Below are 144,179 nucleotides of genomic sequence, written 5' to 3' on the forward strand. Positions count from 1 at the left end.
TCCTCGTGCAGCTCCTCCATTAACCTACTCCCCACCATCCCCCTTGCGTCTGACTTTTCTTCTGATTCCCTGAGCTCGGTCTGCAGCTTTCCAACCTGCTCCCTGAGCAGTTGGATCTGTTTCTGCAGGCACAGGAGCCAAATCGCCTTTTCCTTAGACTTTTTATGCTCCTTGCTCCCTGTCCACTCCGCAGCCCTATCCTGAGGACTGTCAGAGTGCAACATCTCCAGCACCCACTGCTGAGACACATTAATTTTACCAAACACATAGGAGGAAATTCTGTCCCCCATCGCAGATCTCTTGCCCTCTAAACTTTCCATGATTCTGTTCACACAACCTATGGTCCTGCCGCGGTCGTCAATTCTGTAGGTGGTTTGCTTTGGTGGTTCGAATCACCCCTCCTACTTAGTTCTAGACGACAGGAATTACAGTGAACAGGATTGGAACACAGACAAGCTTTTCGGACTCAACCATACGGTGTTTAATAAGGTTAACACACACACCTGCCTCCAGTACGTAAAATGCCTGGTGGCATAAAACAAACAGTACAAATACAACTTGGCCCATCGAACAGGCCCCTGTCTCGTACTAAGACGCCTAAAATCACACTGTGTTGCTATACAGAGTATAACATGGACTTGTCCCACAAACCCCGGAACATACACTATATAATACACAGAACCTCCCCACTAAGCCCCTCTGGATTGGTTGGGACACACAACACCCCCTCACACAGTACCGCTGGCCTTAAGGATGCGTGGGCTTGGACAATGCTCACCCCGATTGTCCGTTTCTTGCTCGCTGCTCCCCTGTGTAGAGCGTGTCCCCTGGTTCCGTATCGCCGATGCAGTATCCAAGTCCCAGTTTTGAGGTTCGTTCCTACAGTCGAAGAGCAAGGCGCAGCTCTTGTCGCTCGTGGTGGTTTCTTCTCTCCGTCTCGGATGGCGTGCTCGGTTCTTGGTTCAGAGATGAGGGCACACGAAGGCGAGAGCAAGCGAGAGAGAGCGAGAATGGCCAAAGCTGCCTTCTCTTATACCCTAAAAGTTCATTAAGGTCTGTGTAGTGCAGTGATGTCTTTTTAATCACCCTTCTTTGTCTGGTTCCCGCCTTTCGGGGCTATCCCATCTAGGTGCTGGTGTTAATGGCAGATGATGGGCCACACTTCTCACCCGACCCTGGGTTAAGTGGTTTCCCATTAATTTACACTGGCCCTCCATCTTCTGCCCGTCACTGTATGAGTCACCTACCCAGGCCCACTGTTTCCCAGAGAACTCTGTCTGCTCAGACATTCTCCCGTAATCAGGTTGTAGGTCTGGTTGGAATCTCCTGTCCATCACTAACACCTGGGCCCCTCCCATCTTCTCCAAGCAGGCTGCTGGTCAATCAGCAGTAACAATCATACAAAATGTCCAATACAAAAAAAATCCTTGGGGCCTGCGCTGATGCTTACACACAATACCTCTATTTCTGAAGCTCAAGATCCCGTATGCTTTGCTAACATCTCTCAATATGTCCCACCACCTTCAGGGCCCTATTCCAGTTTAGAAGTTCCACTCTAGATTGTTCCTTGCTCCTCTCCATTGCTAATCTAAATCTTATGATACAATGATCACTCGTATGCAAGTGTTTTCCCACAGACACTTGGTCGACCTGGCCCACCTCATTCCCCAGCACCAGATCCAGCAATGCCTCCTTCCTAGTTGGGCCAGGAACATACTGGTCAAGGAAATTCTCTGGAACACATTTCAGAAATTCCTCCCCCTCCTTTCCCTTTACCCCAGCATTATCCCAATCGATATTTGGGTAATTAAAGTCCCCCAATATCACCACTCTATAGCTCTTGCATATCTCTGCGCTTTCCCCGCAGATTTGCTCCTCTACCTCCCTCTCACTATTTGGAGGCCTATAGAATACCACCAATAGTGTGATCAGACCCTTTTTGCTCCTCAACTCTAACCTAATGGATTCTGTCCTTGTCCCCTCAAGAACATCCTCCCTTTCCAACACTACAATGTCTTCCTTAATCAGCACTGCCACCCCACCTCCCTTTTTTCCTTCCCTATCTTTCCTGAACACCTTGTACCCTTGAATATTAAGTGCCCAGTCCTCACTGTTTTTAAGCCACGTTTCTGTTATTGCCACATCATATTGCCACACGGCTAATTGTGCTTGTAGCTCACAAACTTATTCACCACACTTTGTGCATTTACATACATGCATTCTAAACCCATTTTTGAATTTTTCGTAGTCTTTCTTAGTCTGCTCCAATCTAATATGGTACTGCTTCTGCCTCCAGCACTACCTTCCCCTCCAGTACCATCCAACACACTCACTCTTCCATGCACCCCATTCCTCCCCTCCACTCCTACATGCTGGTGCCCATCCCCCTGCCAAGCTAGTTTAAACCCTCTCCAACAGCACTAGCAAACCTCCCCACAAGAATATTGGTCCTGGCTCTGTTGAGGTGTAACCCGTCCAGCTTGTACAGGTCCCACCTGCCCCAGAAACGGTCCCAATGCCTCAGGAATCTAAAGCCCTCCCTCCTGCACCATCTCTCCAGCCACGCATTCATCTGTCCTATCCTCCTATTCCTGTACTCTCTGAGTCCCCCCTCCCCGTCTGATCTAGCACGGGGCAGGAATGGAGTAGAGGGGGAGGAATCATAAGAAACAGGGGGAAGCCATTCAGCCCCTCAAGCCTATTATCCCATTGAAATCCCAGGGGTGACCTAATAGAGGTCTTTAAAATGATGAAAGGTTTTGATAGAGTGGATACAGAGAGAGTGTTTCCACTTGTGGGGAAGAGCATAACTAGAGGCCATCAATATAAGATAGTCACCAAGAAATCCAATAGGGAATTCAGGAGAAACTTCTTTCCCCAGAGAGTGGTGAGAATGTGGAACTCGCTACCGCAGGGAGTGGTTGAGGCGAATAGTATAGATACATTTAAGGGGAGGCTGGATAAACACATGAGGGAGAAGGGAATAGAGGGTTACGCTGATGGATTTTCAAAAGGCGTTTGATAAAGTACCACATGTTAGGCTTGTTAGTAAAAGTGAAGCCTGTGGGATAAAAGGGGCAGTAGCAGCATGGATACAAATGAGTTAAGGGTTAGGAAACAGAGAGTTGTGGTGAATGGCCTCCTTCTGTGCTGCAGCATTCTATGATTCTCTGACCTCGGTCCTGCAGACCAGGGACTGGGAACAGTCGGTCAGTTTCCCTCCGGCTCCGTCTCTGGTGACCTCTGCTGGTTAGTGTGTCTATCTGCAGGTCGGGCTCGCACTCGGGACACGTGACTGAGATACCAGGGTGGGTGAGGGTGAGGTCGGAGTCACAGCCCAGCACGAATCACCACTTTCAAGAGAAGGGAGAGAGACAGGGGGCTATTGGAGGGGAAGAATTTTCATTCAACTTTCAAACCAGTTTGAAATATTTCAGCCTCCTAGAAAACCAGAGAGTTTTATAGCGCAGAAAGAGGCCATCTGGCCCATCCTGTCTGTGCAGGCTCTTTGCTAGAGCAATTCTAAACTAATCCCACTGCCCCGCTCTCTCCCGAGAGTCCTGTATCAACCCTAAACTAATCCCACTGCCCCGCTCTCTCCCCATAGCCCTGTATCAATCCTAAACTAATCCCACTGCCCCGCTCTCTCCCCATAGCCCTGTATCAATCCTAAACTAATCCCACTGCCCCGCTCTCTCCCCATAGTCCTGTATCAATCCTAAACTAATCCCACTGCCCCGCTCTCTCCCCAAAGTCCTGTATCAATCCTAAACTAATCCCACTGCCCCGCTCTCTCCCCATAGCCCTGTATCAATCCTACTCTAATCCCACTGCCCCGCTCTCTCCCCATAGCCCTGTATCAATCCTAAACTAATCCCACTGCCCCGCTCTCTCCTCATAGCCCTGTATCAATCCTAAACTAATCCCACTGCCCCACTCTCTCCCCATAGCCCTGTATCAATCCCAAACTAATCCCACTGCCCCGCTCTCTCCCCATAGCCCTGTATCAATCCCAAACTAATCCCACTGCCCCGCTCTCTCCCCATAGTCCTGTATCAATCCTAAACTAATCCCACTGCCCCGCTCTCTCCCCATAGCCCTGTATCAATCCAAAACTAATCCCACTGCCCCGCTCTCTCCCCATAGCCCTGTATCAATCCCAGACTAATCCCACTGCCCTGCTCTCTCCCCATAGTCCTGTATCAATCCTAAACTAATCCCACTGCCCCGCTCTCTCCCCATAGCCCTGTATCAATCCCAAACTAATCCCACTGCCCTGCTCTCTCCCCATAGCCCTGTATCAATCCTAAACTAATCCCACTGCCCCGCTCTCTCCCCATAGCCCTGTATCAATCCTAAACTAATCCCACTGCCTGCCTTCTCCCCACAGCCCTGTATCAATCCTAAACTAATCCCACTGCCCTGTGTAATGATATCAGCAAATAGTGATGTTATTTGCCTGTTTGATTATCATGCCTTACCAGCATATTTGCAGGTATTGATTACTTATGCCTGACCAGCAGAGGTCATGTGAGAGACAAGCAGTTGAGTTTAGTTTCAGTTTCGCTTTAGATGGATTTCTAACATGATGTCTCCTGTAAATGCTGTTAACTGAGTTGAACATACTTTAGATAAAAAGTCATTCTCTTTCATAAATGTCTCGTCATTGAACCCACAAAGAAATCAATACATGGTGTCAGAAGTCATTGAAAGAGATGAAGAGGAAAAATCTGAAGTTAAATCAGCTCTCCACAAATTAGCAAGCCAAAAGAGAACATCGTTGCTTACCATTGGAGAATAGCTAACGAAGTGAAAAATGGAAGGTTTACACCCACCGGCGACGCTTCAGTTGACAGGTAATGTGGCTGAAAATTGGAGGAGATTCAAACAATGTGTGGGGTTGTATTTAGCGGCAATCGGAGCTGACGAGAAAAGTAATAAAAAGAAATCGTCACTGTTCTTACATGTCGTGGGTGATGAAGCGCTGGAGGTGTATAATAACTTCACATTCGCTGCTGATGGAGACAAAATGAAGCTAGATAAAATAATGGAACAGTTTGAGGCCTACTGCATACCTAAACGTAACGTGACGTTTGAGAGGCACAGATTTTTCACATGTGTTCAGAAAACGGGTGAGACTATTGATCAGTATGTGACTGAACTGAGAAACCGAAGCAAATCGTGTGAATTTTGGGGGACTGACAGACTCGCTGATAAAAGACAGACTGGTGTGTGGTATTCCAGATAATGGTCTAAGGGAAAGACTGCTAAGAGAGCAAGATCTAGACCTGGGAAAAGCCATAGCACTGTGTAGGGCTACAGAAACTGTGAAGTCGCAGGCAAAGGAGCTGTTCCGTGACAGTAGCTGCAACGTGGATGCAGTGAGAATGAACGGATACAAACCGTTTAACAAAAAGAGCGCCAATGTGAAAAAAGAGGCGTGGCCAGCGAACAAAAATGAAAGGGGCAATCGAAAGTCATGTAGTCGATGCGGTACACAGCATCCACCAAAAAAGTGTCCAGCATATGGTAAAACATGCAATAGTTGCAACAAGAACAACCATTATGCCCGTTGCTGTAAGAACCAAGCGCAACAAAGCAAGGTCCATACAGTAGATGAAAGCGAGATAGAGGAGTTCTATGTAGATGTTGTGTCTGAAAACAAAAAAGAAGAAAGAGACTGGATGTTGACACTATAAGTGAATGACATACACATTCCATTTAAATTGGATACTGGAGCACAAGTTAATGTGATATCAGAGACTGATTTTAAGAAAATTAGACCCAGACCAAAGATACATGGAATAAAAGTGAAAGTGACAGGATACTCAGGTACTGATATACCAGTGAAAGGAAGATGCATTGTCAAAGTGACACACAAGGACAGAGAGCACACGCTAGCATTAATCGTGGTGCCAAAGGATGTGCAAGCCATACTAGGTTTAAAAGCCTGTGAGAGACTGAACCTGGTAAAGAGAGTCCTCGTTGTGGAAAGCGAAGGAGAGACAGTCTATGATGAACTGAATGTTGCGTATACACCGGGTAAGCTGATGTATACAGCAGACACGTTGTCCAGAGCTGTAGACCCAAGTGAGCCCGCAAACACCACAATGGATGAAAAAGTGAACGCCTACGTGGACATGATCACAAGTGCACTGCCCATAGCAGATGCAAAAATGGAGCTCATAAAGACTGAGACAAACAAAGATGAAACAATGAGACGACTGAGGAAAAGCATCTTGGATGGATGGCCCAACATGAAGCAAGACTGCTCACCTGACATGGCAGAGTACTGGAACTGCAGGGCGGAACTATCAGTGGTCGAAGACATCATCTACAAAGGAAGTAAAATAGTTATCCCAAAGAGTCTGAGAAAAGAGATGCTAAAAAGGATCCATGGAGGACATCTGGGAATCGAAAAGTGTAAGAAAAGAGCACGAGAGGTGATGTACTGGCCACGAATCAACCAAGATGTGACAAATGAGGTGTCAAACTGCACAATATGCCTGAAATATCGAGCAAGCAATCCGGTAGAACCACTAAAGCCACACCCAGCACCAGACAGACCTTACCAGAAGGTAGGCGCTGACCTATTCGTATGTCAAGGGAAGGACTATCTTGTAGTCACAGACTATTACTCCCTGTATCTAGAGGTTTGTAGACTGCACACCACCACTGCAGATGCTGTGATAACATGTATGAAAGCCATATTCTCCAGACATGGCGTGGCAAGCGAGCTCTTCACAGACAACGGACCTCAGTTTTACAATGCAAGTTTCCGACACTTTGCCAAAGAGTGGGACTTTGTCCACACAACGTCAAGTCCTCACTATCCACAGTCCAATGGTCTAGTGGAAAAATCAGTCCAGACAGTGAAAAGACTGATGTACAAGGCAAAAGACAGTGGAACTGACTTCTACCAGAGCATGCTTGTATACCGCACAACGCCGCTCGAGTGTGGTAAGTCACCAGCCCAACTCCTTATGGGACGTATGTTAAAGTCAAACCTACCCATCCCGGAGAACCTCCTGAAAACAAAAGAGGGGGAGAAAGTGAGGAAGTTCAAAGAACAACAGAAAGAAAAGCAAAAGTACTACTATGACAGAGGAACACAAAACCTACCTGAACTCCACACTGGTGACCAAGTAAGGTTCAAAGACAAAACAAACACATGAACTCAGAAGGGAACTGTCCTGAGTGAAGTTCAACCAAGATCATACACCATTCAGACAGATGAGGGTGCTGTTCTGAGAAGAAATCGTCGAGATCTTCTCATGGGACCAGCCACAGCAAGTCAAAAGACTGATACTGTTGTACAACCTGATCACACAGCTGAGAACACATCATCTGAGGCAACAACTCAGATTCAAGGACAATCAATCAGAAAATCCTCAAGACACGTGAAGCCTCCTGAGAGACTCATTGAGCAAATTTAAGGACTATTGTTATAGAAGGAAGTAATGTTATCTTATTCTTTCTTCAAGTTCTAGTGTATTTACATATTTCATGTGAACACACAAAGCAAGGTTAAAAAACCTTGATCATGATAATGATAATGTAAGTTCATTAAGTGTTACAGTTAAAATGCAGATTAATACAAAGAAAACATGTTGTTAGTTAAAAGTAAAATACTTTTGTTTTAAGAAAGGGAGATGTAATGATATCAGCAAATAGTGATGTTATTTGCCTGTTTGATTATCATGCCTTACCAGCATATTTGCAGGTATTGATTACTTATGCCTGACCAGCAGAGGTCATGTGAGAGACAAGCAGTTGAGTTTAGTTTCAGTTTCACTTTAGATGGATTTCTAACATGATGTCTCCTGTAAATGCTGTTAACTGAGTTGAACATACTTTAGATAAAAAGACATTCTCTTTCATAAATGTCTCGTCATTGAACCCACAAAGAAGTCAATACACCCTGCACTCTCCCCATAGCCCTGTATCAATCCTAAACTAATCCCACTGCCCCGCTCTCTCCCCATAGTCCTGTATCAATCCCAAACTAATCCCACTGCCTGCCTTCTCCCCACAGCCCTGTATCAATCCTAAACTAATCCCACTGCCTGCCCTCTCCCCATAGCCCTGTATCAATCCTAAACTAATCCCACTGCCCTGCACTCTCCCCATAGCCCTGTATCAATCCTAAACTAATCCCACTGCCCCGCTCTCTCCCCATAGCCCTGTATCAATCCCCAAACTAATCCCACTGCCCCGCTCTCTCCCCATAGCCCTGTATCAATCCTAAACTAATCCCACTGCCCCGCTCTGTCCCCATAGTCCTGTATTCATCTCTGCTTCGAATATTTATCCTATTTTCCCTTTCCTACATTACACTTCAAAAAGGACTTCATTGGCTGGGTGGGAATGTAAGTTGTGAGGAGGATGCAAGGAGGCGTCAAGGGGATATAGACAGGCTAAGTGAGTGGGCAAGAACATGGCAAATGGAATATAATGTGGAGAAATGTGAAGTTATCCACTTTGGTAGGAAAAACAGAAAAGCAGAGTATTTATTAAATGGTGAGAGATTGGGAAATGTTGGTGTTCAGAGGGACTTGGGTGTCCTTGTACACGAATCACTGAAAGTTAACATGCAGGTACAGCAAGCAATTAGGAAAGCAAATGGTATGTTGGCCTTTATTACAAGAGGATTTGAGTATAAGAGTAAAGACGTCTTACTGCAATTATATAGGGCCCTGGTGAGACCACACCTGGAGTATTGTGTACAGTTTTGATCTCCTTACCTAAGGAAGGATATACTTGCCATAGAGGGAGTGCAACGAAGGTTCACCAGACTGGTTCCTGGGATGGGGGGATTGTCCTATGAGGAGAGATTGAGTAGACTAGGCCTATATTCTCTGGAGTTTAGAAGAATGAGAGGTGATCTCATTGAAACATACAAAATTCTTACAGGGGATTGACAGGGTAGATGCAGGGAGGATGTTTCCCCTGGCTGGGGAGTCTAGAACCAGGGATCACAGTCTCAGAATAAGGGGTCGGCCATTTAGGACTGTGATGAGGAGAAATTTCTTCACTCAGAGGATGGTGAATCTTTGGAATTCTCTACCCCAGAGGGCTGTGGAGGCTCAGTCGTTGAGTATATTCAAGACAGAGATCGATAGATTTTTGGATATCAAGGGAATCCAGGGATATGGGGATAGTGTGGGAAAGTGGAGTTGAGGTTGAAGATCAGCCATGATCTCATTGAATGGCGGAGCAGGCTCGAGGGGCCGAATGGCCGACTCCTGCTCCTATTTCTTATGTTCTTATGGCTGTAAAGCATTCTGGGACGTCTGGTAGTCATGAAAGGTGCTATATAAATGTAAGTCTTTCTTTTTTTTTAATTTGTGGTGGTCTCTGTCTCAACCACTCTCTCCATGGCAAAGCATCCCAAGCTCCAACAACCCTTTGAATAAAGAAATTTACCAAACCTCTCCCCTCACTCTCAGTGACAGTTTTAAAGTGATGATCCCTCATCACCGACTCCCCAGCCAGAGCAAATAGGCTATCCCTGTTCGCTCTACCGAAACCCTTCATAGTTTCAAAAAACCTCTTTTAAATCTTCTCTCGGCCTTCTCTGCTCCAGTGGGAACAGTGCCAGAATCTCCAGTCTCTCCTCATAACTACAGTTCCCCATTCCCTGGGATCCTGGTGAATGGAGGCTGTCCTCTCTCTGTGCCTTTAATGTCCTTTCTATAATGGGGCTCCCAAGACCACAGTCTCTAACTGTGGCCAACAAATGTTTATTACACACCAATCTTTACAATCCGACTCTAAGCCCCTCTTTATAAAACTCTATTGGCCATCTTTGTGGCTTTAAACATAAAAACGTATGAAATAGGAGCAGGAGTAGGTCATACAGCCCCTCGAGCCTGCTCCACTTTTCCGCCCTATCCTCATATAAAGAAAAAAATAAGAAAGACTTGCATTTCTATAGCGCCTTTCACAGTCTCAGGGCGTCCCAAAGTGCTTTACAGCCAATGAAGTACTTTTGAAGTGTAGTCACTGTTGTAATGTAGGAAACCTTGATGTTATGTTCATAAATAAATAGACGTTTTCATTATGAACAGCTAGCTTGAGCTAGTCATTTATTCAGCCATGTGGACTAGTGTACAGGCATCCATCTTGACTACTGCATCGTGGGTAGCCCCTTACTAAACATACAGCTCCACCTAGTGTACCATTCTAGAATGACATGTTACTGATCATTACATCCCCCTTTCTTTGAGGTTAAACAAAATCAGTATCAATCAACTTTCAAGAAAAACGATAAAGATGATATCAGTAACACTTTTGTTAGAGCTCTATAAACCTTCGAATGAACTTGTTGTTTTTTTACATAACGACATAAACATCTTCACAACAGTCAACACATTTTCAAAGCTTTACTTTATGAACTCTAAGCTTTTCATTCTTTTATTATAGTTTTCTTTGTACTCAAAGATTAAGTCTATCAGACTTTTTTACTTCACGTGTGGATCTTCTCAGCACAGGTAAGTCTGATGTGTTTGCATGAGAGCCTGTATGTGTGTTTGTGTTAGATTGTTCTGGTGGTGAGTGACAAGATTCAGTTGCGGCATTGTCATCGATTTGCTCTTGGATAGTTTCTTGTGTTTTCAGGAGGGAACGGCGGTTCCTCCTGAGAATCTGTCCTTCCTCAGTTCTAACACTGTATGACCTTGGTCCTACTTCCTTAAGAACTGTAGCTTTCCTGTTCCATGCATCTGGATCCTCAATCCTGGCAACATCATCCCTTGTCAATGGTTTCAGAGTTTTGGATGACTTGTCATAGTGTGATTTCTGTTTCAGCTTTAACAGTTGAAGTCTCTGTCTCAGTTCCTTACTCTGCTTTTCTTTTGCACAGCAGGGTAGCGTGGTGCGCAACTTGCGACCCATTAGGAGTTCAGCAGGTGAAGAACCAAAGTCTAAAGGGGAGGCTCGGTAGCTCAGCAGGGCGAGATAAGGATCAGACTTGCTTTCTGCTGCTTTCTTCAGTAGCTGTTTGAGAACTTGAACACCTTTCTCTGCCTTACCATTCGACTGAGCATACAGAGGACTGGATGTGATGTGCTGAAAGTCATAATGTGCTGCAAACTGTTGCCACTCCTTACAGTTGAAGCACGGACCATTGTTGCTAACAGCAATCCTGGGAATTCTATGTCTGGCGAAGATGGATTTAACATGCATTATGACACTGCTTGCTGATGTGCTTGAGAGCAGCGCCATCTCAGGATAGTTAGAATAGTAGTCAATCACTAATAGATAGTCTTTACCATTCAAATGAAACAGGTCCATACCAACCTTTTGCCATGGTGCTGTTGGTAAGTCAGCTACTATCATTGGTTCCTTTGCTTGTTTGTTTTGGTGTTTCTGACATGTCTCACATATGCCTATCATGTTCTCAATGTCCTTATTTATGCCAGGCCAATAAACAGTGTCTCTTGCTCTCCTTTTGCATTTTTCAATTCCGAGGTGTCCCTCATGAATCCTTTTGAGCATGTCTCAATGTAGAGCCTGTGGAATGACTATTCTGTTCTGTTTTAGTAATAGTCCACTTGCGACACTCAACTCTGACCTGATGTGATAGTACTTTGGACAGGAACTTTTTGGCCAACCATGATGAATGTTCTCTATTACTGTTTGTAACACTGTATCTTTTACTGTTTCTTCTGCTATTTGCTTTGATTTTGTGTCTGACACGGGCAGCGCAGCAGTGACCATACTCACATGAACATCCACGTCTTCCTCAGTAGAGCTCACATGACTCGTTGTGGGTGCTCGGGATAGTGCATCTGCTAACACTATGGCCTCGAAATTGGGTTGGTAGCGCCGGCGCTGAGCGCCTAAAGAGACCTAGAATTGGGGCGATGCCCTATGTTGGGGCGGACGCTATGAAGATAGCGACAACTCAGATATTGACTATACATTTAGCGTCTGCGCTAAGTGTTTGCGCGCGCCCGCGAGCGCAAGCAGGTCATGACGTCATTTCAGTGTGCAACGCCTTTTAGGAGCACCTGAGCGCATATTGGGTGGCGCTCGGAGCCTTAGCGCCCAGCGCTATTAGTGACAGTTCGAGGGAGGGCTAACAGGCCCTTCTCGGAGTAGGGGGGCGCTATTTAAAGGGGACAGCTCTAGTGCAGAATCTTCTGCCACTTGGCCTGCTCATTGCGATCGTTGCTAGAGAGAGTTGGCGAGCTAATGTGGAGCGGAGTTCTGGGAATTTAGCTTTACAGTACTTGGGACCTTCAACCCTGTCCGAAGCACTTGCAGCACTACACCTAAAAGCCTTTTGACCAACTGGCATCGGAATGAGAGCTTGTTTGGAGGGCGACGGCCTCATCGCCCAACACTGTGAAGGGGCAGAGAGACGGCAAGAGAGAGGGCCGGGATTGGCCAGAAGGAGGAGGGGCAATGGAGGTCGGTCAATCCGACGGGAAGCTGCGAGGGTCTTTAGGCAGCAGGTGACAAGCCTTGACATGTCGGAGGAGCAGTGTTTGGGAAGGCTCCGATTCTGGAGGGACATTGTTACTGATCTGTGCCACCTGCTTGGTCAGGATCTGCAGCCGCGTGAACGGTGCAGAACCTCTCTGTCCATGATGGCTAAACTGACTGATGGCCTCCATTTTTATGCAAACGGATCCTTTCAGTCAGCCATTGGGGACATTGCGACTGTCGCTCAGGTTGCAGTCCACTGTTGCATCCGGCAAGTTACACATGCCCTTTATAGGTGAAGGCGTCAATTCATTACCTTCCCTCGGACCCTGCACAAGCAGGCGGAGGGCGCGCAGGGTGTCGGTTCTATTGCGGACTTCCCCATGGTGCAGGGGGCGAGTGACAGCACACACGTGACTTTGAGGGCGCCATGCCATCATCCTTAGGACTTCCGCAACCGCAAGGGGTTCCACTCCCTCAACATGCAGCTGGTCTGTGACCACCGCCAAATCATCATGGCAGTCACCGCGCATTTCCCAGGGTGCAGCCACGATGCCTTTATCCTGCGGCTGACCTCAGTTTGTTACCTTTTTGAGGGGCTGCCTCGAAGACGAGGCTGGCTTACTGGGGACAAGGGCTATCCTCTCTGGCCATGGCTGATGACAACACTCCGTGTGGCCGACACCCCAGCAGAAGAGCTGATCAGCAGCGGCCATCAGGCGACCAGGCACAGTAAACAGCACACTATTGGTGTTGTCAAAAAGCGTTTCCAATGTCTGGAACATTTGGGGGGATCCCTGCAGTACTCGCCGCAGCAAGTGGGACACATTGTCGTCGTCTGCTGCATGGTCCACAACTTGGCGATTCGACGCACCCAGCCAATTCCAGCTGTCCCTCAACGACCAGCAGAGCAGGCGGAGGAGGAGGAGTATGAGGAGGAGGAGGAGGAAGAAGAGCAGGCGGAGGAGGAGGAGGAGGAAGATGGAAGGGCTGCTGAAAGTGGAAGGGCCATACGTCAGAGGCTCATCTGGACTCGTTTCGACACCCCTGTGGCGGAATGATGAGAGTCTTAACTCATGCGCACTTTGGATGTTTGAGGGCCTCTGAATGCCAGCATCACTGAAACTAGTCACATGCACCATGCCACATTGAAACTTCTGTTTATTGGCACAAAAGCCTTTCATTACAGCTAAACAACGTAATGTCAACAGAAACAATAACTTTCAAAATAACTGTGAACTGTTCGGCAAAGCCGCAAAACTCAACAAACCTTCTGCAAATATAACAACAGGTGAGGGTGTCCTTGAATTTGGACAAACAAACGTCTCAGCACCTCCCTCTACAACTGGCCCCTTGAGGGAGAACGACTTCTCTTTCGCGCCCGGCCCCTTCCCTCCCTGCTGCTCCGACATAATTGGACCCCAGTGGCGGCCTCAAGGCTAGGGGACGCCTGTTGACTGTCTGGAAGCGCAGAAGCCCCTGAAGGACGGCCTGGCCGACCTCTGGGCTTGGAGGGTGCGGACGCAGGATGCTTGATGTGACCATGGCTGGAAGCAGTGTGGCCTGCAGGTGGTGGCAGCTGCAATGCAGGCGTCCCAGCGCTGGCATGTGCAATGGTCTCCTGCCGAGAGAGGACACCTGCACCATGGTCGGATGACGCACTGGCTATCTGAGGGGAGCGGCTCGGCTCATTCGCCACAATCGCATGCTCTACTGATTCCTGGCCTTGTATGGGACTGGAAGGGCCCGGGGTGATCCTAACTGATGCAGAGAGGGTGGCTACAGTGAGAGATCACGTTGCGTCAATCTGGCTGTGGAGGAGCCCAGCAAGTGACTGCGTGGCAACAGTGAGGACCTGTGTGCCAGGTGCCAGTGCTTCGGAGAAGGCCTGGACAGTTCTTCCCATTGCTTCGGACAAGGCAGGTGCCGACCGCTCCACTGCCTCGGACAAACCCTGCACAGACCTTTCCAGGGATTGTCCGAAGCCCTGAACAGTCCTTTCCATAGCCGACTCAAAGCCGTGGACAGTCCTCTCCATTGTTGGGCCGAAGCACTGGATAGTCCTGTCCATTGTTGCCCCGAAGCCCTGGATAGACCTGTCCATTGTTGCCCCGAAAACCTGGAGAGTCCTGTCCATTGTTGCCACAAGCCCTGGAGAGTCCTCTCCATTGTTGCCCCGAAGTCCAACATACTCTTAGCCAATGAATCTATTGACCCAGGCATCTTCTCGACTGCAGCCATCAGCTCCGTGTGTCTGACCCAGGCCTGTTTGCTCATCTCAGCCAGGCGACGGACCTCATCTGCACTCTGTGCAGCAGTCATCACAACCTGCCTTGCCCTCCGGGGAGACGGTGGCTGAACTTGCCTATCCCCCGTGCGTTGCTGCATGCCGCTTGGTCCGGCAACTGGTTCATCCTCAGAGCCCCCCCCCTCCCCTCCAGGGGACTACTATCCCCAGTCTGTAGATGTGTCAGCTCCCCGGATTCTGCAACGGCTGGTCCGGATTCCTCCTGGTCCTCGCCTCCGGTGGCACTGGCACTGGCAGCTTCAGCGCGTTGAGCCCGAGTCGGTGCTGCTTCATCTGAAAGTGGGAGGTGGAAGAGTGGCTTTAGCAAAAGGACAGGTTTGCTGAAAGGCATGCCAGATTGCGGCAAGGCTCTGACATGGCTGCACACTGAGGATGCATGCTGGCGGGGGGACCAAGTGGAAGGCAACAGGTGAAAAAGGTGAGAGTCTTACCCTCGCTGTCGGTAATGGGGTCGGCAGATGCAGTGGTCACTGGGCCAGACAGATGTCCTCCAAGTATCTGGTGCACTCTCTCCTCCAGATCCGTGAGAGTGACCACTTGTGGAGGTCCGCCACCGGTTCGACGCTGCTCCTTTCGGATCATCGCCAGCTTGGACTGCAGGGGAAAGAAGGGGAAGTTCTGTTACATGATGCCTTGAGACCTCATCGCATGCCCCCCATGGTGCAAGAGCCCTTACATGAGGCCTTGAGACCTCATCGCATGCCCCCCATGGTGCAAGAGCCCTTACATGAGGCCTTGAGACCTAATCACATGCCCCCCATGGTGCAAGAGCCCTTGCATGAGGCCTTGAGACATCTGTCCATGTGTGTGCCCAGAAAGGGCCATGGGTGCTTGCTGACAGATGGCCATTGGGGCATCATTGCAACAGGGTGCCCGAAGTCAGCTGCAGATGGAGGGAAGCAGAAGTTAGCTAAACCATCACTCACCCTAACGATCCGTGTGAGATCGTTGAATTTCCTCCTGCACTGAACGGGGGTCCTGGTCGCCATGCTGCTGGAGTTGACCCTCACAGCAACCTCCCTCCAAGATCGTCGGTAAGCCTTCTGATTCGGCCTCTTGCCATTATCCGGATACAGGACCTCTCGACGGCGTTCAACTGCAGCCACCAAGTGGTCCAGAGCCTCAGTGCTGAAGCGCTCTGCTCTCTGTCTAACCTTCTCCATGCTGAACAAGTTTGTAACGCCAGACAAGGGCGAGCGCCGATTCTGAGGCCTACAGGGCGTTGGGTGTTGAAGCTCAGGCTGACTGACCCACCCCTTTAAGAGCCGGCCGGCGCCTGGAGGTCTCGTGGTTTCCCGTAATTGAGATCACCTGCGCTGCGCCCGTCCGCGTCGATATTGAGTAGCGCCTGAACTTTTGCGCCTTAAGAGCACCGTACAACGGCTGAATTAGCGCCTCAATCCCCTTTGGGGGCGATGCAACCCAATATCGCGCCAAGCGGCGATAAGTTTCGTCTGGCTATAAATTTTGCGCAGCGCCAGTTCTAACGCCTCAAGCAGGGCTATACCCAATTTCTAGGCCTATGTGTTTGCCTGGTGTGTAGATCAGTTCAAAGTCATATCTTTGCAGCTTCATCATGAGTTGTTGAATCCTTGGAGACATCTCATTCAGATTTTTTTTTATGATGGCAACCAGTGGGCTGTGGTCTGTCTCAATTGTGAAGGTGGGAAGTCCATATATGTAGCCATGGAACTTTTCTAGTCCAACTACCAAGCCTAGACATTCCTTTTCAATCTGGGCGTATCGACACTCAGAGTCAGTCATAGACCTGGAGGCATAGGCAACAGGCTTCCAATCTTCACCCTCTGCTTGCAGCAAGACTGCGCCTAGGCCATCTTTTGATGCATCCGTTGACACTTTGATTTTCTTTGTTGGGTCAAAGAAAGTGAGTACAGGTGTGGTTGTCAGCACTGTTTTGAGGTTCATCCACTCTTGTTCATGTCTTTCTGTCCATGCGAACTAATTTGTTTTATGTAGCAGGTCTCGCAGACAGGCTGTCTTGGCTGACAAGTTAGGAATGAAGGCCTAGAAATTCATTATAGCCACTTTTGGGGCGGTAAAGTCGGGCGGCCGCTAAAGTTTGCGCCCGGCGCAAAGTCGAGCCCCCTTCGCCGATATTCAGTTGCATCGCCCTAAGAGGTTGCTGCTGCGCTAAAACAGGCGATGCACGACTATCATTAGGCGCTAAGCCGGCAGCCCGGGGCGCTAACACCGGAAGTTGGGCGCAGGGCAGGTGCGGCGAGCTGCTGACTGCCGGCAGACACTCTGGCTCCGGTGAGCTCTTAAAGGGGGAGGGTGGATTTGTTTTTTTGAAAGGCCGAGACTAGTGTATTTGTGTTTTTGGGGAGGGCTTCTCTCCATCAGTTTGTTATGTGGTACCGGTCTTCTTCTTCTTCTTCTTCTCCTCCTCCTCCTCCTCCTCCTCCTCCCAAAGAAGGAGTGTTGCAAAACGGCTGCCTTTTCTACTGCAGGAGTGCCCTTTAATTTGCGCTCCCCGCGGCCCGCATCGGCTGAGCACCGTTCGACTCAACAGTCGCTAGGGCCGCCAGGCGCACAATGGGGCGGCGCGAGTGAAGTTCCGGTTCCGGGCGCACAAAGGGCGTTGCACGACAAAATGACGTCATGATCTGCGCGCGCAGATGAGCGCGCGCAATGACTTTGCGCCGACGCTAAATGTCTACTGAAGTTGGGGCGAGGCGCAGATCGCGCTGCTCCCGGGCGCTAAGCGCCTAGCGCTCGAGATCTACTCCTCCTAAGGCGCTAACGGCTGGCGCAGCCAACTGAATTTCTAGGCCGAACTTTCCAATGAAGTTTATCATCCCCATGATGCGTAGCACTCCTTTTTTGTCAGTGGGTCGGGGCATGTTGAGTATGGCGTTTACTTTTTCCATATCTGGCTCTATTCCTTTACCAGATAGATTATCTTCTAGGAATGTGACTTCCTGGACGCCAAACTGACACTTGGCTTTGTTGAGCTTCAGTCCATTCCAGCGTATGCTCTGTAGCACTTTAGTCAGTCTCTCATTGTGTTCTTTCAGTGTGGAGCCCCAGATGATGATGTCATCAACATAGACCCGAACTCCTTCCAGGCCTTCAATTATGTGTTCCATCGCTCTATGAAAGATTTCAGATGCAGATATTATCCCGAAAGGCATTCTGAGGAAACAATACCTGCCAAATGGTGTGTTGAAGGTACAGTATTTGGTGCTCTCTTCATCCAGTTTTAGTTGCCAAAATCCTTGTGAGGCATCGAGCTTTGTGAAGTATCTGGCACCTGACATTTCACTGGTGATTTCTTCTCGCTTGGGAATCTGGTAGTGTTCACGTTTTATGTTTGCATTTAAGTCCTTTGGATCCATGCATACTCTTAGATAATTGTTCTTTTTCTTTACACATACCATGGAGTTAACCCAGTCTGTTGGCTCTTCAACTTTCCTGATGACTCCTAGTGTGGTCATTCTGTCCAGTTCTTTCTTGAGCCAGTCACGCAGGGGTGCTGGAACTCTCTGTGGAGCATGTACGACTGGCTGAGCATCCTCCTTTAGCTGGATCTTGTAAGTGAATGGTAGAACTCCAAATCCTTTGACCACATCCTGGAAATTACTCACTACAGAATCCACTGAGTCATCTGGTCTGCTTATGGCACAGTTTATACGGTAGACTCTCTTGACCAGTTCTAAGTCCTCACAAGCTTTGTCACCTAGTAGTGAATCAAGTCCTTCAGCCACAACAGAAAACATGAGATGATGCACTTTGTCTTTGACTGTCACTTTAAGTCTGCATACACCTAAGCTATCTATTTTCTGTCCATTATAGTTCTTCAGTAGTACTGACTTTTTCTGTATTTTAGGCTTTTCTTTCATATTTTTAATGTCACTCATACTGATTAAGTTTGCTTTTGCCCCAGTGTCTAGTTTCAATGTAACTAATGCTCCATTTACCTGCAGTGGCATCATCCATTTGTCCTCTTTTACTGCATTAACTTTATGTTCAGCATTATCCATTCCTGAGGGCTGCACATTTTCTGTATCCTTTTCTATATTGTCACATGACACCATTCCTACAAAAAATGTCTCACTTAAATCAGTGTCCTCAATCACATTGACTTGTTGCCCTTTCTTTGTTTTTACTTTTGAAAAGCATTGTTTGGCAAAGTGATTCTTTCCATTACATTTTGTGCACATTTTTCCAAACGCTGGGCATTGTCATGACTGGTGCTGGTAACCATAGCGTTTACAATGAAAAGTTCCATCCTCCGATTGCTTTGCATTTCTGTTCTGCCCACGTTTCTTCCCTTTGTAAGACACAGCATCGACAGCAGCACAGTCACCCATTACAGTCGCATCATTATTAATTTCACTGAAAGTCTTCGCGTGCTTCTGAGCTAGCTCACTGGCATGGCATATTTTCACAGCATTCTCCAATGTTAGTTTGGTTTCTCTCAACAGACGTTCCCTGACTTTCTTATCATGAATACCAAACAAAATCTGGTCACGAATCATGGATGATTTCAGTTCAGTGAAATTACATGTCTGTGCTTTCAGTTTCAGATCGGTCACAAAGCTATCAAAAGTCTCATTTTGCTGCTGTGTCCGTGAACGGAACACGTACCTCTCATAGGTCTCGTTCTTTTTGGGAGAACAATGTGTATCAAACTTCTTTAGCACATCGTCCATCTTTTCTCTGTCCTCCTCTTGATCAAATACAAACGTATTAAATACCTCTATCGCCTGCGGGCCTGCAACCGTGAGCAGCAATGCTATTTTCCTTGCGTCTGGCATCGTACCAAACCCGATAGAGTTCGAATTGTTGTTTGAAAGTCCGCCAATTGCAGTCGACATTCCCCATGAGTTTCAAACCCTCCGGTGGCTTCAAATTCTCCATGTCGCGTTTCGCAATATTCAGCAGATATTACCAATCCTGGTACCATGTTATGTTCATAAATAAATAGACGTTTTCATTATGAACAGCTAGCTTGAGCTAGTCATTTATTCAGCCATGTGGACTAGTGTACAGGCATCCATCTTGACTACTGCATCGTGGGTAGCCCCTTACTAAACATACAGCTCCACCTAGTGTACCATTCTAGAATGACATGTTACTGATCATTACACTTGATTCCCTTAATATCCAAAAATCTATCGATCTCTGAGTTAAATATACTCAACGACTGAGCCTCCACAGCCCTCTGGGGTAGAGAATTCCAAAGATTCACAACCCTCTGAGTGAGGAAATTTCTTCTCATCTCAGTCCTAAATGACCAACCCCTTATTCTGAGACTGTGACCTCTGGTTCTAGACTCCCCAGCCAGGGGAAACATCCTCCCTGCATCAACCTGTAAGAATTTTGTATGTTTCAATGAGATCACCTCTCGTTCTTCTAAACTCTAGAGAGTAAAGGCCGAGTCTCTACCTGTATTTGTCCTGACCCAACATTCACAAACGGGCACTTTCCAACAGAGGTAAGGAGCATCAGTGGGAACCGTGACTGATTGTTCCCCTCCCTTACCCAGGGCTCGGAGGCTAATTCTCACTCCCCAGCTGCTGTCCTGAAGCTACTTCCACTGAGACTAGAGATTCTGTTTGGCTCAGTCACTTGTGTCGGCCGTGTCTCAGTGGGCAGCACACTTGTCTCTGAGTCAGAAAGTTGTGGGCTCAAACCCCACTCCAGAGACTTGAGCACAAAAATCTAGGCTGACACTCCCAGTGCAGTACTGAGGGAGTGCTGCACTGCCGGAGGTGCCGTCTTTTGGATGAAATGTTAAACCGAGGCTCCATCTGCTCTCTCAGGTGAATGTAAAAGATCCCACGGCACTATTTTGAAGACGAGCAGGGGGGGGGTTCCGTCCAGGGGCCGATATTTATCCCTCAGCAAACATCCCTAAAAACTATCTGGTCACACTGCCGTTTGTGGGATCTTGCTCTGTATTATCACACTGCCGTTTGTGGGATCTTGCTCTGTATTATCACACTGCCGTTCGTGGGATCTTGCTCTGTATTATCACACTGCCGTTTGTGGGATCTTGCTCTGTGCTAATTATCACACTGCCGTTTGTGGGATCTTGCTCTGTGCTAATTATCACACTGCCGTTTGTGGGATCTTGCTCTGTATTATCACACTGCCGTTTGTGGGATCTTGCTCTGTATTATCACACTGCCGTTTGTGGGATCTTGCTCTGTGCTAATTATCACACTGCCGTTTGTGGGATCTTGCTCTGTGCTAATTATCACACTGCCGTTTGTGGGATCCTGCTCTGTATTATCATACTGCCGTTTGTGGGATCTTGCTCTGTGCTAATTATCACACTGCCGTTTGTGGGATCTTGCTCTGTGCTAATTATCACACTGCCGTTTGTGGGATCTTGCTCTGTATTATCACACTGCCGTTTGTGGGATCTTGCTCTGTGCTAATTATCACACTGCCGTTTGTGGGATTTTGCTCTGTGCTAATTATCACACTGCCGTTTGTGGGATCTTGCTCTGTGCTAATTATCACACTGCCGTTTGTGGGATCTTGCTCTGTATTATCACACTGCCGTTTGTGGGATCTTGCTCTGTGCTAATTATCACACTGCCATTTGTGGGATCTTGCTCTGTGCTAATTATCACACTGCCATTTGTGGGATCTTGCTCTGTGCTAATTATCACACTGCCGTTTGTGGGATCTTGCTCTGTATTATCACACTGCCGTTTGTGGGATCTTGCTCTGTGCTAATTATCGCACTGCCGTTTGTGGGATCTTGCTCTGTGCTAATTATCGCACTGCCGTTTGTGGGATCTTGCTCTGTGCTAATTATCACACTGCCGTTTGTGGGATCTTGCTCTGTGCTAATTATCACACTGCCGTTTGTGGGATCTTGCTCTGTATTATCACACTGCCGTTTGTGGGATCTTGCTCTGTATTATCACACTGCCGTTTGTGGGATCTTGCTCTGTGCTAATTATCACACTGCCGTTTGTGGGATCTTGCTCTGTGCTAATTATCACACTGCCATTTGTGGGATCTTGCTCTGTGCTAATTATCGCACTGCCGTTTGTGGGATCTTGCTCTGTGCTAAATATCGCACTGCCGTTTGTGGGATCTTGCTCTGTGCTAATTATCGCACTGCCGTTTGTGGGATCTTGCTCTGTGCTAATTATCACACTGCCGTTTGTGGGATCTTGCTCTGTGCTAATTATCACACTGCCGTTTGTGGGATCTTGCTCTGTGCTAATTATCACACTGCCGTTTGTGGGATCTTGCTCTGTGCTAATTATCACACTGCCGTTTGTGGGATCTTGCTCTGTATTATCACACTGCCGTTTGTGGGATCTTGCTCTGTATTATCACACTGCCGTTTGTGGGATCTTGCTCTGTGCTAATTATCACACTGCCGTTTGTGGGATCTTGCTCTGTGCTAATTACCTGCTGCGTTTCCTACAGTACAGCATAGTTGATTTGAAACAGTGCTTCAGTGGCTGTGAAGCGCTTTGGGACGTCCTGAAGTCGGGAAAGGCATTGTAGAAATACAAGTTCTTTTCTTCAGCCTCTAACAGGAGTCACAAGATCAATTAGAGAGGCCATTCGGCCCATCTTAGTTCATGCATCCATATAAAGCACCGTCCCCAAACATAGCCTCCATGATCTTCCCCAGTGATGATCAGTCTTTACCCTAAACTTTCCTTTATTCAGTTTTAACCTACGGCTCCTCGTTCTATATCCTGCCGTGGCTTGAAGCTGCAATCCCAATTAACTTTCTAATGCCCTTTAATATTTTCTATACTTTTACTAAGGTCCCATTTCAAGGCTGAAGACTCGCGGTTTCTTCAGTCCATCCTCATAACCTAAGCCTCCGCCAGGAGGTCTCAGCCTTGTAGCTTTGCTCTGCTCCCCTTCCAGGGCTTAAACGCAGGGTGCTGCAACCCAGGCCCGAGCCGATCAATTGGGCCAAGCCGATCAATGGGGCCGAGCCGATCAATGGGGCCGAGCCAATCATTGGGGCCGAACCAATCAATGGAGCAGAGCCAATCAATGGCCCAAGCCAATCAATGGGGCCGAGCCGATCAATGGGGCCGAGCCAATCAATGGGGCCGAGCCAATCAATGGGGCCGAGCCAATCATTGGGGCCGAACCAATCAATGGAGCCGAGCCAATCAATGGCCCAAGCCAATCAATGGGGCCAAGCCAATCAATGGCGCCGAGTCGATCAATGGCCCCAAGTCGATCAATCAGGCCGAGTCAATCAATGGGGCCGAGCCGATCAATGGGGCCGAGCCGATCAATGGGGCCGAGCCGATCAATGGGGCCGAGCCGATCATGGGGCCGAGCCGATCAATGGGGCCGAGCCGATCAATGGGGCCGAGTCGATCAATGGGGCCGAGCCGATCAATGGGGCCGAGCCGATCAATGGGGCCGAGCCGATCAATGGGGCCGAGCCGATCAATGGGGCCGAGTCGATCAATGGGGCCGAGTCGATCAATGGGGCCGAGTCGATCAATGGGGCCGAGCCGATCAATGGGGCCGAGCCAATCATTGGGGCCGAACCAATCAATGGAGCCGAGCCAATCAATGGCCCCGAGCCGATCAATGGGGCCGAGCCGATCAATGGGGCCGAGCCAATCAATGGGGCCGAGCCAATCATTGGGGCCGAACCAATCAATGGAGCCGAGCCAATCAATGGCCCAAGCCAATCAATGGGGCCAAGCCAATCAATGGCGCCGAGTCGATCAATGGCCCCAAGTCGATCAATCAGGCCGAGTCGATCAATGGGGCCGAGCCGATCAATGGGGCCGAGCCGATCAATGGGGCCGAGCCGATCAATGGGGCCGAGCCGATCATGGGGCCAAGCCGATCAATGGGGCCGAGCCGATCAATGGGGCCGAGCCAATCAATGGGGCCGAGCCAATCATTGGGGCCGAACCAATCAATGGAGCCGAGCCAATCAATGGCCCAAGCCAATCAATGGGGCCAAGCCAATCAATGGCGCCGAGTCGATCAATGGCCCCAAGTCGATCAATCAGGCCGAGTCGATCAATGGGGCCGAGCCGATCAATGGGGCCGAGCCGATCAATGGGGCCGAGTCGATCAATGGGGCCGAGCCGATCATGGGGCCGAGTCGATCAATGGGGCCGAGTCGATCAATGGGGCCGAGTCGATCAATGGCCCCGAGTCGATCAATGGGGCCGAGTCGATCAATGGGACCGAGTCGATCAATGGGGCCGAGTCGATCAATGGGGCCGAGTCGATCAAAGGGGCCGAGTCGATCAATGGGGCCGAGTCGATCAATGGGGCCGAGTCGATCAATGGGGCCGAGTCGATCAATGGGGCCGAGCCGATCAATGGCCCCGAGTCGGTCAATGGGGCCGAGCCGATCAATGGGGCCGAGTCGATCAATGGCCCTGAGTCGATCAATGGGGCCGAGTCGATCAATGGCCCCGAGTCGATCAATCAGGCCGAGTCGATCAATGGGGCCGAGTCGATCAATGGGTCCGAGTCGATCAATGGGGCCGAGTCGATCAATGGGGCCAAGTCGATCAATGGGGCCGAGTCGATCAATGGGGCCGAGTCGATCAATGGCCCCGAGTCGATCAATGGGGCCGAGCCGATCAATGGGGCCGAGTCGATCAATGGCCCTGAGTTGATCAATGGCCCTGAGTCGATCAATGGGGCCGAGTCGATCAATGGCCCCGGGTCGATCAATCAGGCCGAGTCGATCAATGGGGCCGAGTCGATCAATGGGGCCGAGTCGATCAATGGGGCCGAGTCGATCAATGGCCCCGAGTCGATCAATGGGGCCGAGCCGATCAATGGGGCCGAGTCGATCAATGGCCCTGAGTCGATCAATGGGGCCGAGTCGATCAATGGCCCCGAGTCGATCAATGGGGCCGAGTCGATCAATGGGGCCGAGTCGATCAATGGGGCCGAGTCGATCAATGGGGCCGAGTCGATCAATGGCCCCGAGTCGATCAATGGGGCCGAGCCGATCAATGGGGCCGAGTCGATCAATGGCCCTGAGTCGATCAATGGGGCCGAGCCGATCAATGGCCCCGAGTCGATCAATCAGGCCGAGTCGATCAATGGGGCCGAGTCGATCAATGGGGCCGAGTCGATCAATGGGGCCGAGTCGATCAATGGGGCCGAGCCGATCAATGGGGCCGAGCCGATCATGGGGCCGAGCCGATCAATGGGGCCGAGCCAATCAATGGGGCCGAGCCAATCAATGGGGCTGAGCCAATCATTGGGGCCGAACCAATCAATGGAGCCGAGCCAATCAATGGCCCAAGCCAATCAATGGGGCCAAGCCAATCAATGGCGCCGAGTCGATCAATGGCCCCAAGTCGATCAATCAGGCCGAGTCGATCAATGGGGCCGAGCCGATCAATGGGGCCGAGCCGATCAATGGGGCCGAGTCGATCAATGGGGCCGAGCCGATCATGGGGCCGAGTCGATCAATGGGGCCGAGTCGATCAATGGGGCCGAGTCGATCAATGGCCCCGAGTCGATCAATGGGGCCGAGTCGATCAATGGGACCGAGTCGATCAATGGGGCCGAGTCGATCAATGGGGCCGAGTCGATCAAAGGGGCCGAGTCGATCAATGGGGCCGAGTCGATCAATGGGGCCGAGTCGATCAATGGGGCCGAGTCGATCAATGGGGCCGAGCCGATCAATGGCCCCGAGTCGGTCAATGGGGCCGAGCCGATCAATGGGGCCGAGTCGATCAATGGCCCTGAGTCGATCAATGGGGCCGAGTCGATCAATGGCCCCGAGTCGATCAATCAGGCCGAGTCGATCAATGGGGCCGAGTCGATCAATGGGTCCGAGTCGATCAATGGGGCCGAGTCGATCAATGGGGCCAAGTCGATCAATGGGGCCGAGTCGATCAATGGGGCCGAGTCGATCAATGGCCCCGAGTCGATCAATGGGGCCGAGCCGATCAATGGGGCCGAGTCGATCAATGGCCCTGAGTTGATCAATGGCCCTGAGTCGATCAATGGGGCCGAGTCGATCAATGGCCCCGGGTCGATCAATCAGGCCGAGTCGATCAATGGGGCCGAGTCGATCAATGGGGCCGAGTCGATCAATGGGGCCGAGTCGATCAATGGGGCCGAGTCGATCAATGGCCCCGAGTCGATCAATGGGGCCGAGCCGATCAATGGGGCCGAGTCGATCAATGGCCCTGAGTCGATCAATGGGGCCGAGTCGATCAATGGCCCCGAGTCGATCAATGGGGCCGAGTCGATCAATGGGGCCGAGTCGATCAATGGGGCCGAGTCGATCAATGGGGCCGAGTCGATCAATGGGGCCGAGTCGATCAATGGCCCCGAGTCGATCAATGGGGCCGAGCCGATCAATGGGGCCGAGTCGATCAATGGCCCTGAGTCGATCAATGGGGCCGAGCCGATCAATGGCCCCGAGTCGATCAATCAGGCCGAGTCGATCAATGGGGCCGAGTCGATCAATGGGGCCGAGTCGATCAATGGGGCCGAGTCGATCAATGGGGCCGAGTCGATCAATGGGGCCGAGTCGATCAATGGCCCTGAGTCGATCAATGGGGCCGAGTCGATCAATGGGGCCGAGTCGATCAATGGCCCCGAGTCGATCAATGGGGCCGAGCCGATCAATGGGGCCGAGTCGATCAATGGGGCCGAGTCGATCAATGGGGCCGAGTCGATCAATGGGGCCGAGTCGATCAATGGCCCTGAGTCGATCAATGGGGCCGAGTCGATCAATGGGGCCGAGTCGATCAATGGGGCCGAGTCGATCAATGGGGCCGAGTCGATCAATGGGGCCGAGTCGATCAATGGGGCCGAGTCGATCAATGGGGCCGAGTCGATCAATGGCCCTGAGTCGATCAATGGGGCCGAGCCGATCAATGGGGCCGAGTCGATCAATGGGGCCGAGTCGATCAATGGCCCTGAGTCGATCAATGGGGCCGAGTCGATCAATGGCCCTGAGTCGATCAATGGGGCCGAGTCGATCAATGGGGCCGAGTCGATCAATGGGGCCGAGTCGATCAATGGGGCCGAGTCGATCAATGGCCCTGAGTCGATCAATGGGGCCGAGCCGATCAATGGGGCCGAGTCGATCAATGGGGCCGAGTCGATCAATGGCCCTGAGTCGATCAATGGGGCCGAGTCGATCAATGGCCCTGAGTCGATCAATGGGGCCGAGTCGATCAATGGGGCCGAGTCGATCAATGGGGCCGAGTCGATCAATGGGGCCGAGTCGATCAATGGGGCCGAGTCGATCAATGGGGCCGAGTCGATCAATGGGGCCGAGTCGATCAATGGCCCTGAGTCGATCAATGGGGCCGAGTCGATCAGTGGGGCCGAGTCGATCAATGGGGTCGAGTCGATCAATGGCCCTGAGTCGATCAATGGGGCCGAGTCGATCAGTGGGGCCGAGTCGATCAATGGGGCCGAGTCGATCAATGGGGCCGAGTCGATCAATGGGGCCGAGTCGATCAATGGGGCCGAGTCGATCAATGGGGCCGAGCCGATCAATGGGGCCGAGTCGATCAATGGGGCCGAGTCGATCAATGGGGCCGAGTCGATCAATGGGGCCGAGTCGATCAATGGGGCCGAGTCGATCAATGGGGCCGAGTCGATCAATGGGGCCGAGCCGATCAATGGGGCCGAGTCGATCAGTGGGGCCGAGTCGATCAATGGGGCCGAGTCGATCAATGGGGCCGAGCCGATCAATGGGGCCGAGTCGATCAATGGGGCCGAGTCGATCAATGGCCCTGAGTCGATCAATGGGGCCGAGTCGATCAATGGGGCCGAGTCGATCAATGGGGCCGAGCCGATCAATGGGGCCGAGCCGATCAATGGGGCCGAGTCGATCAATGGGGCCGAGTCGATCAATGGGGCCGAGTCGATCAATGGGGCCGAGTCGATCAGTGGGGCCGAGTCGATCAGTGGGGCCGAGTCGATCAATGGGGCCGAGTCGATCAATGGGGCCGAGTCGATCAATGGGGCCGAGTCGATCAATGGCCCCGAGTCGATCAATGGGGCCGATATTACTTGTTGCAAACATGTCTATTCACGGTCATATGAGAGCAGATTTGACACCAACAACAACTTGCATTTATATAGAGCCTTTAACGCAGTAAAATGTCCCAAAGCGCTTCACAGGAACGTTCTAAAACACAATGTGACACTGAGCCGCGTAGGCGATATTAGGACAGGTCGGTCGGTTTTAAGGAGGAAGTTGCAGAGCTTAGGGCCTCGGCAGCTGGTGGGATTTGTACTCACACATTGCTGGATTATAAACGCAGAGCCTATAGGTTACTAGCCCAGTACTGTTATCACTACACTACCGTCCCCATTTAACTATCACACTGGGGCCAGAAACCTTCCCTTTGCACCAGGCTCTGACTTAAATGTTTCCCTCCAATTGTGACCAACAATTGAACACCCTAGAAGGGCAGCAGGCGTGTGTGAACACCACCTCCTCCAAGCTCCCCTCCCAGTCACACACCATCCTGACTTAGAAATATATCGGCCGATCCTTCATCGTCGCTGGGTCAAAATCCTGGAACTCCCTCCCTAACAGCACTGTGGGAGCACCTTCACCACACGGACTGCAGCGGTTCAGGAAGGCGGCTCACCACCACCTTCTCAAGGACAACTTGAGATGGGCAATAAATGCTGGCCTTGCCAGTGACGGCCACACATCCCAGGGACGAATAAAAAACACCCGACACTGGGTGCTAATTGGGACTGTGAACCATGGCTAGATTTTTTACCCTCCCCAAATCAGGGGCACTGACCCTCTCTAGCCCAGGGGCAGATCAGCAAGGTCAGCACAGACAGGGAGGGGTGGGATCACATCACCATTCACAAAATCGTAAGTGTTAATACTTTATTCATCAACTAAATGCTCTATGGAGGAATCTCCACTAGTTCCAGGTCTGTATCAGGAGGAAATCCAATTTTCACCATTGTATGTTCACCAGCAGAGGGCAGCATTACTCCACTTTCATCCATATTGCTGGAAATCTGAAATCTGAACAGAAAATGCTGGCAACACTCAGCAGGTCAGGCAGCGTCTGTGGAGAGAGAAACAGAGTTAACGTTTCAGGTCTGTGGCCTTGCGTCAGAACTGGAAAAGGTTAGAGATGCAACAGGTTTGAAGCAAATACAGAGGCGGGGAAAGAGCAAAAGGGAGGGTCTGTGATAAGGTGGCGGGCAGGAGATTAAATGGCGAAAGGAGATGGTAATGGGACAAGTAAAGAAACAAAAGATGGCTCTAGAGGAGCTGTAAACGGCAACAGCAGATTCATTACCAACAGCTCCTGCTGTCCGAAGTAATGGGAGCGGTGCTTTTGCCGGCACTCTGCTCCCGGTGGCTGCGCAAGGCCCCTCCCCTTTAAGAAGGGTTGGAAGGCCTGCAATACCGCGGGGCAACGTGCCGCGGGGCAACGTGCCGCGGGGCAACGTGCCGCGGGGCAACGTGCCGTGGAGGTGCTAATTTTTTCGGGCCAAGCAAAATTGCCGCCCAAAGGGGGTGCGACTCAATTTTTCCCCGAGTTCCCAAAAATCTATCGATCTCTGTCTTGAATATACTCAACGACTGAGCCTCCACAGCCCTCTGGGGTAGAGAATTCCAAAGATTCACCACCCTCTGAGTGAAGAAATTCCTCCTCATCTCAGTCCTAAATGGCCGACCCCTTATTCTGAGACTGTGACCCCTGGTTCTAGACTCCCCAGCCAGGGGAAACATCCTCCCTGCATCTACCCTGTCAAGCCCTGTAAGAATTTTGTATGTTTCAATGAGATTACCTCTCATTCTTCTAAAGTCTAAGGAATATAGGCCTAGTCTACTCAATCTCTCCTCATAGGGCAATCCCCCCATCCCAGGAACCAGTCTGGTGAACCTTCGTTACACTCCCTCTAAGGCAAATACTGTATGTCTTTCTTTAGGTAAGGAGACCAGAACTGTACACAGTACTCTCGGTGTGGTCTCACCAATGCCCTGTATAAATATAGTAAGACTTCTTTACTCTTACTTTTTAAAATTTGTTTATAGGATTTGGGCGTCGCTGTCAAGGCTGGCATTTATTGCCCATCCCTAATTGCCCTTGAGAAGGTGGTGGTGAGCCGCCTTCTTGAATCGCTGCAGTCCGTGTGGTGAAGGTGCTCCCACAGTGCTGTTAGGGAGGGAGTTCCAGGATTTTGACCCAGTGCCGATGAAGGATCGGCCGATATACTTCTCAGTCAGGATGGTGTGTGACTTGGAGGGGAACTTGGAGGTGGTGATGTTCCCATTCGCCTGCTGCCCTTGTCCTTCTAGGTGGAAGAGGTCGCAGGTTTGGGAGGTGCTGCCGAAGAAGCCTTGGCGAGTTGCTGCAGTGCATCTTGTAGATGGTACACACTGCAGCCACGGTGCGCCGGTGGTGGAGGGAGTGAATGTTTAAGGTGGTAGAGGGAGTGCCAATCAAGCGGGCTGCTTTGTCCTGGATGGTGTCGAGCTTCTTGAGTGTTGTTGGAGCTGCACTCAACCAGGCAAGTGGAGAGTATTCCATCACACTCCTTACTTGTGCCTTGTAGATGGTGGAAAGGCTTTGGGGAGTCAGGAGGTGAGACACTCGCCGCAGAATACCTAGCCTCTGACCTGCTCTTGTTGCCACAGTATTTATGTGGCTGGTCCAGTTAAGTTTCTGGTCAATGGTGACCCCCAGGATGTTGATGGTGAGGGATTCGGCGATGGTAATGCCGTTAAATGTCGAGTGGTGGTGGTTAGACTCTTGCTTGTTGGAGATAGTCATTGCCTGGCACTTCTGTGGCGTGAATGCCACTTATCAGCCCAAGCCTGAACATCGTCCAGGGCCATGAGGTTACAGATTGTGGTGGAATACAATTCTGCTGCTGCTGATGGCCCACAGCGCCCTATGGATGCCCAGTTTTGAGCTGCTAGACCTGTTCTGAATCTATCCCATTTAGCACGGTGGTAGTGCCACACAACACGATGGAGGGTGTCCTCAGTGTGAAGATGGGACTTCGTCTCCACAAGGACTGTGCGGTGGTCACTGCTACCAATACTGCCATGGATTGTTGCATCTGGGACAGGTAGATGTGGTGAGGACGAGGTCAAGTAGGTTTTTCCTTCAATACCTGTCGCAGGCCCAGATTGCACTATGTCCTCCAGGACTCGGTCAGTAGTGGTGCTACCGAGCCACTCTTGGTGATGGACATTGAAGTCCCCACCCAGAGTACATTCTGTGCCCTCGCTACTCTCAGTGCTTCTTCCAAGTGGTGTTCAACAGGGAGGAGTACTGATTCATCAGCTGAGGGAGGGCAGTAGGTGGTAATCAGCAGGAGGTTTCCTTCCCATGCTTGACCTGAAGCCATGAGACTTCATGGGGTCCGGAGTCAATGTTGAGGACTCCCAGGGCCACTCCTTCCCGACTGTATACCACGGTGCCACCACCCCTGCTGGGCCTATCCTGCCGGTGGGACAGGACATACCCAGGGATGGTGATGGAGGAGTCTGGGACATTGGCTGAAAGGTATGATTCTGTGAGTATGACTATGTCAGGCTGTTGCTTGACTAGTCTGTGGGACAGCTCTCCCAATTTTGGCACAAGTCCCCAGATGTTGGTGAGGAGGACTTTGCAGGGTCGACTGGGCTGGGTGTGCTGTTGCCATGTCCGTAACTGGTGCCAAGGTCGATCATCCGGTTTTATTCTTATTATTGTGTTTCATAGCATTTTTTTTAAACAACTGAGTGACTGGCTAGGTCATTTCAGAGTCATCCACATTGCTGTGGGTCTGGAGTCACATATCGGCCAGACCGGGTAAGGGTGGCAGATTTCCTTTTCTAAAGGACATTAGTGAACCAGCTGGGTTTTTACGACAATCTGATAGTTTCATGGTCACCATTACTGATACTAGCTTTTTATTCCAGGTTTATTTGATTAAAATTACATTCCCCAGCTGCTGTGGTGGGATTTAAACTCACTTCCCTGAATCATTAATTCAGGCCTCTGGATTACTTGCCCAGTAACATTACCACTATGCTACCTTTCCCATGATACTATACTTTAATCCTTTTGTAACTAAAGCTAACGTACCATTTGCTTTCCTAACTGCTTGCTGTACCTGCATGTTAACTTTCTGTGATTTATGTACAAGGACACCCAGGTCCCTGAGTGTAAACATTTCCCAGTCTCTCACCATTCAAAAAATATTCTGCTTTTTTTGTTTTTCCTACCAAAGTGGATAACTTCACACTTTCCCCACATTGTATTCCATTTGCCATGTTCTTGCCCACTCAGTCAACCTGTCTATATCTCTGCAGCCTCTTTGCGTTCTCCTCACAGATTACTTTCCCACCTAACTTTGTATCATCAGCAAACTTGGATACTTTACACTCAGTCCCTTCATCTAAGTCACTGATATAGATTGTGAATAGCTGAGGCCCAAGCACTGATCCTTGCGGTACCCCGCTAGTTACAGCCTGCCAACCTGAAAATGTCCCGTTTATTCCTACTCTCTGTTTTCTGTCCATTAACCAATCCTCAATCCATGCTAGAGTATTACCCCTAATTTTGTGTAATAATCTCTTTTTGAAAATCCAAATACACCACATCCACTGGTTCCCCCTTATCCATCCTACGAGTTACATCTTCTAAAAACTCTAACAGATTTGTCAAACACGATTTCCCTTTCATAAAACCATGTTGACTCTGCCTAACCATATTACGAATTTCTAAGTGTCCTGTTACCACGTCCCGAATAATAGATTCTAGCATTTTGCCTACTACTGATGTCAGGCTGAATGGCCTATAGTTCCCCGTTTTTTCTCTTCCTTGCTCAAATAGCAGGGTTATGTTTGCTACCTTCCAATCCTTGGGGACTGTTCTAGAATCTAGGGAATTCTGGAAGATTAATCCCAGTGCATCCACTATCTCTGCAGCCACCTCTTTTCAAACCCTAGGATGCAGGTCGTCAGGTCCAGGGGATTTGTTGCCACTTAGTCCCATTAATTTCTCCAGTACTATGTCATAGAAACATAGAAACATAGAAGATAGGAGCAGGAGTAGGCCATTCAGCCCCTCGAGCCTGTTCCGCCATTTAATGAGATCATGACTGATCATCCAAATTCAGTACACTGTCCCTGCCTTCTCCCCATATCCCTTGATCCCTTTAGCCTTAAGAAATATATCTAACTCCTTCTTGAATATATTTAATAAGTTGGCCTCAACTGCCTTCTGTGGTAGAGAATTCCACAGGTTCACCACTCTCTGGGTGAAGAAATTCCTCCTCATCTCTGTCCTAAATGGCCTACCCCTTATCCTTAGACTGTGACCCCTGGTTCTGGACTCCCCGACCATCGGGAACATCCTTCCTGCATCTAGTCTGTCTAGTCCTGTTAGAATTTTATAAGTTTCAATGAGATCCCCTCTCATTCTTCTAAACTCCAGCGAGTATAAGCCCAATCGACCCAATCTCTCCGCATACGTCATTCCTGCCATCCCAGGTATCAGTCTGCTGAATCTTCGCTGCACTCCCTCCATGGCAAGAACATCCTTCCTCAGATGAGGTGACCAAAATTGCACACAATACTCAAGATGTGGTCTCACCAAGGCCCTGTACAACATCAGCAATTTTTTTTTTTAGAATTCAGCCACAATATTGTATTCAGACGTGAATATACCAATTTGAAGACAGGTTGGGCATTGGATGCCACATTTTCAGACTATGACATTATTTGGTCCAATAACATTCATAAGTAGTGGTTACTCTTTCCATTCTTTGCACCAAGCGATGTATCACAACACACAACACATGCACGATCATTTACTTGGGACAACTCCATACAGAATACAGACAAAGTTTAACATTGGGCCTTTCCACCTACATTAATCTAATGCGATTCGACAACTGTACATCGTCACTGCTGTTATCCTCAGTACCATGTATACACAAATATTTACAGTTCTTGTACAAATACACAGGGTATTTTGGTTAGCCCAATCTATATGTAGATTAAAGTCACCCATGATAACTGCTGTGCCCTTGTTGCACGCGTCTCTAATTTCCCGTTTACTGCCATCCCCAACCTCCGCATTACTGTTTGGGGGTCTGTATACAACTCCCACTAACGTTTTCTGCCCCATGGTATTTCTCAGCTCTGTTTTTACTTATACTGATTTCTTTAAGTTCCTCATTCCCTCTAGACCCTTGGTTCCCCATTATTTTCGGAATGTTTTTTGTGTCTTCTACCGAGAAGACAGATACAAAATATTTGTTTAATGTCTCTGCCATTTCCTTATTGCCCATCATAATGTCTCCCGTCTGAGAGACTGGGAATTCAACATCCAGGGGTATTCAATATTCAGGAAGGACAGGCAAAAAGGAAAAGGCGGTGGGGTAGCATTGCTGGTTAAAGAGGAAATTAACACAATAGTAAGGAAGGATATTAGCTCTGATGATGTGGAATCTGTATGGGCAGAGCTGAGAAATACCAAGGGGCAGAAAACGTTAGTGGGAGTTGTATACAGACCCCCAAACAGTAATGCGGAGGTTGGGGATGGCAGTAAACGGGAAATTAGAGAAGCGTGCAATAAGGGCACAGCAGTTATCATGGGTGAATTTAATTTACATATAGATTGGGCTAACCAAATTAGTAACTCCTACCCTGTGTATTTGTACAAGAACCGTAAATATTTGTGTATACATGGTACTGAGGATAACAGCAGTGACGATGTACAGTTGTCGAATCGTATTAGATTCATGTAGGTGGAAACGCCCAATGTTAAACTTTGTCTGTATTTGTCTGCATTTGGGTTGTCCATGAGGGTCCTGACGTTGCAGGTCCCGACCTTCATTTTAAAGGCTGGAAGATGCCTGTGTGTGAATTCTTGTAACGTGGGATGGCCGTTGCACACCAGCTACCACACGGGCTTGACAGAGCACGGTCTTGATCCAGTGGCAAGGGGATCCAAGACGATTGGAGACCAGGCTCTGCTACAACGGCCTAGCACACACACAAACACACTCCTACTGTCCTCCTCCCTCCTTCCCGCAGGTCCTCTCTGCCTGGGTTTCGTAGGATGCATTGTGGTCCTCCTGACCTCACTGTTGGCCCGTGCCGCACCTTCCCTGGGCCCCGACCCCGCTGCTGGTCCATGCTGCGCCACTCCTGGGCCAATGACCTCACTGCTGGGCTTGTCCTCGTTCCTGGGTCCAAGTCTCTCACAGGATCAAATTAGCACTGATATTCTCGCGATCTCTGGCCCCGAGCTCCACTCGCGATCCACTAGTCACTAGATCATTAGTCTAGTGGAGAAGCATAGACTTGACGGCAGAGAGGTCTGAGAATTTGGGAGCTAAGTTTAAGTGAAGAGCCAGTGCTCACTGAAAACAAAGAACAGGCATGGTCGGGGGATGGGCCGTGGGCTCAGGTAACTTTAACCGTGCAGCTTGAACTTGCAGTTAGGGATAAAATGTGTAACATTTGCATATTGATTTATCATTAGCCCGCAGGCATCTGTAAGGAATACCTATTATATTCACATGTGATCACATGCTGAGTTGTCATTAGCCTGCAGGCATCTGTAAGGACTGCTATTGTTTAGAAGACCCAGGGGCCCTGACTCCATCTTGTCCACACGGTGCTGTACTGCTGTGAGTCAGAACAGACCTGATGCTTCATTAAAGAGTTTAAACTGTAATACTCCGTGATGTAAGAAAAAGGAGTCTCACACATTAAGTAACTTTAAAGTAAGCTTTAAGCAACTTATAATCACACTATATACAAGAGAGGTCTTCACCATGCCTCTGGTAGAAGCCCCTTACAATACTGAGCAGTTCAGTATTTATACCAGTCCAACAGGAAGTGACGTATGACAGGAAGTGAGGTATGTACAAAGTTCACAGTTCACAGGAAGTGATGCACATAACTTCCCGGAAGTTATTATTATTATCACATTCTTCCCTCCTGCAGGATTAGAAGGCTGTGGTCTTCCTTTTGTTCCGCAGCCGCCGAACGAGGAAGAGTCGCACCCGTTTGGGTTCCCGTCGTAGAGGGTCGCTGGTCCGCTTACATGCGGTTGGCCATTGGTCAGAGTCTGTGTGGCCTGGATTACCCTGTGAAGGGTCGGGGAGATCATGGCTTCGTGTACGAGCCCCAATAGGTTCAAAGTCGGTCTGCCTCTGTTCAGAGGGAGGTGCAGAGCTGGTCTGTGGCGGATCAGTACTTTCATGCGTGGTACTGGGAGGGTCGCAACTTTGAGTACGGGGTTCTACCGGCACCAAGCTAGTTGGTGTCCGATCAGGATCCTGGAGAGGGGTACCCGATAGGTTCCAAGAGTTTCCTGGTAAAATACCATCACCCGATGTCCCACTAGGTCCTGGTGGGCAGGGAGCCAGATCCCGTAATGATACGGTAGATTCTCGGCCGTCGGGATATCGTATGTTTGCATAGGTGGGGTTGGCATCGGTTAGTTCGACCTCGTCTACGAGAGGGTCATTTTTAGACGTCCGAACGTATCTTCGGAGTAGAACAGGTCCAGGAGTAGTTAGCCATGACGGGAGTGATGTCCCATGAGATGAGCGATGCTGGAATCCAAAGAACCGCTCATGAGGTGTAGTATTTGTGGCTGTAGAAAGAAGGGACCGTATAGAGTGCAATGCATCCGGAAGCACTGCTTCCCATTGCTGGTCTGGTAGGCCCCGAGATCTTAAAGCAAGACGTACGGAATTCCAGATGATACCGTTATACCTCTCTACCTGCCCATTTCCGATGGGATGGTATGGTGTTGTTTTGCTTGTAGCAACTCCCCGTTCTGAGAGGTAGTCCTTGAGTTCCCTTGACATAAAGGATGGACCCTGATCTGAGTGAATATAAGCCGGCATGCCACAGAGAGAAAATACCTGCTCAAGGCAGCAGATTACTGTGGACGCCAGCATATTGGAGCAGGGGAAGGCAAACGGAAAACGTGAATATTCATCAATCATGGTGAGCAAATATGTGTTCCGAGTGGAAGAGGGCACTGGGCCCTTAAAATCGATGCTAAGTCGTTGCATCGGTTGGGTTGCGTGTATGAGCATACCATCTGAGGGGCGGAAGAACTGAGGTTTTAATTCCGCACAAAGCCGGCATTCTGAGCATATTTTCTTTACATCTCCAGTAGAAAAAGGGAGATTCCGTGATCGTACAAAATGTAGCATGCGCGTAACGCCAGGATGACACAATCCATTATGGACATCTATGAGGGTAGAGGACGACATAGCGGAGCAGAATGCCCGTGTGAGGGTGTCCGGGGCCACATTCTCCTTGCCAGGCCGATAGTGAATGGTATAACCAAAAGAGGCCAGTTCCATCCTCCAAAGTTGTATTTTATTATTCTTAATTTTGGTTCGTTTTCGATTATCGAGCATGAAGGCGACTGATCGCTGGTCCGTGATTAATGTAAAGTGCTGGCGAGCTAGAAAATGGTTCACTTCCGTACTGCCTCTATGATGGCTGTGGCTTCCTTCTCAACCGGAGGATAATGTAGCTCGGCACCTTGTAAGGTCCTGGACATAAATGCTACAGGACGACCTTCCTGATTTAGAGTAGCCGAGATCGCCACCTCCGAGGCATCACATTCGACTATGAAAGGGAGATTCTCATCGATGGAGTGAAGAGCCGCTTTCTCCAACTGTTTTTTGAGAAGGTTAAAGGCTGCAACAGCCGCTGTTTCCAATGGAAATGATCTAGCATGCAGCAAGGGTTGGATTTTGTCTGAAAAATGAGGAATCCATTTAGCATAGTATGCAAACAGACCGAGAGCCCGACGTAAAGAAGCCGGATTCTTAGGTGACGGGAGCTCTTGGAGCGGGCGAAGTCTTTCTGGGTCTGGCTTAATGATACCATTGCCTACGCAGTAGCCAAGGATGTTGATGGTCGGTTGCGACTCAACAGACTTAGATTCATTCAAGGCTAAGTTACGGCGATGGAGGGCATCCCAAAATTTTTGGAGGTTGGCGTCGTGTTCCTGTTGATCGTGACCTGCAATAGTAATGTTATCAAGATAGGGAAAAGTGTCCCTTAGGTTTTCCTGTTTAACCAGGCCATCCATTGCCCGTTGGAAGACAGCCACTCCATTAGTAACCCCGAATGGGAGGCGACGAAATTGGTACAGCCGTCCATTAGCCTCAAAGGCCATGTACTGCTTATCTGAGACCTTCAAGGGTACCTGATGATAGGCACTTTTTAAATCGTAAGTTGAGAACACTTTGTATTCGGCCAGTTTATTAACCATATCATCAATGCGTGGCAATGGGTAGGTGTCCAAGTCAGTATATTGATTGATGGTTTGCGAATAATCAATGCATAGTCGTTGTTTGTGAGGTTTTAGAGGGTTCTTGACAATGACGACTTGAGCCCGCCAGGGCGACGAACATGGTTCAATGATATCCTCTGCTAGAAGTCGAGAGATTTCAGCCTCAATAAAAGATTGGTCTTCCTGATTAAAGCGCCGCGATTTTGTTATTATTGGTTTGCATCGAGGCGGAATACTGGCAAATAATGAGGGTTCATCAAGTGAAGCTGCTGATAATGCACAAAATGGTAATTTAGATGGTATATCAGAAATAGTAAGTCCAGGTTTGGATCCGCCGAACTCAATGGTGAGTTTCTTATGCTGTTTTTGGAAATCCAGCCCTAAGAGGAGATCACTACATAAGTCCTTGAGCACCGAAAGTCGGGTGGAGGGATACAGGCGACCATTAAGTGTCATATCAACAACACAAAAGCCGGAGGTTCTGGTATTAAGTGATGACTGAGCCATCGCAATTGCCTGGTCCGATGGGAAGACATATAGTTTCAATTTCGCAACAATCTGTTCTTTAATGAAACTATCAGTACTTCCTGAGTCAATTAAGGCATCTAAGGTATGCCCTTTAATTGAAACTTTTGTAGCTGCATGAAACAGGTTCTGTGGGCAAGCAGCTGTAATTGGTGTCGTTGCACAGAGAGTGGCTGAAACTCTCGGTGTGCTTCTTCGGGAGAGAGCTCGAGAGGAAGCTTGATAGGTCCTAGCTGGAGCATCTTGATAGGCCCTAATTGGGGCAGTTCGGTAGGCCTTAGCTGGATAGGCCCTCGTAGAGGCTCTTGATTGGCAAACTTTAGCAAAGTGTCCTTTTTTTTCGCAATGACTGCAGATCGCATTGCGAGCAGGGCAGAATTTCCTAGGGTGAAAAGAATCTCCACAAAAGAAGCATTCCTTCCTAGATTGCCAAGAGGCTGCTAAAGTGGAGTCATCCTCCTTTTCTTCATCAGAATTATCAGGATTAGATTCCTCCATGATAGGGTTCACCTGAGACCACTTGAATTGTCTGGTTGCAGTTACAGCAGCAGATCGAGATCTGGGCAGCTGATAGAGGTCTGCATTTCTCTTTGCCAAATCCAGAGAACAAGCTAGGTCAAAAGCTTTTTGTAGCTCAAGTGTTTTACTTTCTAGTCGACGCTGGCGTATAAATGGAGAGGCAATCCCGCAGATGAAAGCATCACGAATCATTTCTTCGCGGTACAGCTCAGCTGAGGCTGCCTGAAAGTTACAATCTATGCTGAGCCTGTGAAGTTCTTGAAGGAATTTGTTAATCGATTCCCCTGGCCCTTGTCGGGCTGTGGCCAGTAGATGTCTAGCATAGACCTCATTTGGAGTCTTGGCATACAGTTTTTTAAGTGCCCGAATCACCTCATCGTAATTATCCCATTCATCAACATATTCAAACACTGTTGGGGTCACATAGTTGATAAGTATCCTCAGTTTAGTAGGAGCAGTCGCTTTACATTCATCAAGGAAATTCTCAAAAGTACGGTACCAATGCTTCCATACCCTGCCAGCTGCTGGTGTGTTTGGGTCCAAGTCCAGACGAGTAAAGTCCTTGGAGTAAAGTCCTTGGAGCAAAGAAGGCTGAGGGGGGACCTGATTGAGGTGTACAAAATGATGAGGGGCATAGATAGGGTAGATAAAGAGGAACTTTTCCCCTTAGTAGGGGGGTCAATAACAAGGGGGCATAGATTCAGGGTAAGGGGCAGGAGATTTAGAGGGGATTTGAGGAGGAACTTTTTCACCCAGAGGGTGGTTGGAATGTGGAACTCAATGCCTGAAAGGGTGGTAGAGGCAGGAACCCTCACAACATTCAAGAAGCATTTGGATGAGCACTTGAAATGCCATTGCATACAAGGCTATGGACCAAATGCTGGAAAATGGGATTAGACTGGACAGGGATGGATGGGCGGCGCGGACACGATGGGCCGAAGGGCCTCTTTCTGTGCTGTAAAACTCTATGACTCTATGACGAGTAGGTTTAAGGAGGTTTTCCATGATGGGTGGTTCCCTGGATCCTTAACTCCGAGTTTATCCGAAGGTCTAGTATTTGTGAGTGTAAATACTAAGTTGCTTAAATTGATGTAAGAAAAAGGAGTCTCACACATTAAGTAACTTTAAAGTAAGCTTTAAGCAACTTATAATCACACTATATACAAGAGAGGTCTTCACCATGCCTCTGGTAGAAGCCCCTTACAATACTGAGCAGTTCAGTATTTATACCAGTCCAACAGGAAGTGACGTATGACAGGAAGTGAGGTATGTACAAAGTTCACAGTTCATAGTTCACAGTTCACATTTCACAGGAAGTGATGCACATAACTTCCCGGAAGTTATTATTATTATCACACTCCGTTGTCCTGCAATTTATTATTTTTGTACAAAGTGTGCAAAACAAGACATGGTGTCAGAACAGGGATTTGAAATGGACATCGTTGGAGCTCCCTTACCTCGAATGAATTGGGAATCTTTGAACTTACCTAGAGAATGGAGCAAGTTCAAGCAACACGTGGAGTTAATGTTCTCGGGTCCACTGCAAAGCAAAGGGGAGGAAGAAAGATGCAGCTACCTACTCCTGTGGATCGAAGAAAAAAGGAGACATTTTTAACACATGGTCTCTCACCGCAGATGAAGCAAAGGTACTGAAAAGTTATTTTGACCGTTTTGAAGCATATGTGATGCCCAAGACAAATACGATACTCGCTAGGTACAAGTTTCAGGGGAAAGTACAAGGAGCTAGTGAGTTGTTTGAACAGTTCGTGACTGAGTTAAAACTACTGGTAAAAGACTGTGTATATGCAGATAAAGATGAGATGGTCAGAGACCGCATCGTGTTTGGAATACATTCAGCTAAAGTGAGAGGGAAACTTTTGAATATTGGGTCCGGGCTAACACTGGACAAAGCTATGGACATAGCTAGATCGCACGAGATAGCCCAAGCACAGTTGAAAACCATAACCGGCGCTACGAGCAGTTCGCGTGAACAGACAGTGCACGCAGTTAATAGACACACACCAAAGAACACCACCCAGAGAGCGTGTTTCAGAACAGAAAGAACAGAGAGAGTTCTAAAAATGGGCGACACAGACATAAAACGCTTCAAAAACTGTGGATATTGTGGAAACAACTGGCATGGAGAAAAGGAGTACTGCCCTGCCAAAGGAAGGCAATGTACTAAATGTGGTAAACGGAACCACTTTGCTAAAGTTTGCAAGACTGTTTTCAGAAAAGCAGTACACAGTGAGTGACAGCCAAATGCCAGATAGAGAGCCAAATGCAGAGGAACTGTTTATTGATTCTGTGTCACAGAAAAAACAGATTTCAGAGACTGAGCAAGCTTTTACCAATATTGAGATAGGAAAACAGGGCAAAGAGCTTAAGTTTAAACGAGACAATGGATCTCAGGTTAATGTAATTCCTCTGAGTGAGTATCACAGCTTGAAGGATGAGTGTGAGCTACAGCCCACCTCACGCAGACTGACCGGCTATGGGGGTGAGCAGCTCATTGTAAAAGGCACATGTGTGATGAAATGCAAGTACAAAGAAAGCGACATGATGTTGGACTTTTACATTGTTGACACTCAAGCACCTCCAGTGCTAGGTCTAAAGGCATGTTTAGACATGGACCTTGTCAAGCTAGTGCTATCATTGACAGCACCAGTTGAGAAGCAGACAGTCATGGAGGAGTTTGCTGACGTTTTCAAAGGAATCGGACTATTCCCAGGTGAATGCACTATTTACCTTGACCCAGCAGCAACCCCTGTGGTTTGCCCACTGAGAAGGATACCCCTTGCTCTACGTAGTCGCCTGAAGGAGGAGCTGCAGAGCATGGAGAATACAGAAATCATCGTCCGGGAAACAGAACCGACAGAGTGGGTCAACGCGTTAGTAGTGGTTGAGAAATCACGTACAGGCAAGCTCAGAGTCTGTCTCGACCCCAGAGATTTGAACAGGGCTATCAAACGCCCTCACTACCCTCTACCAACGCTAGATGACATCACACCCAAGCTAGTGGGAGCGCGTTACTTCAGTGTAATGGACGCACGATCAGGATACTGGACTATCAAGCTCACGGAAGAGTCATCTAAGTTAACAACGTTCAACACACCATTTGGATGCTACCGATTTCTGCGTTTACCATTTGGTCTTATCTCAGCTCAGGATGAATTCCAGCGGAAGATCGACGAAACCTATGAAGGCCTCGATGGAGTAGTCGCAATCGTAGACGACATCCTCATCTATGGCAGGAATAGAGAGGAACATGACAGGAACCTCCGTGCGATGCTACAAAGATCACGGGAGAAAGGTATCCGGCTCAACCCCGAGAAAAGCATAATCGGATCCACCGAGATCAGTTATTTTGGGCATCGCCTCTCAACTGATGGCATTAAGCCGGATCCAGAGAAAATCTCCGCCATCAAGAAGATGGAGCCGCCGAAGAACCGCGCAGAGCTAGAGACAGTACTAGGCATGGTTAACTACTTAGCCAAGTTTGCCCCGAGCCTCTCCGAAATCAACGCACCCATGCGTCAGTTGCTCAAACAATCCAATGAGTTCCTGTGGGACAAATAACATGACACAGCATTTCAGAAAATGAAAGACCTAATCACCAGAGAACCAGGACCAGTTCTTGCCTACTTCGACCCCAACAAAGAGCTCAGACTACAAGTGGATGCATCAAAGTATGGACTAGGCGCAGTTTTACTGCAAGAAGGAAAGCCCATCGGCTACGCTTCCAGATCTCTCTCAGACAGTGAAATCAACTATGCTCAAATCGAGAAAGAGCTATATGCAATTCTGTTTGGATGCAAGCGTTTCCACCAGTACATCTATGGCCGACAAGTCATTGTGGAATCCGACCACAAGCCCCTCGAGTCAATCATGAGGAAACCACTAGCCGCAGCCCCACCAAGGCTACAGAGAATGATCCTTCAGCTACAGAAGTATGACTTCACTATCATTCACCGTCCAGGCAAAGACATTCCTGTCGCAGACACGCTCTCCAGAAAGTCTCTTAGCTACCAGGACAGCAGCCTCAGTGAAGGCATGGATGTGCAGGTGCACATGGCGTACAACAGCTTACCTGTGAGTGACTCAAAACTGAAGGAGATCCGAGCAGGAACAGAGAAAGATGCACAACTCACACTGCTGAGCAAAGTCATACATGAAGGATGGCCTGAGGAAAGGAGGAAATGCCCTCAGAGCATATCTGAATTCTGGAACCACAGAGACGAACTGTCACAAATCAACGGAATTGTCTTCAAAGGGGAGAAAATCATCATTCCTACCAATCTCAGAGAAGAGATGTTGACAAAAATTCATGCTGGACATATGGGCATGGAAAAATGCAAACAAAGAGCACGTGACATTATGTTTTGGCCCGGAATGTGCAAACACATTGAGAACATTGTCGGAAAATGTTCCATTTGTCTAGAACGCTGCCCATCAAATGTCAAAGAGCCCATGATACCTCACCGTATCCCAGACAGGCCCTGGCAGGTCGCAGCAACGGATCTGTTCACATGGAACAACGAGGACTACATAGTGACTGTTGATTACTACAGCAGATTTTTTGAACTGGACAAGCTTCAGAGCACCACATTTGCAGCTGTGATCCACAAGCTAAAGGCAGCCTTTGCCAGGCATGGCATGGTAGAGACTTTAGTCTCAGACAACGGCCCCCAATACAAATCAAAAGAGTTCAAGTCGTTTGCCAAGGCATGGGATTTCACACATGCCACATCAAGCCCACATTACCCTCAAAGTAATGGCCTTGCTGAAAAAACTGTCCAGATTGCAAAAACACTCATGGGCAAAGCCAAAGTGGACAAAAGAGACCCCTACATCAGTCTCCTTGAGTACCGCAACACTCCGGTTGACAACTTCAAGTCACCAGCATAGCTGTTGATGAGCCGCAGACTTCGCTCAATCCTTCCAAGCACCAACCAGCAGCTGCAGCCAGAGGTCGTCAGCTGCAAGCAAGTGCATGCAAAACGTGTACAGAGACAGCAACACCAAAAGAGATACTATGACAGGTCAGCTAGACTACTGCCGCCGCTGCACAATGGAGAATCCGTCAGAATCCAGGAGCATGACTACTGGAAGCCAGCAGTCGTCATCCAGCCAGCTGACACTGAGCGATCGTATCACGTCCGCACCCCAGAAAGACAGGTGTACCGCCGCAATCACAGGCACCTCCTGAACACCAAGGAACAACACCGTCATTCCGACGAGAGGTCAAGCCTAGAGTTATCCTTGACTTCTGAACTGCCAAAGGGTGTAGGCGGATCGCTGCCCTAAAAAAAACTGTACATCATTATTGAAACGTTGAGATGTTTTCAGTGCTAGTTAAACGTAGTGTTTAATTATATGTTGATGCTACTGAGAACATTATGTAGAAGAAAGGTTCAAAAGTAATGCATAAGATTATTCTTTTAAAAGAAAGGGGATGTAACATTTGCATATTGATTTATCATTGGCCCGCAGGCATCTGTAAGGAATACCTATTATATTCACATGTGATCACATGCTGAGTTGTCATTGGCCTGCAGGCATCTGTAAGGACTGCTATTGTTTAGAAGACCCAGGGGCCCTGACTCCATCTTGTCCACACGGTGCTGTAATGCTGTGAGTCAGAACAAACCTGATGCTTCATAAAAGAGTTTAAACTGTAATACTCTGTTGTCCTGCAATTTATTATTTTTGTACAAAGTGTGCAAAACAAGACAAAATGCACCCACTATTAGAGCCAGGGGAACTTAAACAGCAGAAGAGAGGAGACTGGGGAGCTCCTTTGCCATCCTTGGCCATCTGTTGCCATTCTTTGCTCTTTTTCCCCCCAGTCACCTCTCTTCTGCTGTTTAACCAAATTAGTAACAATACTGTGGAGGAGGAATTCCTAGAGTGTATACGGGATGGTTTCCTGGACCAATATGTCGAGGAACCAACTAGAGATCAGGCCATCTTAGACTGGGTATTATGTAATGAGAAAGGATTAATTAGCAATCTTGTTGTGCGAGGCCCCTTGGGGAGGAGTGATCATAATATGATAGAATTCTTTATTAAGATGGAGAGTGAAGTAGTTGACTCAGAGACTAGGGTCCTGAATTTAAATAAAGGAAACTACGATGGTATGAGGCACGAGTTGGGTAGGATTGATTGGGGAATGTTACTCAAAGGGTTGACGGTGGATAGGCAATGGCAAACATTTAAAGATCGCATGGATGAACTACAGAATTTGTTCATCCCTGTTTGGCATAAAAATAAAACAAAAAAGGTGACTCAACCGTGGCTAACAAGGGAAATTAGGGATAGCATAAGATCCAAGGAGAGGACATATAAATTGGCCAGAAAAAGCAGTAAACCTGAGGATTGGGAGCAGTTTAGGATTCAGCAAAGGAGGGCAAAGGGATTAATTAAGAGGGGGGAAATAGATTATGAGAGTAAGCTTTCAGGGAACATAAAAACTGACTGTAAAAGCTTCTATAGGTATGTGAAGAGAAAAAGATTGGTGAAGTCAAGCGTAGGTCCCTTGCAGTCAGAATCAGGGGAATTTATAATGGGGAACAAAGAAATGGCAGACCAATTAAATACATACTTTAGATCTGTCTTCACAAAGGAGGACACAAATAACCTCCCAGAGATGTCGGGGAACATAGGGTCTAATGAGAGGGAGGAATTGAATGAAATCAGTATTTGTAGGGAAATGGTGTTAGGGAAATTGACGGGATTGAAGGCCAATAAATCCCCAGGGCCTGATAATCTACATCCTAGGGTACTTAAGGAAGTGGCCCTAGAAATAGTAGATGCATTGCTGGTCATCATCCAAAATTCTATAGACTCTGGAACAGTTCCCATGGATTGGAGGATAGCTAATATAACCCCACTATTCAAAAAAGGTGGTAGAGAGAAAACGGGGAATTATAGACCGGTAAGCCTGCCATCGGTAGTGGGGAAAATGCTAGAGTCCATTATAAAAGATGTAATAACAGAGCACTTGGAAAACGGTGATAGGATCGGACAAAGTCAACATGGATTTACAAAAGGTAAATCATGCTTGACTAATCTACTGGAATTTTTTGAGGATGTAACTGGTAAAATAGATAAGGGAGAACCGGTGGATGTGGTGTATTTGGACTTTCAGAAGGCTTTCGATAAGGTCCCGCATAAGAGATTAGCATGCAAAGTTAAAGCACATGGGATTGGGAGTAAGGTACTGTCTTGGATAGAGAACTGGTTGGCCGACAGGAAGCAAAGAGTTGGAATAAACGGGTCTTTTTCCGAGTGGCAGGCAGTGACTAGTGGGGCACCGCAAGGATCGGTGCTAGGACCCCAGCTATTCACAATATATATAAATGATCTAGACGAGGGAACTAGATGTAAAATCTCCAAGTTTGCAGATGACACAAAGCTGGGTGGGCGTGTGTGCTGTGAGGAGGATGCAGAGAAACTCCAGTATGATTTGGACAGGTTGGGGGATTGGGCAAATGCATGGTAAATGCAGTATAATGTGGATAAATGCGAGGTTATCCACTTTGGTGGCATAAACAGGAAGACAGATTATTATCTGAACGGCAATAGATTGGGAAAAGGGGAAGTGCAACGAGACCTGGTTGACACGGCCCTCGACCGTATCCGTTCTATCTCCCGCACTTCTGCCCTCACCCCTGCCCCTCCCTCCCGGAACCACGATAGGGTTCCCCTTGTCCTCACCTTTCACCCCACCAGCCTCCACATTCAATGGATCATCCTCCGCCATTTCCGCCACCTCCAACGTGATCCCACCACCAAACGCATCTTTGCCTCACCTCCCCTTTCAGCATTCCGTAGGGACCACTCCTTCCGAGACACCCTAGTCCACTCCTCTATCACCCCCAGCAGCCCTTCCCCTTCGCCTGGCACTTTCCCGTGCAAGCACAGGAGATGCAACACCTGCTCTTATACCGCCCCCCTTCCCACTGTCCAGGGCCCCAAACACCCCTTCCAGGTGAAACAGCGATTTACTTGTACTTCTTGCAATCTAGTATACTGTATTCGCTGCTCACGATGCAGTCTCCTCTACATTGGGGAGACCAAATGCAGATTAGGCGACCGCTTTGCGGAACACCTCCGTTCAGTCCGTTCCGGTCGCCTGTCATTTTAATTCACCGCCCCATTCCCACTCGGACCTCACTATCCTTGGCCTCTTGTATTGTTCCACGGAAGCTCAACGTAAACTCGAGGAACAGCACCTCATCTTCCGATTAGGCACTTTACAGCCTTCTGGACTCAACATAGAGTTCAACAATTTCAGATCATAACCTCAGCCCCTATCATAGAAACATAGAAACATAGAAGATAGGAGCAGGAGTAGGCCATTCGGCCCCTCGAGCCTGCTCCGCCATTCAATGCAATCATGGCTGATCATCCAAATTCAGTACCCTGTCACTGCTTTCTCCCCATATCCCTTGATCCCTTTAGCCTTAAGAAATATATCCAACTCCTTCTTGAATATATTTAATGAATTGGCCTCTACTGCCTTCTGTGGTAGAGAATTCCACAGGTTCACCACTCTCTGGGTGAAGAAATTCCTCCTCATTTCTGTCCTAAATGGCTTACCCCTTATCCTTAGACTGTGACCCCTAGTTCTGGACTCCCCAACCATCGGGAACATCCTTCCTGCATCTAGTCTGTCCAGTCCTGTCAGAATTTTATAAGTTTCAATGAGATCCCCTCTCATTCTTCTAAACTCCAGCGAGTACAAGCCCAAACGACCCAATCTCTTCTCATACGTCATTCCTGCCATCCCAGGTATCAGCCTGGTGAATCTTCGCTGAACACCCTCCATGGCAAGAACATCCTTCCTCAGATAAGGCGACTAAAACTGCACACAATACTCAAGATGTGGTCTCACCAAGGCCCTGTACAACTGCAGCAAGACATCCTTGTTCCTGTACTCAAACCCTCTTGCTACGAAGGCCAACATACCATTTGCCTTCTTAACCGCCTGCTGCACCTGCATGCTTACCTTCAGTGACTGGTGCACAAGGACACCCAGGTCTCGTTGCACTTCCCCTTCTCCCAATCTATTGCCATTCAGATAATAATCTGCCTTCCTGTTTTTGACACCAAATTGGATAACCTCACATTTATCCACATTATATTGCATCTGCCATGCTTCTACCCAATCACCCAACCTGTCCAAATCACAGAATCACAGAAACCCCACAGTGCAGATAGAGGCCATTTCGGCCCATCGAGCCTGCACCGACACATATCCCACCCGATCCCCGTAACCCCATGTATTTAATCCCCCTAACACTAAGGGTCAATTTATCACAGCCAATCAACCTAACCCGCACATCTTTGGACTGTGGGAGGAAACCGGAGCACCCGAAGGAAACCCACGCAAACACGGGGAGAATGTGCAAACTCCACACAGACAGTCACCCGAGGCCGGATTCGAACCCGGGTCCCTGGCGCTGTGAGGCAACAGTGCTAACCACTATGCCACCATGCTGGAGTTTCTCGGCATCCTCCTCACAGCACACACCCTCACCCAGCTTTGTGTCATCTCCAAACTTGGAGATATTACATCTAGTTCCCTTATCTAGGTCATTAATATATATTGTGAATAGCTGGGGTGCAAGGACCGATCCCTGCGGTACCCCACTAGTCACTGCCTGCCACTCGGAAAAAGACCCGTTTTTTCCAATTCTTTGCATTCTGTCTGCCAACCAGTTCTCTATCCAAGTCAATACCTTGCCCCCAATCCCATGTGCCTTAACTTTACACGCTAATCTCTTATGCGGGACCTTGTCGAAAGCCTTCTGAAAGTCCAAATACACCACATCCACTGGTTCTCCCTTATCTATTTTACCAGTTACATCCTCAAAAAATTCCAGTAGATTAGTCAAGCACGATTTACCTTTTGTAAATCCATGTTGACTTTGTCCGATCCTATCACTGTTTTCCAAGTGCTCTGCTATTACATCTTTTATAATAGACTCTAGCATTTTCCCCACTACCGATGTCAGGCTTACAGGTCTGTAATTCCCCGTTTTCTCTCTACCACCTTTTTTGAATAGTGGGGTAACATTAGTTACCCTCCAATCCATGGGTACTGTTCCAGATTCCATCGAATGTTGGAAGATGACCAGCAATGCATCTACTATTTCTAGGGCCACCTCCTTAAGTACCCTAGGATGTAGATTATCATATTTCTATATATATATTTTATCCACACTTTTGGTTTGTGCCTTTTCCTCTCTCTCTCTCTCCCACATGGCAGCTGTCTCTCACTCTGCCAGCGCATTCCACACTTCATCTAGAGCCATCCTTTGTCTCTTCACCTGTCCTATTACCATCTCGTCTCGCCTTGAATATCTCTTCATGTCTCTTCACTTCCCTTTTGTTCTTTCTCCCCCATTTCCCAGCCCCCAAACTGCCCTTTGTTTCATTTCCTGCCTTTTTTTCCTCAGTTCTGAAGAAGGGTTTCGACCCGAAACGTTGACTCTATTTCTCTCTCCACGGATGTTGCCTGGCCTGCTGAGTTTTTCCAGCGTCTTCTGTTGTTATTTCGAGACCTGGGTGTCCTTGTGCACCAGTCCTTGAAGGTAAGCATGCAGGTGCAGCAGGCGGTTAAGAAGGCAAATGGTATGTTCGCCTTCGTAGCGAGAGGGTTTGAGTACAGGAACAAGGATGTCTTGCTACAGTTGTACAGGGCCTTGGTGAGACCACACCTTGGCCTAGAAATTCAGTATAGCCACTTTTGGGGCGGTAAAGTCGGGCGGCCGCTAAAGTTTGCGCCCGGCGCAAAGTCGAGCCCCCTTTGCCGATATTCAGTTGCATCGCCCGAAGAGGTTGCTGCTGCGCTAAAACAGGCGATGCACGACTATCATTAGGCGCTAAGCCGGCAGCCCGGGGCGCTAACACCGGAAGTTGGGCGCAGGGCAGGTGCGGCGAGCTGCTGATTGCCGGCAGACACTCTGGCTCCGGTGAGCTCTTAAAGGGGGAGGGTGGATTTATTTTTTTGAAAGGCCGAGACTAGTGTATTTGTGTTTTTGGGGAGGGCTTCTCTCCATCAGTTTGTTATGTGGTACCGGTCTTCTTCTTCTTCTTCTTCTTCTTCTTCTTCTTCTTCTTCTTCTTCTTCTTCTTCTTCTTCTTCTTCTTCTTCTTCTTCTTCTTCTTCTTCTTCTTCTTCTTCTTCTTCTTCTTCTTCTTCTTCTTCTCTCTCCTCCTCCTCCTCCTCCTCCTCCTCTTCCTCCCAAAGAAGGAGTGTTGCAAAACGGCTGCCTTTTCTACTGCAGGAGTGCCCTTTAATTTGCGCTCCCCGCAGCCCGCATCAGCTGAGCACCGTTCGACTCAACAGTCGCTAGGGCCGCCAGGCGCACAATGGGGCGGCGCGAGTGAAGTTCCGGTTCCGGGCGCACAAAGGGCGTTGCACGACGAAATGACGTCATGATCTGCGCGCGCAGATCAGCGCGCGCAATGACTTTGCGCCGGCGCTAAATGTCTACTGGTGCAGCAGGCGGTTAAGAAGGCAAATGGTATGTTGGTCTTCATAGCGAGAGGGTTCGAGTACAGGAGCAAGGATGTCTTGCTGCAGTTGTACAGGGCCTTGGTGAGACCACACCTTGAGTATTGTGTGCAGTTTTGGTCGCCTTATCTGAGGAAGGATGTTCTTGCCATGGGGAGTGCAGCAGAAGATTCACAGACTGATACCTGGGATGGCAGGAATGACGTATGAGGAGAGATTGGGTCGATTAGGCTTATATTCGCTAGAGTTTAGAAGAATTAGAGGGGATCTCATTGAAAATTCTAACAGGACTAGACAGACTAGATGCAGGAAGAATGTTCCCGATGGTCGGGGAGTCCAGAACCAGGGGTCGCAGTCTAAGGATAAGGGGTAAGCCATTTAGGACTGAGATGAGGAGGAATTTCTTCACCCAGAGAGTGGTGAACCTGTGGAATTCTCTACCACAGAAGGCAGTTGAGGCCAATTCATTAAATATATTCAAGAAGGAGTTAGATATATTTCTTAAGGCTAAAGGGATCAAGGGATATGGGGAGAAGGCAGGGACAGGGTACTGAATTTGGATGATCAGCCATGATCTCATTAAATGGCGGAGCAGGCTCAAGGAGCCGAATGGCCTGCTCCTGCTCCTATCTTCTATGTTTCTATGTAATGGGCCCATGTTTACTCTTCCTATTTACATACCTATAGAAACGTTTGCAATTTTTTTTTGTCCCTTGCTAATATAATCTCATATTATTTTTTCTCTTTCCTTAATAATTTCTTGGCTCTCCTTTGCTGATTTCTAAAATCCTCCCAATCCTCAGGCTTACTACTCTTTTTGGCAACATTCCTTTTATCGAGTGTCAGCTGTTTAGAACAGTTGTGGGTTCAAGTCCCACTCCAGAGATTTGAGCATAAAATCTAGGCTGACACTCCAGTGTGAGTCCTGAGGGAGTGCTGCACTGCCGGAGGTGCCGTCTTTCAGATGAGCTGTTAAACCGAGACCCTGTCTGCTCTCTCAAGTGGACGTGAAGGATCCCGCGGCACTATTTAGAAGAAGAGCAGGGAGTTCTCCCCGGTGTCCTGGGGCCAATATTTATCCCTCAATCAACATCACTAAAACAGATGATCTGGTCAGTATCACATTGCTGTTTGTGGGAGCTTGCTGTGCACAAATTGGCTGCCGTGTTTCCCACATTACAACAGTGACTCCACTTCATTGGCTGTAAAGTGTTTTGAGATGTCCGGTGGTCATGAAAGGCGCTATATAAATGCAAGTCTTTCTTTCTAATACTATCTTTAACTTCTCTTGTTAGCCACAGTTGGACCACTTTTCCTGTGGGGTTTTTGTGCCTTTAACGGAATGTATATTTGTTGTAAATTATGTATTAATTCTTTAAATGCTAGCCATTGCTTGTCTACCGTCATACCCTTTAATGTAGTTTCCCAATCTACCTTAACCAACTCGCCCCTCATACCTACGTAGTTTGCTTTGTTTAGATTTAAGACCCTAGTTTTGGATTTAACTAAATCACTTTCAAACTGGAGATGTGGTAGAAGATCAGCTATGATCTCATTGAATGGCGGATCAGGCTCGAGGGGCCAAATGGCCGACTCCTGCTTCTATTTCTTATGTTCTTTGTACTCCACAGTGGGTATGGTAGCATAGTGGTTATGTTACTGGACTAGTAATCTAGTAGACTTGGACTAATGATCTGCAGGACAAAAATTCCAATTCCCACCATGGCAGCTGGGGAATTTAAATTCAGTTAATTAAATAAATCTGGAATAAAAAGCTAGTATCAGTAATCAGAAAACGTTAGTGGGAGTGGTATATAGACCTCCAAACAGTAATGTGGAGGTTGGGGATGGCATTAAAAGGGAAATTAGAGAAGCGTGCAATAAGGGCACAGCAGTCATCATGGGTGACTTTAATCTACATATAGATTGGGCTAACCAAATTAGTAACAATACTGTGGAGGAGGAATTCCTGGAGTGTTTACGGGATGGTTTCCTGGACCAATATGTCGAGGAACCAACCAGAGATTAGGTCATCTTAGACTGGGTATTATGTAACGAGAAAGGATTAATTAGCAATCTTGTTGTACGAGGCCCCTTGGGTCGGAGCGATCATAATATGATCGAATTCTTCATTAAGATGGAGAATGAAGTAGTTAACTCAGAGACTAGGGTCCTGAATTTAAATAAAGGAAACTACGATGGTCTGAGGCGTGAGTTGGGTAGGATTGATTGGGAAATGTCACTCAAAGGGTTGACGGTGGATAGGCAATGGCAAACATTCAAAGACCGCATGGATGAACTACAGAATTTGTTCATCCCTGTTTGGCATAAAAATAAAACAAAAAAAGTGACTCAACCGTGGCTAACAAGGGAAATTAGGGATAGCATAAGATCCAAGGAGAGGACATATAAATTGGCCAGAAAAAGCAGTAAACCTGAGGATTGGGAGCAGTTTAGGATTCAACAAAGGAGGACAAAGGGATTAATTAAGAAAGGGAAAATAGAATATGAGAGTAAGCTTGCAGGGAACATAAAAACTGACTGTAAAAGCTTTTATAGATATGTGAAGAGAAAAAGATTGGTGAAGTCAAGCTTAGGTCCCTTGCAGTCAGAATCAGGGGAATTTATAATGGGGAACAAAGAAATGGCTGACCAATTAAATACATATTTTGGTTCTGTCTTCACAAAGGAGGACACAAATAACCTCCCAGAGATGTCGGGGAACATAGGGTCTGATGAAAGGGTGGAACTGAAAGAAATCAGTATTAGTAGGGAAATGGTGTTAGGGAAATTGATGGGATTGAAGGCCGATAAATCCCCAGGACCTGATAATCTACATCCTAGGGTACTTAAGGAAGTGGCCCTAGAAATAGTCGATGCATTGCTGATCATCTTCCAACATTCGATGGAATCTGGAACAGTACCCATGGATTGGAGGGTAGCTAATGTTACCCCACTATTCAAAAAAGGTGGTCGAGAGATAACGGGGAATTACAGACCGGTAAGCCTGACATCGGTAGTGGGGAAAATGCTAGAGTCCATTATAAAAGATGTAATAGCAGAGCACTTGGAAAACAGTGACAGGATCGGACAAAGTCAACATGGATTTACGAAAGGTAAATCGTGCTTGACTAATCTACTGGAATTTTTTGAGGATGTAACTGGTAAAATAGATAAGGGAGAACCAGTGGATGTGGTGTATTTAGACTTTCAGAAGGCTTTCGATAAGGTCCCGCATAAGAGATTAGCGTGTAAAGTTAAGGCACATGGGATTGGGGGCAAGGTATTGACTTGGATAGAGAACTGGTTGGCAGACAGAAAGCAAAGAATTGGAATAAACGGGTCTTTTTCTGAGTGGCAGGCAGTGACTAGTGGGGTACTGCAGGGATCGGTCCTTGGACCCCAGCTATTCACAATATATATTAATGATCTAGACAAGGGAACTAGATGTAATATCTCCAAATTTGCAGACGACACAAAGCTGGGTGTGGGCATGTGTGCTGTGAAGAGGATGTCGAGAAACTACAGGATGATTTGGACAGGTTGGATGATTGGGCAGAAGCATGGCAGATGCAATATAACGTGGATAAATGTGAGGTTATCCAATTTGGTGGCAAAAACAGGAAGGCAGATTATTATCTGAATGGCAATAGATTGGGAGAAGGGGAAGTGCAACGAGACCTGGGTGTCCTTGTGCACCAGTCGCTGAAGGTAAGCATGCAGGTGCAGCAGGCGGTTAAGAAGGCAAATGGTATGTTGGCCTTCGTAGCGAGAGGGTTTGAGTACAGGAACAAGGATGTCTTGCTGCAGTTGTACAGGGCCTTGGTGAGACCACATCTTGAGTATTGTGTGCAGTTTTAGTCGCCTTATCTGAGGAAAGACATTCTTGCCATGGAAGGAGTTCAGCGAAGATTCACCAGGCTGATACCTGGGATGGCAGGAATGACGTATGAGGAGAGATTGGGACGATTGGGCTTGTACTCGCTGGAGTTTAGAAGAATGAGAGGGGATCTCATTGAAACTTATAAAATTCTGACAGGACTGGACAGACTAGCTGCAGGAAGGATGTTCCCGATGGCGGGGGAGTCCAGAACCAGGGGTCACAGTCTCAGGATACGGGGTAGGCCACTTAGGACAGAAATGAGGAGGAATTTCTTCACCCAGAGAGTGGTGAACCTGTGGAATTCTCTACCACAGAAGGCAGTTGAGGCCAATTCATTAAATATATTCAAGAAGGAGTTAGATATATTTCTTAAGGCTAAAGGGATCAAGGGATATGGGGAGAAGGCAGGGACAGGGTACTGAATTTGGATGATCAGCCATGATCTCATTGAATGGTGGAGCAGGCTCGAGGGGCCGAATGGCCTACTCCTGCTCCTATCTTCTATGTTTCTATGTTTCTATGTAAGGGCGGCAGGTTCCCTTCCCTGAAGGACATTAGTGAACCAGTTGGGTTTTTGCGACAACCCAGCAGCTTTCATGGTCATTTTATCCGGTGCCAGCTCCACAAATAACCAGATTTATTGAACTCAATTTCCCAATTTGCCCTGGTGGGATTTAAATCACAACCTCTGGGTTGCTGGTTAAGGGCGATAACTACTAGGCTACAGTTCATCACTGAAAGAGGGGACAAATTGCTGCAACAGCCTTTGCTGGAAGTGTGTGGGTGTTGGTACCTAATCTCTGGGATTCCCTCTCCAAACCTCTTCTCCTCTCTGTGTTAGCTGTGGCTCAGTGAGTAGCACACTCTCTCACCTGCGAGTCAGAAGATTCAGGAAACTCTCTTTTTACCGGCACCTAAATAACCGGAACTCTCTCTTAACCGGCAAAATTCAGGAGTAGGTTCAGGTAAGTTTTACTTCATATTAGTGGCCGTGTAACTGGGGTTCCTGCACCTGTTGCCATGCAACAGGGACGCCTGGATCTGTGGCCGTGTATGGGGCTCTCGTACCTTAGTAAGTATACCTCTCTGTAACCCGGACTTTTTGATCAACCGGCACCACGCCGGTTCCGTCGGTGCTGGATAAAACAAAGTTTCCTGTTGTAGGTTCAAGCCCCACTCCAGATACTTGAGCACAATAATCTAGGCTGACAATCCAGTGCTGTGGGGGGCGCCCCACTGTCAGAGGTGCTGTCTTTTGGATGAGACGTTAAACTGAGGCCCCGTCTGCTCTCTCAGGTGGACGTAAAAAAATCCCATGGCCACTATTTCGAAGAAGAGCAGGGGAGCTCTCCCCGGTGTTCTGGCCAATATTTATCCCTCAATCAACATCACTAAAACAGATTATCTGGTCATTATCACATTGCTGTTTGTGGGAGCTTGCTGTGTGCAAATTGACTGGCCTATTTCCTGCATTACAGCAGTGACTACACTTCAAAAAGTATTTCATTGGCTATAAAGCATTTTGGGACGTCCTGAGGTCGTGAAAGGTGCTATATAAATGCAAGTCTTTCTTTCTTTCTTCCTCTATTTCCTCCTTTAAGACGCTCCTTAAAACCTACCTCTTTGAGCAAGCTTTTGGTCACCTGCCCTAATATCTTATGTGGCTCGGTGTCAAATTGTGTTTGATAATCGCTCCTGTGAAACACCTTGGGACATTTTACCATGTTAAAGGCATAATATAAATGCAAGTTGTTGGTAAGGACAGGATTGGCCTCCGCTGTGATTCCCATAGTGGTAGAATAGCCCTCTGACACTCACTCTCGTGCTCCCACACTGGGAAGACACCTGCAAACAGTCAGCACCCTCAGGGGCATTTTTATTAAATTAGTTTCTAAAAAAAATTTGAATATAATGTATATCCAATAATGTTAATTCATCCGGTTCCTGCTCATGTAGATTTGCGAGATGCACTAGCAGCTCCACTCCCCCACCTCCCACTCTGTTGTCTGGGCAACAGGTTCTCAAGACATTTGAGCCAGAATCTGACCTTACGCCGACCCCGAATTCTTGGCAGGACTGAGATTGGGATGGGTCTTTTACTGCTGGGCCATGAAGCTAAATCTGTCTCCGAGGCTCAGTTTCCTCATTTGAGCCAAACACGTCTTGTCCCCTCAACAAGCATTCACTCTCGGTGATTCCCAAATCCATCCAACACTTGAATCCGTCCCCCATATCTGGGGAGACTCTACTAACCCCCCGCCACCCCCCCCCGCCACCCTGGGACAGGATACAAGAGAAAACTTGTTGGAGAGTTGATCACACTTGAGCGTCTAAAAGAAAGACTCGCATTTCTACAGAACCTTTCACCACCTCAGGATGTCCCAAAGCTTCACAGCCAATGAAGTATTAGTTGAAGTGTAGTCACTGTTGTATTGTAGGAAACGCAGCAATTTGCGCACAGCAAGCTCCCATAAACAGCAATGAGCTAAATTACCAGATAAATCTGTTTTAGTGATGTTGGTTGAGGGATAAATATTGGTCAGGACACCGGGGAGAACTCCCCCTGCTCTTCTTCGAAATAGTGCCGTGGGATCTTTTACATCTGTAGTGTATGTACCTTTAAGGGGAGAACTACTTGTTACAGCTCCTGTATACTGTAGTACCGGCAGTGACCACACCTGTATATAAACCCTGAGTAGGGATCTGTACTTTAGTTTTAGAGTAACCTGCATCCAGTAAACACCTGTTGATTGTTCCTCTGCAGTCTCTGTCGATTTATTGAAGGACACCATACATCAAAATTCACGGATTTAACACTGGCGACGAGTCGATTCGAACCTACCTGCAACTCTGTAGAAGAAGACCGATTCCACCAGTGCGGGCGTCGACCATCCGGAGAGGACTTGAACATCGCAGAGGAGGCTGTGGAGAGCTGGGCTTGGTTCCCCAGTCGCGACGATCCAGCACAGTGGGCTGGCAGCAGGTATGGCGCAGACCCTTCCCGGATGGCGGCGGCTGGAGCCGACCGACGGCACAGAAAAAAGCCGAGCAGCGTCGACGGGGTAAGAGAGAGGGTAAAGCGCACAGGGCGCAGCCGGGGTTGAAGACCGAGCGGCGTCAACGAGAGAGGGGAAAACGCGCAGAGCGCGGCCAGGGTTTCAAGGGCTGAGCAGCGTCCGCGGGGGAAGAAAGGAAGCGCGGGAGATGCCATTTTTAGCCAGTCTAACCACACCCAGGGATGCCGAAGAGTGGCAGTGTCACAGCGTTCAACAATGATGTCGAAGATTGGGCAACATATATAGAACGCGTAGAAGTGTACTGTAAGGCAAATGAAGTGCCAGATGCCAGGAAAGCACTGGTATTGTTGAATTCCACGGGTGCAAAAGCGTATGGCTTACTGCGAAACCTAGTAACCCCAGAGAAGCCAGTGGAAAAGGATTTTGAAAGCATAGTGGCAATCCTACAGGACCACTTAAACCCCACACCGCTGCTGATAGCAGAAAGATTTAAGTTTCACAAAAGGAACCAGCATAAAGACGAAAGTAATGCTGAGTATTTAATGGAACTGCGCAAACTATTGAAACACTGCCAGTTTGGAACAGGACTAGCAGATACTTTAAGGGACAAGTTTGTGTGTGGGCTTCAAAGTGAAGGAACCCAGAAACGGCTTCTATCAGAAAAGGATCTTACACTGGACAAGGCTTTCAGCATGGCAGTATCACACGAAGCAGCCGCACGGGGCGCTGCAGAGATACAACGGAGACCGCAAGATTCTGGCACAAATGAAATGTCATATGGAGCAGTGAAGTGTTATCGCTGCGGCAGAACAACACACGACCATAAGGATTGTTGGTTCAAGGACCAAGTGTGCAGACAGTGTGGAAAAGTAGGACACATAGCAAGTGTCTGCAGGCTGGGAAAGAAAACCAGCAGCAAGAAATCTCCACAGGAGAAGTACAAAAAGGTACATAAGGTGACGGAGAGTAGTTCAGACGAACAGAAAAGTGATACAGACTCCGGAAGCAAGGAGCTGGGTTGTCTGAAACGACATAATGTAATCAAAATGGAGGATCACCAAACTATCTGGGTCACGCTCAAGATAGACTGAGTCCAAGTGAAAATGGAATTGGACACCGGATCAGCCCTAACAGTCATAAACCGAAGGGACTACAAGCGGCTATTCTCACATATACCCTTGAGAGATACAGAGATTGTCTTGAAGACGTACACGGGGCAAAAAGTCTACCCCAAAGGAAAAATAAGGGTGAACGTGATATACAACAGCAAGGAAACACCAAAAATGGACCTATATGTATTGCCAGATGGAGGACCACCACTACTAGAGCATGAATGGATCCGGAAGATACAGCTAGATTGGCATTCCATACAAGCACTGACTGTAGATGCCAAAAAGGATGACGACGTCACACTTGGACGATGGTCAAAAATGCTAACTGACGCACAAGAAGTGTTCCAGGAGGGACTCGGAACACTAAAAGGCATAACGGCGACGATCAAAATAGAGGAAAATGCAAGCCCAAAGTTTTTTAAGGCCAGACCAGTACCTTATGCGATCCGCCCAGCCGTCGAAGCAGAGCTGGAAGGTTTGGAACGTTCAGGAGTACTATCCAAAGTGGACTGGAGCGAGTGGGCTACACCCATCGTTCCTGTAATGAAGAGGTCGTTGAGTAATACACCTGGGGAACCAAAGAAGGTTCGCATCTGTGGGGACTTTAAGGTGACAGTGAACCCAGTCCTTCACACTGTACAATATCCGCTTCCGCGGATTGAAGATATTTTTGCCTCGCTATCTGGAGGGAAACGCTTCACTAAGATTGATCTGGCCCAAGCATACCTGCAAATGGAGGTAGAAGAAGCCTCGAAACAGTACCTCATGATCAACACTCATAAAGGTCTCTACCAATACAACCGGCTGGTGTTCAGGGTAGCATCAGCTCTGGCTATTTGGCAAAGGGCAATGGATCAAGTCCTGCAAGGGATTCCAGGGACCCAGTGTTATTTGGGCGACATCCTGGTCACGGGCGAAAATGACAGTGATCACCTCGCCAACCTGGAGCAGGTGCTCACTAGATTGAAGGATTATGGGCTCCGAGCTAATCGCCACAAATGCGAGTTTTTCCAGAAGCAGATCTCGTATTGTGGCCACGTTATTGATGAAGAGGGGTTACATAAGTCCCCTGAAAAGATTGAGGCAGTAGTCAAGGCTCCAGCACCGGAAAAGGTGTCACAACTGAGGTCGTTCCTCGGGTTGGTGAACTACTACCATAAGTTCTTGCTGAATTTGTCTACAGTACTACACCCACTGAACACCCTACTGCAAATGGGGGTACCATGGAAGTGGAATGATGAATGTAAACGAGCTTTCCAGAAGTGCAAAGAATTGATCACATCAAAAGAGGTGTTGGCTCATTTCAACCCAGCACTACCAATTCGGTTGGCGTGTGATGCATCACCCTATGGCATTGGAGCGGTGCTGTCGCACATATTCCCGGACGGCTCGGAGAGGCCAGTGGCCTTTGCGTCTCGGTCACTTACCTCAGCCGAGCGTAACTACGCCCAGATTGACAGGGAGGCCCTCAGCCTAGTGTGGGGAGTGAAAAAGTTCAACCACTATCTGCACGGGCAGAAGTTTACCTTGCTGACTGACCACCAACCACTTGTCTCCATCTTTAATCCAAAGAAGGGCGTTCCGGTGATGACTGCGCAACGGCTACAAAGATGGTCCCTTTTTCTAGGGGCGCACCAATATGATATCGAGTATAAGGGCACGAAACAGCATGGAAACACTGATGGGCTATCACGCCTGCCACTGCCTACTGCAGAGGAAGCACCAGCAGTGGATCCTGTCGAAATATTTCATTCGACTATAATTGAATGCTTGCCAGTAACTAACGCTGGTATAGAGAAGGAGACCCGAAATGACCCGACACTGTCTCGGGTATATGATTTGACGGTGAAGGGATGGCCAGCACATGGCGACTCACTGTTGCCAGCATTCTCATCCAGAAGAGAACAGCTGTCAGTATGCCAGGGGACCTTGATGTGTGGATCCCGAGTGGTAATTCCACCCAAGTTAAGGGAGAGAGTGCTCAATGAGCTTCACGAAGGCCATCTGGGAGGGGTGAAAATGAAAAGCCTTGCTAGGGCTTATGTGTGGTGGCTGGGAATCGATCAGCAAATCGAGGACCTGACAAAGAGCTGCTCAGGATGCCAGAAGGTCCAAAATGCACCACCACATGCCCCTCTACACCCATGGGAGTGGCCCTCATCTCCATGGCAACGGGTGCATATTGATTTTGCTGGTCCATTCATGGACTCAATGTTTTTAATAGCCGTGGATGCGCACTCGAAATGGCCTGAGGTGATCAAAATGTCCTCCACCACCACGGAGAAAACTATTGCAGTCCTACGGACCATATTTGCCAGGAACGGCTTGCCAGAGCAGATTTGCTCTGATAATGGACCACAGTTTGTGTCCGAAGAGTTTGGAAGATTTATGAAAAGGAATGGGGTAAGGCATTACACATCCACCCCGTATCATCCAGCCACAAATGGATTGGCTGAGAGGTTCGTACAAACCTTTAAAAAAGCAGTAAGTTCCTCGGAGTCCACATCACGGAAGACCTCTCCTGGTCCCTCAATACCTCCTCTCTGGTGAAGAAGGCCCAGCAGCACCTATATTTCCTAAGGAGGCTGAAGGGATGTAACCTGTCACCCCTGATCCTCTCTAACTTTTACCGCTGCACAATAGAGAGCATCCTGACGAACTGTATCACAGTATGGTATGGCAGCTGTAGCTACTATGACCGGAAAGCCCTGCAGTGGGTAGTCAAAACTGCCCAACGCATTACCGGCACCCGGCTACCGACCATAGAGCACATATACCAGAAACGCTGTTTACGGAGGTCACGGACCATCATCAAAGACCCTACCCACCCCAGCCACAGTCTGTTCGCCCTCCTGCCATCTGGGAGACGCTACAGATGCATTCGCACCCGAACGACCAGATTTAGGAACAGCTTCTTTCTCAGGGCTGTCATCCTACTGAACTCCACAAATAAACTCTAAAGCCTGCACATCTGCCAATGCACTTTATTATGTTTATGTTAATGTATTACAAGCCAAATGAATGTTGTATGTTTAAATGTCTCCAAATGTACACTCTCGGGAGCCGCAAGCCTACATTTCATTGTACTGCACTTGTGCACTAACAATGACAATAAAGTTGATTATGATTATGATGTGCGATGACGACATTCCAATGCAGCATAAGGTGGACAATTTCCTGTTAGCCTACAGAAATGCGACACATGCAGTCACCAACCAGACCCCGGCCATGATGTTCTTTAACCGAAGGTTGAGATCTCATCTGGATTTGCTCAGAGCAAATGTACGAAGAGATGTTGAGAATAAGCAATTCCAGCACATCAATGAGAAGCCGACAAGGAGCTTCAATGTAGGGCAACCAGTCTTGGCCCGCGACTACCGAACAGAGAAATGGCAACCAGGAACGATATGCACACGGCAGGGGCCACTAATGTACACAGTGGATGTTGGGGAGAACATTGTGAGACGCCATGTCGACCAGATCCTAGAGTCACAGGAACGAGTCAACCCCAGGTCTCGCGCACCTGGTGATGAACCCGACATACAGGTAGCATCTACCCCAGAAACAGTAGCATTGGAAGCTGATGAACCAACCGACGACAGGGGGCCAGAATCGCCTCCGCACCAAGAGCAAGACACTCAGGAAAGGCGCTATCCAGAAAGGATCAGGAAGCCGCCCCAAAGACTGAATTTATAAATGGACTATTTGCAGTTAATGTTGCATGTTAAAAGTGTTAATTGTTAAATGAATGTTATGGTACTGTTAATCTAAAAGGGGAGGAATTGTAGTGTATGTACCTTTAAGGGGAGAACTACTTTTTACAGATCCTGTATACTGTAGTACCAGCAGTGACCACACCTGTATATAAACCCTGAGTAGGGATCTGTACTTTAGTTTTAGAGTAACCTGCATCCAGTAAACACCTGTTGATTGTTCCTCTGCAGTCTCTGTCGATTTATTGAAGGACACCATACATCAAAATTCACGGATTTAACAACATCCACCTGAGAGAGCAGACGGGCCCTCGGTTTATCTACATAATAAATGTAAATTATTTATTTTTCTTTACACACAAGCTTCCTCTTGTGCTTCATATTGGATTTCATTTCATGACCTTCAGCCATGTGTTTCCCCCCTCCTTCCTTAAAGGGTTGAAGAGCCTTTAAGCGACCCGCCCCCTTTAAATGTTACCGCCCCTCTCTGCCCTGGGGTGGGTAAACCCAGCTCCGGACTGACTCCGGACTAACTGCACCCTCACATACAGGCAGGCAGACAGAAAGCATCCGCAGTATTTTGCTATTACAGAAAGCCTCTCCCGGTCGAATTGCCAATTTGGGCTGAAATCCGTGTTCACGCGCCGAACCCTGAGATCGACATCTGCATAGACTTTGTGACGTCAGCCCCTCCCCCGCGCTACGATTGGCCCAGAACGCCGCCAATCACAGCGGGTCCAGCAGCTGTGGCGCTGTTGATTGGCCGAGCCGCGCAGCCGGGGCCGGATACACTGTTGCCAGTTTCAGTGATACACTGTGTCAGTGTCTCGCCGCTCCAGCCGCCATGGCCAACGCTTTCACCGCCGATGCCAACTTCAAGGCCCTCGCAGACTGGCACAAGCGGAACTGTGGCGACCTCCGGCTACGGCAGATGTTCGAAGCCGAGCCCGACCGGTTCAGCCGCTTCAGGTGGGTTATCTCCCCTGTAATCCATCAGATTCAATGTCTCCCAGGGGGCTTTAACTTCTCCAAGGGCATGCTTGTGATTATTTCCCCACCCGGGTATTTATTTAAATTGTTACCCCCAGTTCAAGGTCGAAGTGTCTGGCTCCTTTAAACACCGTCCCGGGGTAATCCAGGTCTAACCCTGGGATCTACACCCAGTATCAATCTTTATTTGAGCCTGGGTGCCTGGTGGCTCCTCCCCTGCGGGAGGGCGAGTGCCCCAGACTCTCCGAGACCCTGCCCTCTCGGCGTGTACGTGCCGTCCGGCACGGCTGGGAAGCGCATTCACTTTCTGCTTATTCATTCTCTCTCTCTCTCTCTTTCCACATCCTGTCTAACTGCAGCACCCGTGGGTACAAGCCCCGACTTCAGGGTGGGAGTCGCCAGCACCCTGCTCAGCTGCCAGTGTTTCCCTGCAATAACCTCACCGAAAAGAAATGATTGGAGCTCTGAGTCTAATCCCAGGTAGACACTGGGCTGGCTCCATAGATATCCCCTTTTTATAGTAAACTTTAAAAGAGGAATTGGATAAGAACAGGAGGAGGCCATTCAGCCCCTTGAGCCTGTTCTGCCATTCAATGAGATCATGGCTGATCTGTGACCTAACTCTCTCTCCCCGCCTTTATCCCTTAATACCGTTGGTTAACAAAAATCTGTCGATCTCTGATTTAAAATTAACAATTGATCGAGCATCAATTGCCATTTGTGGAAGAGACTTCCAAATTTCTACCACCCTTTGTGTGTAGAAGTGTTTCCTAATTTCACTCCTAAAAGGTCTGACTCTAATTTTTGGACTCTGCCCCCTAGTCCTAGAATTCCCAACTAGTGGAAATAGTTTCTCTCTATCGACCCTGTCTAACATAAAGAAAGAAAGTGATCGATCTATTTACAGGGCAGGGGAGTGGGACTAATTGGATTGTTCTTTCAAAGAGCCGGCACAGCCACGATGGGCCGAATGGCCTCCTGTGCTGTAAGATTTTATGGTAAAGTCTGTGTTGATTGGGCCCCATTATGTTTTGGAAGTGAGGGAGATGCAGGGATCCTTTCTGGCTGGTGAGAGCGGGCAGTGACTGGCTGTGGATCGATTGATTGACCCTCTGACACAACAGGTGCTTTCCCATGGATCTTCTGCTCCCTCACCCACAAACTATAAACCGGTCTTTAATCAGTGCACTTAATTAATGTGGTATTTATGTCAGTGTGAACATGGGCTCCAGAGAATCGCAACTCCCACTGGCAGCTTTTACTGGGAGAAGCCATTCTGTAATTAGCGCAATTTGTGATCTTAATATTGTAACTGATGCTAATTAAACTCCAATAGGGAGCTCTTTTAGTTTAAATATAGGAGTGTCCAATTGCCTGAGTCCAGGCAGTTTGAGAGTGCAGCTTAATGTCAGCCCCTCTCACCCCGTGGGCATGTCTGGTTTACAGGAAGGCTTCATTCACCTTCTGATGTCGGCTAGGGTGTTACAGTGGCATTTGGGGATGTTCTAGCCAACCTCGGTCTCCGTGAGCTGACCAGAGGAGGACGAGCAGTGTTCCCACTCCTGGCCACTAGCCCCCCCCCCCCCCCCCCACTGGATTTTGGGTGCACTTGGATGTCGGATGCTGCGATTCTGTGATGCCCCACGCAGTCAAACAGCCTGCTGAAACACACTTGTAGGAGGATGTCAGGCATTCAACTAATTGTAACCCAGAAGGGAGTCAGTGTTCAGGAGAGGGAGGGGTGACCCTAAAGAGTGAGATATACCAGGATCCAGAGACACGCTGAGCTAGAGCGTGCTGCTAACACTCTGTGAGCTCACGTGAAGAACGGCCATTTCTGCCTCGATTTTAAAATTCTCATCCTTGTTTTCAAATCCCTCCATGGCCTCGCCCCTCCCTATCTCTGTAACCTCCTCCAGCCCTACAACCCCTCGAGATATCTGCGCTCCTCCAATCCTGATTTCCTTCTCTCCACCATTGGTGGCCGCGCCTTCAGCTGCCTGGACCCTAAGTTGTGGAATTCCCTTCCTAAACCTCGCCGCCTCTCTTTCCTCTTTTAAGATGCTCCTTAAAACCTACCCCATGTCCTAATATCTCCTTATGTGGCTCGGTGTCAAATTTTGTTTGATAACTCACTTGTGAAGCACCTTGGGACATTTTACTACGTTAAAGGCGCTGTATAAATGCAAGTTATTTCAATGAGCGAGTGGTCAATCTGTGGAACAGGCTGCCTAGCGAGACGGTGGCAGCAGATAGTGCTGATACATTTGAATGCAAATTAGGTAGATTTCTTTTAGAAACTAACATTTTGTGCTCCAGTGTGTGAGTAATTGGAGAGATGACGTGTGGGGAGTGTAGCGAGCTCGGGAGGAAGAGGTGACTCTGGACCTCTGGTTCCCAAAGCTCTCCACCACTGGGGGTTTCCCTCGCCTCGTGTCTGGGTCTGTTGTAGACTCATTGATAGAGATCGATCACTGTGATTGGTCAACAACCCCATTATCGTATCTACCAGGATGGTAGTAGGAGAACTAGATGGAGCTCAGTCTTTTGTCATCCAGAAATTCCTATGTTCTCTCTCTGGATTCCTCTGTTCAATGAACCAAAGGAAATGCTGCAGTTGGGGGACTGTGATCTGATGCAATTTGACCAAGCGCGAATTGCCAGAAATAACTTGGGAGTCTGGAGATCCAGCAATAGCTAGCAGAATCTCACCCACACCTCTTGCTGGTGTGCCATTGCCTCCTATGAGTCTGGAATGAATTTCTGGGGATATTATTATCCCATCCCCCCTCCTTTCACTCCGAGTTTGTGGAGTGCGTGGGTTAAATCCTGAAACACGTGTTTAGTACTGTGGAGGGAGGGGGAGGGGCTTCACAGCGTGTCTGAACATAACTGAGCTCAGTTACTGAACTACTGAAGCAGATTTGAAATGAGTTTAAACTCATGAAAATATTGAAAAGGGGGAATTAATAAAGTATCATTTTTAATATTGAATTATAAAATGTAGCAGTGAGTTACTCATTCTCATTCACTTTTTTTCAATGTATAAAAGATATATATTGTTTGATGTGGGTACTTCCTGGTTTAGGTACTAATCTGTTTTATGGTCTTGCTTCCTTATTTAAACAGAAGTTTTTTGTTGCGAATGTCAGTCTTCACTGCTTGACAGGTTACAGCGGTTTGTGGTTCTGTTACTGGACTAATAATTCCACCTTTTTGAGAATTTGACTTCAGTTTAAAAAAATCTGAGAATAAAAATCTGGTGTCAGTAAAAGTGACCAGGAAGCTGTCGGATTGTCCGACTGGTTCACTAATGTCCTTTAAGGAAGGAAACCTGCCGTCCTTACCCGGTCTGGGCCTGTATGTGACGCCAGTCCCCACACCCACATGGTTGACTCTTAACGGCCCTCTGAAGTGGTCTCGCAAGCTGCATCAATCCGTTTGATATCGTGCACTGTGGGAGTACCTTCACCACACGGACTGCAGCAGTTCAAGGCGGCGGCTCACCACCACCTTCTCAAGGGGCAACTAGGGATGGGCAATAAATGCTGGCCTTGCCCACACCCTGAGAATGAATTTTTTAAAAATCAGCCTTTTTCCCCCCCCCCCCCTCCCCACCCCTGTCATTCCTGAACAGATTTAATCCAGTGACTGACTCGGTACAGTCTTGGTAGAGGCTTATGGCCCAGCTGTCCAACTGGAGCAAGGCCTGCTAATTTGATTTTAAAATGTGGCCTCTTTGAATATGTCACTCTGAGCCAGTTGTGTTCCTTTGGTCATAAACCTCCCTCCTAATATTTCCCAATGCTGATGACCGAGGAGGGGAGGGAGGAGTAGAGGAGTAGAGGAGTAGGTGGATGAGACACCAAAGGGCTTGGTCAATGAGAAGGGTCTTTGGGAGATAGTTGAAGGCAGGGAGGGGTATAGCCAGGGACGTAGACTTGAGAATTCCAGAGAGTCTGGGGGCGGGGTGGGGGCGGGGGGGGGGAAAGAAAAAAAGAAAGAACTTAGAAACGTAGGAGCAGGAGTCGGCCCTTCGAGCCTGCTCCGCCATTCAATATGATCATGGCCGACCTCTCTCTCAATACCATATTCCCGCTCTCTCCCCATACCCCTTGATGCCTTTTATAGAAACATAGAAAAATAAACTTGCATTTCTATAGCGCCTTTCATGAGCTCAGGACGTCCCAAAGTGCTTTACAGCCAATGAAGTACTTTTTGAAGTGGAGTCACTGTTGTAATGTAGGAAGCACAGCAGCCAATTTGTGCACAGCAAGCTCCCACAAACAGCAATGTGATAATGACCAGATCATCTGTGAGGCCTGCGATGCAGGAATGTTTTAGGATCAGGTGGGGGAAGGGTGAGCGTTTCAGGCACTGGAAGAAAACTGACCTTCAGTTTGACCGAGGTGGGAATTTAATGATCCGCACACAGCTTTAAGGCGCGGAGCGTGGGACTGTGGGGAATGAGTGTTGAGTCGGACCTGGTCCCTGTTATCTGACTGGCTGCTCTCATCTGTCAGGCAATCTCTCTGCCAAGCACCGAGCCGACTCCTTGTGGACCGCAGATATAATTAGAAATATCGAAACACCGCCAACTGAGAGATGCCCACAGGCATGTCTGTCGTCGGCAGAGAGACGGACCCTGTCACACACACAAGGACGTGCCTCGCACGATGCTTTTCGGTCACTGATACGAGCAGCCAGTTCACGAGCGGAGAGGGCCGATCGAGGGCCGAGTCCCCGTCACCCGAGGGTCACCGGCTTCCCACTTATCCCCCTCCCACTCCGAGCACTTTCTGTCAATATTCCGACTCCCTCCCCCAGTTAAAAACCGTCAGAACTGGATAAACAGCAGCTCCATCTTTTAAAAAGAATGATTTGTTCTGGGGATGTAGGCGGGGCTGCAATCATTGCCCATTCCTTGTTGCCAAGAGTCAACCATGCAGTGTGGGGACTGGAGTCACGAATAGGCCAGACCGTGGACGGACAGCAGCTTCCCTTCACTGGAGGACTTTCCAATAGCGGGAGGGTCGGTAACCAGAGGCCACAGACCGAAGGTGATTGGCAAAAGAACCAGAGGCGACACGAGGAAATATATTATTCACGCAGCGAGTGGTCAGGATTTGGAACGCGCTGCCTGATAGGGCGGTGGATACAGATTCAATAGTGGCCTTCAAAAGGGAATTGGATAAATACTTGGAGAAAAAATTGCAGGGATATGGGGAAAGAGCGGGGGAGTGGGACTGACTGGATTGCTCTTCGAAAGAGCCGGCGCAGATTCGATGGGCTGAATGGCCTCCTTCTGTGCTCTACTATTTATTCTATGATTGCTGGGCTGGAACCAGTGTCCTGGCGAATCGAATAACTAGGGCAGTAGAGAGGGCTTTAAACTAATGAAGGGGGGGTGGGAGGATTCAGGAAAGAGAAATGTCAAGGCTCGAGAGCAGAGCAGACTTCTGGGTAAAAATAAGCAGAGTGGGTCAGGAAGGGGCAGAGAGAGTAACAAAGGTAACACGGCATCATAACTAAGGTGACATCAGGGAAAAAGAGAAATAAGTCAAAGCTAAAGGCACAGTATCTGAATGCGCGAAGCATTCGCAACAAAATAGATGAATTAATAGTGCAGATAGAAATTAATAGGTTTGATCTAATAGCCATTACGGAAACATGGTTGCAAAGTGACCAAGGCTGGGAACTAAATATTCCTGGATATTTAACTTTTAGAAGAGATAGGCAAAATGGAAAAGGAGGAGGGGCAGCCCTGATAATAAAGGATGGGATAAAGACAGTAGAGAGAAAGGATCTTAGCTCCGAAAATCAAGAAGTAGAATCAGTTTGGGTGGAGCTAGGAAACAGCAAGGGGCAGAAAACATTGGTGGGAGTTGTTTATAGGCCCCCAAACAGTAGTTGTAATGTAGGGCAGAGTATAAATCAGGAAATTAGAGGCGTACGTAACCAGGGTAATACAGTGATCATGGGGGACTTTAATCTACATACAGACTGGGCAAACCAAATTTGCAGTAATAGTGTGGAGCACAAATTCATGGAATGTATACAAGATAGTTTTCTGGATCAGTATGTTGAGGAACCAACTAGGGAACAGGCTATTTTAGATCTAGTATTGTGCAATGAGAAAGGGTTAATTAATAACCATGTAGTAAAGGGGCCCTTAGGGAAGAGTGACCATAATATGATAGAATTTTATATTCAGTTTGAAAGTGATTTTGTTAAATCCAAAACTAGGGTCTTAAATCTAAACAAAGCAAACTACGTAGGTATGAGGGGCGAGTTGGCTAAGGTAGATTGGGAAACTACATTAAAAGGTATAATGGTAGACAAGCAATGGCTAGCATTTAAAGAATTAATACATAATTTACAACAAATATACATTCCATTAAGGCACAAAAACCCCACAGGAAAAGTGGTCCAACTGTGGCTAACAAGAGAAGTTAAAGATAGTATTAGATCAAAGGGCGAGGCTTATAATGTTGCCAAAAAGAACAGTAAGCCTGAGGATTTTAGAATTCTGCAAAGGAGGACCAAGAAATTGTTGATTAAAGGGAAAATAGAATGAGAGTAAACTAGCGAGACACACAAAAACAGACTGTAAAAGCTTCTATAGGTATGTAAAAAGGAAAAGATTAGCGAAAGTAAATGTGGGTCCCTTACAGGCTGAGACAGGAGAAATGATAATGGGGAATAAGGAAATGGCAGAGAAACTAAACAAATACTTTGTGTCTGTCTTCACAGAAGAAGACGCAAAAAATCTCCCGGAAATAGTGGAGAACCAAGGGTCCAGCGAGAATGAGGAACTGAAAGAAATTAGTATTAGTAAAAAAAAATAGTACTGGAGAAATTAATGGGACTGAAAGCCGATAAATCCCCTGGACCTGATGGCCTACACCCTAGGGTTTTGAAAGAGGTGACTATAGAGATAGTGGATGCATTGGGTGTCATTTTCCAAAAATCCCATAGATTCTAGAACGGTTCCCGCAGATTGGAATGTAACAAATGTAACCCCACTATTTAAGAAAGGAGGGAGAGAGAAAACGGGGAACTACAGACCAGTTAGCCTGACATCGGTAGTAGGGAAAATGCTAGAATCTATTATTAAGGATGTGGTTACAGGGCACTTGGAAAATAATAATAATAGGATTGGGCAGAGTCAACATGGATTTATGAAAGGGAAACTGTGTTTGACAAATCTGTTACGAGTTCTATAGACTCTGGCACAGTTCCCATGGATTGGAGGGTAGCTAATGTAACTACACTATTTAAAAAAGGTGGTAGAGAGAAAACAGGGAATTATAGACCGGTAAGACTGACATCGATAGTGGGGGAAATGCTAGAGTCCATTATAAAAGATGTAATAGCAGAGCACTTGGAAAACAGTGACAGGATCGGACAAAGTCAACATGGATTTACAAAAGGTAAATCATGCTTGACTAATCTACTGGAATTTTTTGAGGATGTAACTGGTAGAATAGATAAGGGAGAACCAGTGGATGTGGTGTATTTGGACTTTCAGAAGGCTTTCGATAAGGTCCTGCATAAGAGATTAGCGTGTAAAGTTAAAGCACATGGGATTGGGGGTAATGTACTGACTTGGCTAGAGAACTGGTTGACAGACAGGAAGCAGAGTTGGAATAAACGGGTCTTTTTCCGAGTGGCAGGCAGTGACTAGTGGGGTACCGCAGGGATCGATGCTAGGACCCCAGTTATTCACAATATATATTAATGATCTAGACGAGGGAACTAGATGTAATATCTCCAAGTTTGTAGACGACACAAAGCTGGGTGGGAGGGTATGCTGTGAGGAGGATGTCGTGAAACTCCAGTACGATTTGGACAGGTTGGGTGATTGGGCAGATGCAGTATAATGTGGATAAATGTGAGGTTATCCATTTTGGTGGCAAAAACAGAAAGGCAGATTATTACCTGAACGGCAATAGATTGGGAAAAGGGGAAGTGCAATGAGACCTGGGTGTCCTTGTGCACCAGTCGCTGAAGGTAAGCATGCAGGTGCAGCAGGCGGTTAAGAAGGCAAATGGTATGTTGGCCTACAAAAGGTAAATCGTGTTTGACTAATCTACTGGAATTTTTTGAGGATGTAACTGGTAAAATAGATAAGGGAGATCCAGTGGATGTGGTGTATTTGGACTTTCAGAAGGCTTTCGATAAGGTCCCGCATAAGAGATTAGCTTGCAAAATTAAGGCACATGGGATTGGGGCCACGGTATTGACTTGGATAGAGAACTGGTTGGCAGATAGAAAGCAGAGTTGGAATAAACGGGTCGTTTTCCCAGTGGCAGGCAGTGACTAGTGGGGTACCGCAAGGATCGGTCCTAGGACCCCAGCTGTTCACAATATATATTAATGATCTGGACGAGGGAATTGGATGTAGTATCTCCAAATTTGCAGATGACACAAAGCTGGGTGGGAGGGTAAGCTGTGAGGAGGATGTCGTGAAACTCCAGTACGATTTGGACAGGTTGGGTCATTGGGCAGAAACATGGCAAATGCACTATAATGTGGATAAATGTGAGGTTATCCACTTTGGTGGCAAAAACAGGAGGGCAGATTATTATTTGAATGGCAATAGATTGGGAGAAGAGGAAGTGCAAAGAGACCTGGGTGTTCTTGTGCACCAGTCGCTGAAGGTAAGCATGCAGGTGCAGCAGGCGGTTAAGAAGGCCAATGGTATGTTGGCCTTCGTAGCAAGAGGGTTCGAGTACAGGAACAAGGATGTCTTGCTGCAGTTGTACAGGGCCTTGGTGAGACCGCACCTTGAGTATTGTGTGCAGTTTTGGTCGCCTTATCTGAGGAAGGATGTTCTTGCCATAGAAGGAGTTCAGCGAAGATTCACCAGACTGATACCTGGGATGGCAGGAATGACGTATGAGGAGAGATTGGGTCGATTGGGCTTATACTCGCTGGAGTTTAGAAGAATGAGAGGGGACCTCATTGAAACTTATAAAATTCTAACAGGACTAGACAGACTAGATGCAGGAAGGATGTCCCCGATGGCGAGGGAGTCCAGAACCAGGGGTCACAGTCTAAGGATAAGGGGTAAGCCATTTCGGACTGAAATGAGGAGGAATTTCTTTACCCAGAGAGTGGTGAACCTGTGGAATTCTCTACCACAGAAGGCTGTTGAGGCCAATTCATTAAATATATTCAAGAAGGAGTTAGATATATTTCTTAAGACTAAAGGGATATGGGGAGAAAGCAGGGACAGGGTACTGAATTTGGATGATCAGCCATGATCTCCTTAAATGGTGGAACAGGCTCGAGGGGCCGAATGGCCTACTCCTGCTCCTATCTTCTATGTTTCTATGTTTTTGAGGTTGTAACTAGCAGAATAGATAAGGGGAACCAGTGGATGTGGTGTATTTGGATTTTCAGAAGGCATTCGATAAGGTGCCACACAAGAGGTTATTAAACAAAATTAGGGCTCACGGGCTTGGGGGTAATATACTAGCATGGATTGAGGATTGGTTAACGGACAGAGAACAGAGAGTAGGAATAAACGGGTCACTTTCAGGTTGGCAGGCTGTAACTAGTGGGGTACCACAAGGATCAGAACTTGGGCCTCAGCTATTCACAATCTACATCAATGATTTGGATGAGGGGACCAAATGTAATATATCCAAGTTTGCTGCTGATACAAAGCTGGGTGGGAATGTAAGTTGTGAGGAGGATGCAAGGAGGCTTCAAGGGGATATAGACAGGCTAAGTGAGTGGGCAAGAACATGGCAAATGGAATATAATGTGGAGAAATGTGAAGTTATCCACTTTGGTAGGAAAAATAGAAAAGCAGAGTATTTTTTAAATGGTGAGTGATTGGGAAATGTTGATGTTCAGAGGGACCTGGGTGTCCTTGTACACGAATCACTGAACGTTAACATGCAGGTACAGCCAGCAAGCCTGATTGGCTCAGCGCCGCACCCTGAAATTAGCACGATGCCATCCTGCACGTAACCAGTAGGGGTGACCATGAATCTGGGATTGTGGGGGGGGGGAATGGGGGGTTTAATTCTCGGAGGCCCAGCCAGTCCATGTGACGAACTGTGCACTAACTCTGCCTCTTCCACTCCGCCCACAGTTTGACCCTTGCGACGGACGATGGCGATATCTTACTGGACTATTCCAAGAATCTCATCACTGATGACGTGAAGAAGATGCTGTTTGACCTGGTGAGTGCCGCCGAGCCACGGGACGGCTCTCTGTTAACACAGCAGAAGAACTCGTGTTTGTGTCGCACCTTTCACATCCTCAGCACCTCCCGAAACGCTTCACGCTCGATCAATTCTAGTGGTTTTGCTGGTTTTCTGCTGTTTGGTGGTGAGTCACCAAACTGGCCGTGAGCGCCAGCTGTTCGACTCTGGTAGCCAGCCCTGATCCTGATCGTATGCGGACACAGCCAGCCCGCTCGCACACTCACCAGCAGGTGTCACTATACAGTGATCTGTGTCTCGTGGGAATTCAGTCATTTCCCCTCTTTTCCCGCCCCCCCCCCCCCCCCCTTGCTGGCCAAGCTAGGGTACTGAGGCCAATTGTATTGCTGCCACAGCTCTGATCTAATTCAACACAGACCAACATTTGAGCCTTGCATTTTCTGATATTGTTGCGACTTCCCGCACCCAGTTTATCTGGGGCCACGTCTCCCTGGTCAACATGCTTCCCACAACCAACATCACCAAAAACCGGTCATTCATCTCACGCCTGTTTGTGGGATCTTGCTATGTACAGAATGGCTGCCACGCTTGCCCATATAACAGTCACTGCAGTTCAGTCCCATACATTGTTTGCGCAATGCTCTGCCGTGTTTGGGAGAGAGGTGATGTATAAATCCATGTCTGTCGTTGGTGCCTGTGCTAAACCTGTCTCACACCCGGGGCGCGGACCCCCTCGAACCTGGTGTGATGGGTGCAGAACTCACCGAAGATTATTTAAAGTATGTTTGTGTTTTCTTTCCCCCAGGCAAGGTCCCGGGGTATTGAGAAGGCCAGAGATCGCATGTACACCGGGGAGAAGATTAACTTCACGGAGGTAAGTGATGTCCCATCTTACTGAGAGCTCAGTACAAGCCCAAAATGTGTGTTTCCATCGCGGTGCGTCAGCGCAGCTTTCAGTCGGGATGTGGGCGTCACTGGCAAGGCCGGCATTTATTGCCCATCCCTAGTTGCCCTCGAGAAGCTGGTGGTGAGCCGCCGCCTTGAACCGCTGCAGTCCGTGTGGTGAAGGTGCTCCCACAGTGCTGTTAGGGAGGGAGTTCCAGGATTTTTACCCAGCGACGATGAAGGAACGGTCGATATATTTCCAAGTCAGGATGGTGTGTGACTTGGAGGGGAACTTGGAGGTGGTGGTGTTCCCATGCGCCTGCTGCCCTTGTCCTTCTAGGTGGAAGAGGTCGCGGGTTTGGGAGGTGCTGTCGAGGAATGTGTGAGCCCTGCCCTTCACATAACCGGATGTTTAGTAACAGGAAAATTCCATTAGGCCCATAGACCTGTCCCTTTCTGATCAACCCCACCTTCTCCCCACCTCCCTCAACCCCACCCACCCACCCTCTCCCCACCTCCCTCAACCCCACCCACCCTCTCCCCACCTTCCTCAGTCCCACCCACCCTCTCCCCACCTCCCTCAGTCCCACCCACCTTCTCCCCACCTCCCTCAGTCCCACCCACCTTCTCCCCACCTCCCTCAGTCCCACCCGCCCTCCCTCGCCCCGCCCTCCCTCGCCCCGCCCTCCCTCGCCCCGCCCCCCCCTCGCCCCGCCCCACCCTCGCCCCCACCCACCTGCTCACCACCTCCCTCAATCTCGTCTCTCTCCAGCATTGCCTCCAGTATCCACTTTAGTCTCTTTCCTTGGGAAATTATTCCATAACTCGAATGGTGAAACGGTTCCTCCTAATTTCCCTATTTATTCTGCTATCCTCATTATTAACCTGCGTCTCGTGGTTTGAATATTCCCCCCCGGGGCAGCAGTGCTAGAGTCGCCCTTGAGCTCCCCTTGGGTTAGCCAGAGTGATGAAGGCACAAGTCGTACAGGGTTCAGCCTCCTGAGCACCACCCCAATCCCGGCTGAAAGTGCCGGCCTGTGGGCAGGGCTTCCGTGATGCCTTCCAGAGTCGAGTAGCCCACTCGCTGTCTGGGCTCACGCACAATGATTGGCTGCTTGGGTGAAGGCGACCAGCTGCCATGGGACCCTTGCCCAAAGAGAGAAGGGGTAGAGGGTGGGAGGGGAGAAAATTGCCCCGGGTGGGTGGGACTGGTCGTGCTGCAGGTTTGCCAGGTCTCTCCCTCCTCGTGGTCCAGTACCTGTTCCTGCTGCTTTCAGGGCCCCCTTTGTGTCTGTCACAAGGACCCCTGTCGCAATAACCAGCTGTCTGCTGCGCACGGCAGGATGTGGTGAAACCGGGGGTTGTGAAATTGGATTTGTGTAATGCCAGGCGTGTGCACCACCAGCTGGGAGAGTTCATCCTGAAGCAAGATTGAAAATTGGGGCTTTTGGGATGTTGCACGTGCAGGAGGAACAGAGTACAGAGCCGAGCAGCTCACAATGGAGTGTCCTGAAGACTAGGGTCGCCTTGATAGCAGGGGTCCGCGGGCACTGGTAACCCCCACCCCTCCTACCCACGGGAGGCAGGTGCGCGAGTGTGTGGTACCGCACGGTGTGCGTGCCACAGGACCGCTGTTCATGTGATGTTCAGAAGGTCGTGGGTTCACATCCTCACTCCAGAGACTTGAGCACAAAAATCCAGACTGACACTCCAGTGCAGTACTGAGGGAGTGCTGCACTGTGGGAGGTGCCATCTTTCGGATGAGACGTTAAACCGAGGCCCCGTCTGCCCCCTCAGGTGGACGTAAAAGATCCCATGGCACTCTTTCGAAGAAGAGCAGGGGAGTTATCCCCGGTGTCCTGGGCAAATATCAACCAACATCTGGTCATTTATCACAGTGCTGTTTGTGGGAGCTTGCTGTGCACAAATTGGCTGCTGCGTTTCCTACATTACAACAGTGACTAAACTTCAAAAAATACTTCGTTGACTGTAAAGCGCTTTGGGACATCCTGAGATCGTCCCTCTGATCCTTTACCGCATTTACAACACTTGTTTTCCAAGCAGTACGTAGCCTCCTCATTCCTCCGACCAAATTGCACCACCTCACACTTGCCTATGTTGAAATTCATTGCCCTTTACGCGCCCATTCTGTAAGTTTATTAACGTCTTTCTCAGCGTTAATTATACCCCCTAATTTGGTGTCATTCCAGGCCAGACATTGGGAAGCCATTACGACCACCAGAGTCGATCTTTAACATGTGGATATATATTTTATACTAACAAATGCTGATTACGGCTATTCTGCCTGGTACGGCTATACTTCAATGGGGATCGAGAGCGCGTGGACACGTGGAACCCATTCTGATGGGTGTTAGGATATTTTAAAATAGTTTAAATGGCCTCTCTTTTTTTCATTCATGGGATGCGGGCATCGCTGGCAAGGCCAGCATTTATTGCCCATCCCTAGTTGCCCTTGAAAGTGGTGGTGAGCCACCTTCTTGAACCGCTGCAGTCCGTGAGGTGAAGGTACTCCCACAGTGCTGTTAGGGAGGGAGTTCCAGGATTTTGACTCGGCAATGATGAAGGATCGGCGATATACTTCTAAGTCAGGATGGTGTGTGACTTGGAGGGGAACTTGGAGGAGGTGGTGTTCCCATGCGCCTGCTGCCCTTGTCCTTCTAGGTGGAAGAGGTCGCGGGTTTGGGAGGTGCTGCCGAAGAAGCCTTGGCGAGTTGCTGCAGTGCATCTTGTAGATGGTACACACTGCAGCCACGGTGCGCCGGTGGTGGAGTGAGTGAATGTTTACGGTGGTGGATGGGGTGCCAATCAAGCGGGCTGCTTTGTGCTGGATGGTGTCAAGCTTCTTGAGTGTTGTTGGAGCTCCACTCATCCAGACAAGTGGAGAGTATTCCATCACACTCCTGACTTGTGCCTTGTAGATGGTGGAAAGGCTTTGGGGAGTCAGGAGGTGAGACACTCGCCGCAGAATACCCAGCCTCTGACCTGCTCTTGTAGTCACAGTATTTATGTGGCTGGTCCAGTTAAGTTTCTGGTCAATGGTGACCCCCAGGATGTTGATGGTGGGGGATTTGACGATGGTAATGCCGTTGAATGTCAAGGGGAGGTGGATAGACTCTCGCTTGTTGGAGATAGTCATTGCCTGGCACTTCTGTGGCACGAATGTTACCTGCCACTTATCAGCCCAAGCCTGAACATCGTCCAGGTCTTGCTGCATGTGGGCATGGACTGCTTCATTATCTGAGGAGTTGTAAATGGTGCTGAATACTGTGCACAAATTAGCGAACATTCCCATTTCTGACCTTCTGTTGGAGAGACCGTCATTGATGAAGCAGCTGAAGATGGTTGGGCCTAAGACACTGCCCTAAGGAACTCCTGCAGCGATGTCCTGGGGCTGTGATGATTGACCTTCAATCACCACAACCATCTTCCTTTGTGCTAGGTATGACTCCAGCCAGTGGAGAGTTTTCCCCCAGATTCCCATCGACTTCAGCTTTACTAGGGCTCCTTGATGCCACACTCGGTCAAATGCTGGCTTGATGTCAAGGGCAGTCACTTTCACCTCACCTCTGGAATTCAGCTCCTTTGCCCATGTTTGGACCAAGGTTGTAATGAGGTCGGCAGCTGAGTGTTCTTGGCGGAACCCAAACTGAGCATCAGTAAGCAGGCTATAGGTGAGTAAGTGCTGCTTGATAGCACTGTCGATGACACCTTCCATCACTTTGCTGATGATTGAGAGTAGACTGATGGGGCGGTAATTGGCCGGGTTGGATTTGTCCTGCTTTTTGTGGACAGGACACACCTGGGCCGTTTTCCACATTGTCGGGTAGATGCCAGTGTTGTAGCTGTACTGGAAGCCACTCTATGCCAGCGTGCTTCGCTTTAGCATTTTAGCCAGAGAGCGAATGTGGAGGAAAAGGGGGAATGGATGAACAAAGATCATTTGGAAACTCAACTGACAGAGAATGATAAACAGCCAGGTCAAGAGGTGGCCCGTTCCGAGATGAGGCACAGTTGATAAGTCACCACATGTTGAAATGCCACTTGGCCCTACACATGTAAAGGACCAAAAACAAAGCTTGTGGAACAGAGATGGAGGCCGAAGGATTAGAAGCGGGGTAAACCCCTCGATACGTGGCCTCCGCAGACATGCACCTACGCATACTGTTGTGCATAGGTCCAGCCCAAGGCTGCCGAATAGTATAAGAATGGGACATTTTTGCTCTTAAAGTTAGAGCACTCTTGGAACCGTCGGAGGCCCATTCACCATAATGGTGACCTGCAAACATTACAAGTCTGATCAGTTTGAACGAGACTTCGCAAAGGAAACCGGTTGTATGAGCTGCTCACCATTTAATGTAACGCTGCAGGGCCATTGTATAAAACCAATACAGTTATTAGTCAATGTATATTAAAGTTGTTGTTTGAACACCACTCGTTCCTGAATCACGCGGAGCTTATTGTTGCTGGACTAACAACCCTTTGTTGCGACAGTAACCACGGGAAACCCGCCAGCACTGGGTAAGGGGGGATGTGGGCCTGCGCGTAACTTGGTTTCCGTTCCTTCTCCGCAGAACCGCGCCGTGCTTCACATCGCGCTGAGGAACCGCTCCAACATTCCGATCCAGGTGGACGGCAAGGATGTGATGCCGGAGGTGAATGCGGTGCTGGAGAAGATGAAGAATTTCTGCCAGGTAACTGAGAGCTAGAACCCAGAGTTTGCAGCCGCGGTCCAGCCAGAATGAGTAGCGACCCCCTGTGGCTTGGGGGTGGAACACCTTAACACAGGGGAGCCCGAGTTACATCGAGTTTACAGCACAGAAACAGGCCATTCAGCCCATGGTCCATGCCGGTGTTTCAGCTCCACACGAGCCTCCTCCCACCCCTCGTTCATCTAACCCTATTCCTTTCTCCCTCATGTGCTTATCTAGCCTCCCCTTAAATGTATCTACACTATTTGCCTCAACCACTCCCTGTGGTAGCGAGTTCCACATTCTCACCACTCTCTGGGTAAAGAAGTTTCTCCTGAATTCACTATTGGATTTATTAGTGACTGTCTTATATTTATGGCCTCTAGTTTTGCTCTCCCCTGCAAGAGGAAACATTTCTGTGATGACCCTATCGAACCCCTTTATAATTTTACTTAATGTTGATTATTATATCTCTGGCTTGGAGCCTGGTGGGTGACCTATTAACCCTTGGGTTGGTCACCTGGCCAACATGGAACTGTACGGTAAGTTTTGGGCGCGACTGAATTCACAAAAGTTTGTTGGGAATTTTTAATAATTATTTTATTCTGTGTTTCGATAGGGTCAATAGAGAAAAACTCCTTCCTCTGGCGGGGAGTGCAGAACAAGGGGGAAGAACCTTAACATTAGAGCCAGGCCGTTCAGGGGTGATGTCAGGAAGCACCACTTCACACAAAGGGTGGTGGAAATCTGGAACTCTCTCCCCCAGAAAGCTGTGGAGGCTGGGGGTCAATTGAAAATTTAAAAACTGAAGATTGATCGATTTTTGTTATGTAAGGGTATTAAGGGATTTGAGGTACAGATCAACCATGATCTAATTGATGGGTGGAGCAGGCTTAATGGGCTGTCTGTCCTCCTCCTGATCCTATGTGGGCATCTCTGACACGGCCAGCATTTATTGCCCATCCCTCGTTACCCTTAAGGTGGTGTTGGGCAATGTTCCCTCTAATTGTTTTTAGGGTGCGCGGCCCATTCAAATTTCCGCACGGGCGCGTTTTTTCCATTTTAAAAGCCGTTGAGCCGGCTGCACGGGACCTCCAGACCGCGCCGCTTAACGGGAACATTGGCGGTGAGCCATCTTCTTGAACTGCTGCAGTCCGTGTGGTGAAGGTGCTCCCACAGCGCTGTTAGGGAGGGAGTTCCAGGATTTTGACCCAGCGACGATGAAGGAACGGCTGATATATGTCCAAGTCAGGATGGTGTGTGACTGGGAGGTGGTGGTGTTGCTGCCCTTGTTGGTCGAGGTCATGGAGCTGGGAGATGCTGGTGGAGTCAGCTGCCGGTTGCGCGCACACTTCTGTCTGGAATGGTGTCGAGCTTCTTGAACGTTGTCACAGCTGCACCTGCGCCAGGAGAGTGCTGTGTGTCCCATCACATTCCTGAGTTGGTCTAGTCGATGGTGCAGAGGCTTTGAGGGGAGCTCCAAGTCCCATTCGCCCATCACCCCCTGTGCTCGCTGACCTACATCAGCTCCAGGTCCGGCAACGCCTCGATTTTTATCATGGGACAACCTTCTCACTCTTGGAATCAATCTGGTGAACCTTCGTTGCACCGCCTCTGAGGCAAGTATATCCTTCCTTAAGTACAGAGACCAAAACGGTGCACCGTACTCCAGGTGTGGTCTCACCAGGGCCCTGTACAATTGTAGCAAGACTTCCTTACTCTTATACTCCAACCCCCTGCAATAAAGGCCAACATGCCATTTGCCTCCCGAATTGCTTGTTGTACCTGCAGGCTCGCTTTGGAGCAGAATGTGGCCACTCCGAGCTTTGGGCAGTGATAGTTGTGGTTCAATGTCGGTGGGACATTCTTGAGCAGCTGGCCCAGTATTGTGGGATGGACCGAGCCCCTTCCTGACTATAATCGCAAAAATCCCACCGAGACGATCGGGTCCTCTTGTACCCGGTAAATATGGAAAATGCAATGTTGGTTTGGGATTGGCCGGCTGTGCTGAATGCTAGGATATAATCCGTGTTTGGATGGTAGGTAGATTGCATGATCGTGACACTCCCAGTCTTCGAGCGTGTTTCTCACTGAATCTGATTCTATTGCAGAGAGTTCGCGGGGGAGAGTGGAAGGGATTCACCGGCAAGACCATCACCGACGTTGTCAATATCGGGATCGGCGGCTCGGACCTGGTAGGGAAACCTCTCCTTTCACTACTCCGATTTAACAACTTGGGGATCAGAGACACCTGATGGCAGCTGGAAACTTCCAGATAGGGTGGGGGGAGGGGAGGTGCTGACCTGGCTCGGTATGGGGAGGGGGGTCTGAGAGTGACCTCGTTTGGTATAATAGATTATAGACTTTTACTGGTGGGTTCAGGTCTGTCGCTGTGTAACACTGGGGTACAGTACTGGTGGGTACAGGTCTGTCACTAACACTGGGGTACAGTACTAGTGGGTACAGGTCTGTCACTAACACTGGGGTACAGTACTGGTGGGTACAGGTCAGTCACTAACACTGGGGTACAGTACTGGTGGGTACAGGTCTGTCACTATAACACTGGGGTACAGTACTGGTGGGTACAGGTCTGTCACTAACACTGGGGTACAGTACTGGTGGGTACAAGTCTGTCACTAATACTGGGGTACAGTACTAGTGGGTTCAGGTCTGTCACTGTATAACACTGGGGTACAGTACTGGTGGGTACAAGTCTGTCACTAACACTGGGGTACAGTACTGGTGGGTACAGGTCTGTCACTAATACTGGGGTACAGTACTGGTGGGTACAGGTCTGTCACTATAACACTGGGGTACAGTACTAGTGGGTTCAGGTCTGTCATTGTATAACACTGGGGTACAGTACTGGTGGGTACAGGTCTGTCACTAATACTGGGGTACAGTACTAGTGGGTTCAGGTCTGTCATTGTATAACACTGGGGTACAGTACTGGTGGGTACAGGTCTGTCACTAATACTGGGGTACAGTACTGGTGGGTACAGGTCTGTCATTGTATAACACGGGTACAGTACTAGTGGGTACAGGTCTGTCACTAACACTGGGGTACAGTACTGGTGGGTACAGGTCTGTCACTAACACTGGGGTACAGTACTGGTGGGTACAGGTCTGTCACTAACACTGGGGTACAGCACTAGTGGGTTCAGGTCTGTCACTGTATAACACTGGGGTACAGTACTGGTGGGTACAGGTCTGTCACTAACACGGGTACAGTACTGGTGGGTACAGGTCTGTCACTAACACTAGGGTACAGTACTGGTGGGTTCAGGTCTGTCACTGTATAACACTGGGGTACAGTACTGGTGGGTACAGGTCTGTCACTAACACGGGTACAGTACTGGTGGGTACAGGTCTGTCACTAACACTGGGGTACAGTACTAGTGGGTTCAGGTCTGTCACTGTACAACACTGGGGTACAGTACTGGTGGGTTCAGGTCTGTCACTGTATAATACTGGGGTACAGTACTGGTGGGTACAGGTCTGTCACTAACACTGGGGTACAGTACTAGTGGGTTCAGGTCTGTCACTAACACTGGGGTACAGTACTGGTGGGTACAGGTCTGTCACTAACACTGGGGTACAGTACTGGTGGGTACAGGTCTGTCACTAACACTGGGGTACAGTACTGGTGGGTTCAGGTCTGTCACTAACACTGGGGTACAGTACTGGTGGGTACAGGTCTGTCACTAACACTGGGGTACAGTACTGGTGGGTTCAGGTCTGTCACTGTATAACACTGGGGTACAGTACTGGTGGGTACAGGTCTGTCACTGTATAACACTAGGGTACAGTACTGGTGGGTACAGGTCTGTCACTAACACTGGGGTACAGTACTGGTGGGTTCAGGTCTGTCACTAACACTGGGGTACAGTACTGGTGGGTTCAGGTCTGTCACTGTATAACACTGGGGTACAGTACTGGTGGGTTCAGGTCTGTCACTGTATAACACTGGGGTACAGTACTGGTGGGTACAGGTCTGTCACTAACACTGGGGTACAGTACTGGTGGGTACAGGTCTGTCACTAACACTGGGGTACAGTACTGGTGGGTACAGGTCTGTCACTAACACTGGGGTACAGTACTAGTGGGTTCAGGTCTGTCACTAACACTGGGGTACAGTACTAGTGGGTTCAGGTCTGTCACTAACACTGGGGTACAGTACTAGTGGGTTCAGGTCTGTCACTAACACTGGGGTACAGTACTGGTGGGTACAGGTCTGTCACTAACACTGGGGTACAGTACTGGTGGGTACAGGTCTGTCACTAACACTGGGGTACAGTACTGGTGGGTTCAGGTCTGTCACTATAACACGGGTACAGTACTGGTGGGTACAGGTCTGTCACTAACACTGGGGTACAGTACTGGTGGGTTCAGGTCTGTCACTAACACTGGGGTACAGTACTGGTGGGTTCAGGTCTGTCACTGTATAACACTGGGGTACAGTACTGGTGGGTTCAGGTCTGTCACTGTATAACACTGGGGTACAGTACTGGTGGGTACAGGTCTGTCACTAACACTGGGGTACAGTACTGGTGGGTACAGGTCTGTCACTAACACTGGGGTACAGTACTGGTGGGTACAGGTCTGTCACTAACACTGGGGTACAGTACTGGTGGGTTCAGGTCTGTCACTAACACTGGGGTACAGTACTGGTGGGTACAGGTCTGTCACTGTATAACACTGGGGTACAGTACTGGTGGGTTCAGGTCTGTCGCTGTATAACACTGGGGTACAGTACTGGTGGGTACAGGTCTGTCACTGTATAACTGGGGTACAGTACTGGTGGGTACAGGTCTGTCACTGTATAACACTGGGGTACAGTACTGGTGGGTACAGATCTGTCACTATAACACTGGGGTACAGTACTGGTGGGTACAGATCTGTCACTGTATAACACTGGGGTACAGTACTGGTGGGTACAGATCTGTCACTGTATAACACTGGGGTACAGTACTGGTGGGTACAGGTCTGTCACTGTATAACACTGGGGTACAGTACTGGTGGGTACAGATCTGTCCCTGTATAACACTGGGGTACAGTACTGGTGGGTTCAGGTCTGTCACTGTATAACACTGGGGTACAGTACTGGTGGGTACAGGTCTGTCACTGTATAACACTGGGGTACAGTACTGGTGGGTACAGGTCTGTCACTAACACTGGGGTACAGTACTGGTGGGTACAGGTCTGTCACTGTATAACACTGGGGTACAGTACTGGTGGGTACAGGTCTGTCACTGTATAACACTGGGGTACAGTACTGGTGGGTACAGATCTGTCACTGTATAACACTGGGGTACAGTACTGGTGGAACCAAGGCGGGTGGATGGAGTCAGGATACAGATCAGCCATGAGCTAATTGAATGGTGGAACCGACTCGAGGGCTGAATGACCTCCTCCTGTTCTCGCTCCTTGTCGATGAAGCATTGACTGCGTGAAGTCCGGTGCCTGGATGGTTTCTCTTTATGATGCACCTGTGGTAAAATAATCCCTGGTTTGGAGGGATCCCAGCACTGTGGTGCGGTCTGACTCGATCTGAGTGGGTCCAGGATCACCAGAGTCTTTACCTGAGACTCTCCTACTCCTCTATACTCATGGAGTTGGTAAAACGTGGGCTGTTCTTTTGTCCTAGGGTCCACTCATGGTAACGGAAGCTCTCAAACCCTATGCCAAGGATGGGCCGAAGGCCTGGTTTGTGTCCAACATTGATGGGACCCACATGGCGAAAACCCTGGCCGAGCTGAACCCTGAGACCACCCTGTTCATCATCGCCTCCAAGGTAGGTGTCCGAGCTTGACCACGGTCAGTCCGCTGTTGCTCCTGACTCTGTCCCCGTCCTGGGGTCGCTGGTCTGGAGTTCAACTGGGGTCGTGGGGGCCAGTGTGTCAGACTGACCCTTTCTGTTTCTGTAAAGACCATTGTCCTGGTGGGGGAATAGTGTAAGGGGGTGGAGGACTGGGGAGCGGAGGGTGTACATGTGGGGGTGGGGGCGAGTCCCAGGTAATGGTGGGGTGGGGAGAAGAGTCGCGGGTGGGGGGGGAGTCCCGGGTGGGAGTTTATGGGGAGTGTATAAAGGAGGGTGGGGGTTCGGGGGGTGGGGGGTCCCGGGGACGGGGGTGTTGAGTTGTCATTGACTGTCTCTCTCTCTCTCTCTCTCTCTCTCTCTTCCAGACTTTCACCACCCAGGAGACCATCACCAATGCAGAGTCGGCTAAAGAGTGGTTCCTGGCGACTGCGAAGGATGTGAGTGGGAGGCGGGGAGAGTGGGAGGCGGGGGGAGGTGAGGGACGGGGGGAGGTCTCGCTGTATTCACATTCTGTTCTCCCGCCAGCTGAAGGCCCTGACTCGAGCCGGAGTCCGGTTCCAAAGGCAGCCTCCGGGTTCCCCTGCACACGTCCCTCCTTCATTCATGAGCCCAGATGGTGGGTGTTTGTGATTCCCCCTCTGGTGGAATAGTCTGTCGGCCAGGTCCGCGCTCAGTAAAGCTGGGAGGGCCGCCCCGGGACTAACTGCCGCCAGCGATCCAGGCTGATTTAATCGGAGGCGATGAAATCAAACAGATCGCGACCTTTCACCGGCTGCGGCAAGAGGTTTGCCAAATCTGGTTGGATGTATTACTGGAAATTTCACCTCGTGACCTCCTGCTCCCAAATAGCCCCGCCCAGTCAAACAACTTATTTCCCCGTCTCCAATATTTTTATAATTAATAAACGAAAGTGGCCGAAGAAAATTAAAAGAGCTTTTTTGTTTTTGACGCCCGTGATTTTTTTGCCGGCAGTGTCCTGGAGATTAATCTGGAGACTCCCGCGCAATCTTGGAGAGTTGGCATCTCCCATGTGACGAGCCTGCTCTCGCTCCCAGGGACGGGATACAGTTTTGTTTTTATGAAATGAGTGTGAGCTGTTTCTACATTGAGATTTAATGTTTTTATCGATTGTTTCCCCCTCAGCCTGCTGCTGTTGCCAAGCACTTTGTTGCCCTGTCCACTAATGCGGTGAGTATGATTGGAGCTCGCGCCGATTCTCCGCGGAATATTTGTGACCCGCCCCCTCGCTGGCGATTTCCAGCGCCGGTCTTTTATCGGGACGCACGGGCCTCACCGGGGGCTAACTGCACCTTTATGGGGCAGGAGAAGAACATTGATTTAGTGCCTGTCCCAGCTCGCTCGCATCCCAAAAGGCTGCGGTTTCGCGCACAGCAAGATCCCACAAATGAGAATGAGGTGAAAGCCTGTCCTTCGGTGCCGCTGGTTGAGGGAGGAATGTTGGCCCCAGGACACTGGGGCGAATTCCCCTGCTCCTCTTTGAAGACTGGGATCATTGACATCTACCTCGGTTTAACGTCTCATCCGAAAGACGGCCCCTCCGACAGTGCGGCGCTCCCTCAGTACTGCCCCTCCGACAGTGCAGCGCTCCCTCAGCACTGCCCCTCCGACAGTGCGGCGCTCCCTCAGCACTGCCCCTCCGACAGTGCGGCGCTCCCTCAGCACTGCCCCTCCGACAGTGCGGCGCTCCCTCAGCACTGCCCCTCCGACAGTGCGACGCTCCCTCAGCACTGCCCCTCCGACAGTGCGGCGCTCCCTCAGCACTGCCCCTCCGACAGTGCGGCGCTCCCTCAGCACTGCCCCTCCGACAGTGCGGCGCTCCCTCAGCACTGCCCCTCCGACAGTGCGGCGCTCCCTCAGCACTGCCCCTCCGACAGTGCGGCGCTCCCTCAGCACTGCCCCTCCGACAGTGCGGCGCTCCCTCAGCACTGCCCCTCCGACAGTGCGGCGCTCCCTCAGCACTGCCCCTCCGACAGTGCGGCGCTCCCTCAGCACTGCCCCTCCGACAGTGCGGCGCTCCCTCAGCACTGCCCCTCCGACAGTGCGGCGCTCCCTCAGCACTGCCCCTCCGACAGTGCGGCGCTCCCTCAGCACTGCCCCTCCGACAGTGCGGCGCTCCCTCAGCACTGCCCCTCCGACAGTGCGGCGCTCCCTCAGCACTGCCCCTCCGACAGTGCGGCGCTCCCTCAGCACTGCCCCTCCGACAGTGCGGCGCTCCCTCAGCACTGCCCCTCCGACAGTACTGCACTGGGAGCATCGGCCTGGATTATGTGCTGGAGTGGGGGCTTGAACCCATGGCCTTCTGACTCCGAGTCAAGTCTAGGAAACCTCGCGTGTATAAATGCTTGCAGCAAAGGCCCACAGTCCCAGCCTCGAGCCCAGCTGTTATAGACCCGCCCCCCCCCCCTCCCCCCACACATCTTCCATTAGGTCTCTGCTACAAGATGGCGGTCGTTGTGTCTCCATGTGACCAGTTGGAGTGAAGCATTCCGGCCTGTTCCCTTGGAACATTCTAGCACAGTTGGTGCTCAGTTAACTGGCACCAGTTGATGCTCGATTGTAATGCAGTCCATGGTAGAATAGCGCATCACCGCTCACTCGTTAGGTGGGGGAACCCCAACATACTGGGGAATTGGGGCGGGGGTTCGCGAGGTCACATGGGGACGAGAAGAACCCCATCGAGGGGTCAGGTGCTAATTACTCTCTCTGCCTTGTCTCCTGTCTGGCTCCAATCACCGACTGATGCTTCTTTGGGACAATGTGGCCCTCGCACTGGCATCGTGGTGAGGTCCTTTGTCTAGGCCCCAAATCCTAGGCTAGCACAAAGCAGCCCGCTCGATCGGCACCCCATCCACCACCTTAAACATTCACTCCCTCCACCACCAGCGTACCGTGGCTGCAGTGTGGACCATCTACAAGATGCACTGCAGCAACTCGCCAAGGCTTCTTCGGCAGCACCTCCCAAACCCGTGACCTCTTCCACCTAGAAGGACAAGGGCAGCAGGCGCATGGGAACACCACCACCTCCAAGTCACACGCCATCCTGACATGGAAATATATCGGCCGTTCCTTCATCATCACTGGGTCCAAATCCTGGAACTCCCTCCCTAACAGCACTGTGGGAGCACCTTCACCACACGGACTGCAGCGGTTCAAGAAGGCGGCTCACCACCACCTTCTCAAGGGGCAATTAGGGATGGGCAATAAATGCTGGCCTTGCCAGCGACGCCCACATCCCCAGAATTATTTTTTTGAAAGAGCAGGGCTGGAGTTAGCCTGCTTTGGCCGAGTCCCATCGCTTGGTGTGCGCTCGTGTGTTTGTGTGTGATGATCGCCGGCTGTTTTTAATTGAGCCTTTGCTCTCTGACTCTTTACAGCCCAAAGTGGAAGCTTTCGGGATCGACCCTAACAACATGTTTGAATTCTGGGATGTAAGTACATGGAACCAGGTCTGACCTGCCTCTCCCCACTCGTACACGCCTTTGCTGATTCAGGTCCTTGTAAACTTCACGACCGACCGCCTCTCCCAGTTTGTGAATCTAATCCGGGGGAAGGGATTAATGTTACTGGGTCGAGACTAAAAATAACAAGTTGTCGCTGGTGAAGGAGCCCGGCGGCAGCTGCTGAGGACTGGCAAGTGGTCTCCGGTTGCTGGAAGAGAGGGTTATTTCAGTCTGTGACCTTTCCTGAAAGTGCACGGTTCATTGAGACAGGGCCTGTGACGGTGCAGGCTCTGTTCCCTGTCGTCTGTTCTGTAGCTGAACAATTGGGCTACTTCAGATAGTTGAATCGCTCTCCCTTGCGCGCCCCCTCCCTCTCGCTGTGGGACAGGTTCCATGGGCAATGGTGGGGTGGGGGTAGGGAGAAGGAGCCGGGCGGGGTGATGGGGATGGGCCTCGGGCAGTGTGTGCAGGTGTCTCGGTCTCTAACGTTTACTCCTCTCTTGTCTGCAGTGGGTCGGAGGACGTTACTCTCTCTGGTCGGCCATCGGGCTCTCCATCGCTCTCCACGTGGGTACGTATCACTCGGGCTTAGACAAGGCCAAGGGCCTTGACCTTTAACACGACTGGCACTGTTCGTGGCGCTGACCTTGAAGCCAAGGCGTAATTAGACTGAAATTTATTTTCCTTTTATTTCCCCCAACCTCGCCCTCAAATATCTTCCCCATTTCCTCCTCTTCTCCTCCCAGCTATGGAGGCCGAGGCCCCAGTCCGGCAGTAACCGCTTGTTTCTCTCTTTCAGGATTTGAGAACTTTGAGCAGCTGTTGAAGGGAGCGCACTGGATGGTGAGTGACGCGGGCTGGACAGGCAGCAGTGTTTGATTCTCAATCCCCACCCCCCTCCTCACGCTGCCGTCTCTCGCTATCGTATCTTCACCCTCTTCCCCCGGAGGACAGTGTGAAGCAGTGGGAGGATTCGCAGCCTGATTAACAGTCTGACAGGCCGCAACATGAACGCTCCTACCATGGGCCGTAACCACCTTTACACCAGCCAATGGGGGTCAGTGCTATACTGCGGGAGGGTTTGATGGTCAGTGCTTGACTCTGAAGTGGTCCAGTGAGCCATTCCGTTCTATCAAACCGTTCGAGAGTTGAGAACTGCAGCGGTTCAAGAAGGTGACGCATTCTCCGGGCAACTAGGGATGGGCAGTACATAACTACATTCGGCCCCTCGAGCCTGCTCCGCCACACGGCCCCTCGAGCCTGCTCCGCCACACGGCCCCTCGAGCCTGCTCCGCCACACGGCCCCTCGAGCCTGCTCCGCCACACGGCCCCTCGAGCCTGCTCCGCCACACGGCCCCTCAAGCCTGCTCCGCCATTCAATAAGATCATGACCTCAACTCCACTTTCCTGTCCAATCTCCATATCCCTTAATTCCCCTAGAGTCCAAAAATCTATCGATCTCAGCCTTGAATATTCTCAAAGACTCAGCATCCACAGCCCTCTGGGGCAGAGAATTCCAAAGATTCACAACCCTCTGAGTGAAGAAATTCCTCCTCATCTCAGTCTTAAATGGCCCACCCCTTATCCTGAGACTATGCCCCCTGGTTCTAGACTCTCCAGCCAGGGGAAACATCCTCTCAGCATCGACCCTGTCAATCCCCCTCAGAATCTTGTATGTTTCAATGAGATCACCTCTCATTCTTCTAAACTCCAGAGAGTATCGGCCCAATCTACACAATCTCTCATCATAGGTCTCTGGTCTGGCAACACCTCGATTTTAAAATTCTCATCCTTGTTTTCAAATCCCTCCATGGCCTCACCCCTCCCTATCTCTGTAATCTCCTCCAGCCCCACAACCCCCCGAGATCTCTGCGCTCCTCCAATTCCGGCCTCTTGAGCATCCCCGATTTTAATCACTCCACATTGGTGGCCGTGCCTTCAGCTGCCTGGGCCCCGAGCTCTGAAATTCCCTCCCTAAACCCCTCCGCCCCTCTCTCCTCCTTTAAGATGCTCCTTAAAACCGACCTCTTTGACCAAACCTTTGGTCACCTGGCCTAATATCTCCACATGTGTCTCGGTGTCAAATTTTGTCTGATTTACTCTCCTGTGCAGCGCCTTGGGACGTTTTACTACGTTAAAGGTGCTATATAAATGCAAGTCGTTGTTGTCTGACTCTGCTCACGGTCTCTCTCTCATTTTAAAGGATCACCACTTCCACTGCACGCCGCTGGAACAGAACGCTCCCGTCCTGCTTGCTCTGCTGGGCATTTGGTATGTCAACTTCTACAATGTGGAGACCCACGCGCTCCTGCCCTACGATCAGTACATGCACCGCTTTGCTGCATACTTCCAACAGGTACCATGGAACTTTCTAGCAAACTCTCTCTCTGTCTGTCTGCCCCTTTGGTTTGAGGCTGTTTGGTGAATTCCTCGGTCTGGTTTCTCCCCACTCTCGGTTTCGCTCTGGCCTGCCATCCGGCAGATTTGGCGAGGCGAGTCGAGCCTCACCGTGACTTGCCGCCCGGTGCCTCTGGCGCTAAGTGTCACCCGCGAGGATCTGCGTCTGTCGTTGAGTCTGCACTCCGAGTCTAGACTACACTGTGCTGGCTGAAGGGCAATTATTCGTTAGCAATAATTCAACTGATTTCCATGCATTTTTTCCGGTGCCTCGTGAATACTGGTGGCGGTTTTGTAACGTGTGGGGGTTTCTGGATGAATATTTCCTGTTGAGGGTGGGAGATATTGGGGAGGGGAGGGTGTGGGGGTGGGTCAGTACATGTACATCAGACTAAACCAGCACTGGTCCTTGCAAAGGAGACGACTTTCATCCCTCGCTCTACAGAATGATATGTCCCTTTTTGAGCAATGTCATTGGTGCCCAATCTAATTTTTGGGGTCAGTATAAGGGGTCGGCCATTTAGGACTGAGGTGGAGGGATTTGAAAACCAGGATGGGAATTTTAAAATCGAAGCATTGCCAGATCAGGGGCCAATGTCGGTCAGTGAGCTGAGGGCTGCTGGCCGGGACCCACAGGCTAGCTGGTGAGCTCGGGGACAAGTTACCATGTTCTTTATTCCTTCGAGTCTTTCTTTACCCACGGACTAGCGGAGCCCTGAAGATCCCAGACTTCCTTTAGATTTCATTCTCTGGATGTAGGTGTCGCTGGCAAGGCTGGCATTTACTTGACAGGGTCGATGCTGAGAGGTTGTTTCCCCTGACTGGAGAGACTAGAACCAGGGGTCACAGTCTCGGGATAAGGGGTCAATCAATAAGTCTGAGATGAGAAGGAATTTCCTCACTCAGGGTTGTGAATCTTGGGAATTCTCTACACCAGGGGGCTGTGGAGGCTCAGTCACCGAGTATATTCAAGACAGAGGTCGATACATAGATAGAAACATAGAAGATAGGAGCAGGAGTAGGCCATTCGGCCCCTCGAGCCTGCTCCGCCATTCAATGAGATCATGGCTGATCATCCAAATTCAGTACCCGGTCCCTGCCTTCTCCCCATATCCCTTGATCCCTCTGGGTGAAGAAATTCCTCCTCATCTCAGTCCTAAATGGCTTACCCCTTATCCTTAGACTATGACCCCTGGTTCTGGACTCCCCCGCCATCGGGAACATCCTTCCTGCATCCAGTCTGTCCAGTCCTGTTAGCATTTTATAAGTTTCAATGAGATCCCCTCTCATTCTTCTAAACTCCAGCGAGTACAAGCCCAATCGACCCAATCTCTCCTCATACGTCATTCCTGCCATCCCAGGTATCAGCCTGGTGAATCTTTGCTGAACTCCGTCCATGGCAAGAAAATCCTTCCTCAGATAAGGTGACCAAAACTGCACACAATACTCAAGGTGTGGTCTCGCCAAGGCCCTGTACAACTGCAGCAAGACATCCTTCAGATTTTTGGACTCTCAGGGAATCGAGGGATACGGGGATCGGGTGGGAAAGTGGAGTTGAGGTCAATTATCAGTCATGATCTTATTGAATGGCGGAGCAGGCTCGAGGGGTCAAATGGCCGACTCCTGCTCCTAATTCTTATGTTCTTGTTTGATTGACAGGGCTGTAGCCCAATAGGGAGGAGGTCAGGTAGGGGTTGGTTGGCATGGAGCCGCTCTGAGGCAGTTTTAGCAGCGTTGATGGATGGCGTAAGTCACAGAGCAGGGGGGCATCGGCAATACCGTGTCTTACCCCAGGGAGTGGTCGGAGCCACAATGTCTCTACGTGTGTAGCGCTCTATAAACCCAAGTTGTTGTTGTTGTTCCTGCCTCAGCGATGGAGAGTTGAGCGATCGGCTAACCCACCCTCCCTCCCCCTCTCGATTTTCCAGGGGGACATGGAATCCAACGGCAAGTACATCACCAGCAAAGGGACGCGGGTGGACTACAACACCGGCCCCATCGTGTGGGGCGAGCCTGGCACCAATGGGCAGCATGCCTTCTACCAGCTGATACACCAGGGTGAGTCTCAACACTGACACCAGGAAGCTGGCGTATCTTCATCAGATAAGGAACCGAACCCAGCCCAGCCCCAGGAACTGTACCATGGGGGGAGGGGGGGAAAGAAAGATGAGACAGAGCGAGAGAGAGAGATAGATATGGGGAGAGAAGAGAGGGGAAGAGAAAGAGTAAATAAAGAGAAACTGTTTCCGGTGGCAGGAGGGTCGGTAACCAGAGGACACAGATTGAAGATAATCGGCAAAAGAACCAGAGGGAAGATGAGGAGAATGTTTTTTATGCAGCGAGTTGTTGTGATCTGGAACGCGCTGCCTGAAAGGGCGGTGGAAGCAGATTCAATAGTAACTTTCAAAAGGGAATTGGATAAATACTTGAAGGGGAAAGTTTGCAGGGCTGTGGGGAAAGAGCGGGGGAGTGGGACTAATTGGAGAGCTCGTTCAAAGAGCAGGCACGATGGGCCGAGTGGCCTCCTCCTGTGCTGTATCGTTCTATGAAATGTCCAGGTTTTATCCGCGGTTTTATCCGCGGTTTCCCCCTCTCCTGCAGGCACTGACTGATGCTGGGGTTCGGGTTCCATGGGTCTTTGGTGTGGTCCAAGGTCTGCTGGGGAGGCTGTGCTCCTGCCTTTCTGTGGGGCAGAGTGTAGATGTAGATGTTTCAGTTCTTCCGCCCACCATGCTGGCATTCGAAGGGTTAATGAGGGCTCCGTGCCGATGGCTCTTTGGGGTTTGTCCGGTGAGTTGCGGAGCCAGTAGGAAGGTCCCTGGGTCGATCCCCGGGCTGTGCGGAGTTAACTGATCTTGGGGTTACGTGGACACGGCAGCGGAGAAATCGGCACCAATAATAGCTTCTCTTCTCAATCGCTCGTTTGTTTTCCTGCGGGATCTTGCTGTGTGCTAATTGCCGGCTCTAACAACAGTGACTGCCCTTCAATGGCAATTCGTTGGATTCATTTTAATTTTAAAATTCTCATCCTTGTTTTCAAATCCCTCCATGGCCTCGCCCTCTCCCTATCTCTGTAACCTCCTCCAGCCCCACAACCCTCCGAGATCTCTGCGCTCCTCCAATTCTGGCCTCTTGAGCATCCCCGATTTCCGTCGCTCCACCATTGGCGGCCGTGCCTTCAGCTGCCTGGGCCCCAAGCTCTGGAATTCCCTCCCTAAAGCTCTCCACCTCTCTCGCTTTCCTCCTTTAAGATGCTCCTTTAAAATCCACCTCTTTCTTGGCCTAATATCTCTATGTGGCTCAGTGTCAAAGTTTGTTTGATAATTGCTCCTGTGAAGCACCTTGGGACGTTCTACTACATTAAAGGTGCTATATAAATGCAAGTTGTTGTTGGATGTGAAGCACTCTGGGAATTCCCGAGGATGTAAAAGGCGCTACAGAAATGTAATTTGCTTCTTAACTGTTCTCGCAACACTCTTAAAACTGCACCCCAGCAAGTAAATCAGGAAAGGTGGGGCGGGGTGAGGTGGCAGGGGGATAATAATTGGGGGGGCGACGATAAATTTTCCCTCCTTGAAGCAGGCTGTGATGATTGGTTTGTGTGTCGGGGTTTGTTTAATGCGGAGTCTGTGCTCAGTGACCGTTCTGACCTCACCACCACGTCCGACCGTGTGTCTCCCCCTCAGGAACCCGGATGATTCCCGCCGACTTTCTCATCCCCGTCCAGACCCAGAACCCAATCCGCAACGGACTGCATCACAAGGTACGAGAGCATTGATTGGCTGCTGTGATGGTGTGGAAGGCAATGTTGTCCCTTTTTTATTTTTTGGGTGAGCGGCCCCTTTAAGGATTCCCTATTCACAGTTTCATGCACGCCTGAAATTTAACCCTGAAAAGCCGGTCGCGGGCTGCGCAGCTTAGAGGGAATGTTGGTGGGCGGAGTTCATTAGAGACTGAGGCCAAAAATAACACATGAATCCCAAAATTGGCCTTGATTTTTATTCTGCGAATCCAGTTGTTCTGACCGACTCAAAAATGAAGCATGTTGGTCTGTTGAGCTCGGTGTATGTCTTTAACGCTGTATTTAAGAGGTTAAAAACCAGCTTCACCCACAGAAATCACATCCTAGCTTACCTCGACGCGTTTATTACAGATTTTGGTCCTTTTGTACCTGACGTCCAAGGGAGGGGCCAACTTGTTCAATTTAAATACAAACCCCTTATGGGATTTGTTCAAATGAGTTTTTGATTGGAAGCTTTTTTTAAATTAAAAGTATTTATTTGTTTATGGGGTGTGGGCATCGCTGGCAAGGCCAGCATTTATTGCCCATCCCCAGTTGCCCTTGAGAAGGTGGTGGTGAGCCGCCACCTTGAACCGCTGCAGTCCCTGTGGTGAAGGTGCTCCCACAGCGCTGTTAGGGAGGGAGTTCTAGGATTTTGACCCAGTGATGATGACGGGTCGGCCGATATACTTCCAAGTCATGATGGTGTGTGACTTGGAGGTGGTGGTGTTCCCCTGCGCCTGCTGCCCTTGTCCTTCTAGGTGGTAGAGGTTGCGGGTTTGGGAGGTGCTGCCGAAGAAACAACCTGTCTTATTTAAACTGTGGACTGGTCAGGCCAGGTAGTTTCCATTGACCGTGAGGGAAAGATAAAACTTACTATGTAAGATTATTACTTGTGGTTCTACTACCTGAGGAGCTGGATAAACCTAGGGAACTGTAACTGCTGCTGTTTTCTTGTTAAAGATGAACATAAGCAATAGGAGCAGGAGGCCATACGGCCCCTCGAGCCTGTTCTGCCATTCAATAAGATCATGGCTGATCTTCGACCTCAACTCCACTTTCCCGCCCGATCCCCATATCCCTTGATTCCCCAAGAGTCCAAAAATCTGTCGATCTCTGCCTTGAATATACTCAACGATTCAGCATCCACAGCCCTCTGGGGTGGAGAATTCCAAAGATTCACAACCCTCCGAGTGAAGAAATTCCTCCTCATTGTCAGTCTTAAATGGCCGGCCCCTTATCCTGAGACTGTGCCTCCTAGTTCTAGACTCTCCAGCCAGGGGAAACAACCTCTCTCGCTGTTGAATTTGTTTGGTAGTTACAGCCTGTGTCAACATTATTGTACGGCCTTCAAAGCACCAGGAGGATCCCATGAAGGCAAACTGAAACTGTTTGTCACTGGTCCTGCTACAAGTTTATTTACACATCTGGGCACCACTGTTTCCGTTCATTCTTTTGATTGCGTGGCCCCTTTAAGGGGCTGTCGGCCCATTCAAAATACCGCGCGTGCGCTGTTTTTCCCTATTTAAAAGCCGGCGAGCAGCTGCAAAGGGAACATTGCCCGGCACTCCGACATGAGCACGAGCTCACCTGTGGAGAGACTGGAGAAGCTGGGATTATTCTCCTTGGAACATAAGAGCAGGCGGAGGCCATTCGGCCCCTCGAGCCTGTTCCACCATTTAATGAGAGCATAGCTGATCTGGAGCAGAGAAGGTTAAGGGGAGATTTAATAGAGGTGTTCAAAATTATGAAGGGTTTTGATCGAGTAAATAAGGAGAAACTTTCCAGTGGCAGGAGGGCCGGTAACCAGAGGACACAGATTTACCATAATTGACAAAAGAACCAGAGGGGAGATCGGGAAATTTTAATTACGCAGTGAGTTGTTATGATCTGTGTGATGAAATATTTCCATTCATCACTGCCTGTGACTGAGATCGGTTTCAGTGTCATTTCCCTTCCCCCAGACCTCATTGTATTGTGTACTGGAATGTGCTGTGTGTAGGGCTCCGCCCATACCTGGCCCCGTTTGTAAGCTAGCTTCAGTCTAGCCCCAATCTCCAGAAGGACGACATCTCTCTCGCTTACGTGTTTCGTTCTAAGTTAATAAAAGCCTTGTTTTGTTCTGCTACCTTCGAGTCTCGGAATTATTGAGGCACATCAATTTTATTAACTTATTTTTTCAACACTATGGATCAACTCCTGAAACCCGAACGTTTGGATTTGGATCAACATGCTCCGGACACATCAGCACGCTTCGGACACTGGTTTGAGTGTATGGAATTCTTCCTGGACAATTCCGCAGCCGTCAAAGACGCTACGGACGCTGCAAGGATGAGACTCGGAATTCTGCGGAATTGGGTAAGCCACCGGGTTTACCCCCTCATCCAAGACGCCGAGACGTACCTGGCCGCCTGCGACATCTTAAAGGTGCATTACTAGCAGCCTACGAATGAGGTGTATGCTAGGCACCTGCTCGCCACCCGCGCACAGCGACCTGGGGAATCGGTGGAGGAGTTCCTAAGCACCCTGAAAATGCTTGGCAAAGACTGCAAGTGCCGAGATGTAAAAGCCGCAGTGTACACTGACGAGCTTGTTCGCGATGCCTTCATCACAGGCCTCAGCTCCACTTACATCCGGCAAAGACTGCTGGAAAAAACGGGGTTGGACCTGAAACAGGCTGCGGACACCGCGCGATCCCTGGATGTGGCCCAGAGAAACTCGGACGCCTACTCTTCAGCCCACGTGTGCACCGAGGGCGCCGCCATCTTGGAAGGCATCTTCCCCGCCCGACAGCCCGACACCGGCTGGGCCCCGCTCTCCCCCCAGAAGCCCTACGACAGCCGCGACGCGTCAGGGACCCAACTGCTACTTCTGCGGGCAGCCAAAGCACACCAGAAACCTGTGCCCGGCGAAAGGCACCACCTGCTTTAAGTGCGGTAAGAAGGGGCACTTCGGGAAGGTGTGCAGAGGGAACCCCGCCGGAAAACCCGCCACTGCCGCGTGTGCGCCGTGGGAGCGGCCATCTTGGACGCCATCTTGCCCGACCTCGTGGGGTCTGCCATCTTGTGAGCAGACAGCGTGGACGCCATCTTGTATCGATCAGGGCCCTACAGTGGCATCGGTCACAGTGGACCAGACCAGGCCGCACCCGCTATCCAGATCAATGGTGGACATCGAGGTAAACGGGTGCCGGGTTAAATGCTTAATTGACAGTGGAAGCACGGAGAGCTTTATCCACCCAGAACTGGCACAACAACTCTCCCTAAAGGTGGTCCCTACTCAGGGTACCATCTCTATGGCTGACAAAACCCAGACATCGACCATTCTGGGTTACTGCACGGTACAATTGTGCGTTAACGGAACTGTATATGATCATTTTAAAGTATTAATCATGAAGAACCTATGTGCGAGCGTGATCTTGGGCCTGGATTTCCAGTGCAACCACCAAAGCATCACGCTCAAGTACGGTGGGTCCCAGCCGCCCCTCACAGTGTGCGGTCTGGCTACCCTGAAGGTAAAGCCGCCTTCGCTATTCGCGAACCTTACCCCTAACTGCCGGCCAATAGCGACCAAAAGCAGGAGGTACAGCTGGGAGGACAGGCGGTTTATCGCGACCGAGGTAGACAGGCTCCTGAAAGAGCGCATTATTGAACGCAGCAACAGCCCGTGGCGCGCCCAAGTGGTAGTGGTAAGGGGTAGCGAGAAGAAACGGATGGTGATCGACTATAGTCAAACGATCAGCAGGTACACCCTACTAGACGCCTACCCGCTACCCCGCATATCAGAAATGGTGAACCAAATCGCCCAATACCGGGTGTTCTCCACCATCGACCTCAAGTCAGCGTACCACCAGCTCCCTATCAGACCAGAGGACCGCCCGTACACCGCCTTCGAGGCGAACGGACGCCTCTACCAATTCCTCAGAGTCCCCTTTGGGGTGACAAATGGGGTCTCGGTCTTCCAGAGGGAGATGGACCGCATGGTCGATGACCACCACTTGCAGGCAACCTTCCCCTACCTCGACAACGTCACCATCTGCGGTCACAACCAGCAGGATCACGACTCGAACCTCGAGAGGTTCTTGAAAACCGCACAAAAACTCAACCTCACCTACAACGAGGACAAGTGCGTTTACAACACCACGCGCCTCTGCATACTAGGCAGTGTGGTGGAGAATGGGGAAATCGGACCAGACCCCGACCGATTGCGCCCCCTACGGGAGCTGCCCCTGCCCAACACTCCCAAAGCCCTGAAAAGATGCCTGGGGTTATTTTCTTATTATTCCCAATGGGTCCCCAACTACTCTGACAAAGCCCACCCCCTCTTGAAAGCATCCTCTTTCCCGCTCTCTGCTGAGGCCCACGCCGCCTTCAAAAGCATTAAGCAGGATATTGAGCGGGCCACGCTACAGGCAGTGGACGAGAACACTCCATTTCAAGTGGAAAGTGATGCGTCTGACTTCGCCTTGGCGGCCACCCTCAACCAGGCGGGGCGGCCCGTAGCTTTCTTCTCGAGGACCCTCCAAGGGCCCGAGATCAGACACTCCTCCGTGGAAAAGGAGGCCCAAGCCATCGTGGAGGCAGTGCGCCACTGGCGCCACTACCTAGCCGGCAAACGCTTCACCCTACTTACCGACCAGCGGTCGGTAGCGTTTATGTTCAATAATAAACAGAGGGGGAAGATTAAAAATGATAAGATTCTTAGGTGGCGGATCGAGCTCTCCACCTTCGAGTACGACATCATTTACCGGCCAGGGGCCCTTAACGAATCCCCTGACGCCCTCTCACGAGGGATGTGTGCCAGCGCCACCGGGGATCGGCTACAGACCCTCCACAACGACCTCTGCCACCCAGGGGTCACGCGGCTGTTCCACTTCATAAAGTCCCGTAACTTACCCTACTCGATTGAGGAAGTTCGGTCCCTGACCAGGAACTGCCGCACTTGCGCTGAGTGCAAGCCTCGGTTCTACCGCCCAGATAGAGCCCACTTAATCAAAGCTACACGGCCCTTTGAGCGGCTCAGCTTAGATTTCAAGGGCCCCCTCCCGTCCGTCGACCGCAATGTTTACTTCCTGAACATTGTGGACGAATACTCCCGGTTCCCATTCGCCTTCCCCTGCCCAGACATGACCAGCGCCACGGTCATTAAATGCCTCAACAGCCTGTTCTGCCTGTTCGGTATGCCGAGCTACATCCATACGGATAGGGGGGCGTCCTTCATGAGTGAAGAGCTACGCCAGTACATGCTGTCCAGGGGGATCGCCACGAGCCGTACCACCAGCTACAACCCCCGGGGTAACGGCCGAGCCGTACCACCAGCTACAAACCCCGGGGTAACGGCCAAGTGGAGCGAGAGAACGGGACAGTATGGAAAGCAGTCACTCTAGCTCTAAGGACCAAGGGCCTCCCTATCTCCCGCTGGCAGGAAGTCCTCTCGGATGTGCTCCATTCGATACGGTCGCTATCGTGTACGGCCACTAATACCACGCCTCATGAACGAATGTTTGTCTTTCCCCGGAAATCCACCTCGGGCGTATCCATGCCGTCATGGCTCTCCACCCCAGGTCCAGTACTCATGCGAAGGCATGTGAGGGGCCACAAGACGGACCCTTTCGTGGAGCCAGTACACCTACTCCACGCCAACCCCCAATACGCATATGTCCGGCACGCCGACGGAAGGGAGGACACCGTGTCCATAAAAGACGTCGCCCCAGCCGGCATCAACAACAACCACAGCAATAGCGGCAACGACGATCACAGCAACTCTTACCCACCCACTACTCTTTCATCACCCCCGGAAGAACACCGACCAACGGCACCCCCACCAACTACCCCTTCAACAACCCTGGCGGCACCCCCGGCAGAGACCCAGGAGGCTACCGGGGACACCCAGCCGACACCCGCGGCACCACAACAGCCACGTCGGTCGCAGAGGACTATCAAACCCCCGAACAGACTAAATCTATAGAAGGGGTGAATGTGATGAAATATTTCCATTCATCACTGCCTGTGACTGAGATCGGTTTCAGTGTCATTTCCCTTCCCCCAGACCTCATTGTATTGTGTACTGGAATGTGCTGTATTGTATACTGGAATGTGCTGTGTGTAGGGCTCCGCCCATACCTGGCCCCGTTTGTAAGCTAGCTTCAGTCTAGCCCCAATCTCCAGAAGGACGACATCTCTCTCGCTTACGTGTTTCGTTCTAAGTTAATAAAAGCCTTGTTTTGTTCTGCTACCTTCGAGTCTCGGAATTATTGAGGCACATCAATCTGGAATGCGCTGCCTGAAGCAGATTCAAAAGTAGCTTTCAAAAGGGAAGTGGATAAAATACTTGAAGGGGAAAAATTTGCATGTGAAGAGTTTTGGGAACAGTCAGAGTTGCCGTTGCAACTTTTTTATTCAACACTAGCTGGGGGGGCCCGGCGTTGCCAGGGCAGTTTAGAGGGCCGCGCGGTTGACGGCCGCCCACTGCCGCTCCCCCGCTCTGTGTCTCGGGCCGAGCGGTTGACGGCCGCCTGCTGCCGTTCCCCCGCTCTGTGTCTCGGGCCGAGCGGTTGTCAGGCCCGGCCCGAGTGACCCCAACTCACCTCCCGCTCCGGCGGGCCGCCGCAGCTGGTAAAAGCAGGGGAAAAAATGGCAGTAACATTTCGGGAGGCTGCAGGATTAGGTCCCGCCCGTGACGCACCGATTGGTCAACCATCACGTCACTCAACGCTAATGAGCGGTAGGATTGGTCAACCGCTAATGAGCGGATTTTTGAACGTTTTTTGTATACTGTCCGAACATTTTTTGTCTGACCAAAAAGTAAATATGCCTATGACACTCCCCTGATCATCAGCTTTCTTTTGATATAACATATGTGCAGGTACGCTCTATAACTTTAGACAGACAGACAGACACTTTTTTATATATATAGATAGATAGATAGTGAAAGTTGGGGGAACTGTGACGCTGGCTCCTTCTGGTGGATAGTGCTTGCTGAGCAGTTCCTGTAACTTCCTTTAAGGGAGCACCGAGCCATGCGTGTTCAATCCCCTTGCACAGATTCCTGTTTGTTGTTTCTTGATCCAGTTCACTTGCCCCGACTATCAGTCGGGGGAGTGTTTTTCCCAGTTCGCCGTTGCTTTAGACTCCATCACGGTGTCAGCCGTGGCTCAGTGGGCAGCACTCTCGCCTCTGAGTCAGAAGGTTGTGGGTTCAAGTCCCGCTCCAGAGACTTGAGCAGAAATATCTAGGCTGACAGTGCGCCGCTCCCTCAGTACTGTACTGTCAGAGGGGCAGTACTGTGGGAGCACTGCACTATCGGAGGGGCAGTACTGAGGGAGTGCTGCACTGTCGGAGGTGCCGTCTTTCAAATGAGACGTTAAACCGAGGCCCCGTCTGTCCCCTCAGGTGGACGTAAAAGATCCCATGGCACTATTCGAGTTCTCCCCGATGTCTGGGGCCAATATTTGTTCCTCAATGAACATCACTAAAAACAGATTATCTGGTCATTATCACATTGCTGTTTGTGGGAGCTTGCTGTGCGTAAATTGACTGCCGTGTTTCCTGCATTACAACAGTGACCACAATTCAAAAAGTTGGGACGTCCTGAAGTTGAGATAGGCGCTATAGAAATGCAAGTCTTCTCCCTAACTTTGTCACTTTCTTGCTCAGATTCTCCTGTCCAACTTCCTGGCTCAGACTGAGGCCCTGATGAAGGGGAAGTCAGCGGAAGAGGCTCGCAAGGAGCTGAAGTCTGGCGGTCTGAGTGGGGAGGCTCTGGAGAAGCTGGTTCCTCACAAGGTAAGCTGGGCTTCATCCCATGCAGTCTGGTCTCGCCCCCTCCGTATTCAACACCAACCTGTGGCACAGCAAGCGAGAGTGAGCAATTGCAGTTTCTCTTGTCTCTCTCATAGGAACAGGAGGCGGCCATTTGGCCCCTCGAGCCTGTTCCGCCATTCAATTAGTTTGCGGCTGATCTGTATCTTAACTCCATCTACCTGCCTTGGTTCCATAACCCTTAACACCCTTACCCATCAAAAATCTATCAATCTCAGTTGTGAAATTTTCAATTGACCCCCAGCCTCAACAGCTTTCTGGGGGAAGAGTTCCAGATTTCCACCACCCTGTGTGTGAAGAAGTGCTTCCTGACATCACCCCTGGACAGCCTGGCTCTGATGTTAAGGTTCTGCCCCCTTGTTCTGGACTCCCCCCACCAGAGGAAATAGTTTCTCTCTCTACCCTATCGACTCCTTTAATTATCTTAAACACCTCGATTAGATCGCCCCTTAATCTTCTATACTCGAGGAAATACAAGCCTAGTCTGTGCAGCCTGTCCTCGTAATTTAACCCTTTTATCCCCGGTATCATTCTGGTGAATCTGCGCTGCTACCCCTCCGAGGCCAATATATCCTTCCCGAGGTGCGGGGCCCAGAACTGAACCCCATGACTCCAGGTGGGTTGTAACCAAGGCTCTGTACAGCTGAAGCATCTCTTTGTATTCCAGCCCTCTTCAAGATAAAGGCCAACATTCTTTTAAATTATTTTTTGTACCTCTCGCCCCCAAACCCCCTCCCCGCGAACCACTCGCCCCCAAACCCCCTCCCCGCGAACCACTCGCCGGCACCCTTTACAGCTGAGGTCACTGTGATCGGGACTTGATCTCTTGGCTGCCCCACCTCGCCTCCGGAGATTAAATATTTCCATTTCTCTTGTTAATCTCGCAGGTCTTTGAGGGAAATCGACCAACCAACTCAATTGTCTTCAAGAAGCTGACTCCGTATATCCTGGGAGTTTTGATCGGTGAGTGGAGCCTTTAACTGAGGGGGGGGGGGGCAACATGTACAAATGTCGATCCTTCATCGTCGCTGGGTCAAAATCCTGGAACTCCCTCCCTAACAGCACTGTGGGAGCACCTTCACCACACGGACTGCAGCGGTTCAAGAAGGCGGCTCACCACCACCTTCTCAAGGGGCAACTAGGGATGGGCAATAAATGCTGGCCTTGCCAGTGATGCCCCATCCTGGGAATTCGGGGGGGGAAAAAAAAGTCAGATATGGGTGGGGTCACTGGGCATCAGGGTGGGCGTGAGGTTTGTGTTAAGTTTTCCTATAGTCAGATTTAGGGTCTCAATGTCTAATGTATTGGGGGAACTGTTGTATGTAAAGTGCTGATTTCCCCGACTCTTCCTAGTTAAGGGGTGTTAAGCTATTTATAGCCCCGGTCCTTGCCCTCTCCCCTTTTACCCCCAACCCAAGCTCAACACATTGGGGGGAATCTCCAGATGCTGGACCCAGTCTGGCTCCGCTCCAGACACTCGCTGCATTTACCCGCTGACCTGTCTCGGGCGGGGGGAGGGGGTGGCATTGACCCCGAGTAATGAGTGTCCACCTGGCCCAGGCTCAGCGGGGACTCGGGGTACGGAGAATCTTCACCTTCATTCAAAACAGTGTGTGTGGGGGGGGGGTCCCTATTGGGTGCAGTTGGGGGGTTATCCCTACTGTGTGTGGGAGGCGGGTCCCTATTGGGGGAGGTCACGACTGGGTGTGGGTGTGTTGGGGGGGTCCCTACTGGGTGTGGGTGTGTTGGGGGGGTCCCTACTGGGTGCGGTTGGGGGGGCTTCCTACTGGGTGTGGGTGTTTTGGGGGGGTCCCTACTGGGTGTGGGTGCAGTTGGGGGGGCTCCCTACTGGGTGTGGGTGTGTTGGGGGGGGTCCCTACTGGGTGTGGTTGGGGGGTTGTCCCTACTGCGTGTGGGGGGCGGATCCCTATTGGGGGAGGTCACTACTGGACGGGCTGTGCTCTAACGCCGTTACTCTCTTATTTCGGCAGCTCTGTATGAACACAAGATCTTTGTGCAAGGAGTCATGTGGGATGTCAACAGCTACGACCAGTGGGGGTGAGAACCGGGTCCTGTTCCGTGTTTGGGGGGAGGGGGAGGCGGGGGGAGAATGGAAACTCAACTTAGGACAGGAGTTGCTGTGAATGGGGAAAGGCCGATATACCCGACTAGATCACAATATCCCTCATTCCTCGTTCTTTTCTTTCAGTTCAACACAAGAACCATTCGGCCCCTCGAGTCTGTTCCGCCACTCGGAGACCATGGCTGATTTGTTCCTGACTCTATCCAGCAGCCTTTGCTCCAAATCCTTCAATAACTTTACCCAACAAAAATCTATCAATCTCAATCTTGTAAAGTTCAATTGACCCCCAGTCTCGATAGCATTTTGGGGGGGGTGGGGGGAGTTCCAGATTTCCACGACCCTGTGTGTGAAGAAGTGCTTCCTAACATCACCCCTGAACAGCCTGGCTCTAGTTTTATAGTTCTGTCCCCTTGTTCTGGACTCCCCCCACCAGAGGAAATAGTTTCTCTACCCTATCAAATCCTATAATCATCTTAAACACCTCAATTAGATCCCCCCTTAATCATCTATACTCGAGGGAACACAAGCCTAGTTAGAATCATACAGGAGGAGGCCATTCGGCCCATCGTGCCTGTGCCGGCTCTTTGAACGAGCTCTCCAATTAGTCCCACTCCCCCCTGCTCTTTCCCCACAGCCCTGCACATTTTTCTCCTTGAAGTATTTCTCCAATTCCCTTTTGAAAGTTACTGTTGAATCTGCTTCCACTGCCCTTTCAGGCAGCGCATTCCAGATCACAACAACTCGCTGTGTGTATATTGGGGGGAAAAAAATTTTTTTTTTAATTCCCTCCCTCTCCTCTGGTTCTTTTGCCAATCACCTTAAACCTGTGTCCTCTGGTTACTGACCCTCCTGCCACTGGAAACCGTTTCTCTTCATTTAATCTGTCAAAACCCTTCATAATTTTGAACACCTCTATTAAATCTCCCCTTAACCTTCTCTGCTCGAAGGAGAACAATCCCAGCTTCTCCACGTAACTGAAGTTTGGGCAATAAATACTGGCCTTGCTAGTGACGCCCGCATCCCGTGAATGAATTTAAAAAAAAAAAAAAAAAAATAGTTTGCACAACCTGTCCTCATAATTTAACCTATTAAGACCTGGTGAGAAATGAAAGGGGTGGGAAAAGTGGGTTTCGAGAGAAGGGTGCAGCCTGTGTGTAGAGTTTTCTTTTGATGTGATGTTGTGTCTCACGGTCTCTGGTTGATTGCAGAGTGGAGCTGGGCAAACAGCTGGCCAAGGCAATCGAGCCGGAACTGGCCACTTCTGACCCTGCGACCTCACACGATAGCTCCACCAATGGGCTGATCAACTTCATCAAGAAGAACAGCGCCTGAACTCCAACCTTACCTGACCCAAAGGAGAGATGCACTGGATCTGCCAAGATCACATCCCTCTTGTAGGAGCTGCACCGTAGCTGCGTGACTCACGGGAGCTTTGTACTGTGCGTGCGCCACTGTTTTATCTTTTCCGTAACACCCGAGGTCACTTCACCGCGTCCTGGCTGAATCCCTTTTGATGTCGTAAATGACGCCAGTGACTCGTCTGTTTAAAAGTCAGACTGTAATTCTGTCAGTGAAGTTACAGCCATCAAGTATCTGTGTGTGTGCGTGTGCGTGTGCGTGCGTGCGCGCGTGTGTGTGTGTGTGTGTGTGTGTCACTGTCTGTGTCTCTATCTGTCTGTCTGTGTCTCGGTGTGTGTGCACTGTAGCTCGTATTCTTTATGGTTTAGTGCCGGGGTCTCGCACCCTCCACACACAAAGGAAATCTAGAAACTGGAGCAAGTTTAAAATAAAACTTCATCACAAATCTCTCTGTGGTTCCTTCACCCTCCCCCTTCCCGACAGCGCGGCGCTCCCTCGGCACCGCCCCTCCGACAGCGCGGCGCTCCCTCGGCACCGCCCCTCCGACAGCGCGGCGCTCCCTCGGCACCGCCCCTCCGGGAGTGTTGGGCTGCATTTTGTGCTTCCGTCTCTGAAGTGAGATTTGAACCTACGACCTTCTGACTCTGGGGTGAGAGTGCGACCCACTGAGCTGACACAAAAAGCAAGGTTGGTGAAGTCGCGATGCCGCTTGTTGTCTGGACTTGCCTCTGAACAGTGGAGTCAGTTGCAGATGACATAAAACTTGGAAGTATATTGAACAGTGAGGAGGAGAATGATAGACTTCAGGAAGACACAGACAGGCTGGTGAAATGGGCGGACACGTGGCAGATGAAATTTGACGCCGAAAAGTCTGAAGTGATACATTTTGGTAGAAAGAATGAGGAGAGACAATATAAACTAAATGGTACAATCCTAAAGGGGGTGCATGAACAGAGAGACCTGGGGGTATATGTGCACAAATCGTTGAAGGTGGCAGGGCAGGTTGAGAAAGCGGTTAAAGCTTACAGAATCCTGGGCTTCATAAGTAGAGGCATAGAGTACAGAAGTGTGGAAACTACGATGAACTTGTATAAAACACTGGTTTGGCCCCAACTGGAGTATTGTGTCCAATCCTGGGCACCACACTACAGAAACATAGAAGATAGGAGCAGGAGTAGGCCATTCGGCCCCTCGAACCTGCTCCACCATTCAATGAGATCATGGCTGATCATCCAAATTCAGTACCCTGTCCCTGCCTTCTCCCCATATCCCTTGAGCCCTTTAGCCTTAAGAAATATATCCAACTCTTTCTTGAATATATTTAATGAATTGGCCTCAACTGCCTTCTGTGGTAGAGAATTCCACAGGTTCACCACTCTCTGGGTGAAGAAATTCCTCCTCATTTCAGTCCTAAATGACTTACCCCTTATCCTTAGACTATGACCCCTGGTTCTGGACTCCCCCGCCATCAGGAACATCCTTCCTGCATCTAGTCTGTCTAGTCCTGTTAGAATTTTATAAGTTTCAATGAGATCCCCTCTCATTCTTCTGAACTCCAGCGAGTATAAGCCCAATCAACACCAATCTCTTCTCATACGTCATTCCTGCCATCCCAGGTAACAGTCTGGTGAATCTTCGCTGCGCTCCCTCCATGGAAAGAACATCCTTCCTCAGATAAGGCGACCAAAACTGCATACAATACTGAAGGTGCGGTCTCACCAAGGCCTTGTACAACTGCAGCAAGACATCCTTGCTCCTGTACTCGAACCCTCTCGTTACGAAGGCCAACATACCATTTGCCGCCTTAACCGCCTGCTGCACCTGCATGCTTACCTTCAGCGACTGGTGCACAAGGACACCCAGGTCTCGTTGCACTTCCCCTTCTCCCAATCTATTGCCACTGATAATCTGCCTTCCTGCTTTTGACACCAAAGAGGATTACCTCACATTTATCCACATTATACTGCATCTGCCCAATCACCCAACCTGTCCAAATCATACTGGAGTTTCTCGGCATCCTCCTCACCGCACACACGCCCACCCAGCTTTGTGTCGTCTGCAAACTTGGAGATATTACATCTAGTTCCCTCGTCTAGATCATTAATATATATTGTGAATAGCTGGAGTCCTAGGCCCGATCCCTGCGGTACCCCACTAGTCACTGCCTGCCACTTGGAAAAAGACCCGTTTATTCCAACTCTTTGCTTCCTGTCTGCCAACCAGTTCTCTATCCAAGTCAGTACCTCACCCCCAATCCCATGTGCCTTAACTTTACACGCTAATCTCTTATGCGGGACCTTATCGAAAGCCACTGGTTCTCCCTTATCTATTCTACCAGTTACATCCTCAAAAAATTCCAGTAGATTAGTCAAGCATGATTTACCTTTTGTAAATCCATGTTGACTTTGTCCGATCTTGTCACTGTTTTCCAAGTGCTCTGCTATTACATCTTTTATAATGGACTGTAGCATTTTCCCCACTACCGATGTCAGGCTTACCGGTCTATAATTCCCCGTTATCTCTCTACCACCTTTTTTGAATAGTGGGGTAACATTAGCTACCCTCCAATCCATGGGTACTGTTCCAGAGTCTATCGAATTTTGGAAGATGACCGGCAATGCATCTACTATTTCTAGGGCCACTTCCTTAAGTACCCTAGGATGTAGGTTATCAGGCCCTGGGGATTTATCGGCCTTCAATCCCGTCAATTTCCCTAACACCATTTCCCTACAAATACTGATTTAATTTAGTTCCTCCCTCTCATTAGACCCTATGTTCCCCGGCATCTCTGGGAGGTTATTTGTGTCCTCCTTTGTGAAGACAGAACCAAAGTATGTATTTAATTGGTCTGCCATTTTTTTGTTCCGCATTATAAATTCCCCTGATTCTGACTGCAAGGGACCTACGCTTGACTTCACCAATCTTTTTCTCTTCACATATCTATAAAAGCTTTCACAGTCAGTTTTTATGTTTGCTATAAGCTTACTCTCATACTCTATTTCCCCCCTCTTAATTAATCCCTTTGTCCTCCTTTGCTGAATCCTAAACTGCTCCCAATCCTCAGGTTTACTGCTTTTTCTGGCCAATTTATATGTCCTCTCCTTGAATCTTACATAGAAGATAGGAGCAGGAGTAGGCCATTCGGCCCTTCGAGCCTGCTCCGCCATTCAATGAGATCATGGCTGATCATCCAAATTCAGTACCCTGTCCCTGCCTTCTCCCCATATCCCTTGATCTCTTTAGCCTTAAGAAATATACCCAACTCTTTCTTGAATATATTTAATGAACTGGCGCCCTCTGTGGCAGAGAATTCCACAGGTTCACCACTCTCTGGGTGAAGAAATTCCTCCTCATTTCAGTCCCAAATTTGCTACCCCTTATCCTTAGACTATGACCCCTGGTTCTGGACTCCCCGACCATCGGGAACATCCTTCCAGCATCTAGTCTGTCCAGGCCTGACAGAATTTTATAGGTTTCGATGAGATCCCCTCTCAATCTTCTAAACTCCAGTGAGTATAAGCCCAATCGACACAATCTCTCCTCATACGTCATTCCTGCCATCCCAGGTATCAGCCTGGTGAATCTTCGCTGCACTCCTTCCATGGCAAGAATGTCCTTCCTCAGATAAGGCGACCAAAACTACACACAATACTCAAGGTGCGGTCTCACCAAGGCCCTGTACAACTGTGGCAAGACATCCTTGTTCCTGTACCCTCTCATTAAACCCTATGTTCCCCAACATCTATGGGAGGTTATTTGTGTCCTCCTTTGTGAAGACAGAACCAAAATATGTATTTAGTTGGTCTGCCATTTCTTTGTTCCCCATTATAAATTCCCCCGATTCTGACTGCAAGGGACCTACACTTGACTTCACCAATCTTTTTCTCTTCACATATCTATAAAAGCTTTTACAGTCAGTTTTTATGTTCATTGCAAGCTTACTCTCATATTCTATTTTCCCTTTCTTAATTAATCCCTTTGTCCTCCTTTGTTGAATCCTGAACTGCTCCCAATCCTCAGGATTATTGCTTTTTCTGGCCAATTTGTATGTCCTCTCCTTGGATCTTATGCTATCCCTAATTTCCCTTGTTACCCACGGTTGAGTCACCTTTTTTGTTTTATTTTTATGCCAAACTGGGATGAACAACTCCTGTAGTTCATCCATTCGGTCTTTGAATGTTTGCCATTGCCTATCCACCGTCACCCCTTTGAGTGTCATTCCCCAGTCAATCCTACCCAACTCGCTCCTCAGACCATCGTAGTTTCCTTTATTTAAATTGAGGACCCTTGTTTCTGAGTCAACTACTTCATTCTCCATCTTAATGAAGAATTCGATCATATTATGATCGCTCCGACCCAAGGGGCCTCGTACAACAAGATTGCTAATTATTCCTTTCTCATTACATAACACCCAGTCTATGGCCTGATCTCTAGTTGGTTCCTCGACATATTGGTCCAGGAAACCATCCCGTATAAACTCCAGAAATTCCTCCTCCACAGTATTGCTACTAATTTGGTTAGCCCAATCTATATGTAGATTAGTGTCACCCATGATAACTGCTGTGCCCTTATTGCACACTTCTTTAATTTCCCTTTTAATGCCATCCCCAACCTCCGCCTTACTGTTTGGAGGTCTATATACCACTCCCACTAATGTTTTTTTCCCCTTAGTATTTCTCAATTCTACCCATACAGATTCCACATCATCAGAGCTAATATCCTTCATTACAATTGTGTTATCCCTAACTTCCCTTGTTAGCCACGGTTGAGTCAACTTTTTTGTTTTATTTTTATGCTAAACAGGGATGAACAAATTCTGTAGTTCATCCATGAGATCTTTAAATGTTTGCCATTGCCTATCCACCATCAACCCTTTGAGTAACATTCCCCAATCAATCCTACCCAACTCGCACCTCATACCATCGTAGTTTCCTTTATTTAAATTCAGGACCCTAGTCTCTGAGTCAACTACTTCACTCTCCATCTTAATGAAGAATTCTATCATATTATGATCGCTCCGACCCAAGGGGCCTCGTACAACAAGATTGCTAATTATTCCTTTCTCATTACATAACACCCAGTCTATGGCCTGATCTCTAGTTGGTTCCTCGACATATTGGTCCAGGAAACCATCCCGTATAAACTCCAGAAATTCCTCCTCCACAGTATTGCTACTAATTTGGTTAGCCCAATCTATATGTAGATTAGTGTCACCCATGGTAACTGCTGTGCCCTTATTGCACACATCTCTAATTTCCCGATTAATACCATCCCCAACCTCCGCATTACTGTTTGGGGGTCTGTATGCAACTCCCACTAACGTTTTCTGCCCCTTGGTATTTCTCAGCTCTACCCATACAGATTCCACATCATCAGAGCTAATATCCTTACAATGGTGTTAATCTCTTTAACTAGCAATACTACCCCACCTCCTTTTCCTTTTTGCCTGTCTTTCCTGAATATTGAATACCCCAGGATGTTGAGTTCCCAGCCTTGGTCACCCTGGGGCCATGTTTCCGTAATCCCAATCATATCATATCCGTTTACATCTATTTGTGCAGCTAATTCATCCACCTTATTACGAATGCTCCTCGCATTAAGACACAGAGGGCTAGATTTTCAGTTGCTAGCGCCAGCAGTTAGCGCCTTAAGAGAAGTGATTTTCGGGCGCTATGCGTGTAGCGCCCGTGCGCAGCGCAGTTTGCGCCCCGCCCCAAATTAAGTTGCCTGTTAGCGCCGGCGCAAAGTTTAGCGCCCGGCCGGATGCGCGCGCAGAAAATGACGTCACATCCTCGTGCAACGCCCTTTGGCCGCCCCGATTCCAAACTTCAGTCGGACCGCCCCATTGTGCGGCTGGCGGCCGGAGCGTTTGGAAAAAGGAACGCAACACAACCAGCGCGGGCCCCGGGGGGCGCAAATTAAAGGGGACGTGCTCTCCACTATAAAGGCCAGCCTTTTTTCAGAAAACACTCTTGTGCAACGCATTTCTGGAGACACAACAAGGAGGATAGCTAACTGGTTTCAAGCAGCAAGAGCAGGTATTTTTGGACGCAGGCCAGAGCGCTGCAAGTGGCCTTTTGGAAATTTGAGTGTTTGCCAGGATTTGATGGGGGTTGCATGGGGTGCCAACGCGGAGCTGCAGCTCCATGTCCGTAGGGCTCGCAGACGCATTGTGAGAGGGGCAGCCCTGGCTAGAGGCAGAGGGGGCTACAGGCGTCGGCCACCTAGGCCTTATCCAGTCAGGCTATACCGCCAGCAGCGCTCCTACCTAAACATGAGTGCCGCGCGATGTGTTAAAAGGCTCCGATTCCGAAAGGAGGTGATTGCAGAGATCTGCCACCTGCTTCGCCGAGATCTGCGGCCAAAGCTCAGGTGCAGGACGTCTCTGTCGGTGGAAGTGAAGGTGACGGTGGCATTGAACTTCTATGCCACCGGCTCCTTCCAATACGCTGCTGGGGACATAGCAAACATCTCCCAGTACGGCGCGCATCACTGCATCCGCCAGGCGACCGAAGCACTGTTCAGAAGGAGAAGCCAATTCATCTCCTTCCCCATGGCCCTGGAGAGCCAGCATCAGCGCGCATTGGGATTTTCCAGACTCGGGGAATTCCCCTTGGTGCAGGGCGCCATTGACTGTACGCATGTGGCTTTGCGGGCCCCTCTGGAGCATGGCGAGCAGTATCACAACAGGAAGGGCTACCATTCTCTGAATGTGCAGCTGGTGTGTGACCACAAGCAGCGCATCATGGCGGTCAATGCCAGCTTCCCAGGCAGCAGCCACGATGCCTTTATCCTGCGGCAGAGTACTGTGCATGACATGTTCCAGGCACAGCCTCCCCCAAGAGGATGGCTACTCGGGGACAAAGGCTATCCTTTGTGCACCTGGCTCATGACCCCGCTCCGCGCGCCCAGGACCGCTGCTGAAGAGGCCTACAACGAGAGCCATCAAACCACCCGCAACATCATCGAGCAAACTATTGGGGTCCTCAAGCAGCAGTTCCGCTGCCTTGATCGCTCCAGAGGAGCTCTCCAGTATTCGCCGGACCGGGTCTCCCAATTTGTGGTGGTTTGCTGCATGCTACACAACCTGGCTATCCGCAGGACTCAGGCACTGCCACCTGACGTTGGACCAGCACCTCAGGAGGAGGAGCATGAGGAGGAGGAGGAGGAGCAAGAGTACGTTCCCAGGAGGGAGCGACCAGGGCCAAGGGCCGCACGACGCCACCTTATTACACGGTACTTCTAAGCCCCCTGTCAGGGAATGGCCAGGGGCCATGAGGGAAGATGAATGCAGCCGCTCCGCAAGCCCTCAGCCGGCGAAGCCAACAAACACTAAGAAGAACAACCATGGAGACTGCATGAATAAAGATAATTATTTATTACACAAAAATGAAAAGCCCTTCCCACATGAATCCCCAAAAACAATAAACGGGCCCCACAAAAAGCCCAACAAACGACTCACTCCCACAAACTGGGGAGGAGTCACTCCACATTTCTTCAAACCGGGCCTCAACGTTGGCCTAACGCAAAAAATAAGCCCTCCAACAACACAACCATGGGCAAAATAAAGATGGCCACCGCCATAGAAAAGGAAAGCTGGCCACACCCTCTACTGAGTGGCCCGCGAGGGCGAGACCTTGCCCAGCCTTTTGCCTCCCCTGCCCGGCCTGCTGCTCCTTCGCAAGCTCTGCCCAGTGGCTGCTGCGAGGCTGGGGGAAGGCGCCTGAGGCTCAGATGCCCTTCCGCCAGATGCCGCTGGGGGGCGGCCTACACGGCGTTTGGGCCTCGAGGGGCCGTCTGCTGAGTGGCGCACCTGAGCCTGGCCACCATCAGCTGCAGCCGCTTGCCCTTGACGCCCCAGTGGGGGAATGGCGGCGACGGATGGCGCAATGTGGGCCAGCTGGCGTCTGGGATGCGCTGGCTGGTGCTGTGGCGCGGTGGCACTCGGCCGGGCCCGCACTGCAGGATCCGCAACAATCAGCCGAGGGGCGGCTTGCTGGGATGGTCTAGCACGGCGGCTGCCCTGGCGATGCCTGCCTGAGACAGCGCGTGTGGCAGCAGTGAGTGCCCCTGTTGTCCTGGTGTGCGCCCGCATCACATCCGCCAGGGTCTTGACGGCATCAGTCAGCATGCGGCCACTCGCGGCAGTTGCTGCCCTGAACTCGCGCACACTGGTCGCCAGCGACTCGATGGCCTCAGGCATGCGCCCCACCACGCTCATGAGCTCCGTGTGGCGCCGGTCCGAATCCTCGGCCATCTTATCCAGCTTCCGCACCTCCTCCGAGGTGAAGGTGTCCGGACTGGAGTCGCGACTCTCCCGCTGGGGAGGAGGGGGCCGAACTAGGGGACCCTTGCCACGTTGGTGGCGGCGAGTGTGCCGATCAGCAGCACTCCCCTCTGATCCTTCCCCCCTTTGGGAGGAAGGCCGCGGGCCACGCGCACGGCTCCTGGGTGGCTGGACGCCACTGGCCCCAGAAGCTGCATTGCCCTGCGACAGTTCCTCCAGGCACTCGTCCAGTGAGGAGGTGTCAAGCATTTCCTCCTCTCCTGCGGGACGTGACTGTTCCCCCGATGGTCCGGCTTGCTCCTCCTCCTCCTCCTGCTCGGAGGTGCTGTCACTGGCAGCTTCAGGGTCCTGGTCGTCACCAGCTGAAAGCAGGAATGCACAAGAGTAGCTTCAGAGTGAGGAGACGGCATCAGCGAGGGAGTTAGGACTGGTGGCATTCAGCGCATTGGTGGGACAGTGGCAAAGGAGGTAGCTCGGATGGGCCAGTGCGACGCGAGAGGGCCAAAAGGCGAGGTCCTTACCATTGCCGGGCAGTGGAGGGTCGGATACACCGCACGCTGTGGGGACAATCACACGGGCTCCCATGAGCACACACACGCGCTCCTCCAGCCGAGTGAGCTTCTGCAGCTTGGCGCGGCCACCCCTGGCACGGGCCTGGCGATTAAAGGCTACTTTAGCCTGCAAGAGAAAGGACGGGCTGTAAGTGCGCAGTGTAGCCCTGATGTAGTGTGCACTGCCTCCCATGGTGGAATAGCTTGGCCAGAGTGAAGCCCTGATGTAGTGTGCACTGCCTCCCATGGTGGAATAGCTTGGCCAGAGTGAAGCCCTGATGTAGTGTGCACTGCCTCCCATGGTGGAATAGCTTGGACAGAGTGAAGCCCTGATGTAGTGTGCACAGCCTCCCATGGTGGAATAGCTTGGCCAGAGTGAAGCCCTGATGTAGTGTGCACTGCCTCCCATGGTGGAATAGCTTGGACAGAGTGAAGCCCTGATGTAGTGTGCACAGCCTCCCATGGTGGAATAGCTTGGCCAGAGTGTAGAGTGCCGAATGGCCAATTGATGCTCATGACTGTCCCAATGCTGCTGGCTGAGGGCTGGCCAATAGGACTTTCAGCTCCCTTTGCCCATCATGTCAGGTGTACATGCAAGAATGAGGAGGAGACTGGAAAGGGTACTCACCCTGACAATCCTGGTCAGGTCGTTGTATTTTTTACGACATTGTTTGTGGGTCCTGGGGGCATCGCCGGTGAACGTCACCCTCTGGGCGATCTGCTTCCAGGCTTTGGTGTAGTCGTGGTGGGTTGGATTCCTCCCACTCTCTGGGAACAAGATCTTGCGCCTCACCTCCAGAGCTGTGGCCATTATGTCCAGATCACCCTCTGAGAAGCGCAGGGCACGCTGACGGGCCTTCTCTGGCGTTGCCATGACTCCCTGGGGCTGAGCAGCAGTGTTGAGGCCTCTTTGCAAGGCTGCAGTGTGCAGGGCGTGGCAGAAGACCAATTCGTCCCTTCCCCCTTTAAGAGCTGGTCGGCGCCACGGGGTCTGCTGTCAGTCCAAAAATGACCGCACCCGCGCTGCGCCCCGTCTGGGCGCTATCCCTCTGGACCGCCAGCTTAGCGCCTAAAGATAGTAGTGGAACGCCTCTTTTAGCGCTCCACCAACCTCTTAGGGCGAAGCCACTGAATTTCCGGCAACGGGGCGCTACTTTGGGGCGGGCGCTAACTTCGGGCGGGCGCTAAGGTTAGCGCCCCAAAACTGCCTATACTGAAAATCTAGCCCAAAGTCTTCAGGCTTGTTTTTTTAACGCTCTTAGTCCTTTTAGAATTATTATTTACTGGGGCCATGTTTGATTTAAACCCTTGATTTCTCTGACTGCCACTTTTGCTTTTCTCCTTCCTGTCTTTTGCTTCTATCCTTGTTTCCCTTTCCTCTGTCTCCCTGCACAGGTTCCCAACCCCCTGCCATTTTAGTTTAGGAAGGATGTGAAGGCCTTAGAGAGGGTGCAGAAAAGATTTACATAGGATTTACGGCCCAACCAGTCCATGCCGGCGTTTATGCTCCACTCGAGCCTCCTCCTGTCTTTCCTCATTTACGAGAATGATTCCAGGGATGAGGGACTTCCATTATGTGGAGAGACTGGAGAAGCTGGGGTTGTTCTCCTTAGAGCAGAGAAGTTTGAGAGGAGATTTGATAGAACTGTTCAAAATCATGAGGGGTAGAGACAGAGTAGATAGAGAGAAACTGTTCCCACTAGTGGAAAGGTCGAGAACCAGAGGACACAGATTTAAGGTGATTGGCAAAAGAACCAAAGGCGACATGAGGAAAAACTTTTTTATGCAGCGAGTGGTTAGGATCTGGAATGCAGTGCCTGAAAGGGTGGTGGAGGCAGACTCGATCGTGGCTTTCAAAAGGGAATTGGATAAGTACCTGAAGGAAAAAATGTTGCAGGGCAACTGGGCAAGGGTGGGGTGTGGGACTAGCTGCAGTGCTCCTGCAGAGAGTCGGCACGGACTTGATGGGCCAAATGGCCGCCTTCCGTGCTCTTATGATTCTACGAGTCCATGTTTGGGTGCAGGGGAGGTGAAAGTTGGATCCTGGGTGAGGTGGAGTCGAGAGGTGAGTTGCTCTTCAGGTCGGTCTTGTTTTATCTCCTGCTCCAGTCAGTCATTGTAGCAAATTTCCACAGGAACCCCCCCCCGCACTGTGATCCCAAATATGCCTCCGGTTAGTTGGCAGGGCTACCTGAGGAGGCATCATCGTGAGGCCCAGTGTTACCCATACCTGACATTCCCTTGTGCTGGCAGGGGGCAACACTGGGTTGCGATGGAGCGAAGGAAGCCTTGCTGATTTGAATCACTCCTGAAGGGCCTGACTCTGATTTTAAACACTGTCCCCTTGCTCTTGATTGCCCCACCAGAGGAAATAGTCCCTCCGTCTCTACCCATCGAATCCTTTTAAACACCTCGAGTCTTCCTTTCCCGCCCTCTAACCAGCTGTGGGAGGAGAGCCAGAGTGGGACAATGGGTCACAAACTCAGCCCAGAAAGAAGGCAGGGAGGAGGAAGGGGATTTGGAGCTTTGAGGCGAGCTGACCAGACTAGGATTGAGGGCACAGAGTGCATCAGCCAGAGTTAACGGGTCGTGTGTTCAATGTGCAGGGAGTGGGGAGGAGGGCGAGAGTCTGAAATATCAACTGTGGGCTAATGATTGACAGCGGCAATGTTTAGAATTGACCCTGACTCCCTAACTCTCTTTGGCCCGAGTTCGAGGTTCTTTGAAGACGGGCGATGAAAAGATCAAAGATGCAGATTAGCAACTTTTTAATAAAAGTGGAGCAGGATCTGAGGGTTTGACCTCGGGGGTCACTGCGAGGTCACAGCAGGGCTGGGTTCAACAGCCGTTGTTTCTGCATCAAACGCTCACCCCCTCCCCCCCCCCCCCCGGGCTCTGCTTTAATCTCATTCCTCAACCCTCGGATGTTCGCAGGACTCAAGGTTTCAATGTGGAAAGAAGTGATTGGCAATGGGATTAAACCTGGCTCCCACTGCATGCAGTCCCACAACCTGCCCACAGGCGGTGTGAGAGAGCAGAGCATATCCTCGGGCCTGGACAACAGAGGTCCACAGAGTAAACCCTCCACAACCGCGGTGTGTGGCTTCATCCCAAGCGTCAGAGAAACCCACCAGCCTGATCCTGACTTGATAAATCCCGGTTAACTTTGGACAACCCCTTCTTCTTAGGCGGAACTGAGGATGATTTGCTTCCACATTAAAAATGAGTTCGCAGGTGACTGACGAGTCCAGTGTGGGAACTACAGTCTCTCTCACAGGTGGGGCAGACGGTGGTTGAAGGGGTGGGTGGGTGGGGTGCTTGGGTTGACGTGCGCTGCCTGCGCTTGGCTTCCGCTTGTTCCCGGCGAAGAGACTCGAGGTGTTCGGCACCTTCCCGGATGCTTCTCCTCCACTTGGTGCGGTCTTGGGCCAGGGATTCCCAGGTGTCGGTGGGGATGTTGCACTTTTTCAAGGAGGTTTTGAGGGTGTCCTTGAAGCGTTTAGAGTCACTAAAAGCTAATGGAATCCTGGGCCTCCTAGCAAGAGATATTGAAGCCAACATGTAAAGACAAACCTGTGCTTTTATATAAAAAAAAAAAAATTTTTAATTCTCAGGATGTGGGTTTTTATTGCCCATCCCTGTCTCCCTGAGGTGGTGGTGGTGGACCGCCTTCTTGAACCATTGGTAGTGGGTTTGATACAAGTGTCTAACTAGGCCACTAGAGGGCAGGGAAGAGTCAACCGCATTGGTGTGGGACTGGAGTCAGATATAGGCCCAGGCCGGGTCAGGAAAGATTGGTCCCACTGGTTGGTGAATCAGTTTCAAGGGGACACAGCCTGATCGCTGGAAGAATGAAAGGGGGACGTTAGAAGACATGGTTTTACACACAGGGTTACTGCAAGAAGGAATTCTTTACTGTGAGGGGTGCTCTGGCAGAGACGAGAACCCTTTGAAAGGAAATTGGATAAGTGTTTGAGAAAGAAAAATATAAAAGGATGTGGGGAAAGGAAGTGAAATAGAATGAGAGTGGATCGCGCCAATAAACGGGCTCGTGCTGGCACAGGCTCGATGGGCTGATGCTGTAAATGTTGAGTCATTGGAATGGGAAATAGCCATCACTTGGAAATTGGGCAAGAAAACACGAACATAGAATTATTTTTTTTCTCTCCTGAAGAGATTGGCTGCTTTGCCAGTGACTCTGCTATCAGATCCTAATGGCCATTCCTCTTGTGTGAGTGCAGCCATTGAGTCAGCAGGCTCTCTGCCATGAGGTGCATCACAGTTCAGCACAATCCTGTCTTCACCAGACAGCCAATCACTAGTGAGCAGAGCTGGGTTTTCCCCATCTCTGTTCCGGTGTACTGAGGCTAATCGTCACACCTCTCCCACCATCTCCCCCCTAAACTGGAGCATCCCACATTCCTGTCCCGCCCGATTCTGGTCCCTCGCGAACAGTCTGTATTTGTTACCCTGAAAACTAATCAACAGAAACTTTTAAATGGAAATAAAGAAGACATTTTAAATCAATAGTTCAGGGAGCATTTTTACAATCGAGGTCAGTGGGCCTGAATGAGGGCCTGGGATATGATTAGAGGCCAGAGGCTGTGAGTCACTGCACCAGTGGGCAAGGCCCACCCAGTAACCCTGTTCCCAGGCCTTTGGTAACAATCACCTCATTCTACAGCTCACAGAGTGGGACCTGAACTCATTAAACGGCTGGACTCACGAGGAAAACACAACAGGTCTTTTTAATTCCTCTTCCTGAACCTGCGGACTTGTCAACAGGCTTCAGTCATTGCCCCAGGGGGTGGGACAGAGATCTGTGAGACATAGAATGGTTACAGCACAGAAGGAGGCCATTCAGCCCATCGAGCCCGTGCCGGCTCTCTGCAAGAGCACTTCAGCTAGTGCCACTCCCCCGCCCTTTCCCCGTAACCCTGCAAATGTTTTCCTTCAGGCACTTATCCAACTCCCTTTTGAAAGCCACGATTGAGTCTGCCTCCACCACCACCCTTTCAGGCAGTGCATTCCAGATACTAACCACTTGCCTTTGGTTCTTTTGCCAATCACCTTGAATCTGTGTCCTCTGGTTCTCGACCCTTCCACCAATGGGAACAGTTTCTCTCTCTCTACTCTGTCTAGACCCCTCATAATTTTGAACACCTCTATCAAATCTTATCTGAACCTTCTCTGCTCTAAGGAGAACAACACCAGCTTCTCCAGTCTATGCACGTAACTGAAGTCCCTCATCCCTGGAATCATTCTCGTAAATCTTTTCTGCACCCTTTCTAAGGCCTTCACATCCTTCCTAAAGTGCGGTGCCCAGAATTGGACACAATACTCCAGTTGAGGCCGAACCAGTGTTACATAGAAGATAGGAGCAGGAGTAGGCCATTCGGCCCCTCGAGCCTGCTCCGCCATTCAATAAGATCATGGCTGATCATCCAAATTCAGTACCCTGTCCCTGCCTTCTCTCCATATCCCTTGACAATACTGTGGAGGAGGAATTCCTGGAGTGTTTACAGGATGGTTTCCTGGACCAATATGTCGAGGAACCAACCAGAGATCAGGCCATCTTAGACTGGGTATTATGTAACGAGAAAGGATTAATTAGCAATCTTGTTGTACGAGGCCCCTTGGGTCGGAGCGATCATAATATGATCGAATTCTTCATTAAGATGGAGAATGAAGTAGTTGACTCAGAGACAAGGGTCCTCAATTTAAATAAAGGAAACCATGATGGTCTGAGGAGCGAGTTGGGTAGGATTGATTGGGGAATGGCACTCAAAGGGTTGACGGTGGATAAGCAATGGCAAACATTCAAAGATCGAATGGATGAGCTACAGAATTTGTTCATCCCAGTTTGGCATAAAAATAAAACAAAAAAATTGACTCAACCATGGCTAACAAGGGAAATCAGGGATAGCATAAGATCCAAGGAGAGGCCATATAAATCGACTAGAAAAAGCAATAATCCTGAGGATTGGGAGCAGTTTAGGAGTCAACAAAGGAGGACAAAGGGATTAATTAAGAAAGGGAAAATAGAATATGAGAGTAAGCTCTGGGTGAAGAAATTCCTCCTCATTTCAGTCCTAAATGGCTTACCCCTTATCCTTAGACTATGACCCCTGGTTCTGGACTCCCCGGCCATCAGAAACATCCTTCCTGCATCTAGTCTGTCCAGACCTGACAGAATTTTATAGGTTTCGATGAGATCCCCTCTCAATCTTCTAAACTCCAGCGAGTACAAGCCCAATCGACCCAATCTCCCCTCATACGTCATTCCTGCCATCCCAGGTATCAGCCTGGTGAATCTTCACTGCACTCCATGGCAAGAACATCCTTCCTCAGATAAGGCGACCAAAACTGCACACAATGCTCAAGATGTGGTCTCACCAAGGCCCTGTACAACTGCAGCAAGACATCCTTGTTCCTGTACTCGAACCCTCTCGCTACGAAGGCCAACATACCATTTGCCTTCTTAACCGTCTGCTGCACCTGCATGCTTACTTTCAGTGACTGGTGCACAAGGACGCCCAGGTCTCGTTGCACTTCCCCTTCTCCCAATCTATTGCCATTCAGATAATAAACTGCCTTCCTGTTTTTGCCACCAAAGTGGATAACCTCGCATTTATCCACGTTATATTGCATCTGCCATGATTCTGCTCAATCACCCAACCTGTCCAAATCATACTGGAGTTTCTCGGCATCCTCCTCACAGCACACACGCCCACCCAGCTTTGTGTCGTCTGCAAACTTGGAGATATTACATTTAGTTCCCTCGTCCAGATCATTAATATATATTGTGAATAGCTGGGGTCCAAGGACCGATCCCTACGGTACCCCACTAGTCACTGCCTGCCACTCGGAAAACGACCCGTTTATTCCAACTCTTTGCTTTCTGTCCGCCAACCAGTTCTCTATCCAAGTCAATACCTTGCCCCCAATCCCATGTGCCTTAATTTTGCACGCTAATCTCTTATGTGGGACCTTATCGAAAGCCTTCTGAAAGTCCAAATACACCACATCCACTGGTTCTCCCTTATCTATTTTACCAGTTACATCCTCAAAAAATTCCAGTAGATTAGTAAAGCATGATTTACCTTTTGTAAATCCATGTTGACTTTGTCCGATCCTGTCACTGCTTTCCAAGTGCTCTGCTATTACATCTTTTATAATAGACTCTAGCATTGTCCCCACTACCGATGTCAGGCTTACCGGTCTATAATTCCCCGCTTTTTCTCTACCACCTTTTTTGAATAGTGGGGTAACATTAGCTACCCTCCAATCCATGGGTACCGTTCCAGAGTCTATCGAGTTCTGGAAGATGACCAGCAATGCATCTACTATCTCTAGGGCCACTTCCTTAAGTACCCTGGGATGTAAACCATCAGGCCCTGGGGATTTACCGGCCTTCAGTCCCATCAATTTTCCCAACACCATTTCCCTACAAATACTGATTTCTTTCAGTTCCTCCCTTTCATCGGACCCTATGTTCCCCGGCATCTCTGGGAGGTTATTTGTGTCCTCCTTTGTGAAGACAGAACCAAAGTATGTATTTAGTTGGTCTGCCATTTCTTTGTTTCCCATTATAAATTCCCCTGATTCTGACTGTAAGGGACCTACGCTTGACTTCACCAATCTTTTTCTCTTCACATATCTATAAAAGCTTTTACAGTCAGTTTTTATGTTCTCTGAAAGCTTACTCTCATACTCTATTTCCCCCCTCTTAATTAATCCCTTTGTCCTCCTTTGTTGGATCCTAAACTGCTCCCAATCCTCAGGTTTACTGCTTTTTCTGGCCAATTTATATGTCCTCTCCTTGGATCTTATGCTATCCCTAATTTCCCTTGTTAGCCACGGCTGAGTCACCTTTTTTGTTTTATTTTTATGCCAACCTGGGATGAACAAATTCTGTAGTTCATCCATTCGATCTTTGAATGTTTGCCATTGCCCATCCACCGTCAACCCTTTGAGTGACATTCCCCAATCAATCCTACCCAACTCGCACCTCATACCATCGTAGTCTCCTTTATTTAAATTCAGGACCCTAGTCTCTGAGTCAACTATTTCACTCTCCATCTTAATGAAGAATTCGATCATATTATGATCGCTCCGACTCAAGGGGCCTCGCACAACAAGATTGCTAATTAATCCTTTCTCATTACATAATACCCAGTCTAAGATGGCCTGATCTCTAGTTGGTTCCTTGACATATTGGTCCAGGAAACCATCCTGTATAAACGCCAGGAATTCCTCCTCCACAGTATTGTTACTAATTTGGTTAGCCCAATCTATATGTAGATTAAAGTCACCCATGATAACTGCTGTGCCCTTATTGCACGCTTCTCTAATTTCCCATTTAGTGCCATCCCCGATCTCCGCATTACTGTTTGGAGGTCTATATACCACTCCCACTAACGTTTTCTGCCCCTTGGTATGTCTCAGTTCTACCCATACAGATTCCACATCATCAGAGCTAATATCTTTCCTTTCAATTGTGTTAACCCCTCTTTAACCAGCAATGCTACCCCACCTCCTTTTCCTTTTTGCCTATCTTTCCTGAATATTGAATTCCCCTGGATGTTGAGTTCCCAGTCTTGGCCACCCTGGAGCCATGTTTCCGTAATCCCAATCATATCATATTCGTTTACCTCTATTTGCGCAGCTAATTCATCCACCTTATTACGAATGCTCCTCGCATTAAGACACAAAGCCTTCAGGCTTGTTTTTTTAACGCTCTTAGATCTTTTAGAATTATTATTTAATATGGCCATGTTTGATTTAAACCCTTGATTTCTCTGCCTGTCACTTTTGTTTTTTTCCTTCCTATCTTTTGCTTTTATTGTTGTTTCCCTTTCCTCTGTCCCCCTGCTCAGATTCCCAACCCCCTGCCATTTTAGTTTAAACCCTCCCCCAGAGCATTAGCAAACACTCCCCCTAGGACATTGGTCCCGGCCCTGCCCAGGTGCAAACCGTCCGGTTTGAACTGGTCCCACCTCTCCCAGAACCGGTTCCAATGTCCCAGGAACTTGAATCCCTCCTCCTTGCACCATTCCTCTAGCCACGTATTCATCTGAAATATCCTTCTATTTCTACTCTGACTAGCACATGGCACTGATAGCAATCCTGAGATTACTACCTTTGAGGTCATATTTTTTAATTTACCTCCTAACTCCCTATATTCAGCTTTTAGGACCTCATCCTGGTTTTTACCTATATCGTTGGTAACTATATGCACCACAACAACTGGCTGTTCACCCTCCCCTTCCAAGATGTTCTGCAGTCACTCTGAGACATCCCTGACCCTTGCACCAGGGAGGCAACACACCATCCTGGAGTCTCGTTTGCGGCCGCAGAAATGCCTATCTATTCCCCTTACAATAGAATCCCCTATTACTACAGCTCTCCCCCTCTTTTTCCTCCCGTCCTGTGCAGCAGAGCCACCCCTGGTGCCAGGAAGTTGGCTGCTGCTGCCTTCCCCTGGTAAGCCATCCCCCCATCAGTATCCAAAGTGGTATATCTGTTTGAGAGGGGAATGGCCACAGGGGACCCCTGCACTACCTGCCTGCGCCTACTACTCTGCCTGTTGGTCACCCGTTCCCTTTCTGCCTGTGCCACCTTTACCTGCGGTGTGACCAACTGATTAAACGTGCTATTCACAACGTCTTCAGCATCACGAATGGTCCAGTATGTAGCCAATCACTGCTCCAGCACCGCAATGCGGTCTGCCAGTAGCTGCAGCTGGATACACTTCCAGCACACATAGTTGTCAGGGACACAGGAAGTGTCCCTGAGTTCCCACATAGCGCAGGAGGAGCATACCACAGCACCGGGCTGTCCTGCCATGACTTACCCTTTAATTAATTGAAATTAAATTAAACAAATCAATCCCGCCAATTACACTACAGATAAATGATATATTTAAGGGCTCTGGTTTACCAACAGTCCCCGCTACACCACAGAGACTTTAAAAACTATAAACCACAGAGTTAAAGTTTAAAAAAGAGAGAAATACTCACCAACCAATCACTTACCTGCTTTCTGGTGACATCACACTTCGATTACTTTTTACTTCTCTCCCTCTCTGAGATTGGAGATTAGTTCGCCTACCTGAGCCTCTGGGGCCTTTTAAAGCCTCGCCGCTCACGTTTCCCGCCGCCGCCGCTCTGAGGCCTACCTGAGCCTCTGGGGCCTTTTAAAGCCTCGCCGCTCGCGTTTCCCGCCGCCGCCGCTCTGAGGCCTACCTGAGCCTCTGGGGCCTTTTAAAGCCTCGCCGCTCGCGTTTCCCGCCGCCGCCACCGCTCTGAGGCCTACCTGAGTCTCTGGGGCCTTTTATAGCCTCGCCGCTCTATACAGGTTCATCATAATTTCCTTGCTTTTGTACTCTATACCGCCTGTTTATGAAGCCCAGGATCCCGTAAGCTTTTTTAACCTCTTTCTCAACCTGCCCTGCCACCTTCAATAATTTCTGCACATATACCCCCAGGTCTCTCTGTTTATGCACCCCCTTTAGGATTGTACCCTTTAGTTTATATTGCCTCTCCTCATTCTTCCTACCAAAATGTATCACTTCGCACTTTTCTGCGTTAAATTTCATCCGCCACGTGTCCGCCCATTCCACCAGCCTGTCTATGTCCTCTTGAAGACTATCACTGTCCTCATCACTGTTCACTATACTTCCAAGTTTTGTCACATCTGCAAATTTTAAAATTATGCCCTGTACACCCAAGTCCAAGTCATTAATATATATCAAGAAAAGCAGTGGTCCTAGTACCGACCCCTGGGGAACACCACTGTATACCTTCCTCCACTCCGAAAAACCACTATGTTACCTCATCAAAAAACTCGATCAAGTTAGTTAAACACAATCTGCCTTTAACAAATCCATGCTGACTTTCCTTAATTAATCCACATTTGTCCAAGTGACTGTTCATTTTGTCCCTGATTACTGTTTCTAAAAGCTTCCCCACTACCGAGGTTAAACTGACCGGCCTGTAGTTTTTGAACAAGGGTGTAGCATTTGCAATTCTCCAGTCCTCGGGCACCACCCCCATTTCTAAGGAGGATTGGAAGATTATGGCCAGTACCTCCACAATTTCCTCCTTAACCTCCCTCAGCATCCTAGGATGCATCTCATCCGGTCCTGGTGACTTATCAAACTTTAAGTACAGCCAGCCTTTCTAGTATCTCCTCTTTATCAATTTTAATCTCATCCAGTATCCTTTAGCTGCCCTAGTGTGGCTCCACTCTAACTGTACAATACGGCCAGCGTCTCTCTCGAGTGTGGCTCCACTCTAACTGTACAATACGGCCAGCGTCTCTCTCGAGTGTGGCTCCACTCTAACTGTACAATACGGCCAGCGTCTCTCTCGAGTGTGGCTCCACTCTAACTGTACAATACGGCCAGCGTCTCTCTCGAGTGTGGCTCCACTCTAACTGTACAATACGGCCAGCGTCTCTCTCGAGTGGGGCTCCACTCTGTACCAATACAGCCAGCGTCTCTCTCGAGTGTGGCTCCACTCTAACTGTACCAATACGGCCAGCGTCTCTCTCGAGTGTGGTTCCACTGTAACTGTACCAATACGGCCAGCGTCTCTCTCGAGTGTGGCTCCACTCTAACTGTACAATACGGCCAGCATCTCTCTCGAGTGTGGCTCCACTCTAACTGTACAATACGGCCAGCGTCTCTCTCGAGTGGGGCTCCACTCTGTACCAATACAGCCAGCGTCTCTCGAGTGTGGCTCCACTCTAACTGTACAATACGGCCAGCGTCTCTCTCGAGTGGGGCTCCACTCTAACTGTACAATACGGCCAGCGTCTCTCTCGAGTGTGGCTCCACTCTGTACCAATACAGCCAGCGTCTCTCGAGTGTGGCTCCACTCTGTACCAATACGGCCAGCGTCTCTCTCGAGTGGGACTCCACTCTGTACCAATACAGCCAGCGTCTCTCTCGAGTGTGGCTCCACTCTAACTGTACCAATACGGCCAGCGTCTCTCTCGAGTGTGGTTCCACTGTAACTGTACCAATACGGCCAGCGTCTCTCTCGAGTGTGGCTCCACTCTAACTGTACAATACGGCCAGCATCTCTCTCGAGTGTGGCTCCACTCTAACTGTACAATACGGCCAGCGTCTCTCTCGAGTGTGGCTCCACTCTGTACCAATACAGCCAGCGTCTCTCGAGTGTGGCTCCACTCTGTACCAATACGGCCAGCGTCTCTCTCGAGTGGGGCTCCACTCTGTACCAATACAGCCAGCGTCTCTCGAGTGTGGCTCCACTCTGTACCAATACAGCCAGTGTCTCTCTCTCTCGAGTGTGGCTCCACTTTGTACCAATACGGCCAGCGTCTCTCTCGAGTGTGGTTCCACTCTAACTGTACCAATACGGCCAGCATCTCTCGAGTGTGGCTCCACTCTGTACCAATACAGCCAGTGTCTCTCTCTCGAGTGTGGCTCCACTCTGTACCAATACGGCCAGCGTCTCTCTCGAGTGTGGTTCCACTCTGTACCAATACGGCCAGCGTCTCTCTAGTGGGGCTCCACTCTGTACAATACGGCCAGCGTCTCTCGAGTGTGGCTCCACTCTAACTGTACCAATACAGCCAGCGTCTCTCTCTCGAGTGTGGCTCCACTCTGTACCAATACAGCCAGCGTCTCTCTCGAGTGTGGCTCCACTCTAACTGTACCAATACGGCCAGCGTCTCTCTCGAGTGTGGTTCCACTGTAACTGTACCAATACGGCCAGCGTCTCTCTCGAGTGTGGCTCCACTGTAACTGTACCAATACAGCCAGCGTCTCCTGAGTGTGGCTCCACTGTAACTGTACCAATACGGCCAGCGTCTCTCTCTCTCGAGTGTGGCTCTGCTCTAACTGTACCAATACGGCCAGCGTCTCTCCAGCAATGGCTTCTCTTCCTACCCCTGACCTCAGGTGTCCTCCAAGGATCCATCCTTGCACCTCCATCTTCGTGCTCCACTCAATGACACCATCCACATGTATGCTGCCAACACCCAGCTCTACCTCTCCAGCCCCTTGCGCTTGACACCAAGACTACCTTTTTTTAATGTGGGATGTGGGTGTCGCTGGCAAGGCCAGCATTTATTGCCCATCCCTAGTTGCCCTCGAGAAAGTGGTGGTGAGCCGCCTTCTTGAACCGCTGCAGTCCATGTGGTGAAGGTGCTCCCACAGTGCTGTTAGGGAGGGAGTTCCAGGATTTTGACCCAGCGACGATGAAGGAACGGCCGATATACTTCCAAGTCAGGATGGTGTGTGACCTGGAGGGCAACTTGGAGGTGGTGGTGTTCCCATGCACCTGCTGCCCTTGTCCTTCTAGGTGGTAGAGGTCACGGGTTTGGGAGGTGCTGCTGAAGAAGCCTTGGCGAGTTGCTGCAGTGCATCTTGTAGATGGTACACACTGCAGCCACGGTGCGCCGGTGGTGGAGGGAGTGAGTGTTTAAGGTGGTGGATGGGGTGCCAATCAAGTGGGCTGCTTTGTCCTGGATGGTGTTGATCCCAAGACTACCTTTGTCCTATCAAGTTGCTGGACTAGAAGTGGATGAGTTAATAATATCCTCCCACTGAACATTGTTTCCAGCCTGTTCTATGGCCACCGATTCCATCCCACTCTGCGAGCCACTCGCTCAGACCGAGTGAAACCTCAGTTCAACCAGGAGTTTTTAAAAATTAATTCTCGGGATGTGGGGGTTGCTGGCCGAGTTTCCCCGAGGAGGTGGTGGTGGGCCTTAGTGAACCACAAGTAGCAGTTTGGTACAACTGAATGTCTTGCGAGGCCACGTCAGAGGGCAGTTAAGAGTCAACCACGTTGGTGTGGGACTGGAGTCACATATAGGCCCAGACCGGGCGAGGGCAGCAGATTTCCTTCCCTAAAGGACATTAGTGAACCAGTTGGGTTTTTACGACAATCCGACAGTTTCATGAGACGTTAAACCGAGTACCGTGGCGCCAAGATTGGTGGGAGATATAAACCAGTCTCAGCGGGACCTACGATGAACTGGATTGGCCAACTCTCCTCCTCTAGTTACAGATAAATAAAGTGGGTGGACGGCGTTAAGATACAGATCAGCCACGATCTCACGGAATGGCTCGAGGGACTGAATGGCCTCCTCCTGTTCCTAAATCTAAAACGTCAAACATTGTTTTACTCAATAATTTTTGCACATTGTCTAGTACTTCCCACGATCCCTCAGGCCCACGACATCACTTCCTCCCATCCAATCACAGACAGAGCACAAAGGTCAAAGTTAACTACAAAAACTTCTTTTTATTTGAAAACAAAAGGCAGATTATATCTAAGGTTAAATGACACCTTCGACATTTACACGTTTAATAATTTAGGTTGATATTATGTGGCTTTATTTTTTTTTAAGATAAATAGATCTACATGACTTTCGTTTGGCCTCAACAGAATCAGAGAGAATTTTTCAACCCCGTAGAGAGAATTTGGAGAGAGATCGACAGGACGCAACCCAAGGGTTTTAGGGGAAACTTTTTCTTCCTCTTTTTATTTCTCTCTGTTAATTGTCGCCTTCCCCCATCCCTCTCCCGAAGGTGCTACCTCTTGCTGGTTCCACAGGTGAAGGACACCCTCTCGTAGATCACCCAGGTGGCCAGTCTTCATTAGGCAAGCATTTTCTGCCACTTGGTGGAGGAGCCTCCCAGGGTAACCAAACAACGACTGTACCAATGCTAGAACATTCCGTTGAGGCTTTGGTGTCACAGATACTCCCCGTCAAGCGGACCCCAAGGCAAGGCAACATGAGGACACTTTTGCCCAACAATAGAAGCTGTCTACTTCCGGGGGAGCAGGAAGGAAGGCACCTGCATGTTTGTTCGCGAAGGGTATGACACAATGAGCAGCAAAAAGTGTGCGTTTGGCAACCGGGGAGTTTCAAAGAAGCCAAATCAGTGGGGACCTGAAGCCCCGTCGATCCCCAGCTGTGGGAGAACCTGATCACAGACAGAGAAGAGGCCTTACTTTCAGAAGGTGAAGGGAGGGTGGGGGCGGAAGGGGCGGTGGGGAGGGATGGGAACATTTGGGAAAATAAATAAGGTGGGAGGAGGGGAAAAAAAGAGAGTGGACATCATCTGCCAGCTTTCAAAATCTCCAGCCCAAAGTGAAACCAACAGGGTTGACCAAGCCTAGAATGCAGTGCAACCATTGGCAACCATGCACCAACTGGGAAAGGACGGCCCTAGTTACTGAAGGGAATGCTTCCCGTTCGGAAAAGCCTTCCTGCTCCCCCCTTCGGAAGGGTGGGAGGGGCCGTCACAAGGCACGAGAAACCCTGTGCGCTCAAGGTCCACCTGATGCTCGTTAACCTGCGCATCTCCATCAACCATCAGCAACACCAACCTTCCCATGATCTTCTCTTAAAATTAGAAAACGTACAGGGAGCCGGGGTGGGTGGGGGGAGTCTGTCGAATAATCAGTACAAAAAAACATGTACTGCATTATTCAATTAGAAAAAAAAGTACATTTAAAAAAACTATTAAAAAATTACAAAGTTGGGCCCACTGTACACGGCAACCGATGAGCAGTTTTATATAAAATGGTTGCGTTTTCTTGCATAGTCTATATGCCTGTTTGTGTGTGTGTGTGTGTCGTAACTTGTACAGAAAAGGTTAATTATAACAAGTGGATGATATGTTAATAAGTGCTGAATTACCCATCAAGCAGAGGCCGTGGTCGCGTTTCAATGGTTGCTATCGGTTACGCGAGAGAGAGCCTCGGCCTACAAACTCTAGGAGGGTGACACCGTCCTGTTGTGTGCTGAAAAGTATCTCAGAGAAGTCCTTTTTTCTTGAGAGGGGGCAGCCGAGCTTTGGTCACTCAAGAGCGATGTAATTAAAAACGCATCTTTCGCCAGAAATATCCGACGATTTAGTGAAGGTTGACAAAAAAAAAAGCAACCGTGATTTTAGTGTTGGGTGAGCTAGGTCCAGCTGCCATCTTGGAAGTTCGGACATTTCGTTGGATGGGCGTCACATCGAGGCTGGTCTTGACCATCCGGTTTGGCCAGAGTGTGGCCGGAGAGATGCCAGTCAGTCAGTCAGTCGCCCGACACCAGTGGCAGGCAGGCAGGAGGCCTCGCCTGCTGAGACTCGGTCCCCGAGTTCCTCTGACTGAGAGAGTCTGCGCTCCTTCCCCGCCGTCTCAGCAGCTGCTCCACTTCTGAAGATCACCGGGGCTTCGGCCGGCAGATTGGTTTCTAACGGTAACCGTGGACGCTGCCTCCCCTTCCCCCCTCTTCGTCGGAAGAAACGCCAGGAAGCTTCTAGAATCAGGTTACTGCAGCAAGACGGTGGGGGGGGAGGGGATCGGGCGCGGCTGGTGGCGACTCAGCGGATTCCCGCCAGATCTTGGAGCTGCCACCGCTCAGGCCATTTACCTCTCGCTCTCTGGACTGGTCTTCAACACAGGATTTCAGCCGTCACAGCTCCGTCACGTGCAGCTGGTAACTCGGCGGCGGATGTGGTGACAGGGGGATGTTGATTCGCCGGATGTGACAACTGTGGCACAAGAGATGCCCTTCCAGAGGGTAACAGCGACACCCTTCCTCATCATTCAACTGGAGGCCACAGTCCTGGGGGCAACAGCACAAGGGGTTAACTGGGGCCCGGGGGTCTCCGCAAACAGCATGTCCCAACGTCAGACTCCCACCCCCCTCCTCCCCCCAGCCTGACACCCCCCCCCACAGTCTGACCCCCCCCACAGCCTGACCCCCCCACCCCCAGCCTGACGCCCCCCACAGCCTGACCCAACCCTAGCCTGACCCCCCCAGCCTGACCCCCCCAGCCTGACACCCCCCTCGACCCACCCCCAGCCTGACCCGCCCCCCGACCCACCCCCAGCCTGACCCGCCCCCCGACCCACCCCCAGCCTGACCTCCCCACAGCCTGACCCAACCCTAGCCTGCCCCCCCCAGCCTGAACTCACCAGCCTGACCCCCCCACCCCCAGCCTGCCCCCCCAGCCTGACCCCCCCCCCAAGCTTGACCCCCCGCAAGCCTGACCACCCCCCAGCCTGACCCCCCCCCACAAGCCTGACCCCCCGCAAGCCTGACCCCCCCCAAGCCTGACCGCCCCCCCAAAAGCCTGGAGAGAAAGTAAAGCCTTTCAAAAGCCAGTGCCAGAGACTCACCTCACAGTGATAACATTCCACGTGATAATCCTTATCCATCGACACCACTCGTATCGTCTCCTCAGAACCCTGGAAATAAAAATCAAACCCATTCTGGAAAATCCTCCCAAGGGTTCAGCAATCTCCCCCCTCCCCCTCCCCCCTCCATTACTCCCACCTGCCCTCTATTTATTAATGTTCCCTTCAAAACACTGACTTATACAATGAATCTGAAATAAACATCATAAAGGAGAGAGGGAAAGGAGGAGAGAGACAGGAGAGGGAGAGGGAGAGAGGGCAAGAGAGATGCAGAGAGAGAGGGAGAGACGCAGAGAGAGAGGGAGAGAGAGAGAGGGAGAGAGAGAGGGAGAGGGAGAGACGCAGAGAGACAGGAGAGGGAGAGGAGAGAGAGAGGGCAAGAGAGACGCAGAGAGAGAGGGAGAGAGAGACACAGAGAGAGGGAGAGGGAGAGAGAGGAGAGAGACGGAGAGAGAGAGAGGAAGAGAGAGACGCAGAGAGAAGAGAAGGAGAGGGAGAGAGAGACGCAGAGAGGAGAGATGGCGAGAGAGAGGAGAGAGAGAGGAGAGAGAGACACACAAAGCGAGAGATACAGGGAGAGGCAGAGAGCGATGGAGAGAGAGACAGAGAGATTGACAGCGAGAGATGGAGAGAGATGGCGAGCGAGAGTGAGTGTGGAGCGAAGGAGGGAGATGGGGGTGGGAGGGAGAGCGAGGTGGAGACAGTACCTGTGCTGGGAGAATGGGATGTCCGCAGGATGCACATTTTGGCGCAAATACCCTGGACCAGGAAAAGATTTGCCAAAAATTAGACACAAGTAAAATATACACACAACAGATTACACAGCGACAGATACCCGGAGTGAGTTACAGGCTGGAATCTAATCGAAGGGTTCGGGGGGTTTATATATAGAATAACAGATACCCGGGAGTGAGTTACAGGCTGGAATCTAATCGAAGGGTTCGGGGGGTTTATATATTGAAAAACAGATACCCGGGAGTGAGTTACAGGCTGGAATCTAATCGAGGGGTTCGGGGGGTTTATATATTGAATAACAGATACCCGGGAGTGAGTTACAGGCTGGAATCTAATCGAGGGGTTCGGGGGGTTTATATATAGAATAACAGATACCCGGGAGTGAGTTACAGGCTGGTATCTAATCGAGGGGTTCGGGGGGTTTATATATAGAATAACAGATACCCGGGAGTGAGTTACAGGCTGGTATCTAATCGAGGGGTTCGGGGGGTTTATATATAGAATAACAGATACCCGGGAGTGAGTTACAGGCTGGAATCTAATCGAGTGGTTCGGGGGGTTATATATAGAATAACAGATACCCGGGAGTGAGGTACAGGCTGGAATCTAATCGAGCGGTTCGGGGGGGTTTATATAGAGAATAACAGATACCCGGGAGTGAGTTACAGGCTGGAATCTAATCGAGGGTTTCGGGGGGGTTTATATATAGAATAACAGATACCCGGGAGTGAGTTACAGGCTGGAATCTAATCGAGGGGTTCGGGGGGCTTTATATATAGAATAACAGATACCCGGGAGTGAGTTACAGGCTGGAATCTAATCGAGGGGTTCGGGGTTTATTTATAGAATAACAGATACCCGGGTGTGAGTTACAGGCTGGAATCTAATCGAGGGGTTCGGGGGGGTTATATATAGAATAACAGATACCCGGGAGTGAGTTACAGGCTGGAATCTAATCGAGGGGTTCGGGGGGTTATATATAGAATAACAGATACCCGGGAGTGAGTTACAGGCTGGAATCTAATCAAGGGGTTCGGGGGGTTTATATATAGAATAACAGATACCCGGGAGTGAGTTACAGGCTGGAATCTAATCGAGGGGTTCAGGAGGTTTATATAGAGAATAACAGATACCCGGGAGTGAGTTACAGGCTGGAATCTAATCGAGTGGTTCGGGGGGGTTTATATATAGAATAACAAATACCCGGGAGTGAGATACAGGCTGGAATCTAATCGAGGGGTTCGGGGGGTTTATATATAGAATAACAGATACCCGGGAGTGAGTTACAGGCTGGAATCTAATTGAGGGGTTCGGGGGGTTTATATTTAGAATAACGAATACCCGGGAGTGAGTTACAGGCTGGAATCTAATCGAGGGGTTCAGGGGGTTTATATGGAGAATAACAGATACCCGGGAGTGAGTTACAGGCTGGAATCTAATCGAGGGGGTTTATATATAGAATATAACAGATACCCGGGAGTGAGTTACAGGCTGGAATCTAATCGAAGGGTTCGGGAGGTTTATATATAGAATAACAGATACCCGGGAGTGAGTTACAGGCTGGAATCTAATCGAAGGGTTCGGGAGGTTTATATATAGAATAACAGATACCCGGGAGTGAGTTACAGGATGGAATCTAATCGAAGGGTTCGGGAGGTTTATATATAGAATAACAGATACCCGGGAGTGAGTTACAGGATGGAATCTAATCGAGAGGTTTGGATCACGCTATATACCACACGGAGCTGTGCAGTATATCTCCCGAGTTTCATTTTAAGATGGACTGGGATTGGGGGTTGGGGGCGGTTCTTACTGATCCAGGCTGACACTCCAGTGCAGTACTGCATGAAGAACGGTCACTTGTACAAGGTGCCAAGCCCCTGTGGAACCGTGACCCCAAAACACTGGAGGGGGAGGGGGAGAGAGGACGAGTGGACAACGAGAGAGAGAGAGAGAGAGAGAGAGCGAGCTGGATCCTCACGTGTGGTAATCTTTGACGCAGTAAATGTTGTTGTCCACATCCACCGTGAAGGGCACACCATCCAGGCACTCGTTGCACACCACACAGCGGAAGCAGCCCGGGTGATACGACTTCCCGAGAGCCTGCAAAATCTGTACACCAACACGGGGGCGGAAAGTTTGTTTATATCAGAGATACCAGGAATCCAGCACAGCAAATCCTCCCTCCCACTCCCCCTCCACCTTTACAATCATCCCTCCCCCCTCTGACTCCTTGCTGAGGTACAGGCAGCCCTCCCTAATGGATGGCTCGGTACCATAGAACCCTACAGTACAGAGGGAGACCATTCAGCCCATCGTACCTGTTCCACCAGTCAATCAGATCATGGCTGATCAGCACCTCAACTCCAGTTACCTGCCTTTGCTCCGTATCTCTTGATGTCCTTACCCAACAAAAATCCATCAATCTCAGTTTTAAAACTTTCAGTTGACCCCCAGCCTCAACAGCTTTTTGGGGGAGAGAGTTCCAGATTTCCGCCACCCTTTGTGTGAAGAAGTGCTTCCTGACATCACCCCTGAACGGCCTGGCTCTAATTTTAAGGTTATGTTCCTTTGTTCTGGACTCCCCCCACCAGAGGAAATACTTTCTCTCTGTCTACCCGATCAACTCCTTTAATCATCTTAAACACCTCGATTAGATCACCCCTTAATTTTCTAAACTCGAGGAAATACAAGTCTATCTGGGCAACCTGTCCTCGTAATTTAACCCTTTTAGCCCCGTTATCATTCTGGTGAATCTGCGCTCAATTCCCTCCAAAGCCAATATATCCTTCCTGAGGGGCGGGGCCCAGAACTGAACCCAGTTACTCCAGATGGGGTCGAACCAGAGCTCTGTACAGGTGAAGCGTCCCTCCCTCCCCTTTGTATTCCAGCCCCTTGAGATAAAGGCCAACATTCCATTAGCCTTTTGAATTATTTTGTGTACCTGTCCATGAGCTTTTAGAGATGCCACAGATACCAGGAATCAACCACAGCAAAACTAGCCTCTCTCTACCCTCCCCTCCCCTTTAAAATGATCCCTCTCTCCTCTGCTGACTCCTTGTAGGCATTGCAACCTCCGCTCAGTATATCTCATGGAGTTAATATCTCAGCAAGTCACAGGACTATCAGTGACCCTTTCCTCGAGTTAAACACTAGAAAGATGGACGAGCTGCCCATCTTGTGTATCTCATAGCTCCAGTGGTGATAAAACTGGTTAAATGTCCATATACATCAGGCTAAACTATAAAATGGATTTATCGCCAAGTGAAAACTTATACAAAAGAAAAGAAATAAAACTAGCAGATGAAGAGCGATACATTACTTAACTTTCACCAATATTTTAAACCATTCTCTGAAACCAAGATTACAAAAAGTTCTGGAATTCTAAAGAGTCCTGTTATCTGCATCTTTGATAGACACAACACAGGCAATCCTGATCCATGGAGTTTGGCCTGCTGTTAGGACATAACTCCAGTGCAGCGACGTGAACTCGAAATATAGCGAAAGAATGCCGTGATCCAGCCGAACACAGGCTCGAGTCCTGACACAACAGCCCAGTGACTGGGACGAAAACACAAACTCTTTCTCAACAGCCCAGTAAATGATATTGATGACTTCTATCAGTGTGGATAGCAGTAGATAAACAACTCGTCCAGCTGCCTGACATGGTGCTCATTATATCAGGCTCCACACTAAGCATATTGAATCTAGTGTCTGGGAGCAGGGCTGCCATTGTGAAACATTTCACATCAGCAAGACATCCCTTATCAGCAAACGGAGAGAGTTCTGCTCCTATTGGCGTCCGATGCCTCCAGATAAAATTATATATTCTGTCTACCGACACGCTTCGAGACAAAATGACAAAAAAAGTCTCAGTGGAATCAGTGGCTAATCCTTCCATTTTAAAAATCCCACTGCCTACAATTTCAATCAAAATATATAGAATTTATTAACCAATAAAAGTTAGTTACACTACAGATAACACTGTCCCATCAAACACTCCCAGGGCAGGTACAGCACGGGTTAGATAGAGAGTAAAGCTCCCTCTACACTGTCCCAGCAAACACTCCCAGGGCAGGTACAGCACGGGTTAGATACAAAGTAAAGCTCCCTCTACACTGTCCCATCAAACACTCCCAGGGCAGGTACAGCACGGGGTTAGATACAGAGTAAAGCTCCCTCTACACTGTCCCATCAAACATTCCCAGGGCAGGTACAGCACGGGTTAGATACAAAGTAAAGCTCCCTCTACACTGTCCCATCAAACACTCCCAGGACAGGTACAGCACGGGTTAGATACAGAGTAAAGCTCTCTCTACACTGCCCCATCAAACACTCCCAGGGCAGGTACAGCACGGGTTAGATACAGAGTAAAGCTCACTCTACACTGTCCCATCAAACACTCCCGGGGCAAGTACAGCATGGGTTAGATACAGAGTAAAGCTCCCTCTACACTGTCCCACCAAACACTCCCAGGACAGGTACAGCATGGGTTAGATACAGAGTAAAGCTCCCTCTACGCTGTCCCATCAAACACTCCCAGGGCAGGTACAGCACGGGTTAGATACAGAGTAAAGTTCCCTCTGCACTGTCCCATCAAACACTCCCAGGGCAGGTACAGCACGGGTTAGATACAGAGTAAAGCTCCCACTACACTGTACTGTCAAACACTCCCAGGGCAGGTACAGCACGGGTTAGAAAGAGAGTAAAGCTCCCTCCACACTGTCCCATCAAACACTCCCAGGGCAGGTACAGCACGGGTTAGATACAGAGTAAAGCTCCCTCTACACTGTCCCATCAAACACTCCCAGGGCAGGTACAGCACGGGTTAGAAAGAGAGTAAAGCTCCCTCTACACTGTCCCATCAAACACTCCCAGGGCAGGTACAACACGGTTTAGATACAGAGTAAAGCTCGCTCTACACTGTCCCGTCAAATACTCCCAGGGCAGGTACAGCACGGGTTAGATACAGAGTAAAGCTCACTCCACACTGCCCCATCAAACACTCCCAGGGCAGGTACAGCACGGTTTAGATACAGAGTAAAGCTCTCTCTACACTGTCCCACAAACACTCCCAGGGCAGGTACAGCATGGGTTAGATACAGAGTAAAGCTCCCTCTACACTGCCCCATCAAACATTCCCAGGGCAGGTACAGCACGGGTTAGATACAGAGTAAAGCTCCCTCTACACTGTCCCATCAAACACTCCCAGGGCAGGTACAGCACGGGTTAGATACAGAGTAAAGCTCCCTCTACACTGTCCCGTCAAACACTCCCAGGGCAGGTACAGCACGGGTTAGGTACAGAGTAAAGCTCCCTCTACACTGTCCCATCAAACACTCCCAGGGCAGGTACAGCACGGGTTAGATACAAAGTAAAGCTCCCTCTACACTGTCCCATCAAACACTCCCAGGGCAGGTACAGCACGGGGTTAGATACAGAGTAAAGCTCCCTCTACACTGTCCCATCAAACATTCCCAGGGCAGGTACAGCACGGGTTAGATACAAAGTAAAGCTCCCTCTACACTGTCCCATCAAACACTCCCAGGACAGGTACAGCACGGGTTAGATACAGAGTAAAGCTCTCTCTACACTGCCCCATCAAACACTCCCAGGGCAGGTACAGCACGGGTTAGATACAGAGTAAAGCTCACTCTACACTGTCCCATCAAACACTCCCGGGGCAAGTACAGCATGGGTTAGATACAGAGTAAAGCTCCCTCTACACTGTCCCACCAAACACTCCCAGGACAGGTACAGCATGGGTTAGATACAGAGTAAAGCTCCCTCTACGCTGTCCCATCAAACACTCCCAGGGCAGGTACAGCACGGGTTAGATACAGAGTAAAGTTCCCTCTGCACTGTCCCATCAAACACTCCCAGGGCAGGTACAGCACGGGTTAGATACAGAGTAAAGCTCCCACTACACTGTACTGTCAAACACTCCCAGGGCAGGTACAGCACGGGTTAGAAAGAGAGTAAAGCTCCCTCCACACTGTCCCATCAAACACTCCCAGGGCAGGTACAGCACGGGTTAGATACAGAGTAAAGCTCACTCCACACTGCCCCATCAAACACTCCCAGGGCAGGTACAGCACGGTTTAGATACAGAGTAAAGCTCTCTCTACACTGTCCCACAAACACTCCCAGGGCAGGTACAGCATGGGTTAGATACAGAGTAAAGCTCCCTCTACACTGCCCCATCAAACATTCCCAGGGCAGGTACAGCACGGGTTAGATACAGAGTAAAGCTCCCTCTACACTGTCCCATCAAACACTCCCAGGGCAGGTACAGCACGGGTTAGATACAGAGTAAAGCTCCCTCTACACTGTCCCGTCAAACACTCCCAGGGCAGGTACAGCACGGGTTAGGTACAGAGTAAAGCTCCCTCTACACTGTCCCATCAAACACTCCCAGGGCAGGTACAGCACGGGTTAGATACAGAGTAAAGCTCCCTCTACACTGTCCCATCAAACACTCCCAGGGCAGGTACAGCACGGGTTAGATACAGAGTAAAGCTCCCTCTACACTGTCCCATTAAACACTCCCAGGGCAGGTACAGCACGGGTTAGATACAGAGTAAAGCTACCTCAACACTGTCCCATCAAATACTCCCAGGGCAGGTACAGCATGGGTTAGATACAGAGTAAAGCTCCCTCTGCACTGTCCCATCAAACACTCCCAGGGCAGGTACAGCACGGGTTAGATACAGAGTAAAGCTCCCTCTACACTGTCCCATCAAACACTCCCAGGGCAGGTACAGCACGGGTTAGATACAGAGTAAAGCTCCCTCTACACTGTCCCATCAAACACTCCCAGGGCAGGTACAGCACGGGTTAGATACAGAGTAAAGCTCCCTCTACACTGTCCCATCAAACACTCCCAGGGCAGGTACAGCACGGGTTAGATACAGAGTAAAGCTCCCTCTGCACTGTCCCATCAAACACTCCGAGGGCAAGTACAGCACGGGTTAGATACAGAGTAAAGCTCCCTCTACACTGTCCCATCAAACACTCCCAGGACAGGTACAGCATGGGTTAGATACAGAGTAAAGCTCCCTCTACACTGTCCCATCAAACACTCCCAGGGCAGGGACAGCACAGGTTAGATACAGAGTAAAGCTCCCTCTACACTGTCCCATCAAACACTCCCAGGGCAGGTACAGCACGGGTTAGATACAGAGTAAAGCTCCCTCTACACTGTCCCATCAAACACTCCCAGGGCAGGTACAGCACGGGTTAGATACAGAGTAAAGCTCCCTCTACACTATACAAGTGCCTCTTTGTGCTCCTATTTGGCACTTTCTGTTTCTCACTCCACTATCTTGTGGTTTCTCCATGAATTTGCAAAACTAGAAGCTGTTTTGTGTCGTAGCTAAGACTGCTCTTATGTCTCATCCCTTATGGCCAGCAGACAGTGTGGCTGGATCAAATTGATGCTGGAGGGTCAGTTACTGCAATACACAGTTGCTCAAGTTGAATTAATACTGGGAGTCCTCCCACATTCCTTACCATCTCCATTATCAGATGTCCACACACAAAACACTTGTCTGCGGTCTGCTGGAAGCCCGAATACTGTAAAAACACAAAGATTCATTTTATAGATTTCACACAACAGAATCACTGGATATAAATTCAACTCTGGTGGCAGCACAACACGGTAACTTGGCAACCCGTTACAGTCCGCCCGATACACGGCCCGATACACAGCCCATTACAGTCCGCCCGATACACGGCCCATTACAGTCCGCCCGATACACGGCCCATTACAGTCCGCCCGATACACGGCCCGATACACGGCCCATTACAGTCCGCCCGATACACGGCCCGATACACAGCCCAATACACAGCCCATTACAGTCCGCCCGATACACGGCCCGATACACAGCCCAATACACAGCCCATTACAGTCCGCCCGATACACGGCCCATTACAGTCCGCCCGATACACGGCCCATTACAGTCCGCCCGATACACGGCCCATTACAGTCCGCCCGATACATGGCCCATTACAGTCCGCCCGATACACGGCCCATTACAGTCCGCCCGATACACGGCCCAATACAGTCCGCCCGATACACGGCCCATTACAGTCCGCCCGATACACGGCCCATTACAGTCCGCCCGATACACGGCCCATTACAGTCCGCCCGATACACGGCCCATTACACAGCCCATTACAGTCCGCCCGATACACGGCCCAATACAGTCCGCCCGATACACGGCCCAATACAGTCCGCCCGATACACAACGCATTACAGTCCGCCCGATACACGGCCCAATACACAGCCCATTACAGTCCGCCCGATACACGGCCCAATACACAGCCCATTACAGTCCGCCCGATACACGGTCCAATACACAGCCCATTACAGCCCGCCCGATACACGGCCCGATACACAGCCCATTACAGTCCGCCCGATACACGGCCCAATACACAGCCCATTACAGTCCGCCCGACACACGGCCCATTACAGTCCGCCCGATACACGGCCCATTACAGTCCGCCCGATACACGGCCCATTACAGTCCGCCCGATACACGGCCCATTACAGTCCGCCCGATACACGGCCCATTACAGTCCGCCCGATACACGGCCCATTACAGTCCGCCCGATACACGGCCCATTACAGTCCGCCCGATACACAGCCCATTACAGTCCGCCCGATACACGGCCCATTACAGTCCGCCCGATACACGGCCCATTACAGTCCGCCCGATACACGGCCCAGTACACTCCGCCCGATACACAGCCCATTACAGTCCGCCCGATACACGGCCCAATACACAGCCCATTACAGTCCGCCCGATACACGGCCCAATACACAGCCCATTACAGTCCGCCCGATACACGGCCCAATACACGGCCCATTACACTCCGCCCGATACACGGCCCAATACACAGCCCATTACAGTCCGCCCGATACACGGCCCAATACACAGCCCATTACAGTCCGCCCGATACACGGCCCATTACAGTCCGCCCGATACACGGCCCAATACACAGCCCATTACAGTCCGCCCGATACACGGCCCGATACACAGCCCATTACAGTCCGCCCGATACACGGCCCATTACAGTCCGCCCGATACACGGCCCAATACACAGCCCATTACAGTCCACCCGATACACGGCCCATTACACAGCCCATTACAGTCCGCCCGATACACGGCCCATTACAGTCCGCCCGATACACGGCCCATTACAGTCCGTCCGATACACGGCCCATTACAGTCCGCCCGATACACGGCCCATTACAGTCCGCCCGATACACGGCCCATTACAGTCCGCCCGATACACGGCCCAATACACAGCCCATTACAGTCCGCCCGATACACGGCCCAATACACAGCCCATTACAGTCCGCCCGATACACGGCCCAATACACAGCCCATTACAGTCCGCCCGATACACGGCCCAATACACAGCCCATTACAGTCCGCCCGATACACGGCCCAATACACAGCCCATTACAGTCCGCCCGATACACGGCCCAATACACAGCCCATTACAGTCCGCCCGATACACGGCCCAATACACAGCCCATTACAGTCCGCCCGATACACGGCCCAATACACAGCCCATTACAGTCCGCCCGATACACGGCCCAATACACAGCCCATTACAGTCCGCCCGATACACGGCCCAATACACAGCCCATTACAGTCCGCCCGATACACGGCCCAATACACAGCCCATTACAGTCCGCCCGATACACGGCCCAATACACAGCCCATTACAGTCCGCCCGATACACGGCCCAATACACAGCCCATTACAGTCCGCCCGATACACGGCCCATTACAGTCCGCCCGAAACACGGCCCAATACACAGCCCATTACAGTCCGCCCGATACACGGCCCAATACACAGCCCATTACAGTCCGCCCGATACACGGCCCAATACACAGCCCATTACAGTCCGCCCGATACACGGCCCAATACACGGCCCATTACAGTCCGCCCGATACACGGCCCATTAAAGTCCGCCCGATACACGGCCCAATACACAGCCCATTACAGTCCGCCCGATACACAGCCCATTACAGTCCGCCCGATACACGGCCCAATACACAGCCCATTACAGTCCGCCCGATACACGGCCCAATACACAGCCCATTACAGTCCGCCCGATACATGGCCCATTACAGTCCGCCCGATACACGGCCCATTACAGTCCGCCCGATACACGGCCCAATACACAGCCCATTACAGTCCGCCCGATACACAGCCCGATACACGGCCCATTACAGTCCGCCCGATACACGGCCCATTACAGTCCGCCCGATACACGGCCCATTACAGTCCGCCCGATACACGGCCCATTACACAGCCCATTACAGTCCGCCCGATACACGGCCCAATACAGTCCGCCCGATACACGGCCCAATACAGTCCGCCCGATACACAACCCATTACAGTCCGCCCGATACACGGCCCAATACACAGCCCATTACAGTCTGCCCGATACACGGCCCAATACACAGCCCATTACAGTCCGCCCGATACACGGCCCAATACACAGCCCGTTACAGTCCGCCCAATACACGGCCCATTACAGTCCGCCCGATACACGGCCCAATACACAGCCCATTACAGTCCGCCCGATACACGGCCCATTACAGTCCGCCCGATACACGGCCCATTACAGTCCGCCCGATACACGGCCCATTACACAGCCCATTACAGTCCGCCCGATACACAGCCCGATACACGGCCCATTACAGTCCGCCCGATACACGGCCCATTACAGTCCGCCCGATACACGGCCCATTACAGTCCGCCCGATACACGGCCCAATACACAGCCCATTACAGTCCGCCCGATACACGGCCCAATACACAGCCCATTACAGTCCGCCCGATACACGGTCCAATACACAACCCATTACAGCCCGCCCGATACACGGCCCGATACACAGCCCATTACAGTCCGCCCGATACACGGCCCAATACACAGCCCATTACAGTCCGCCCGATACACGGCCCATTACAGTCCGCCCGATACACGGCCCATTACAGTCCGCCCGATACACGGCCCATTACAGTCCGCCCGATACACGGCCCATTACAGTCCGCCCGATACACGGACCATTACAGTCCACCCGATACACGGACCATTACAGTCCGCCCGATACACGGCCCATTACAGTCCGCCCGATACACGGCCCATTACAGTCCGCCCGATACACGGCCCATTACAGTCCGCCCGATACACGGCCCATTACAGTCCGCCCGATACACGGCCCATTACACTCCGCCCGATACACAGCCCATTACAGTCCGCCCGATACACGGCCCAATACACAGCCCATTACAGTCCGCCCGATACACGGCCCAATACACAGCCCATTACAGTTCGCCCGATACACGGCCCAATACACGGCCCATTACACTCCGCCCGATACACGGCCCAATACACAGCCCATTACAGTCCGCCCGATACACGGCCCAATACACAGCCCATTACAGTCCGCCCGATACACGGCCCATTACAGTCCGCCCGATACACGGCCCAATACACAGCCCATTACAGTCCGCCCGATACACGGCCCGATACACAGCCCATTACAGTCCGCCCGATACACGGCCCATTACAGTCCGCCCGATACACGGCCCAATACACAGCCCATTACAGTCCACCCGATAC

At 49.9% G+C, this 144,179-nt stretch overlaps 2 protein-coding genes across 2 annotated transcripts in view; one reads left to right on the forward strand and one right to left on the reverse strand.

Annotated features, from left to right (window-relative positions):
- Nucleotides 1-63,083: 63,083 nt before the first annotated feature.
- On the forward strand, nt 63,084-106,223 carry gpib (glucose-6-phosphate isomerase b). Its single transcript, XM_085991883.1, has 18 exons — nt 63,084-63,260; nt 73,390-73,480; nt 74,268-74,336; nt 78,940-79,059; nt 81,168-81,251; nt 84,704-84,850; nt 85,243-85,314; nt 86,021-86,065; nt 88,273-88,326; nt 88,849-88,909; nt 89,138-89,181; nt 90,542-90,694; nt 92,664-92,793; nt 94,422-94,498; nt 102,172-102,300; nt 103,224-103,299; nt 104,328-104,394; nt 105,628-106,223. Exons 1-18 carry the CDS (start codon nt 63,136-63,138, stop codon nt 105,749-105,751), a joined length of 1,668 nt encoding a protein of 555 aa, XP_085848009.1. The 5' UTR covers nt 63,084-63,135; the 3' UTR covers nt 105,752-106,223.
- Nucleotides 106,224-128,874: 22,651 nt separating this feature from the next.
- The window catches only part of wtip (WT1 interacting protein), a 74,069-nt gene continuing 58,764 nt past the window's right edge, over nt 128,875-144,179 (reverse strand). The window contains exons 4-8 of the mRNA XM_085991889.1: nt 140,044-140,106; nt 134,513-134,643; nt 132,504-132,555; nt 131,779-131,847; nt 128,875-131,221 (exon numbers count right to left, since the gene is read on the reverse strand). Of these exons, the coding sequence (XP_085848015.1) occupies nt 131,069-131,221; nt 131,779-131,847; nt 132,504-132,555; nt 134,513-134,643; nt 140,044-140,106 (468 nt within the window). The 3' untranslated portion in view covers nt 128,875-131,068. The remainder of the gene's footprint in view (nt 131,222-131,778; nt 131,848-132,503; nt 132,556-134,512; nt 134,644-140,043; nt 140,107-144,179) is intronic.

This window comes from Somniosus microcephalus, chromosome 6 (genome assembly GCF_052327205.1).
Source record: "Somniosus microcephalus isolate GS21.2 chromosome 6, FLI_Smic_1.0, whole genome shotgun sequence".
Taxonomy (NCBI): domain Eukaryota; kingdom Metazoa; phylum Chordata; class Chondrichthyes; order Squaliformes; family Somniosidae; genus Somniosus; species Somniosus microcephalus.

Bases quoted from the DNA above. Each gene is read 5' to 3' on its own strand.
- gpib (XM_085991883.1), top strand. From the start codon at position 63,136: ATGGCCAACGCTTTCACCGCCGATGCCAACTTCAAGGCCCTCGCAGAC. The intron at 94,499-102,171 runs GTACGAGAGCAT...TTTCTTGCTCAG, and splicing joins GCAACGGACTGCATCACAAG to ATTCTCCTGTCCAACTTCCT. The intron at 102,301-103,223 runs GTAAGCTGGGCT...TTAATCTCGCAG, and splicing joins AGAAGCTGGTTCCTCACAAG to GTCTTTGAGGGAAATCGACC.